At 46.7% G+C, this 103,165-nt stretch overlaps 3 protein-coding genes across 12 annotated transcripts in view; 1 reads left to right on the top strand and 2 right to left on the bottom strand.

Moving 5' to 3' along the window:
* Window positions 1–3,813, bottom strand: part of LOC134160160 (glucagon receptor-like) — a 5,548-nt gene extending 1,735 nt beyond the window's left edge. The window contains exons 1-11 of one of the 4 annotated variants that reach the window (XM_062611889.1): window positions 3,571–3,813; window positions 3,285–3,381; window positions 2,853–2,960; window positions 2,132–2,253; window positions 1,953–2,059; window positions 1,704–1,860; window positions 1,347–1,506; window positions 1,097–1,157; window positions 855–924; window positions 363–451; window positions 30–168 (exon numbers count right to left, since the gene is read on the bottom strand). In XM_062611889.1, coding sequence (XP_062467873.1) covers window positions 30–168; window positions 363–451; window positions 855–924; window positions 1,097–1,157; window positions 1,347–1,506; window positions 1,704–1,860; window positions 1,953–2,059; window positions 2,132–2,253; window positions 2,853–2,960; window positions 3,285–3,381; window positions 3,571–3,648 — 1,188 coding nt within the window. In that variant the 5' untranslated portion in view covers window positions 3,649–3,813. Of the gene's footprint in view, window positions 1–29; window positions 169–362; window positions 925–1,096; window positions 1,158–1,346; window positions 1,507–1,703; window positions 1,861–1,952; window positions 2,254–2,852; window positions 2,961–3,284; window positions 3,382–3,570 lie in introns of all 4 variants that reach the window. The other 3 variants (XR_009963472.1, XM_062611888.1, XR_009963473.1) reach the window with 3 other exon arrangements.
* An 18,349-nt stretch (window positions 3,814–22,162) lies between these two features.
* On the top strand, window positions 22,163–84,309 carry CLUAP1 (clusterin associated protein 1). Of its 5 annotated transcripts, XM_062611882.1 has the most exons (13): window positions 22,163–22,253; window positions 23,128–23,239; window positions 25,344–25,428; window positions 29,756–29,935; window positions 31,234–31,329; window positions 42,128–42,211; window positions 44,288–44,421; window positions 45,440–45,581; window positions 63,599–63,671; window positions 73,168–73,275; window positions 82,088–82,143; window positions 83,474–83,518; window positions 84,032–84,309. In XM_062611882.1, the coding sequence occupies exons 1-13, from the start codon at window positions 22,232–22,234 to the stop codon at window positions 84,176–84,178; spliced, it is 1,284 nt and encodes a 427-aa protein (XP_062467866.1). In that variant the 5' UTR covers window positions 22,163–22,231; the 3' UTR covers window positions 84,179–84,309. The 5 variants fall into 5 exon arrangements, with proteins under 5 accessions (XP_062467866.1, XP_062467868.1, XP_062467867.1 ...); XM_062611884.1 differs by lacking the exon at window positions 73,168–73,275; XM_062611883.1 differs by lacking the exon at window positions 83,474–83,518.
* Window positions 84,310–86,338: 2,029 nt separating this feature from the next.
* On the bottom strand, window positions 86,339–102,611 carry NLRC3 (NLR family CARD domain containing 3). 3 transcript variants are annotated; one of them, XM_062611881.1, is made up of 19 exons: window positions 102,093–102,611; window positions 97,645–97,789; window positions 96,903–97,163; window positions 94,095–95,838; window positions 93,752–93,838; window positions 92,968–93,051; window positions 92,599–92,682; window positions 92,078–92,161; window positions 91,885–91,968; window positions 91,336–91,419; window positions 90,492–90,575; window positions 89,995–90,078; window positions 89,809–89,892; window positions 89,441–89,524; window positions 89,062–89,145; window positions 88,865–88,948; window positions 88,580–88,663; window positions 88,315–88,398; window positions 86,339–87,888 (listed from the first exon to the last, which is right to left on the bottom strand). In XM_062611881.1, the coding sequence occupies exons 2-19, from the start codon at window positions 97,649–97,651 to the stop codon at window positions 87,798–87,800; spliced, it is 3,282 nt and encodes a 1,093-aa protein (XP_062467865.1). In that variant the 5' UTR covers window positions 97,652–97,789; window positions 102,093–102,611; the 3' UTR covers window positions 86,339–87,797. The 3 variants fall into 3 exon arrangements, 1 of the variants encoding a protein (XP_062467865.1); XR_009963470.1 differs by having other exon boundaries at window positions 87,825–87,888; window positions 88,315–88,444; XR_009963471.1 differs by lacking the exons at window positions 86,339–87,888; window positions 88,315–88,398 and having other exon boundaries at window positions 88,609–88,663; window positions 89,062–89,138.
* Between the last annotated feature and the right edge of the window lie 554 nt (window positions 102,612–103,165).

The raw sequence follows: 103,165 nt of genomic DNA, 5'->3' as shown, positions 1-103,165 counted from the left end.
CCATGGCAGAGTAAAGGCTCCCACCTCACCTGGAAGGAGTTGAGGAAGAGGGTGAAGAACACCTTGATGTAGCGCAGGATGCCTGTGGTTTGCTCATCAGTGGCGAAGATGAAGACAACCTCGTGGATCCCAAAGAGGGGGATGAGGGTGAGCGTGGCTTTGGCCAGCCTGAAAGAATAAGGGGACTCCTCTAGCAGAGAGTACTGAAGTGCTGAGGCACTAATACGGTCAGGGACAAGCTCTTTGGTGATCTCAGGGTGGCTGTTTCATGATGTGCAGGACGGTGGTGCAGGGTAGGGGTGGATGGGGAGGTGGAGGTGGTGTAGGAGGCGGCAGGAGGACCCATGACCCTCCCAGCTCACCGCAGCTTGTAGTCTGCATAGCCCTTCTGGTTGGCCCGGAGCTTGGCCAGGATCACCTTGAGGATCCGCATGAAGATCAGCAGGTTGATCTGCAGGAGGAGGCAGTGCAGGGGCCCACACAGCCCAGCACCCTGCACACCTGAGCACTCTGCACACCCAGCATTCTGCATAGCGGGGCACAGCCCACCCTGACAATGATACACACCCTTGGGTGCTGTGGGAGATGACACTCTCCCGTACTGCTAAGGCTGCTGCAGCCCAGCAGCACTGGGTCCCCAGAGCTTCCTCCCCTCCCACCATCCCAAAATCCTGACTGGGAAGCATCAGGGGCCACACCCAGCCCCATTCTGTGGGGCTCAGCACAACCACCCCTCCATGGACTCTCGGAACTCGTGCATTAGCAAGCTGGTGCACAAAACAACCCGTGTGTTTAGCACGATGCCTTGGAGAACTGCTGCTCTTGGGAAAGCCATGGGGCCATGGTGCCCGTACCAGGGAGGCGAGCAGGATGGGGATGCGGATGATCCACCAGTAAGCCATATTTTCATTCAGTGCCCAGCACCTGTGCAGGGATACAGGGAGAGCAGCACCATCACACCATGCGTGAGGGCAGGATGAGGCCAAGAGCATGCCAGCCCCAGCTCAATGGGTCAGGGACCCACAGCAACCTCTATCCCAGTGCCCATCCTGGGCTGAGCATCCCAACAGGACCCCCCCCATTCCTTGCCACTCACTCCGCATTCTCCTTTAGGTACTTGGCGGCTACCCAGGGCACCACGAACACCACGGGGGTCCCTGCAAGTCACACAGCAAACCCTGTAAAACCAAGCACCCGCCTGAGCTCAGAGACCAGTCCCGGGGCAGGGAGCACCGTGGGGACATCCAGGGTCAGCAGAGCCCCCTCCCTGCACCCTCCCAGGGCCACAACCCACACCGACCCCAGATCCTGCCGCCAGCCCCACTGCATGCCCGGGTGGCCCCTACCCCAGCCCAGGTAGAGGTAGAGCCTGTAGTAATTCTTCTCGGAGAAGACGGCCCCGATGAGCAGCTTGTAGAGGTAGACAGCTTCCACCAGGAACCAGTAGTGGTTGGCCAGGATGCAATACTGCATCAGCACCTGCGCAGCCCGGCAGCCCAGCGCCGCCTGTGAGGGGATACCCACCATGGGGCATCCCATGGGCTCATCCACGGGCACAAGCACCCCAAGAGCTCCGCATGGGCACCCCCTGAGCTCACTCAGCAGATTCTTGTGGCTGCTTGAGCACCAGCACCCGCTGCACACCTCTCCCTGGGGTGATCCCAGCCCAGCACCACGCAGGGACCCCATGGGGCAGCACTCACCTCGTGGCTCAGCAGAGCCTCCCAGTCAGCCACCTGCACCAGTTCCATGCCCCAGCGCCTCTCCAGGAGTGCGTCCTTCACCATCACCGAGGTGGCCCGCAGCCCAAAGGAGGCGAAGAGGTTGGCGTGGATGTAGTTTCTGGTGCAGTGGAGCTTCCTGCGGCAGTGAGAGTGTGGGGAGTACCCCTTAGCTCGGCCACCACTGGTGGGGAGGACAAGGGGCAGGACCATGTGCCCTGGGTCTCCTACCTGAAGACAGTGAGGACGAGCAGGGCAGAGACGAGGGTGAGGAGTGACAGCGAGTACCCCACGGTGTAGAGCACCTTGAAGCTCACCATCAGCCGGCGGGCGCCCTCCTGCAGGCCAGCACCACACTGATGAGCTGGGGCCAGCAGCACCGCGCTGCGTGCCTGGGCCAGGGCACCCACCTCCTCCACGGCGGCTGCTGTCTCCTCCTCACACTGTGAGTAGTCGCGCCACGGCTGGCTGCCGTTCACTGTCACCCACTGCCCGTCGGTGCCACACCTGCGGCTCACCAGCCCGTGCTTCACTGCGGACACCAACACCGCATTCCCCTCGTGTTCCCCCAAACCCCGCTCCTGGTATGGTAGGTCAGGTTCTACTCGGCCCCAAAGACCCTCTGCCAGGGCAGATGTGGCTCTGTTCCATGCCCCATGCATGCCCTCACACCCAGCTCTGCTGTGTGTCCCTCTTCCCCAAGCAGTGGACAAGAGGGAAAACCCCAGGAGCATCTTCCCACCTCCCAGCATACGCAGCCCTGGCTTCCAGCTCCAGGCCAGCAGAGGGTCATAGAAGCATAGCAATAATTAGGTTGGAAAGGACCTTTAAGGTCATCAAGTCCAAATGTTCCCCAGCACTATCAAGGCCATCACTAAACCATGTCACTGAGGGCCTTGTCTACACGGTTTGTGAACACTTCCAGGGATGGCAACTCCACCACTGCCCTGGGCAGCCTGCTCCAGTGCCTGAGCACTCTTTGGGGAAGGAATTGCTCCTAATATCCAGTCTAAATCTTCCCTGACACAGCCTGAGGCCTTTCCTCTTGTCCTACCCCTTGTTTCTTGGAAGAAGAGACTGACTGCCACCTCACTAAAACCTCCCTTCAGGTAATTGTAGAGTCATCATCACCTTTCTCAAACCAGGGCAGGTAAAAGGGGCAGGAGACGTTGACGGTGATGCCAGGGCTCCCGTCAGGCCAGCAGGCATACATGTCGAACGTCCGGTTGCAGAAGAGCCCTTCCAACAGCAGCAAGGGAGGAAAAGGCAGTGGTCAAATAGTGGTGGTACAGCCACATCCAGCCCTGACACCCCAGCCCACTGCCAGCACCTCTGAGAGGGCATCACCCTGAAAGGTCCCTGGTGCCCCACACCAGCCTCAGACCCCTTGGGACGTCCCAGTCCTGGGCAGCCCATCTGAGATGCGGTCAGTCCCCCAGCTCATTCCTCCACTGGTGACCAGCATAGGGGATGCTGGAGGAAGGATAAAACCTGGCCCCAGCCTCACTACCACCCGGCTCCACGTGCCCCCACATGTGACCTGAGCTGCTGCACAGCAGGTACCTGCCGGGTAGGGCTCGCTTGCCATCCTTCTCAAGCACTCATCACGGTACCGCATCCACTCCTCGAACGTCTTCTCCAGCACCTTGGCCCCACCTTGCTGCAAGCCCAAAGCTGGGTCAGAGCCTCTGGTGGCTCCCGAGGAGGCTGCAGGTATCCCCTCAGTGATTCCTGCCTCGACATGGGCAGGCACACACAGCCAAGCCAGGACCGAACCCGTTCACAATAGGTCAAAGTCGAGCAGTGCCAACCCTGCTGCCCCATGGGCCAGTCCCAGCTTGCCCCTTACCGGCATGGAGGAGAGCAGGCACATCCAGGCAAGATGGAAGAGGTTCTGCCGGTACCCAGGCCTGAGGACATCCCCCATGGCTGCCCCACTGGCAGGTGCTCCCAGTGCTGGGGCACGTCTTGGGCTTAGCTGGGGACCTGGATCCTGGGTAAGAGGGGGCGGACTGAGGGTGTGCAGAGGAGGAGATGTGCTCCCTGAGGCAGCAGAGTACCGGGCTGTGAGTGCCAGCTGCAGGCACGTCCTGGGCTGCCACAGCCCCGGTCACTTCCCCGCCGGAGCCAAAACCTCGGGGAGCACGAGGCAGAGGAGCTGGGGCACAACGGGATCCCACCTCTTGGCCGAGCTTCCACAGCACCGCTTCCAGCCCTGGGCCAGCGAGGGGCCAGGAAAGCAGAAGCCACCCCGGTGAGCGATGTGACAGCCCCTGTGCCACCGCTGCTCACCCCGGCATCCACGGGTGCCCTGTTGCCACCAAGCCCAGGGGAAGGCAAGGAGACCTCTCCGTGCTTCCCCCGCCCCGCTGCCTGCCCGCCAGGATGGGACCCTCCAAATCACCCTTCGGCCCCACTGCTGCTCTCACAGAACACCCCGCAGCCCTAGCCGGCGCTCCGGGGGGAGAAGCAGCCCAGGTCGCCCCGCGGCTCCCCGGCCGGCACTGACCCCCACGGGCTGTGTCCGCCCGTGCTCCGCGTAGAGCGGATGCTCCCCGGTCCCGCTAAGTGCCCGCGGGGCTCCCCCTCCTCCCGGGCTGCTCTTACCCTGCGCGGCGGCGGCTCCGCAGCCCCGGTGTTACCGGTAGCCCCGATGTCACCGGCAGCCCCGGTGTGTGTTACCGGTAGTCCCGATGTCACCGGCCGCCCCGGTGTGTGTCACCGGCAGCCCCGGTGTGTGTTACCGGTAGCCCCGATGTCACCGGCAGCCCCGGTGTGTGTCACCGGCAGCCCCGGCTCCGCTACCTCAGCGCGGCGGCAAGCGAGCTGCTTCTGCACCGCGGCCGCCTCCCGCCAGCGCCGAGCTCCGACGGGGGGGCGGGAGGGGGCGGTGCCGCCTCCCGGGGCTCGGGCCGCCCCGACGGGCCCCGGGGGTCGCGGTCTCCCGTCCCGCGGAGCTCCGGCACAGCCCCGCAGAGCCCCCGGTGCAACGCCCGGGGACGGGGATGAGGGTCCAGGTCCAGCCCGGGACGCTCGGGGATGGGCGTCCAGCCCTGCCCAGGGTTACATCACACGGGGACAGGGATGTGTTGCAGCCCTCAGACTGTGAGTCACGGGGATGGGAACGTGGGTCCAGACCCTCTGCTTCTCTGCCTGCTCTCCAAGAGCCTCCCCCGCCCCCCCGCCCCGCAGTGCAGCCCTAGGGAAAGTCATGGGGGTCCTTTACCTCCCAGGCTAGGTGCCGCTATGGCTCTCCCCTGCGCTGGCTGCTGTGGTGCAGTCCCTCACCATGCAGAGCCCAGGGTGGGCTGCTTGGGAACACTGACCCCAGGATGATGCTGGATCCAGCACAGGGACACAGCCCATGACACTGGTCACATCACCCAGCCCCAAGCCGTGGGACAAACCTGGTGAAGCAGGGCGGTCTGTGCTGACCCACCAAACCAGGGGAACACCATCGTGGCACTGGTGTTTTCCTATCACTGGAGCGTGCAGAGGAGATTAAAAGGGTGTCTGAGCCCTCCCTGAAAGCCCCTGGGGACCTCCCAAAGAACAGCAGTGGAACCCCTCTGGGTTTCATCCCTTTGCCCCGGCTGGAGGATGTGCCTGGAGCCACCATGTGCTGGGAAGCTGACACTGGCCCTGTCCTGCACTGGGATGCCAGGTTTACTTTACTCTAAAACTGCTGCTGGCTGCATGCATCAGAACATGCTTTTATTTTGTGAAAATATGTTTGTCCCAAAACTATTCCAGTGGGCTGGGAGCACACAGTGATTGAGGTGGGTGAGGAGCTGCATCTGTCGCTCCAGTGGATGAGAGGTGGCTGGTTATTTCAAGTGACAAAACCTGCCAGTGGAGCAGCCTGTGGTGATGTTCTGCTGTTTTGGGAAGTTGAATCTTTGGGTGCCTTTCTCAGCATGAGCTGACAGTGGGGTCTTCCTGGGGCCTCTCTACCCTGTGTGTTCACTTGTGAGCAGATTAGAGCAAGTCTGCTCAATGTATGCAGATGGAAAGCTGAAAATGATGTGATTGAGATGGAAAGGGTGGAGGTGAAGGGGAGGTGAGCAGTGGGACAGCGCTGGAGGGTGAGTTGGACCCTTGCACAGCTCTGAGCATCACTGTGGTGTGAGGACTTCAGTTTCATGTACAGGGAGTGGGTCCTTCCACCCCCATGGCTTTTCCTGCCTGGGAAGTGAATCTGCAAAACAGCCATGAGCTCCTGTGGCTCTTCACCTCCCTTCAGGGGCTCCCCTGGGTGTCCTGGGGCAGCAGGTGCCTGTGCCCCAGCTGCACACTGGTGTGCTTTCAGCAGTACTGGTTCATACTGGGAGGCTGGGGCTGGTGCTGCATCCCCCCTGCAAACCCACCGTGGTGCCAGGAGCTGCCCCGCTGGTGCACGTGGAGGGTCTGCCACCCTGCCAGCAAGGGGCAGGCACCAGGAGCTGCCAGGTAGGTGCAGGCAGGGAGCGCACCTCTGGTGTTCCTAATGGGACTGGGAGCATAAAGTAGTTTTGCGGCAGGATTTGAGCAGCCTCTGCATGAGGACAGCACGTAACACACAAGCATCAGCAGCCAGCACAGTGGGGATGCTGCTGTGCTTGCCTTGGAGCACTGGGGTGCTGGGGAACCCTCCAGTGTTGCCCCATGGTGGGCAGAGTTTATGCTGGGGGTGGGCCATGAGCTGGGGCGGGGGGGACGGGACATGACCCCCAGGCTGTGTGGATGCAGACCTGTGTGATCCCCCCCCTTCAGGGGCAGCTGTGAGCTGTGTCCATCTGTGTCAAGGCAGAAGGCAAGCTTCTCCCACCGAAAATCACCAGGAGCTGGGATAGCAGTGATGGTGAGAACTCTGTCTGGGAGGGCAAAGACAGGGGTGGGTGCTGGAGAGATACCAAGGGTGGCAATGTTTCCATCAGCACTGACTGATATGATTCTTGAAGGGTGAGGCCACAACCTGCTGAGTACCAGCATGAGGCTGGGGTGACACCAAGGTTGGTTTGAGCCTGGCAGGTTATGGAAACACCCAGGCAGATGGTAGCACCATAGCCCTGGGCCAGCGCTGCAGGCTCTGGTGAGGGAGCTGGGCTGGTAACTCCTAATAAAGAGCCCCAGACACAACGTACTTAACCCTTTGCAGGATGTTTCTAGGTGGACCAGTGCATCAGGGTCCCTGGTTGGAGGCTCAAGGAAGGGCAGGCTGAGTGGGTAGGGGGCTCAGGACCCCCATCCAGGGACCTCGTGCCTTCAGGGAATGAGGAGGTACAGGCAGAGCTTGCAGGAGGATGTTTGTCTGTGGCACTGAAGATTGAGGTCTGGCTGAAGGACAGGGGCTGTGGGAAGCGCTGGCTGGCCCAAGCCTCAGAGTAAGGTGGGAAAATGATGGCTGGGGGCAGCTGGTATCCCACAGGAGTGATACCACCGAGATTAGGACAGAGCAACACCACTGGGGTGGGATGCTTTTAGGGTAATCCTGGCTAGCAGGGTCCTCAGGAAGTTTCTGGTCCAACCACAGTCACAGCAGGGCCAGCTTAAAGGTCAGACCTGGCCCAGGGCGTTACTCACCCTGGTCTTGACAGTCACTGAGGATGGAGATGGGAGATAGAGCACAATCAAAATCTCTAAAGGCTCCAGGCAGCAGATGGCCTGAAAGAAGAGGGTTTCTCTGCACTATCATCACCACGCACATGGGACAGGGCACAGCCCAGTGTGGTGTTTGGGCACAGGGAAACCTGTAAGCCATGGGGAGTGCTGAGAAACAAGCACGTGCACTTGCAGGCACCTTTAGCTGGTGCAGACAGACATGCTCTCCCCCTGAAACAACCTCTGGAAGAAGATGCAACAACTATTAACACAAAGAGTAGTTGGCATCACTCAGTATCCCTAATGATGGTCAAATAGTGGAGAGGGATGGGGATGAGGAGGAAATGTCACCTGAGCCATGCTGCTGAAGCAGCTTCTCTGGAGATTTTGTGGTTTTCCTCCTTGGTGGACAGTTACCTGTTTTCCAGAGTGGCACATCTTTCCACATAAGGGTATAATTCCCAAATAGCTCCTGAAGACCAACTTTGCTGGAAGACATGGAATCTCCTGCAGCACATGTGGAGGCAAAGAGGGATGAGGACCTGATCCCTTCCCGATCCCACCCATACCAACAGGCCAGGGCTGCCCCTTGCAGATGGTGGCACTTGAACTTTGTTGCTGTGGTCCCCCCTTCCCATCAGCAGCAGAGCGGGACCCACCGAAGCTCGGCAGCTCACTGCAGCCTGAGCTCTGGATGGTCTCGCCCTGACCCTGCTTGCAGCCTGTCTCCTCACCTCTGGCTCCAGGTAAAGAACTCCCTGTCTTGCCCTACCGTGGCAGGCAGCGGGCTGGCTGTGTCTCGGCTCTTTGGGCTGACGCTGCCGCGTGGTGGCTTTAGTGTCCTGTGTGCTGCTGTGTGCTGACCTCTGCAAGGGGATGTGGAGCGGGGAGGATGCTCAGAAAGCTCCTGTACAAAGCTTCCTGAAGGGATATGGAGTCCTATCCCGAGGGGAATTGTCTGAGGGGCTCCTTTGCTGCTCCCACATGTCACCCTGCCATGGAGCTGGAGCTGATTCCAGCTCTCTCAGGGTTGCATCCTGTCCCACACAGCCATAACATGGTCTTGGGGCACCGTAGAGGATGCTTGCACCAATATCCCCCTTCCCAGACCTGGGCACCCTATGGCTTTGCTCTACAGACCTCCCTGTGTGAACCCTTCTATTGCCAGCAGGACCATGGGGTGGGCTCGTCTCATAGTGATGCTGAATTTGGAAGACAGCCCAGGGCTCCAGCATGCAGGTATGTGAGCTGGAGCTGCAGTTCCCCAGAGAGGGACCACAGACTTTCTGGCATCACTGTCTGGTGTGGTCTCTTTGGGCTCTGAGGTGTCAGCAGGGACCACACCAGGGTGGAGAGTCCATCTGGAGGTGATGTGCTCACTGATCCTTTGAATGGGGACATGAGGAGCAAGCTGTTCCTCTCCATATTGATGCCTCTTAGGCAGAGTCTCCATAGCGACTGCAGCACTTGTGGCTCAGCTGGGGCTGCATTCTTACCTGTGGGGTGCTGCAGAGCCAGTTGTAGGCATGGGGAGGGTGGCTGGGAGAGCATCCCAGGTCTAAGAATCACTAGGATGGATGCGGAGATGGAGCCTGGTGCTCCATCCCACAGGGCTGAGCTGCCCTCCCTCAGGACAGCCATGTCCCCCACTGTCCCTGGCCAGGGACAACCCCTCACTGCTGCCTGGCATCTGAGGAGATGCTCGGGCATTCCCATTGGCAGTTTTGCAGGCATCATGTGCATCTCCTGGCTGTGGTCCTGGCTGTCCACCAGTGTGTGATGGCAATTTTAGCACCTCAATCTCACCAGCCAGGCCCTGACAGCTCTGCAAAAGAGCTGCTTGAAACACCTTCCCAGTTCTTTGTGCAATGGGTAAAACCCTGAGAAGCCACCACCCCCTGGCTCTCCATAGCTGCTGTCCTGCTGTGGCGGGCCTGGGGATGCTGGCTGTGCTGCATGGCTGTCACCAAGGAGATACCATTGATAAGTCTGTGTTAAAAGCGCGGTTCAAATTGCCTCTGAATGCCCCTCTTGGGCAACCTGAGAGCTGCAGGGGTGCTCAGGACTCTTCCAGCACCCTCCATCAGTGTCACATCAAACCAGATAACCACACAGGGCCAAGTTCCTTTCTCCAAGGACTGCTACCAGGCTTACCAGCAGAAACAACTCCTGAAAGAAAGCAGGTTTAATTTTATCTGGCTGTTACTGACAGGGAAATTCAGACAATGTGTCTTATTGCAGCCTTTGCTAACCATGCTGCTTTGTTTCCCATACAGAAGTAATTCGTGGAACAGAAATGTTAATCAACGCATCCTGACTTGCAATTATTCAATGAACTTCTCGGAAATGTCTGCCAGACTGTTACCAGGTAGAGAAATCCATCAGCATGTGAAAGCCCACGAGCCCGAGTGAGGAGGAAGGATAGCACTCCTGGCAGCTGATCAGTCCTGCACCACTTGCTGCTGGACCTGGGAGGCTGCTGTAAGCTCAGGTGCACCAAGAGCTTCTGTACAGACTAAAAAGCACAGTATTTTTCATATCAACTGATGGTGCTATTAAAGATAAGTGCAGCCTGGCGAGATGCAGACCCATGCAAGCGTGGACCTGCTTGTCCTGGGGTACTGCTCTGTTTGGAAGCTCCTTCTGCATCTGAGCAAAGCCTGTTTCTTGCTTGAACTTCTCTGATGAAGGTGAGAAATGACCACAAGCCTTGCCTAGCCACAAAGCTCTTCCTCTTTCTGCAAGACAGTGGTCTGGGGGGAGGCTGACCTCTGATCCAGAGCAGCAGCTTACATGCTTTCTGTGAGCCATCGAGTCACTCGAGCCAGTGAGGGCATCACCATGGGGCTAGACCACCACACCTCACTGACAGCAGGTTTACTGCTTTGGGTCTTATTCCTGCACAGACAATGAGAAATGTAATGTTTAATACTACATTATGTGCTTGAGCATCTGCCTGATGGCCACAGTCTTTGCTACAGTATGATTATAAAGGGATTGATAATACGTCAACCTGTCCATAGCCAGAAATCAGCCAAACACCACTGCCTTCCCAGGCATTTTGGACCAGTTGGGTGATTTTCCAAAGAATCAGATGCTTGGACATTTATTCCCAGTAAGTGCTGGTTTAAAGAGATACTGGGGAATAAAAGCCTTTGGAGGCACAGGGGGAGATGCTCTTTTGAGTGAAGAATAACCTTGCAAACCACATCCTAAGAGATGCTTTGGAGGGTGCCCCAACCCAGCATCTTACAGGGGACATAGGAAAACTGGAACTCTCAGACTGGTGCTTTACAGTGCATTTGCATCCCATTTCCAATCCTCCTGGGCAATGACAGCCCAGGGATCCCACCATATCCACATCCACACTGTTTCTCAGTAAAGGTCACTTCCAAGCCAGTGTTTCAGTGCAGTGTTGCCACATGCTTGTGATAAATGACCTTTCCCAGCTCATAAAGGCACTATTGAATTTGGCACTTACTCAGAGAACCCCTCAGCAGATGCTGTCCTTCCAGAGAGCCCGCGGTCACACAGGTTGCCAGGTCTGCTTAAACCTCACCAAGTCTAGTTTCCACTGTGTTTCTCACCTGATACAAGCAGGAAGGCTTAAAAGATAAGATCAAGAACTTCTCTGAAAATCATCTATATTCACATCCTGCCCTGGAGCTGGACTCTTTGTACCTGTCCTCTGCTGAAGGGCACAGCTCGCCCTCTTCCGTATTTAAAGCCCTGGTTGGCAGTGCAGCATCTGTATTCCACATCAGGGTTGCTATACTCCTGGATTCAGAACTCAAGGAGCAGATGAGAGGCTGCATCTTTTACTTCCTTTCTGCCTACTAGGAGCCCAGTTGCAACTTCTTATGTAGCACCTACTTAAGCAGAATTGTGCCTGTCTTTTCCTGTCACATCCAGGGAAAGCAGCATCTCCTTTCCACCTGCTGGTGTGGAAATGATGGTGGTCGACCCCTTCCTGTGTGGCGGTGATGTACGAGGGGATGGCAATGGATCTGTGCTTTGCTCTGCAACCAGCTGCATTTACAACCCTGGGGTGGAAATTCAGGTGATTTTCCAAAGGTGAAACACAGCCCTGAAAGTGACTTTGGAAAAATCCCTTTGGAGAAAAAAAATCCCTTTGTCCCACACTTTGAGCAAGGGGCAGCAGTTTTGTTATCCCCAGGGCACAGCGATGGTCTCCCCTTATGAGGGGACTCTGTGGACAAGGTACATCTGCTTGCCAGAAACAGAGGGGACACAAGCAGGTTTCCAGGCATAAAAGATTAAATGGTGGCTGCTGGGGCTGTCTCCCACCAGCTAAACCCCAGTGGGGCAATTTCAGGTGGGTTTGGAGCAGGATTGTCCCCCCTGCCAGCATGTCCTGCTCATCTCTTTCACTCACCTTTTAACACTAGGTGTGATCTGAGGCATCCTTGTGCCCCATCACTCATCCTCCCCACCAGCAACAAGCAATGGTGGGGGGGCTGAGCCTGGCTGGAGGAGGGCAGGGAGGTGGGGATGTAAGGATGTCCTGTACAAAAGCTGTTTCTTTCACCAATGGCTGGATCTGACCTACACCTCTCCCCTCCACCATGACTGGATTTGCCAGGTCTTCATGGTCTGTAAACTAGCAGAATCCCCATGGGCACACTCCTCTTGGGAGGCTTCACACACCTTTGTGGCTGAATTGCAAAGACCTCCAGTAGCAGCAGCAGAGGCTGTTGCCCGAAACATCAGAAACAACTTGACTCCGGGTCAGCTCTCCCCCGGTTTAATTTCTGTCCCACTGAACACATAGGGCAAGTGAACCCGGTTTTCTCTGGATGAACCAGTTTAAAGCAAGTGCACATTTGTCAGCCAGTGCATGAAAGTGTGTTTTGGGCTAGCTGGGACAGTGTGGATGAAGAGGAAAGGGCAGTGGCTGGCCTCCCTCTGTTCACCTCTCTCCCAGGTGATCTCCTCCAACCAGCAGCCTGCATTGGTTTCTGATGTTTCCGTAGACTTCATTCACTTCATCATCTGGATTTTGGTGTTTTCTTTTTCCAGTTTCTGTTTACAAAGGCCAGGTCCAACCCTTTAGAAGGTGGCTGGTAACACTGGATACCTGAGCTGCAGGGCAGTGGTGCATGCTGCAGGAGTACCTGTCTCTACAGGGACATTAGTAATAAATAGGTGACACCAATGATGTACTGGCAGTTTTCTCTGAGAAACACATGTTTCAAAGTGCTCTGCAAACACTGTGCCTGTGGAATTTTTAATTACAAACATCTTAGCACTTATTTTTCTATGTTCTCCAATGATGTTATTTCAACTTTCACCCAAACTGGGGTGAAAATTGGTAATTTCTGGTGTTTTCCAACAGGGAGAAATACAGATTCAGGGCAGATGTTGGCCCCAGTGAGATACCTTTCCCCTCAGTCATCAGAGCTGGGCACACCTGGGGACACATAGACGTGGTCCCATCCCACCCTACCTCTCAGACATCCCTCCCAGACATGCGGTCACCTCAGCTACAGATGAGCCAGGGCCAGGACATGTTTTGCAGACATGTGGAGGAGGATGAAGCTGTGTTCCTCACAGTGGTGGCTCTGGCAGGGACTGTCCCCTGCAACCACTATAGAGTCTGGGCACAGCAATAACCTGTGTCCTCAACCTCCAACCCGGCTGACCTCACTCCAGGTAAAACCACTGCTAAATATCATTTAGCTTCATGACAGTGGTAGGGTCTGGGCTAACTCCAGGTGTAATCCCTTCCGGGCATCTTCATCAAAGCCTCCCACCAACTACTTATGTGCTTACACGGGTAAGGTGTTGTTGGGCGGATGAAGGTAGGAGACAGGAGGAGAGAGGCTGCTCTCCCAGATGTTCAGGAGGAAGTTGGGCAGCCTGAAGATCTCTTTGCTGCATGCCAAAATCCATGCTTGCTCCCTGGAATAAGAGGCTCAGTCCTGGCATGTGGGCTACTGCTGTCTGGCTTCCCCAGCCCAGGGCACTTCTGAACTCCCGCTACACAAGCAGTGGAACTAAGGAGAGTATGCTGCTGCAGCAGGGCAACCTCTGCCTGCCCTGAAAGCAGTGCTGGCCCTTGGCTGTTTTGAGAATAGAGTTTTTTTTCTATAGCTTTGATAATCTATTTTTGCAAAACCAAGCCAAATAACTAAGGGTTTAAGAAGCTTCCTTGTCTTACACTGTGCTCTGGGTCCTTCCCAGCCTTCCAGCTGTCCCAAATGTTGGATGTTTGCCACTTTATGCTACTGTGTAATGGAAGAAAATGTATTTTTACCCAGGAGTGTGATCTGCATGACTCTCTTATGCTCAGCAAAGCGTTCAAGCCACTCGAACCTGTAGGGCGAGAGGCATGCTCTGCATTTCTTTCCTGCCAGCAGATCTGAAAGGGATTCAAAAAACCATCACAAGGCTGCCACCCCCACCTGTGATATGTAACATAGCTTATACCTGGGGAAACAAGCACCTAGCTTGCAGATGCTGTGCAGTGTGATGGGGCAGGTCACTCAAGGTGGGACTGGTGGGCCCTGAAAGCCCAGCTACTGGAGGAGATGCCAGGATGCATCTCCTCCAACTTCTTCTCTCAGAATTGCCTAAGCCCCCGAGGCTACAGCTTGCCAGGCACAGTGCTGTATCACAGCATGCTTGGGTGTTCAGTTCACTGGGAAAACTCCCTCCTTCTCCTCACTTTGGGGACAATGCAGTAAGAAAGGGGCTTGCTGGTTTCCTAGCAGCTCCCCGCATGTGTTACTGTGTGAGCTTCCCAGTTAGCTGCTGTTAGGGCAGTTCTGAGCCTGGGGTTAGCAGAGTGGCTGCTGTTTGCTGTGTTCCTCTCGCTATTTGCAAGGAGATGGCTCTTCTGCTCAAACACAGCCCTCCTTTGAGGCTCAAACAGGAAAACCCTGGGCAGCTCGGCACATGCTGCTGTTCTGAGATTTTTCTGATGTTGGATTCCTGTGTATGTACAAAATCCTCACAAACAAGAGGGCAGGAGGCGGTTGGGTTGGGAATCTAAAGGCATCAATAGATGCCATGATCTGGGCTGAAGACAGAAGCGTAGATTTTCGTGTTACCCAGACCGTCTGTGTTTGACTTCCCCCTGATGACAGAAGAACCAGTTAACTGGTATAAAGAGTCAAGGCTGCATAGTCCCTGGTCATTGCTCCTTCCCCAGTTGCTTCTGTTTCCCCTGTTGCAGGGAAGCTCTCCAGGAGCAGCTGCATCAACTCTGTGCCTTCTGTCTCGGCAATTTCTGTCTTCAAAGAGCTTTGCTTCCCTATAGAAGAATAGAGAACATTTTTAGCTCTGGCTGGGCTTCTTTCTGCTGGGCATCACCAGCACTAAGGGCTGGCACAACTTGCTTGGAGGGTGCAGAGCACCAATACGCACACAGTGATGGGGTACTAGCAAACCCATTTACTGGTGAGGTGCAGGCAGGCATGATGCCAGACTCCTGCTTTGCAGCTTTCCCACCCTGGAGGCATCCTCCTGGTGTTCAATAGGCTTTGGACTAAGTTTCGAGGGGTATTTGTTTCTCTTTTCATTAATGAAACCTGAAGCTGGGCCCTGGGTTTGCTGGCAACGTGATGTATTTTCTGGAGCTCCAGTAAAGAGAGATTTCTATATGTACAGATCAACTCTGCTCATAAAAAGGCCCAGACATCCTCATTATGAGGGCTTTTTGTGATGTGACCAAAGATCTTCCAACAGCATAATGTCTCGTGAAAGCACTCAGCCCGCAGAGAAAACAATCAATCTCTTGCCTAGGGAGCCAGAGGTACTTGTTACCTAACTGAAGGGGGATGATAATTGCCCAAATATCATAATATCTGCAGTGCAATAGCTTTTGCTTCAACTCCAGAGAGGTTATAAGGTTTCCCTCCATCTGCTGTATGCTCCAGACAGGCAGGTGACAGCGCAGAGCTGCTGGGAGCAACGCTGAATTCCTCTAGGAGGAATCGCTCCCTCCAGGCTCAGTTTCACAGCTGAGTGTATTTTTGCAGTAGGAAAAGGTAGTTACAAGGAAGGGGTTATTTTCAGATGTGGTCTGTACCTGCTATTGCTCCTCTTGTCCTTGTGGTCGTGTCTGGCTGAGGTTCCTGCAGGCAATGAAGCTGGATGTTGGTATCCCTTTGGCTTTGCTGAGGGCCATGAACCAGGTCCTGCGGGAGGACTTGGCAATGCCAGTCTTGCCTAGGCACTGCCAATACCAATCTGCAGGTTGGGGCTACTGGCGTCACAAAATCCTCAGCCACCTCAGCAGTGCCCAGTGCCACCCTAGTGACACCCACTCCCTCTTGCACCACTCTGGCTGCACCCCATCCCCTGCCTGAAGCCCCTCTAGCACTTCCACTCCGAACATTTCCTTGCCACACACCTATTTGGACATGTATTGAGCATAAACCAGCTGCTTTTACCTTTTAGCAAGAGCAATACTTAACTCTGCTGCTGAGATCACAGGTTTCTGCCAGCACAGGGACATCAAGCTGTTGGACTGACTCAGCCCTAAGGTCTATTTACCCAAGACCCTGACTTTCCCTGTGAGCTGGGATGTGCCGAGAGGCTGTTTCAGACAATGATGGTTTAACGCTGAATCAGAGCTGGGACCAGAAGACAAACCCACCTCCCAGTGTTTCAGAACTTTGATTGCAGTTTGGTACATTCAGAAGTTTTGAAGCAAGCTGTTTCTTCTCTTGGCAGACTCAAAGGTTACGTGCCAAAGCAGCTGCTGGCTGTTTTAATGCTATTATTTCTGTGTTTCCCTTTGAGCTCTTTATCTCCCTTTTTCAGAGGACAGGGCTCTATCCTCATGCCACCATGGTTGTTGGTAGGGCTCCTGCTGCCCTGTTGCTGGTTGAGCAGCCATGGGGCTCTCCTCCCTGTGATCCCCAAGCCCACCCAAGGCTGCACGGTGGGACTGAGTACACAAATCTCCATGATCCCACCAGGCAGGTGCCAGGGGGCAGCACCCTGATAGCAACAGGGGAGGATGGAAAGCCATCCTTAGGGTGAAAACTGTAAAGGTGGTACCTCTACAGCAAAGGAGTATTTGGGATAATCCTGAAAGAGCTTTTGTTTCCACTCATTTGTGTTCCTAATGTCCAAATGATGATTGCAATTAGTTAAATACTGCGTCTGTGCCAAAACTAGAGCCTCAAGAAGACCCTGCCCTGAGGGCCTGCTTCATCCTTGCACTGCTCAGTGTTGCACTTCTCACCTGTGAAAGCGGCGTCTTTGCCTCCTGATCCTCATCAAAAAGGGAAAATTGGGTAATGGGATCATGTCCTTCTGAGTCTACCTTGACGCTTTTTCCTGTCTCTTTGGCTGGTTGTTCTCCGTACCCTTCTCTCCAGGTAGGTCAAGAGACAAATGTTGGTGTTGCAGAAAAACACGCCAAAACATTTCATGAGAGACAATGATTTGGGGATGATCTGGACTTTCAGCTTCCAGGGATGCAGGATGTGCTGTCTTGTTTATAAATCAGGTTATGCCATGCCATCTTAAATTGGACAGCCCAAAATTAATCAGATTCTGGGAAATCAGAACTTAGTGCTGGCTTCAGGTGGGTCAAATGGCACCTCTTCTTTGGAGGGATCTAGTGGACAGTGGAAATATAGTCTTGGTTTTCACTGCATATATGAGAACCCAGTCTTTCCTCTCCTGACCTGTCAGACCAAGCTGAGATAGAAATTTCCTTGCCTGGGGGATGCTTTTTCATCAGGAGTAGCTTCTCACTTATCTGTTGAATGATCAAATGGAGCCTGCTGATTTATTACCCACTTCCGCTTGATACATGGACTGCTGCTTATCCTGGGTACTGCACGCTGCTCTTGGAGCTCTTCTCTAATGCCAGCCCATTAACAGGGAGGGAGCTGCTCTGCAATGTATTACAGGGAACGTGACATTCTTGGGTATTTTCCTTCCCCAGACACAAAGGCTCCACATCTCCCCAGGTTCCTGGGCACAAATAGCACTTCGCTTTCCACCAGCGATCCCCAGCCATTTCCCCTCCTCCTGGTAGCAGTTACCTTCCCTTCCTTGCCTCTGGAGTGATGAGGTTAATGTTAAATAAAGTGGGAAGGAAGAAGTCTGCTCATGAAACTCTCTTCTGTGCCAACACCAAGGAGTTTGCAAGCTGAGCCAGCCCTCAGCAGCAAACAGAAACCTCACACCGTGGGGGTGTGGGTGGCAAATATTGCGGCGCAGGGCTGAAAGCAGCCTTTAGGTGAACACTTACTGGTCCCAGGTGGGTAATGGGGGAGACTCTGATTAGAAGAGCAAAAATTGATGCTCAGCTTGCAAGTAAAAGTAGAAAGTGGACACAAAGAAACTCAATGAGAAGTGTCTGTGTGGCCAAATGAAAGCCTCCTCATTTCATACCTTGCCTTATTTATTTTTGCACCAGGCCCTCTTTGAGAAAATTGCTCTGGCAGATTTATTTCCCAGCTTCTTGAGCCATAAACAGTTTATTTGTAAAGCTAATGCCCTTCTGCAGCATTTCTCTAACAAGTAAGAACCCATCAGAAACAGGTTTTATATTCTCCACCATCAAGATGACCACATTCTCATTATTTTCCACACTGTGTGAAAGTCAGAGTGTCCCAATGTGTACAGTAATTTCACACAAGCATCTCCTGGGATGCAAAAGAAGCTTGAGGTCCTTTAACCCTTTTTTCACAGCAGGGAGGTTAAAGATGAGTGTTGTTTTTTGCTTGAGGAATCTGAAAAATGCCTGATTAAAAAAAAAAAGAGAAATCAGAGTAAAAATGACTTGTTTTCTCACTTGATTATATTTTCAACAGCACATTATGTCCTTGTCATGCTGTCCCTGGGACCAAAGACTGAATTTGGAGTGTGGGAACAGCCAGGTAAGACGATATCAGAAAAAAAAAAAAGAGCAGGAAGATCCTGAACCTCTTTTGCTTTGCTTTGCAGGTCACTGTACAGAAGTGCACTGGGAAATGAGCTGTGGTGGTGATGCCACCACCTGTCCTTGTACTCCTTCCCAAATCCCCCTTCGGCACTGCTCGCCCGGCTGCTGCACAGTTTCTTTCTGAAATTTAAGGCATGGAAACAAATCTCCTTTGCAATTAAGGGGCAGAGACATCACAGCAGCTCCTTGGGGCTCTCTATGAGCTGGAACAAGCCCTGTTTTCACAACTGGCCTGTGGCACTCATCTGCTGTTGCATCTCTGGGCAAGCCTAACCTCATGCAACTGTTTACCCCATGGGAATAGTTTGAAACAACTCTTCACAAAGTTAGAATTCCTTGTTACTGGAGGAAAAAATGCCTTGGGCCAATCTGCCTAGGAACTTTTATGTAAGGATGCGACGATTTCAGTTAGAAGCATGCAATAACAACTTTAATGCCAAGCTCTGCCAAAAAACACAACCTGGGGAAAGAACTAAAGAGTATGTAGACACACACACCCCCCCCCCCCCCCCAACTCTATCCATCTGCAGAAAGATTTTGGATGGCTGAAAGTACAAGCTCAGGCAAAGACTGATGGAGGTGATTATTTATATGTTGAGAACCTGACAGATACCACAGGGATGTTCTGAAGGGACAGGGTTGTGTGCAGCCCGACGTGGGGAGCAGCTGCCGGGGGGCACAACCTGCACTGCTGAGGTGAGATTGGGAAGAATGAAAAACCACTAGGTGATAGCCAGGACACTCTGACCGTGAATGAGATGGATAACACTGGTTTAGATGTAAAGGGTTTGGTGCAATAGGTCTCAAACAAAAAATTGTTAGATTTATTTTGCTGATCCTAAAATGGCGATAAGGACAATAACAATCCTGTATGGGCAGATGTGGCCAAGTTGTTCTTTTCCCCCAAAAGAGAGAAGAGTTACAGGCAGAGGAGGCTGGTGGGATGCTACAGGTCTGGCCATCCTTGCAATGAATTTATTTCTCCTTCCCATCATTCTAATTGCAGAGCTTGTCTCCTGCCTTGGTCCGCGGAATTAGGTTCTCCCAGTGCGCGGAGAGGTTGAGCACCACAAACTTGGGCACTGTTCTTGCTAAACTGGGAGCTGACACAGAGACATCAGGCTGTCTGATGGGATGGATATTTGAGTGATGGACTATTTCAAAGTACATTGTGCTAACCAGACTTGCAGCAGCTGAAAGGGACCTGACAGCATGTAGTCTGGATCAATGATGTTCAGCTGCCCAGATCAATGACTTCTTGGTGAAATCTTTGATTAATGGATGCTCATGAGACAAAGGATGGCTTGACTTCAGCAGTGTGTTTGGGGACTGGTGAGAGCCAGAGAGAAGGGGCTAAAAGGGGTTAGAGTCCTGAAACCAGAATAGAGGCAGTAAATAGTATGAGATGATGCTAATAGCCTGGGGGCAAAAGGGCTTGCCCTGTCCCACTTGCAGCATGCATAGCGCTTGTCAGCATGAACGTGATTTGGGAAGCACCAAATTCACATGCACAGCATATGAAAGAGGCAAAGGACTGTTTTTGCATGAGGTGTTAAAAAATAGCTAATGCTTCTGTCATACCCAACTGTGATTTAGAGCAAAGCTGTTCACTGCTAATTCCTTACCACCAGTGGTTCGGGCTGCCACCACCTTCTGCTGGAGAGCAGCCTGTGTGGCAGCCGGTGCTGCTGGGTGCTTACACACTGCTTGGAGGGTGTTTGCCACCCCAGCTGGCTTCCTCCTACACCTCTACCAGGCTCCCAGCAGCAGCTGTGGCTTCCTGCAGCTCAAAAGAAATAATATAATCTAAATGAAATTAGAGGTCTGGATGGAGACCAGACACTGCAGATGTGCAGTGAAGGTGCTACCATCTGTACTCAGAAGCCTGCAGTGTTGTCTGATAGCTCACACATTGCCACAAAACCCTGTGACAAAATTTCAGATTTTATTCCCTTTCCAACAAGATTTCCAGGTTTTGGAGTGATGGGGGGGGGGGGGGGGGGGGGGGGGAAACGGGGGGGGTGATGGGGCGAGGGAGCATATATCAAAAGTGTGAGCTGGGTGTGAGCTGGGCTATGGAATGGTGAGCTGTTTCCATGGAGGTTAGTGTATGTGTCTAGGGAATATGTAGAGCTGTGTGGCATGGCTTTGTTTGGGTGTGGGTTCCTGGAGGTGGGAAGGCAGGAAAGTGTTAGCCCTCACAGATGTGGTTGAGATCCTGCCATGGCTACATGGCTGCAGTTTTTCCTGTTTGGGACCCTATTTAGTTCAAAGTTGCATCCACTCCATCTCCAGTGGTATGTTTGTGCTGCCTAATATTAATATATAAATATTAATGATATCTATATAAAGTGAAGAGCTGAGGTAAACAGCACACTACCACTTTATTCCATTTATTTTGCAGCTTTGGCTTTCCCCCAGGTATTTCATCCCACCTGTCTTTTGCTGGTCAGTGTAACACAGCAGCAGAGCAGAATGTTTCCTTCCTTCTCTGGTCCCATGCCCTGGTTACTGGATGGCTGATACGCTCTTGAACTAGTGAATTATTTGAGGTTTTCCAGCATAAGAAACCCAGCCTTTAATTACATCTCTTATTTTCTAATGTAACCACTTCATTTCAATATTTATTCTTTTTAGGATTTATTGCTATTTCCTTGCTTTTGATTAATTTTTGATCGTGTGAATATGGTGCTACTCAATATAGAACCTTTGTGTGCATGCCTTATATATGCTTGGGCAGTTAGAACTGGGAAACTGCCAGCTGCTCTATAAAATGTCCTGAGATGTCCATAGATCAGCCTGACATCTAGATTAACTTCAACTCATTCCGCTCCATGATATTGTGACCCTGTCAGTAAGAGCTGTGGCTGCTCCGTCCGGTGTTTTTCAGTCTCATGATCAGAGCTCCTGCTCCTTCAGGACGTCTGAAACCACTGAGCATTAGCGGAGAAGCTGTCATGCTGCACTTGCTTCATGCATCAGCATGAAAACTGCTGTTGGGTGTGCGTGCAGGGGCAAATTCGGGACACTAAGAGCCTTTAGGAGGTTTGTTAGGAAGCCGCCGGCAGGAGCGGTCGGTGTCAGGTGTGGGAGGGAGCTGACAGGTTGGCTGGCCTGGGGACACTGCTTTCTGCGGGTGTCCCTGGCTCCGCTGCCATGTGCCGCCTGGGCTGTGCGGAACCTCTTGTACGAGGTGAGTGCTCCACGTACTGCAGTTGCTATCTCTGGCTGTGGCACTCCGGGTGCCCATCAGAGAGGTGTCACTGTAGAGAGGAAGGGTCCTGCTGCCTTGCTGCAGGTCCTCACCCTCTGCTCCCCACGCTCAGCCCTGCAATGCTCGAGCACTGGAGCAGAGCTGTATGCTGGGCTCCTGTCCCTGCAGAGACCACAGTCCTCGTCTGCAAAGTGGATGGAGGTGGATGTGCCACCTGCAATAGGACAGCGGGCTGGAGACTCAGCCCCGTGGATGCAGATGTGATGGGTTATGTGTGCTGAGGCGAGGTGAGGGCATGGGGTTCTGTGCCCCCAGTGGCTACTGCGCCGTCCCACAGCCTTCTCCTCCCAGCAGTGGTTTAACATGGCACTGCGAGTTCTTGGAAAGTAACTCGTGATGGCTCGTACCCAAGTAACACATCTAAGCCAGGCTCAGCAAAGCTCCCTGCCCGGCTGGATATCGCTCCCGGCTGTGGGCGTCCGGGGCCGGCTCCCAGTGCTGAGGGAACAGCCATTACACGCCGGTGTTCCCCGGTTTAGCCCAGGCAGCAGGGACAGCGTGTCCCTCGGTGTCCCCGTCACCCGGCGGAGCTAAGGGGAGACCCAGAGCACCGCCGAGGCGCAGCGCGTGCTGCGCGGATGCCAGGCGCCGACGAGATGCCGGGGCTCGACCCTCTTATGGCGCTTCGCCTCCCGACGCAGTTTGTCCCGGCCGCCGCGCCGTAGGCGCGTTGCCGTGGAGACGAGCGTTGCGGCCCAGCGCGGCTGCGGCGGGCTCTTGGTGATGTCGTTCCGCGACCTCCGCGGTGAGGATCCTCGCCGAGGGCCGCGGGTCTGGGGCGGGGGGATGGCACGGGGCACGGCAGGTCCCGGTCCCGGTCTCGGCTCCCCGCGGCCTGTTTGCTGCTTCAGCAGCCGAGCGGGTTCCGGTGCTGTGTTAAGTTTTTCCCGGTAGTTTCATTTATGGATGCAGGAGGAGGCGCGGGCGCCGGTGCCTCAGAGGCTGCAGGGGGTTGTAGCCTTCCTTTAAACTGACTGAAGGGATAACCGCGGGGGACGGGGGCACCACAGCCCCTGCCTGGTGGTGACCCCACAGCCTCCAGTCAGTTAACCTCATGGGGTGTTTTGTAGAGAGAAGTTTTGCTGACATCGATTCTGCCCAGTGAATCTCTTGTAAAAATGTCACCCTTTTACTCAGGCGTATTTTCTAGTGAATCACAGACTAGTTTGGGTTGGAAGGGACCTTAAACTCATCCAGCTCCACCCCTCTGCATTAGGCAGAGACACCTTCCACTAGACCAGGTTGCTCCAAGCCCTGTCTAACCTGGCCTTGAACACTGCCAGGGATGGGGCAGCCACAGCTTCTCTGGGCACCCTGTGCCAGCGCCTCAGCATCCTCACAGGGAAGAGCTTCTGCCTAAGAGCTCATCTCAGTCTCTCCTCTCTCAGGGTAAAGCTGTTCCCCCTTGTCCTGTCCCTACAGGTACTTGTAAAATGTCCTCCAAATTTCCTGTAGCCCCTTGAGCTATTGGATGCCTCCTTTAATCCATTCAAGATTTTTTTTTTTTTAAACAGGGCATATCTAATTGTAAATGAACTGCCTGCTGTGGCAACCAGCGTTCTTGGTAATATCCGTGTCAGATATGTAAGAAGGAATTCCTGCTCTTGCTTGTTTTTCAGATTTTACTGAGATGATGAGGGCACTGGGGTATCCCCGACTCATATCTATGGAGAATTTCCATACCCCAAACTTCATGCTTGTTTCTGAAGTGCTCTTCTGGCTAGTGAAAAGGTTGGTGATCAGGCTAGGACATGTTGGGGCTGCGGCCAGGGTGTGGTATGTATGCAGGGGGCTGGTGTACTGGTGTGAAACTGTTTTAAGAAGTTTAAAGGGAAGCATAATGATACTGAGTCATTCTGTGAGATCTACTTTTATAAATATCAGGTAGAAAATGTGGTAGTTAGTTTAGTTCACAGGTTTTTAATTTAGTTAATTCTATGATTCTGTTATTATTATACAACAACAAATAAGTGGCTTAGTAGCTGAAGGAGAACATACAATGTCTGAGTCCTGGCAGAGCTTCAAAGAATCATAGAATGGTTAGGGTTGGAAAGGATCATATGATCATGTAGTTCCAACCCCCAAATTGCATCTTTGAAGGTGTGCACACTTGCTTAAAAGCAGCTGTGTGTCTTTCACATATTCTACAAACTCTGTTACTATTCTGCCTGTATTTGACCCACATTTGCCCCAAAAGGGGCAAGTGAGGACTTGTCAAGATGCAGTTAGTTCTTACCTTGTTGCTACAATTATCATTGGTTCAACCCGGTATTGTCTGTTGTCATGCCATGTATAAAAAACCCTCAAATGATACAGTACTAATCTACAAGTACCCAGTTTTAGTTTTACACCCACTTAACCTATTGTCAGACTTCAGTTAAATATTTATGAAACTTGAGGTGCTAATCAAATTATACATAATATTCTTTCTCCTATGTAAGTGAAAGAATATTTTCATTTGCTCATACAATTGAAGCCATTTGCCTGCTTGCTATTTTTATCCTATTCGTATCCAGTGATACGATCCTATTCGTATCCAGTACTGTCCTGTTAGATGTTTGAATACTGTTGCAATCATAATAAAATAAGGAAATACTTACAACCATTCAAAATTGCTTGGATTAAGTTACCTAAATATTCTTTAAAATACTGCTGTTACACTGAGGTTGTAAATTACTGTTTTTTTTCAATGCCTGTAAAAACATACATCAATCCCCCTTAGTTTATAACAGTAAAGTAGCAGAGCAATTGAAAGAAAACAAATATTGTTTTTAAAATATGCTTCTTTAATGAACCTGAACACTTTTAAAAGCTGAAACTTCTGTTATAGATAACTGGGAATGCTGAGCCTAATAAAAAAATACTTCCCTTTCAGACTAAATATCAACTGAACACTGGCATCCTTTTCTGTTATGGGTCAGTTACCCTTGACACAGGCAGACACGTTTTCCAGCTTCTACAAGCCTTTTAATTACACTTTGAAGCAGAGAGGCTACTTTGCATGTACCTTGCTCAAATTTCAAATGTGGGAGCAAAGATACTTTTTTGCCTGCCTGAATGCTAAAAATCCTGAAGCTTTTGTTGAGACTGGGAATTTACTGTTGTTCTTACCTGGTTCCTGGAGACTGGTGATTTCCAGAAATTTCTGCACTTCACTAGTGTTTTCTTAAAGGATTTCACTATCTTTCAATTTGCTTTTTTGTTAATTTTTTTTTTTTTTTTTTTTTTTTTTTTTACTTTTGAAAGTAATATCTTTAAAATGACATCTGAGTGTGAATTTGTCTTGTGTATTTTGACTGAGTGGAAAAGTGGCGTAAACTTTTAAACGCCAAGGTGGCTGGTTTTGTTATTATCAATAATAACAATCTAGTACAGGTAACTTTAATGTACCACTGGAAAGACTGGGAGCATTAACTTAGTCATATGCCTATTCCAAGTATTGCATGTTCCAAATCATGAGGCCATTTGTGATTAAGTTTAGTTTGATATATATAAGCAGCTTGTGATTTCAGTAGTAAATTACTTCTGAAAATAAGGCTTTCACAGACTTGAGCCACCTAAATTTTGCTCCTTTGCAAAACCAACTGAAAAGATGTATTGAGGACCCCACCATGAAAGTTCCTTCTGGAGGGGTGTCTCAGGTTTTATAGCTTTTGTGCTTTGTACACAAATGCATTCCAGGATCTGGATCACCAAGGCTGCAGCAGGAGCTAAAGATCTATTTCACAGTCTCATATGTGCTCATCTTGTTTGATTTTTGCCTCACAAATGAACCAGTCTCTTGAATATTGCACATGTATTTTTTGTCAGAATGTACACATGCTTCTTGCCACAGGTATGAACCTCAGACTGATATTCCTCCTGATGTGGAGACGGAGCAGGACCGGATTTTCTTCATTAAGGCAGTGGCTCAGTTCATGGTAAGTCTGCCTGTGGAGCTGCACTTAAGCACATTGAAACACTGGTTCCATGTTAGCTTTAACTCCCTCTCTCTTAACAATTTCCTTGCAATGGGTGGCTGAGTATGTATTGTATTCTTGTATTTGGGTTCAAACTTGAACAGGGGAGATTTAGGTTGGATATAAGGAAGAGCTTCTTTACTGTGAGGGTGGTGAGACACTGGCACAGATTGCTCAAAGAGGTTGTGAATGCTCCATCCCTGGCAGTGTTCAAGGCCAGGTTGTACAGGACTTGGAGCAACCTGCTCTAGTGGAAGGTGTCCCTGCCTGTGGCAGGGGATTGGGACTGGATGAGCTTTAAGGTCCTTTCAACCCAAACCAGTCTGGGATTCTAGGATATGAAATTTTTTTAAACCATTTAAATGGGTTCAGAAGAGATCCCATCATATTAATAGCATCATATTACTAACTTTGGATTCCTGATTCTTTTGTATGCTTGAACAGTTGTAATTTCCAAAGTTTTTGTTATGATATAGAAGCATGTATTGGTATTCTGTTGTATGCAGCTTGTTACTTACTAGATCAAGCCATATTTTTCTCAGATCCAAGCTTTTATCATCTTATGAATAAGCATATTTGAATTGGGCTAGAAACATTTTTAGTCTCGTGGAATAAGATATTTGCCTTCATGTTTTTCTTGTTACTTTGGTGCAGCATGAGCCTTTCCTGTTATGACACACTTGTGTAGTGCTCTTAATCAGGTGGAAAGTGTTTAATGGGGCTGCGTGTGGGTGTGGAAACATTGGAAATCTTATGCTACTGCTAAAGGTTAATTTCTTATACTTTTTAGATTTTTAAAAATCTATTAAAATGACATTATAACTAAGCCACCTTTTCCCTTCTGATTTGGGATTATATTCATAAACTGTCTTAATTCTTGATTTTGCTATGTTCAGAATGTGGTACCCATCTGTGCGTACTGGAATGCTCTTTTGAGCCCTGGAGCATCATAAGACATAGTGAAAGATCAATTTGGTTTGAAGGGATTTACACCCCTCCCAATCAAGCATGTTTTAAAAGGACAAGTATTGAAACAGAAATAATGTTATGCATGCATTTTCCTTTTAATAGCTGATTTTATGTAAGAAATCCCAAGGGTTTTGAGGAATTCATAGAATCATAGAATAGTTAGGGTTGGAAAGGACCTTAAGATCATCTAGTTCCAACCCCTCTGCCATGGGCAGGGACACCTCACACTAAACCATCTCACCCAAGGCTTCATCCAGCCTGGCCTTGAACACTGCCAGGGATGGAGCATTCACAACCTCCCTGGGCAAAATGTGATTCATATCATACATAATATGATTCAGAAAAGGAAACAAATGGAAATTTCTTTAATTATCTCAGTTAGTTTTGCAAGATAATATGAGGATTATTGTAGATTTTCAACATTTTCAGAATGGGAGAAACTTGTAGATTCATTGTGGCATCCGCAGTTACCATCTCCAGTACCTAATATCTTTATGCATCCATAGCCAGATGTGAAATATTGGAGACTGATTTGTCTCAGAAGAGAATATCAGGATAGATTAATCATCATGAAATAAATTGAAAGTACTCTCCTTTTACTGAGCAAGGAGTAAAGATGTAGTAATTTTTTACACAAAATACATATCACTTTGTGTTACTGGTAGAGTAATTTAAGAACTTATGAAGTGTGTCTTTTATGGACCCAAAAGTTCCTGAAGTGTTTGCAGGTTGAATTATGTTGTTTTTCAATCATCTACCCACTTATAACTGCTCTGTTGTGTGTGGCTCCATACCTGGCTCCCTCTGGAAGGAATAGTGGAAGGAAAGGTGGAAGGAAGGGAGGGAGGGAGGAAGAAAGGAAGAAGGGGAAGGAGGGAGGGATGAATGAAGGACGGAGAGAGGAAGGAAGGAAGGGAGAGAGGGAGGAATAGTGGAAGGGTGGAAGGAAGGAAGGGTGGAGGGAAGGAAGGAAGGAAGGAGGAAGAAAGGGAGGAAGGGAAGGAGGGAAGGAAGGCAGGATTAAGGAAGTATGGAAGGCAGGATTAAGGAAGGAGGAAGAAAGGAGGTAGGGAGGGAAGGAAGGAAGAAGGAGGGAGGGAAGGAAGGAAGGAGTGGAAGAGGGAGGGAAGAAATGAGGGAAAAGAGAAGGGAAGGAAGGAGGGAGGGAGTGAAGCAGGGAAGGAAGGAGGAAGAAAGGGAGGGAGGAAGAGAAGGAGGGAAGGAAGGCAGGATTAAGGAAGGATGGAAGGCAGGATTAAGGAAGGATGGAAGAAGGAAGGAAGGAAGATGGAAAGAAGGAAGGAACGAAGGAAGGAGGAGGGAAAGAAGGAGAGAAGGAAGGAAGGAGGGAGGGAGGTAGGGAGGGAAGGAAGAAAGGAGGAAGGAATAAAGAAAGGAAGGAAGGAATGAAGAAGGAAGGAAGGAAAGAGGGAGGGTGGAAGGGAAGGAAGGAAGGAGGAAGGAAGGAGAAAAGGAAGAAGGGAGGGTGGGAGGGAAGGAGGGAAGATGGGAAGGAAGGAGGAGGAAGGAAGGAAGAATGGTAGGAAGGAAGGAGGAAGGAAGGAAGTAGGAAGGGAGGAAGGAGAGAAGGAAAGGTGAAAGGAAAGAAGGAAGGAAGGGTGGAAGGAAAAAAGGAAGGAGGAAGGGTAGAAAGGAAGGAAGAAAGGAAGAAGGAAGGAGGGAAGAAGAAAGGAAGGAGAGAAGGAAGAAGGGAGGGAGGGAAGGAGGAAAGGGTGGAAGGAAGGAAGGAAGGAGTTGTACCATAACTCTTGTATTGCCCCAGCTCAGAGAGTGCAACATCAGTAACCTCTTCTGGAAGTTTCGACTTTTCAGACGTCTTCCTGCCAGCAGGAAGCACTTATAGAGTCAGTTTCCTTTGCTGGATTGAGATTTTGGGATGAGAGGGTCGAGAGGTAAACATTTATTGGAAGTGGAAATCTGATTGAAAAGTCGCTAAGTTTAACATGATTCCTGCAAAGAAACATGGACCAAGACCTGTGTATCGTTTCCTTTGTTGCTTGAAAAGTTAGAGCTAAATCCGTATTTTGAGATGTGATCCTTTCTGTCTTTAGTTTCACAGGGAATTTTCCTGCAGTCAGTTATTCAGTGAAGCTCAGTGCAGAGTGGGCAGAACTTGTACTAAACACTATAATGTCTGATTCTTTTATCCCACATTAAAGGTCTTGCAGTGTCACAAGCCTGGGGTATGTGTGAGTTATGGTAACATTGTAATACCAGAGTTGTGTAATACCACCAGTGAATCCTGGATAGATTCTTTCTACCACACAGTATTCCCAAGGATTAAACATTTTAGCAGACAAAAGATGCTGAAAATAAGATGCTAAGTCATTTGGGTGCTTAGTTTTTGTATTCTTAACTGGTGATTCACATTTTATAGAATCCCAGACTGGTTTGGGTTGGAAGGCACTGCAAAGCTCATCCGGTTCCAACCCCCTCCCGCAGGCAGGACACCTTCCACTAGAGCAGCTTGCTTCAAGCCCTGTCCTACCTGGCCTTGAACATTGCCAGGGATGGGGCAGCCACAGCTTCTCTGGGCAACCTGTGCCAGTAAAGTGCCATCAGGAAGACTACCTCCAAGTTTTACCTGAAGTTTGGTGTTGTCTCCTTTTGGCTATTTCTTTATAATATAATCTTGTCAGGAATTTCAAGAAGAACATTTGTGTCATTTTTGTGTCAGATATATCATTTCTATTATGCTCTTTTTTCTCCTTTAGTATTTCAAAGTATAAAAAAATAATACAGTTTTTACCATTTTTTTTTTCCTTACTGGTCTGTCTGTACCTTTGAGAAATGGAAGACAAGGTAATAAAATCACTAACGTGGTAGCAGGGAAAAATGGAAGAGAAAAAATATTCTGAAGGTACTGCTGGAAGAGAAGACCGTTAAACTGGGATAACTGATCTTATTCTTGTAGCTCATTAAGGGTGAAATTTACCTCTCTGCAGCAGCGTCACAAGACCTGGGCAGTGCTTACATTCCACTTAATTTGAATATAAGTGGTGCACAAGGGTTTTGCTGATCTTTATGCAGGGAAGAATTAATGGATAAATTGAGTTTTTTCATTCTGGCAATTATCCACAAATGTTCTGACATGCAGAAAGTACACTCATTTCACAAAAATTTCTTCCAGAAACATCAGTAATCTAATAAGGCAAACTTGTGTTTCCAAACAGGAATATTTAGTTTTGTAAAGCAGAGCATGGTGCCCCCTCAAAAAAAAGCTTTTGAGTGAAGTATGAAGAGGTCAATGAGGATTTTGTTCTTTGTGACTTAATTAATTCATTCTTTCTTCCCAAAGGCTACCAAAGCTCACATAAAGCTAAACACTAAGAAGCTTTACCAGGCAGATGGCTATGCAGTGAAGGAACTGCTAAAGATCACCTCTGTGCTTTATGATGCTATGAATAACAAGGGAGTGGAACACATGGATTTGAGTGAGGAAGACAGCAGCAAGTTCAAGTTTGATCTTGGCTCAAAAGTAAGTAAAACTTGTAGTCTTTTTTGGGCAGGGGTTTTGTGTTAACCTATGAAAAGCAAGTTAATTTTCTATTTGAGTCTTAAGTAGAGAATGTTCTTGCACGGGAGTGGGTATGGTTGTAATTCATACTTCCTGTAGTTGAGGTTATATGCTACGATTTGGTTTACTCTCTGTAAATTCTCAACCAGAAGCATAATACAAGGCAAGAGTGGCACAAAATTGGTTATCTTTGGCTTTGACTGCTGAAAAAATGGAAATATTGGAATAGGCCAGGATAAAAACCATTTTCTAGCTACTAACCTTGTTGGCATAGAAGGAGTTTGCAAAATAATGACTTAAAGTTGGTTTTCAGCCCATTTGCATTGAAGGAAAGGGAAATCCTTCTGTTCCCCTAACAGATGTTAAAGCTGTTCAAGTTCTTAAAATGAGTTCCATATCTAGATACTGAAAGAAAACTCAACATTAAGTAAGAGGAATTCCTGTTGCTGCTTTTCGTTAGTTTTAGCACCTCTTTTATATGCTCGTATTTTTAGTCTTTGATTCCTCTACAGCTATACTATGTCCTGCCTGCTTGTTAGGCAGCAGTACTGTGTTTCTTGAGAGAATGCCAGAACCACAGGCAAGTTTTACTCTGTGGCAGTTTGGTGCATCTCTGAAGAAAGCACCTGAAGAAACAATGAAAAAACACTTTTAGGTTGTCAATACTCATTACCTATGCAATGTGTTAGTCACATACCTTTTGGTATATATACTTTTTACTTTAATGTGAAAAAGGTGATGTTTTCCTCTGCCCTGGGCAGCACGCAAACCATCAACTGGCCAAGTCACTGTTTTAAAGAGTTTTTTTTTTTTTGTGTGGTGTTGGCCTGAAGTGGCTGGGGTTTCACCCAGAAATTTATGTCTAAATGGTACTTCATCTATCATAGAATCACAGAGTGGTTTGGGTTCAGAGGTCCTTGTCAAAAACCCCTCTCCAGGTTTCTTGTAGCCCCTTTAGGCACTGGAAGCTGCTCTAAGGTCTCCCCGGAGCCTTCTCTTCTCCAGGCTGAACAAGCCCAGCTCTCTCAGCCTGTCTCCACAGCAGAGCTGCTCCAGCTCTTGCAGCATCTCTGTGGCCTCCTATGGACTCTCCAACAACTCCATGGCTGACTTATGTTGGGGGCCCCAACAGAAGTTGTGCTCACTCTGATTCCAGTGGACAACTTCTTCAATACTACAGTAGAATTTTGGCCACTGGGCTGACCTCCTATGCAATTTTAACATCGAAATGGGAAAAATTTTACTTTGTGTGTTTCCAGATTACTGACTTGAAGGCAGCTAGACAGCTTGCTTCCGAAATCACCTCCAAAGGAGCAAGTATGTATGACCTACTTGGCAAAGAAGTTGAACTAAGGGTAAGTGCACTCTGGAGAGTGTATAAGAACTTGTGTTCACTGGGTGCTGCAAAGGGAAAAGGTGAAAAAGTATCACTAGTTCTTACCGTCTGCATCTAAAATGAACATCTGTGAGTTTGAAGGAATGCATCTGAAAGTTTGCATAGATAGGTAGTAAAAGATAAATGATTAATACTGTTAAGTTTTCCAAGTGTAAGGCTTATTATTTCTGTTACAGGAATTGAAAGTGTCACAGTCCTGCAGGGGATGTGTTCTTCAACTTAGTTGTAAAATCACAAGTTGTTGCATGAGGTCATGGATGTGTCCTGCAACACTGCCCATAAGTGTTCCAATTATTTTCTTAAATGCATTTATCTGCTATGCTGGAGGTTCTTTATTTTCTGAAAACAGACATTTAGAGAAGGGAAACACTGAATGTTCTAGTACTGGTTTTGGAAATCTTCAGCTCTGCAATATCTGAGCAGGGGGAAGTGCACCCTGTAAGAGCTGGAGACTGTGTGCCTTGAGGATTAATGCTGCCCGCTCCTAGTTTAATGGAGCACGGGTGTTTTGAAGGGTAGGTCATACAGAGGGGAGATTATCTGTGGGACACTGCCTTTTCTGCTAGATACGTAAGTCAGCATGGCGTGCAGCAGTGTGAAAGACATTAATATTTCAGAAGAGAGATGTGGTAAGCCAGTTTAATTCAACATACACAATTGTCACAAAACCATTAATCAGTTACTTCTCATCTTGCATTCTTTGCTTAATTTCTTGGCTTTGATAGAGTTCTGACATTAATGCTACCTAATATGTCAATGTTTGCTTCGGAGCATTAAACCCTTTTTTCTGTGTATCACATCCCTGAGAATTCTACACTAAAGAGTCACATGTAGGTCAGTCGAAGGCAACATTTTTCAAAAGCACTCAAGCATTGGTTTTAGATTGAGTATTGTTTCATCTCTCTAAATCAAGGCTTTTAGGAGTCCAACTGACTTGAGAACTGAGCCCTAGAAAAGGGACTTGAACAAGTGCAGTATGCTGAAACATGAAATGAAAAATCAAGAGATGAGTTAGTTCTTCAGTGCAACCACTTCTCATTGGGTCCATTAAGAAACCTTCAATGGAAGACTATTTAAAGGTGCTGTTTCTAAAAGGATGGTTATCTCTTACATACAGTAGCGAGTGCATGTTCTTGTGGTGTAATGACTGAGTGCACAAGATGGGGCTAACTAATCCTATAGAGGGACATGGCTTATATTTCGCAGAAACATTTGACAGATTGAACTTGCTGACTTTAAGAATCCCATCTTGGGAAATATGACCTTTGCTTCTTTCTCATTAGCTCAGAATTTATATCCTAAAAGCATAAGGTAACACTATAACAGCACAGTCAGAGAGCAGCAGCAGAATTTCATGTTCTGTTCCTTATGATTTGTGACTAGTTCTAGTCTTCTTCAGTGATTTGTTAAGCCTGAAGAATCCATTTTTGAGTTGCATGTTAAATGGCAAGCTTGGTATGGTAGATCAGTGTGTGACAAGTTTGAGACTTGAGCCTGTAGCAAAGCAAATAGGTTTCAGGTTAAAAGCCACAAGATAGCTTCAGTGCAATTTGTCAAGTTTTCTTTTTTTAATTATAAGGACCCAACTCTGTGTTTCACTTGAAGTATGAAATTTGCTCATCAAATGAGAGCCTTAGAGCCAAATGCTGCTGGTTTCTTCCATTGCTGTTAAGTCTGAGTGCCCATGGAACTCAGTGGAGCTGCAGTTCTTGTCAAGTAGCCAGTGTCGAGTGCAGTAAGGAATTCCTCTCTTTATTTCCACAGGACAAGAGAAAATAGCCTCAAGTTGCACCAGGGGAGGTTTAGATTGATTATTAGGAAACAGTTCTTCACTGAAGGGGTTGTCAAGCACTGGAAGAGGCTGCTCAGGACAGTGGTGAAGTCACTGTTCTTGGAAGATTTAAAAGACGTGGATTTGGCATGTAGGGACATGGAGAGTGATGGACTTGGCAGTCTGGGTTTATGATTGATCACAATGATCCTATAGATCCTTTCCAGCCTAAACAATTCTGTGATTCTGTGATTTCACACATCTTCCCTGGATCCTTCAGAGAGCTGGCGAGGTACTCAGATCATGGGGCTTGCATCCTCTACCTGTCCTTCCCAACTGATTCCAGGTGGGCAGAGGTAGGAGTGCAGTTATTTCTGGCTTCATATGGGAAATTAGGGCTTTGTCTGTGGGTATCAAAATAGTTGCCATTAATCTAAGGTTACTTTTATTGCTTTTTAATTGTGAAGATTATTGATTTCCACTGTGTATGTTCTTTTGATGTTGCATGGCTAAGTAGTACACATGATGAATTGCACTGGTGGAAGGATTGTGCTATTAAAGGGTGGCAGGAGAGCAGTATGGTTTATTTTTGCATGATATTTTATGTCTTCAAACGTGTGGCATATACTGAAATGCATTGACAACTGTGACACTGATTTAATGAATTTGAAAACATGGTAGTTTCATGTTCACTGAACCTCTTTTTTTCATCTTCCTTTTCTCCAATCCATCAATTTCCAAATACTTAAATGAAGGATCTTTTTACCTAGGTTTAGACAGACTGATGATATATCTTGTTTCTATCGTTAGTGAAGACTGCTTCATTTTCCACTAAATGTAAAACAAATGCAAGCATTTGGCACTAATGGGTTGACTAGATCTGCTCTCATCATCTGAGCAGCTTTTGGGGAAAAAGTGAGTAAACCTTATTATTTCCTTTAGAAATCATAGAATTACAGAATTCTGGAATGTTTGGGTGGGAAGGGACCTTAAAACTCACCCAGTTCCAACCCCCTGCCACAGGCAGAGACACCTTCCACTAGAGCAGCTTGCTCCAAGTCCAATCCAGCCTGGCCTTAAACACTGCCAGGGATGGGGCAGCCACAGCTTCTCTGGGCAACCTGTGCCAGCTTCCCTCACAGGGAAGAACTTCTGCGTAAGAGCTCATCTCAGTCTCCCCTCTGTCAGGTTAAAGCCATTCCCCCTTGTCCTGTCCCTACAGGTCCTTGTCCAAAGCTCCTCTCCAGGCTTCCTGTAGCCCCTGTAGGCCCCAGAAGCTGCTCTAAAGTCTTCTGGAGCCTTCTCTTCTCCAGGCTGAACAAGCCCAGCTCTCTCAGCCTGTCTCCACAGCAGAGGTGCTCCACCCCTCACAGCATTTTCGTGGCCTTCTCTGGGCTCACTCCAACAGCTCCGTGTCCCTCTTGTGTTGTTGCCCCAGAGCTGGATGCAGGACTACAGGCAGGTCTCACCAGGGGGCAAGCAGGTCTTTGCATCTGCCAGAAGTCCTGTGGGCACATTAGCAGGAGCCTGTCAGGAGGCTGCCTTGCTCAGACTTGCTCAGTTATTAGGAAGATAATGGAGCAAAAAAATATTCGTAATAAAACTGCCACTATGCTGGTGTCAGGTAGAAAGATTTCTGACCTTGGAAGATCTCCCTGCCTTGACAGGGGGCTGGAACTAGGTGATCTTTAAGGTCCCTTCTAACCCAAACAATTCTATGATTCTCAAGGTTGTTGAGAATTTTATTTTAAGCATTTTATTTACTTCTTAATTATTATTTACTTTACTTTTATTTACTTCTTAATTAGCCCTAAGAGATGTAATGCTGAAGATAAAAATAATCTATTTTAAAAATACTTAGCTTGTGCTGAAGGCAGGCAACCCGGAAGGTCTGTTTTCTAATGTTCCTCTTGGCGCTTTCTCTGCTTATGACCTTGAACGAACTGTTTATTCCCTGTATATCCTCTTGTGTAAATAAAGTAATTTCTGTAATTTTGTAGATTAAAGCTCTTAACAGCCAGATGAAGTGTTTCCCAATCCACGGAGGATACATTTCTAAGTAAGAACAATGTGTTGCTGTGAGTGTTACTGTTCTGTATGCACACAGCGTCAGCTTCTTCCCAAACTGATAGAAGTCATTGAGAATCTCTGCACTGACTTCAGCTTGTGAATTAAACTCTCAGGAGAAACAAAGGCATTTATATAGTGGTGGAGCTGGGATGGCATTTGTTACAACAGGAGGAGTTGCCACTGAGGACATTTAACCTGGATCTCTTTTATTTGCAGCTTTTTGATTAAAGAACCCTTCCTTCCTCCCTCTGTACACCTCCCATTGGTGTAGCTTTTTGCCTACTACTTCTGTAGAGGAGATCTGATTTGAGTGACAGCTGCGTTATTCAGTACTCTTTGAAAGTTAACTACAAAAAAATAGTTGATTTGTAATGTTTGGAACATTTTCCATCTGCCACATGTTGGTTCTTGGTATGAGGCACTGTCTGGGGGAAGCTGGTAAACTTATTTTCTCTCATTTACTGTGCTTTGATTGCAAAGTTGCCACACATGATTTCTAGTGGAAACTGATAACTTGAAATTGACAGAACTCTATAGAATTGTTTTCTTCAATTTTTAGCTGTCCTGCTTCTAAACAAAACCTAATTTATGAGTTATAAGGAAAAGGGCTTATTGCCAAGTGGGAAGCCAAAACGAAACCTTGCAGCTGTAAGATACAGTTGAATCAATACTGGGCCTGCATTTTAGATTGCTTTAACCTTAACCATGGTTGTATGCTATGTGGCTATAACATTTATGGATGTGTTTTATGTAAGAAATGGTTTTGTAGTGACCTTCCAAATAGTATTTAGCCTGAAGACAGCATCAGCTATAAATAGGTAGGTGGCACGTTTCTCCTTGCAGTTTGGGGAACAGGTATGTCACTGCATCCATAATTTTGTCAGCTAGTTGGAAGATCTGAATTCTTGTAGTTCAGTTCTAGACTGTTTTGAAGAGCCATTCTAGTTTGGTGGGAAGAAAATCACATTTGAACCACCTTTTGTTTGTCACAGTGTTTGCCAAAATCAAGTTGTTCATTATTCCCAGCCTTCCTTCATGAGACACAAAGTCTAGCCATGTCAAAGTTTTAATTGCATAAGAGCAAAACGTGCTACCTTAAACAGCAGGACAACGATTTTCCCTATTTTTAGCTATTTAAAATGCCTTTTTTCCTGCCCAGAGAGAGCCATCCTGTATTTCTGTTTCTGGAATACAGCAGCCACTGCCATTACTGTGGGTTAAGCCTTGCTGGGAATGGAAACCTGAGTTGTATGACAATGTTTACTGAAGTCGAAAGCTTGACGTGAATTAAAAGTTCAGACTACCTCTTTGGGTGCTATTGCTGAAACATAATGCCTGCTCCTAACTTTGCTGCTCCTTTGCACTATGTCTTCATGTGTCTTTGGGGTCTGAAAGATGCTGTTGATAAATATACTCCTTTCTGTTGCTTTTTCTAAGAAAATCGCAACCCTGCCCAAAGTTTTCTTATATGTTATCTATAGGGAAAGGAAATTCTATCTCCAGTTTTGTTATTGAATGTGGGGAACCTGAGAAGACACCTGACTGGGTGTCTTGCCTTTTTGACGACCCTGCTCTTTTTCCCTTTAAAATACAAACAGCAAGCTCCTGCCCATCCTTGCTGCCCAAAATCATTTCTGTCTCAGTTAGGAAATTCACTTGCAAACCTAGCTCTTGCTCTGCTAGATTTGTTCATTGTCATCTATCCAGGCTCTGGATGAGACATCACATGCCACCTCCTGGTTAAGGACCCATTCAATGACACCCTGTAGGCCTGTGGGCTAATCCAGCTTTACCAGTACTGCGTGCCATGAAACCTTACAGGAAGGGAATAAAAGGTGAGGTTTTTACGGATGTAGGAAGATAACAGTAGGCCCATGCTGGGAATTGTGAGCTGAGGGTCATTCTGTGGAATCAGCTCTTGGAACCAGAAGACCTGTGGACCTGGTGGTGTGTGAGTGGAGGCAACAGAATAGCACAACTTCATGCTGTCAGAAAGGTTTAAGGTTCCCTTCCTTGACTCAGCAGCATGTATGCCTACATTTGTGAGGGGTTTGCTCTGTTACAAAGCATATGTTCCGCTTACTTATCTAGACAGGCCTTCTGATTCCTTTTGGTCTGCAGAAAAAACAGCAGTTGGTTCTCTGTCTCAAATGTTCCTGTGTCATGTGTTGTACATGTTAGGATAGCTGGTGTGAGGCTTGGACACTGTCTTTGATTGAGGGCTCTGCATTGCTGAGAAGGGAACTCTTCCTGTTGATTCCCTTTGTGGACTGCTGAGAGGAGCACACAAGAAAGCAGCAGAATTCTCAATTCTCTTGACCTTTAACCTCTTGAGGAGGAAAATAGGCTGTGAGGAAGTATCAGGTTCCTTCAGAAGGTCAGAATTATTTTTCATGTCCCTCCTGTACCTTCCAGTTCATACAGAACGATGCCTAATGGTCAATTCCATCCATTGTCTAAATGTGCTTAGTACACAGATGGAGTTTTGAAGGCTTTAAGATCAGTGTAATTTCATGAAATGACTGCAGTACAGTTTTGCTCTAAGGAAATTTTGATGCTAGAACTGCTGCAGTTTGGGCAGGGCTGGCTTCAGTACTGACTTCCCATGTCCTGTGGGGAATGTCCTGTCAGGCTGTGCTCTGTTTTGCTTGATTGGGCAGCCAGTGTCTGTGGTTTGAAATCTTTCTTTCTTTGTGATGAAATTCTCATTTCCAAAGAAAACAAAGTTTTCAAGTCTAAGCAAGCCAAGAAATTCATTAGTGCTTCCAGTTGGCTTTGTTCGAAGTGAGATTCAAAACTTGAAGAATTAAAATCTCAGTCTTTCCATGGAACACCAAATATTCAACTGGGAGAATAAATAATGCCAACAAATGGTGTCTCTTGAGTGCTTTCATGTATTTATCATGTAAAACTATAGCCAGTGAGCTCTTGGACACTTTGAGCAGGAAGCACTGGTAAGTGGTAAACTATCAGCTTGTTCATGAAAACCTCTCTGGTTTTGTGTCTGTTTTCTCAAGTTGTAATTACCAGGCACAGTCCTGAACTGTCATGCTTCTGACCTCCTTTCTGTATCTTTCATCTCTCCTGAGAACTCTATTTTTAATGGTTAATTTAAAGGAAACCTCTTGAGTGCTATAATGTGTATTCTGATTAGGACACCTAGTTGTAAAGAGTACATTATTTTACAAGAAGATGAACGAGCCCATATTTTTGAGCTCAGTTTCATTTACACACCCTTTTTTTTTTGAGCAGAAGGAAGTGTGAGTACAGCCAGTGGCAATGTAATACCTGCTATTTGGACCAATTTTAGAAAATTGGGCTTGCCTTCAAGTATACAGCCTATTTTATTGTGCAGATTTAAGCACAAACAGATGAGCCTTTGTGTAAAGCCAGGCTTTAAAAATCTCAGTTGTCATGTTACTGCATACTTTGTATTGGATAAGACATACCTATGCGGAAGAGTTGGGCTGGGGGAAAAATGTGCTTTGTTTATTCCTGTGAGGAGTCACAGATAGTCAGAGTGGTTGTGTTAAATTCATTGTCTTTCATTTGCTAATGGCTTGACAATGTTTAAATTGGCCAACTTTGTTTATTTAAAGTAAATGCTTTTCCCAACATCTTCATAATCTTTGTGGGGTGTTTAGCTTTATCCAGGCATGTTAATATGAGCTGTCTTCCTCTTGTTCCTCTCTTTGTGGCCATTTGCAGGGTCTTTCTTGAAAAGAGAGATTAAAAATAAAAGTTTTCTCTTTGAGAGTTTTCATGGAGAAAGAGGGAATGACCCAGTGATGGGTACCCAGGGAAGCTGTTACAAACTTCCAGTAAGAAATTTGTTGACACCTTTGATAGTCTCAAAATATATTTACTTTTCCATTATATTTCCATTATATATTACTAGTCCATTATATTCACTATATTTTTCACTTATATTTGCTACTCCAAAATGTCAAAATTAGGATAATGGGACTGTTCATACCAGTGAAGTGAAAAATGTACATACAAATGCAGAGTCTTATGGAGGAGCTGTGTGTGTACAGAACTGTAATGGTCCATGTGGATTCTCCTCTCTGTCTGTTGGGGTGCAAGCAGGTTAATTGCTCTGACCTTCTCTTTTTCTAGTTTAGCCCTGATTCCCCAGTCTGAAAATACAAATTTCAGCCTTTACACTGCTTCTCATTGGCCTGACAAATTTTTCCAAGCAGATGTGACTGTAGGACTGAATCTTGTCTTGGAAAATGATGTGCATGAAGCCTGTGGTCTGTATGTGAAGCTGCCATGGGTGGAAGAGGGAAAGTAGAAGAAAAGGCATTAAACTTGTATAAATTATTCTGTTTTAAAAGGGTGGATACTCAGGATTATCTCTAAAGCTCATCAGTTACCCTGACCTGACATGCTGCAGTGACTTGTGCATTTTCTGAGGGTATTTTACACTGAAAGGAAATTGGTAAGGAAGGTGGTTACAATTAAAACCTAAGGTCCTTGCTATTTCATTTATCTCCTTTGAAAGTGGAGAGGAAAATAATTTCCTTCCCCCTGCTGAGTGCCCAACTATTTTGTTTGAAGTATTTTTCCTCTGAAGCAGAGATCTTGCTGTTGCCATCAGGACAGAGTACCGTTGGCAGGGCAGTGTCTTCACCAGGCTGATCCTTGCTGCCATTTCAGCCCAGGCAAAGTCCTCACAAATAAATAACGTTTTGTAGAGCTTGTAAAACGCATCAGGACAGAGTACCGTTGGCAGGGCAGTGTCTTCACCAGGCTGATCCTTGCTGCCATTTCAGCCCAGGCAAAGTCCTCACAAATAAATAACGTTTTGTAGAGCTTGTAAAACGCATCATGTTGTCAGAATAGCTACTGAGCTGCATCTTTTCTGGTCTTCTTCCAGTAGTGTCTGTCTGTGGAGTTATTATGGAATGTGTATCATTTCTGCTGCTTGGAGCTTGTGTTTCTGTGTGGACAAGGGAATGTTCATAAGCATTTCAGGAAGCTTAAGCTATCACTGCCACCAACAGATGTAACTCCTGTCATTCTCCCCAACATAATATTTCTTCTTCTTCATAGAATCATAGAATAGTTACGGTTGGAAAGGCCCTTAAGATCGTCCAGTTCCAAATCCTCTGCCGTGACCAGGGACACCTCCCATGTCTTCTTTTCTTGTGCTAGGAAAAAAACCCTTTGTGAAGCATGTAGCCGGCTTGCTCACAGAAGTGATCCAGCAGAGGGATAAGCTCAGTACAAAAGCTGCTTTTCTTGGCTCCCTGATTGGGTTCACTGTACAACTCCTTGAACTTGAGTTGGTGGGGAGGGAGCTGGGCTGCATGGGCTAGTGTTAGCTATGCAATCTGGCATTGTAACTCAGCAAAGTGATTGTGTCTGCTTCCAGAATTCATCTTGTAGTAGGCTGGATACAGCCTGTTGCAGTGTGCACAAAGCATTTTTAGATTCTTAGTCATAAGTTCTCTAGAGAGAGGCTATTTCCGTCTTTATCCACCTGTTACCAAACAGTTTGCCAACACAAGATGATTTTAAGGCATTTAGCTGCAAAAATCTCCCCTCTCTCCTCCCAGTAGCAAATAAGTAGTCCAACATTTTTTGTGTTCGAAGTCACACATTACAGTGGACAGGGCTTGGAGCAGCCTGGTCTATTGGAAGGTGTCCCTGCCCATGGCGGGGGGTTGGGACTGGATGAGCTTTAATGTCCCTTCCAACCCAAACCATTCTGTAGTTCTATGATATAATGACCAGGTCAGAATTGTTGGACAACATAGAGATATCCCTAAGCCCATCTGTCCACAAAATTGCTGAGAGTGGGAGGTTTTTTTTCATCCTTTGGGGTCTCAGTTGGAATATTGTGTACAGTTCTGGTGTCCTCAACATAAGAAGGACATGGACCTGTTGGAGCAAGTCTAGAGGAGGCTACAAGAATGATCAGGGGACTGGAGCACCTGCCGTATAAAGACAGGATGAGAAAGTTGGAGCTGTTCAGCTTGGAGAAGAGAAGGCTGCGTGGAGACCTCATGGCAGCCTTATAATGTCTGAAGAAGGCCTACATGTATGCTGGAGAGGGCTCTTCATTAGGGACTGTAGTGATAGGACAAGGGATAATGGGTTTAAACTTAACCAGGGGAAGTTTAGACTGGATGTAAGGAAGAAGTTCTTTACTGTGAGGGTGGTGAGGCCCTGGAACAGGTTGCCCAAGGAAGTTGTAAATGCTCCATCCCTGGCAGTGTTCAAGGCCAGGTTGGATGGAGTCTTTGGTGCCATGGTTTAGTGTGTGATGTCCCTGCCTGTGGCGAAGGAGTTGGAAGTAGAAGATCTTAAGGTCCTTTCCAGCCCAAACCATTCTATGATTCTGTCTCCACAAGAATCACTGGTTTTTGGTTGTGTGTTCTTTTGAGGAGTCTGAACCTTTTGGTTATCGGAATCAGAGAAGCCTAGACATCTGCATCATCTCATTTCATATGGGTGCAGGAGGCAGCCTCTTGGCTGTGTTAGATGGGTTCACAGTGCTTGTGCTCCCCAGTTTTTGTGACACTGCACTCATCTACCTACACTATTTTTTCATGGGCTGTAGTGTAAAGATGATGAAATCTTCTGCGCTTATGTTGCATACCTTGCTCAACATGTAATAACCAGCACAGGCTCCAGACATCTGTGTTCAAGAATACTTGCAGTTCAGACAGTAGCACTTCCCTTGTTTTGAAAACACGCCTTGATTGCTCAGTGTTAATCTCAGCCTCACTTAACTGACTTTTTTGTCATCTGCTGTTCTCTAAATCATCTGAGCCTTGGTGAATAAACACTAAATCCTCCTTTATTTGCTATGCAGACAGTCACTGTTGCTCGACCACCCTCAGTTCTGTGTATATTAGTTCCTTTGTGTAATGTTTAAATATATTGGTGTATTTTTATTTCATAGGAAGCAAGAACAGAATCTATTGCTAGACCTTTGGAGATAAATGAAGCTGAGAAGGTGATGAAAATCGCCATTAACTGTGTTATGGTAAGCAAAATGATACTTATTTAATTGCAAAACTATTATTTTTCTGTTGTAGGAAGAACATAGCTGTATTTATTGGCAGCCTAGGGTTAAAAGTGCCGAAGGACAAATCACCTTTAGCTGGCTGGACCTAGTAGTGCTGCACCTAGTTAGTTAATGGTTAATGTTGAGTTTCAGTTCATGACTTTGGTATTTTGGTAACATCAGGCGTATGAACAGAAGCTCAGCAAGGCAGAGATCAGTCTATGTTGACTCCTTGTGTTATGGTAATGGGTACAGTTAGTGATGGTCCTCATGGTTCATTTGGAAACTGTGTTCAAAGTGAACAAGCATGTTAAAGGAAACTGATAGCTTTCCTGGCAGAGTCAAGAGGTATCAGCACAGTGATGGCTGTGAGCTGGCAGTCAGAAGTTACAGCCTGCAACAGAAAGGGTGAAGGATGCTACCAGCAGCACCTAGGAGAATGTTAAGACCTGCTCTGCTGTCACTGTCATACTGTATAATGGCTTTGGTCCAACATGCTGAAATATTCCTCCAGTTGGTGCATCAAAGAACTGCACTTGGCCTCCCTTAGCCTCTTGAGAGAAAACACATTTTAATCCTATTCCCTCCTCTGTTAGGAGCTTAGTGGTAGCCCCAGAAGCTCTACAGGAGGGATAAAAACTGCCTAAATCAGCACAGAAATCTCCATCTCACCTACATTGCCTAAGCCATGTGAACTTTACAGAGTCAGGGCTGCAAGGGGTGTACTTATTAACTCAAACTGTGCTGGTACCTCTGGAGTTGTGAAGTTGGGCTCTGGAAGCAAGATAGCTGAGCTGCCAAGGAGTGAGGACTGGCAAGTGTGCTGATTAGAGCCAGGCCAGTGCCTTCTTATGGCTCTCCTTTTGGAGGACCTTCTGCCTATCGCAGTTGTTGGCAGCACTTTCCTTGCTCCAGTGCTTGGGTTCCTGTGTTTCTAAGCCATTAGCTGCACTCAGCCACTGTGCAAGTATGGTGGTTAATTAAATCCTAGTGATTACTTGAAGTTATTTAACTGCAAACTATATCCAGTCCAATCATATAATTACAAGGAGTGGAGTTCCACATTTAAACAGCTAATGCATAATCAATAGATACTCCAGGCAATCTTTCCTTATGTTTCTGTTCCTACTCACAGTCTCTACCAATTCTAAATGTTAATGTACATTGCAATTCTACACAGCAGCGCTAATAAACCAAAAGCAGCACTGTAGAGCAGTTTGTTTCTTGGGAAATGGCAAACACACGTACCTCACCTGGGTTAATTTTGGACCTGTTAGTGAAATGACGTATTATAGGTGAGCAGCACCTACCAGTTACTGCTGGAATTTCAGCAAGTTTGTCTCCTCCCTTTCACTCAAAAGTTGTTTGTGGTTTCCTGACCATGGGCACACTGAATGTACTCAGCTTGTTCTAATAAACTGGAATATTCTCACATCCCCCTCCTGATTCCTGTAGCATGTGTTGTAATGTTAGGGATGCTTTCCAGATTCTGAAAAGCTGGATAAAGCAAGACTTAGAAAAGGATGAAGATATATGGAGTCAGTTCTTCATAAAAGTGACCTTTATCTTGAAGGAAAAAAAAAAGAAAGAAAAGAAGGTGGAAACCTGAAATTCCCTGCAATAGTACCAAGAAGTAAATGCAGTTTTCATCTGTGTTTATTCAGATACTACACATCAAGAGATGCTCTTACGTATCCTGTCAGACTTTTATGAGGAAGTTTCTCCCTGTCTGTTACTGCTTTTTCAGTGAGAAGGAAAAGTTAACAGTTAAAGCCAGGGCAAGCTGTGGGTGGGTTTTATGTGTTTTTTTTTAAGAATGTCTGGGGAAAAAAATAAAAAATCAGACATTTAAAATCTGCAAATGTCCAGTTAGCTCACTCCTGTCCTGACCACAGAGAATTTTCAGCTTCCATTGCCTACTCAGTTTATGTTCTAGCTCATTGTTAGAATATTATTTACTAACATGAAATGTGAGATACAGAAGAACGCTCCACATCTTAAAGGTAATTCTAATTATTCTAGTTCAAGCCATGGTTTATCACCCTTCTCTTTTAGGAGCAAGTCCAAAAGACTAAAGATATGTTGAATAATGTGGCTTTGGATGAAGCCAATTTGGAAGCCAAGATTGAAAAACGGAAATTGGAACTGGAAAGAAGCCAAAAGAGGCTCCAGACTCTACAAAGTGTGCGGTAAAGATTAGGAACTGATTGTCTACTGCATGAGTGATGGGACTGTGCATTGTTAATGCTTAGAGCAGTGAGGAGTGAGGTTTATAGTGAGCCTGGGATGATGCCCTGTGGAAGAGAGAAATTCTCTTCTCTAGAAATGCCCAGTTTGGATTGTAACTGTTAGCTTTTCTGTTACCAGAATTTCAGAGGTGTTAAATGTGGCCAGAGTTGGGCTCATTAGGCATCCCTTGTTAGGATGGGTTGCTCCTGGCGGTGACCCTGCCTGCCATGAAATGGAGATGGTAAGATTCACACTTTGGGTTGATTTCTTGCCCCGAATTAAACTGCAGGTTTATATATTCTCTGATTGCATAAACAGATCATGCTCTGGTTTTGACCTAATATGAAAAAAAAAAAAGGCAAACCCAACCAAGGAAATATTAGAAAAACAAATGGCGGAAGGAATTACGTTGATCCATATGCATGTTTTGATCAGGAAAGCTTTAGGGGAAGTGTATTGGGTAGATGTGAAGCATTACGCAGACACAGTGTTCTTTGAGGTGCAGCAGTTAGCTCTCCAGTGTAAGGACATCCACACTTACTGGTGTCAAGTCTAGTTACGCTTTTCCAGCGTGGTTCTGTAGCAAGTAAGCATAGTTTTTGTAGCAAGTAAGTCTCCAGCAAACTAGGTGATGTTCCAGCCATGCTACAAGCTATTTTTTTTGGAAGTCATGGACCAGCAGAATAAATTAGCTTAGGTTTGCCTGCTAAAAAGGCCAAAATGGTTCCTTTCTGCCTGTTTGAAAGGAAATGGCAGTGAGTGCACAATATCCTTTCCTTTGCTATGTGTAATTTTTGTGGGAGAGTTTAATGAGGTTTTTTTGTCTTATGCTTTCAGTCTCTGAAGTAGTGTGGAACCTTAAAAACAAAAGGTGCTTTTAAACTTGGAAAAGAAGCAGCAAACATGAAAATGTTTCTTTCAGAATTCTGCTCATACAGGTCAATAGTTCACTGAGTCATTTGTGCTTGTTCTCTCCAGTCCTGCTTTTATGGATGAGTATGAGAAGATTGAGGAGCAACTGCAGAAACAGTACAGTAGTTACCTAGAAAAATTCCGTAATCTGACCTACCTGGAGCAGCTCCTGGATGATCATCGACGGACAGAACAAGAAATGTTTGAGGTAAGACAGCTTAGAAATGCTCAGCAAAACTGTAGATCCTGTAGTTCTCGGCTTTATAACAGAAAGTGTTTAAATAGGCCTCCACCAAAACAGCACATTACTGGTTGTAGAGTCAGCTCTGAGTGACTGGCAGGTTACTGACAAGCCAGTAAATGTGACTGCTCTTGGACAAGACAGCTTTATTTTTTTGAGTTAGTGAAGTTAAACCAGTGTAGTGATGCCCCTTTCCAGTCTGTGACTCCCCTAACTTATTTTCAGTTGCTGTTTCTTGTTCATGAAGAATGTTTCCAGCATTTCTAATCTTCCTTTTGCTACATACGAAGTATGTTGCAAGAGTTATTAGGAGCTTATTTTTTATGGTCTGCCAACGGCTGATGTATAAGGGCTTCTCAGCTCAAGGGTCTTAAATTCCCTCATAGGTGTCCTCTTCAATGAGAACAGCAAAGAGTGTCAGTGAAAAGCTCAGATATGGTGGCCTCAGTGTTGTCTGGCAGAAATTTTATATCCTGACTTGATGAATTGCATCAGTTCAGTGAGATTCTCTATTTTGTATCCTGCTGGATAATCCACATGTGTATCTCCTCCTGCTCCATGCCAACCTTTCATGTAGCTTCCTGTAGCTTCATATTTTCCTTGTTTGGCTTTTCATCCATTTCACAGTAATTGCCCAGTGAATCTTCTGTTCTTCACTGAAATCATGTTCCAGTGAATGATCTCCCCTTGGACCTTCATACCAGTGGGTGTGCTGTACCTGGAGTTAACCAGTGTATCCTCTTTCTGATCGTCCTATCTTTCATATGCAGGTTTTGTTAACACAACTTACCCTTGTTCCTGGCAGAAATGTGGGAGAGCTGTGCATAATGTTTCTTCTTTGGCTATGACTGCGTTTTGCTTTTGCCATGTCTGTATGTGTCTACTCATGTATAAACAGTAGTTTGACTTTAAATGACAGAGGGGAGATTGAGATGAGCTACTACGCAGAAGTTTGTCCCTGTGAGGGTGCTGAGGCACTGGCACAGGTTGCCTAGGGAAACTGTGGCTGCCCCATCCCTAGCAGGACAGGGGCTTGGAGCAACGTGGTGTAGTGGAAGGTGTCCCTGCCGGTGGCACGGGGTCGGAACTGGAAGAGCTTTAAGGTTCCTTCCAACTCAAACCAGTCTGGGATCCTATGACCCAAGTTTTTTAATCTTCTCCTTTAAAGTAATCATCTGTTTCTTAAAAGATAATGTGGGGAATTCAACAACTTGTGACCCAATTTCCCATTAACCTCCCATTTTCTAAGCACTGTCTCTGTAGACATTATTTCACATATTTCTAATCAGTGTGGTATTTTCATGTGTCTTGTTCTATAATGTTCTAGCTCTTCCCCATATCTATGGCCAAAGTCCTCAATTAAATCATAATCTGGAAATGAAGCCTAAAATCTGTTTTCCCTTCTGTTCAAATGCCTTTGAGACTTAATAACAAAAGTAAAAATGTTTTGAACTGACCTGCCTGAAACTGTTTATAAATTCACAAAGTGAGTAAAGTGTCCACCTCTTCAGGGGATTTTTGTTGAAAGACAATAAAACAAAGAAAAAGCCTTTGTCCCTCAGGGCTGTGCCTGTGATTAGAATACAGACAGAACTTTTTCTGGTTTTCTCCTTCTTTCTTTGACCTGGAAATCTACCCCTATGCTTTTCATCTGCTAGGATAAGCAGGTAACAATGCTTCAGCAACATGCAGAATTATAAAGAGTATAAATGCTTTTGACAAAGATGTGTGGTTTTCTCTGCACACTTCTAGCACTTGTTATATGCAGTAGCATTACCAAGCATCAGAACTAGAAACATCTTTAAGATGTGTTTTATGCTAAAAACATACAGACCATAAAGCCCTATATCTTTTAAATACACTGTGATAGCTTAAACAAGCATGAAGTTTACCTGGTAAGTCTAGTTCTAGAGCTTGAGCTTAACTCTGAAAGGACCCTGAGATCATTTCAATTCACTTCCTGTTTGTTAGTCGAGTAAATCTTTTCATTAGGGAATGTTTGGGAAAACCAAAAATAAAAACAGGGAGGGGGAGGTATATTTGACACTTGGTCTTTAAAACTGGAGAGAGCAGCATGGGGATCAAGAACAGAAACCTGGCACATCTGAAAATACATAAAGGATGAGACTCTAGCCGTCTCTTTGTGGGCATCAGTGACCCAAGTTACCATGACTGTTTTGTTGTAGAAGCTGTTGCTTTGGAAGAAGAGAAGGTTTTGCATGTGTCTCTTGCAGCCAGTCTTTCAGGAGTGCTGGAGTCCAGACTCTTATTTGAAGTTACTCTGTGAGATGTCAGTGCTCAAAATTGGGCTCCAGGACTTGGTAACTGAAAAGGGGATGAAGAATCTGGGTCTCAACTAAACCAAGAGACTTTGTTGGTGCACTCTGATTTCCCAACCAGTGGAATTTTACTTTTTATTTTATAGGCACACTGTTTATTCCATTTCAGATGAGTCTCTTGCCCACCTGGAACACCATGGTGTTTAACTTCTGTCAGTCTTGATCTGCTTTGCAGGTGGTGCTTCATCACCTTTGGCTACTTGTTGGTGAAGAAAAGTTGTGGGTTGTTTATTACATGCTTGAAAAAAATAGAGGTTTGCGCCAAAATGAAGCTGCATGTTGTCCTAAAATTTATCATCTGGTGTCATTTTCAGAATCAACAGAGGAAGAAAAGAGGATAATTACGTTTAATCCATTTTAATAGAGAGATTGTCAAAAAACACTGAAAATTATGTTGATTTTTTCCAACCCTGATTTGTCTTTTGTTCCACCAAACAAATCTTAATTATCTTTTATAGTAGAAGTGAGAGTCAGCTCTTCTATCATTGCTCTGTGTTTTGTTAAATAGCTTGCCAGAAAAAAGCACCAGCAGTGTAATTAGATTAATCCAGCACTCTGTGTGCTGTGCAGTACTGAGGACTGTCCTGGACCACTTCCCTTCACTAAGTGCATTTTTTAGGAGGAGTTTTTGTTCTGATTGAGAGATTTGTTGAATAACAAGACTAATCTCTAGTGCAGTTGGACTCCAAGCTGTTTTGGTACCCTGCTGACGTTGCACAGCTAATGACCTGGGCCACAGTGTGCTTCCTAATGAGAAAAGTGATTTAAAGATTGTATCCAAGGACACAATTGTAATTAAGTGCCATTGAGCAGTTGAAGCACTCCAGTGCTGCAGTACTGGCTGGTTGTGTGTATTGGTTTGCTTTGTTCTTTCATGTGCTAGGTGAACTGGAGAGGAGAGCTCTATAGCTCCTGTTGTTCTCCTGAACTTCCTGTTCCCTCTGCCTCCCAGTGTCCAGAATAGTATGGAGGTGGGGCTGAAAACAATTGGCAGCAGTCTCCTGCCAGGCACTGGATGGAGAAATCTCTCTTTGTAACCCAAGGAGAGATTTCTGTCTTTGGAATTTAAAGGAACTTAAAGGCTAGGTGCTGAGTCTGACCCAAATGAATTGCCAGAACTGCACAGTTAATGGTTGATGAAATTACCACCTGCAGAGCTTCTGCCCAGGTGATGTGGAAGTGCTTTGAAATGTGTGAAAAATATGGAATTATTTGTCTCTTATCAACTCTCATTTGTGGAGATGTCAGAAGTCCTCGCATGACTCCTCCTTTGAGTGAGTTTCTCACACTTACTGACCAACTGTCATGCACTACTTGTTACTGAAGCCGAGGAGTTTAAATAAGAGTCTTTGGTCTTTGCAGTTCCTTTTTTTTTTATTATTTTCAGCTGCCTCTTTTATTTTGTTTCTGTTCTCTTGTGCTCCTCATGGAATTAATCCATCTTCTTGCCTTTCTGTGCAGAAGCAGAGATTTATGTGCTGTCTCCTCAAAGATTTGTTCTTATTTTTCTGCTTTATAGGAAGATTCAGCATGCTTCATTAATTTTTATCCTGGTTTTAAGATTAAATTGTTTCTGATGTTTAGACGTGAAAGCTATTAGAACTTTTGAAACTAGCTTTTGTAATGCCAGAATAACCTGGCAATATCCTTCAGCATTTGCCTTTTCTCTAGACAGAATGTGCTTATTCTTTCTTTTGCTTCTCAGGGGACATCCCTGAAGTACTTCTTCAGCCACTTTCTCCTAAGGTATTTTAAGACTGCTTTTGTGCTAGTGCTGTGAAATCTCAACAAGGAATACCATGAAGTGGTGGACATGCAGAAGAGGATGTTCAAAGCCATTCTGTCATTATCTTTAGTTTGGCATTGCCTGAACTATCATTCATCATTATGACACTACTACCAGTAAGCAGTCCACCACAGTTAAGCAAGGAAAAGCCAACTAAACAGACTATTGTGACTTTCCCTTTGTGACCAACCCTCCCCAAGTAAAATTCCCTCTTTATTAAAATAATGGGTTTTTTAACCAGAGCTCCATACCTGAAGCAGATGCCCTATTCTGAATATGCACATAATAGGGATAACTGGGTTCTGCTGCACTGAGATACTTCTTGAGTCTGCTGCTTTTTGTGTCTTTTTGTATTGAGCTATTCCATTTGAAATATTAAATCTGGATGTTCCCATTCTGATGTCTGGTTACTGAAATAGCCAGGCAGAAGGTTAATGGGAAAAGTGGTTGGTTTCAGTTGATTTCCTAGCTAATGTACATTTGAATTATGATCGCTTGGTAACATTTTTATAGGTACCAGGAGAGCACTCCTGGTCCAATGTTGCTGAATTATATTGAATATCAGATGTAAAAGTAAGCACAGGCACCTTAATTGTTGATTGCTTCTATTTTGGTGTTACAAGCATGACAGCATTGGTGCACTGAGACACACAAATCCCATAATGGAGAAATGTGGGAAAAATAGAAGAGGAGGAAGGGAATGCACAAGGGGAGAGTAGGGATAATGGAGCATAGGAGAAATTGCTGGCCTGAGAAATGGTGGGCACACAAAAGGAGATGACAGAGGTAGAGGAAAGGTGGGAGGGCATGTGAGGAGTGTGTTGAAAACATGGAAGTGTTGCTGTGTGTATTCACTCCACAAAAGTAAAAGTCTGACAATACCATGTCAACTAGACTGAGACTCTGAGGTGCCTCTATATGCCCTGAAGCAGTTGTGTGTGTACCTGCTCCTGGTGCTTTAGTGATACTGTCTCCCCTTAAAAGCTAGAGGAAAAGTTTTTGGGAAGTGAAACCATTTTAGATGATCTCAGTTGATCTCAATCAGATTAGTCAACTTGGTGCTCAAAGATCCAGGATTTGTCAGGATTATCTTGACATCTGAGGTGTCAGATGAGTGAACAAACTTGCTTTGGGATACCAAATTTGGGATCATTTGACACAAGATTTATTTTTTCTTAAACTCTAACCATCACTTGCAGGTTTTTCTGAACAGTGGGAATATTCCTCTTCTGCTTCATGAGCCCATAATCTCCTGAGCAGAAAGAGGTGAAGAGGTCCCTTGTGCATCATGGATTGGTGCTATGCTTGGATATGAACCCCCTGTGCACCCTACTAAGTCTAGTTCTTTCTTGATGCTGTTGTAAAACTGTGCTGATTTTGGTACATATGAAATGCTCTGTGGTTGGGGAAGGAACAGAGAGAGTATCTACTAAGTGTTGCAGTGTGCTAAGTCAGGGTGACTTTCCATCATGGCAGCAATTGCTTCTGTGAAGTATGAGATGTAGTGGCTCTCATTAACAGTGTAGCTTGGAAATCTGTGAGTGTTTTTCACAAATAGAAATCGCATACTATCTGATCAGGTGAAATCTGTTGTTGTTGTAGATCGTTGCTTAAGTAGGTAACCAGGTATGGTTACCTACTAATTTTGTATTAAAGATTGGCAGCCTGATACATGTGAACAGTCCTAGAAACAGTGCTTGCAATCCCTTTTCCAATGAGAGATGCCTGCACCATTAGTCACCTCTACTTTCTTCTTCTCTAACCCACCACGTTGAGATACTTAAATTAATTTTATCCCAGCCTTTTAAGCTAGTAGGTAGAGCACTGTCCTGGCAAGCAGGAACAAAGAATGCAAATGTTTTCAAGCTACAGAAATAATAAACAGGTTTCCAGTTCCTGTGCTAGGGCTCTAACAAGGCTTCAGAGAGATGCTTCCCTGTTGTTGCCTCTTAATTTGGAACTTGACTGGTGGGAAATAAGAAATAAACTGAAGTGTGCATCAGCCACAAGATTCTTTGCTATAAGAACCCTGAGCTGTATTGGGGCTAATTGACCTAAAGATGGAAGGCAACAGATTCTGTTTTCAATTCCTGGAACCATCAAGTTCACAAAAAACAACTACTCTTTAATGTAATAAACACTCTCCTTGAAAAGAATGATTAATCCTGACTCCCCTTTGAACACTGAAGGGTTTGTGCTACCTGTGACACAGGGAAATGATAATTCTGATGTTAGATTCTAGCAGTGATGTGACAGTGATTGCTTTCTGGTGGTGAACAGACACAGCTGTGACTACTAACTTCCAATCAATAGTAATTTGGGTGATAATTTCTTCAGACACTGCAAACTGACCTCAGGTTTACATTACGGAATTGTACATTAATTCCAATAAATCACACAACCAACTAATATCATTTGTACACTTGGTACAATAAAATATATTACATAAAGGGAATGCACAATGAGCTGTTATTGAGTCATTATAATTCATACCTTCCACACAAATGAATAGGAAAAATAGAGAGGAGTTGTTATGGTAAAGTTGCATTATATCATTGATTTGCAGGATAAAATCTGTCCTCTGTCATGTTATTTTAGGCAGTAGCAAATTCCTGAGTGTTAGTGCTGACTTGAAGGTTCTTGTATGAAAGCATTTTAACTGAAAAATTTGGGGCAGAAAATGTTAGTGTGGGTCTTTTTTCTTTTTTTTTTTTTTTTTAACTAGCTCTGCATAGATTTCTCTCACTCAGTGCTGGCAGATGATTTAAAGACCTATGATCTCAACTTTTTGCTTGTATCTCATGTTGCAGTCTCTGCCAGTGTCTTACCAGTCCTTTTGTCTTCTGTCTTGTCATGATCATCTTGAGCGGTGCCCTGTCATAGATAGTCATATAAATCCCCAGTGGGGTGCTTAGTGCTGTGTTTCCTCTGATGTTCTGTCCCTTGGCTCTGACCTGTGGTTCCAGATGGTTCAGGAGTATTTCTTACATCTTCTTGGGGCTTTCAACTTCAAGCCTCCAGCCAGTTTTATTGAATCTGGATCTTGCTGAATTTGAAAGGAAAACCTTAACCTAGTGTGCACATGCTTAGATGTAGCTGCAGGCAGGATTCTTGTACTGCTTTAACCGTTTATGCTGGTACTTGTTCTGGTGAATCATCACAGTGCAAAACTTCTCACTCTCAAAGAGGCCCAATTTAGGTGAATAATGAAGGCAGTTCTCATTAGTGGCCCAGCAAAGTGTGCTCTAGGAGCAGTGTTGGAAAAGCAGCTCAGCACAAGCATTTGGTACACATCATCTTTTTTTTTTATGCAGGATTCTCGGTATTTCTGAGCCTCTTTCCCATTATTGTTCAATGAATGGAGATAGTCATAGAGTGACAGACTCAGGGAATGGTCTGTGTTGGAAGGAACCTTAAAGCTCATCCAGTTCCAACCCCCTGCCATGGGCAGGGACACCTTCCACTATACCTGGTTGCTCCAAGCCCCGTCCAACCTGGCCTTGAGCACTTGAGGGAGAAGTTACATCAATCCAAAAAGAAGTGATCCATGCTGTGCAAAGGGCACAGGTCTGTGTGAGAAAGAACTGGCTGGCCCAGGAAGTGGTGAAAATAGGGTGCATATTTTCTGGCAAGAAGGGGTCCTAATCCTGGGAGCTTCAGAGAGAGAGAGGGGAGGGAAGGTCATGGAGTAAAGGAAGATTTGAACCCTTAAGCTCATCAGAGCTAGAGTCGACTCCAGCCCGGCAGAGCTCATAGTGAAGGGGATAAGGTTGCACAGAGCTGGACTGATATCCTTTCTGTGAGGTTTCATGTAGCTTACATCAAATTCCTTGAATTGCCATGTATCCAAGTACAGAGCCCCAGACAAGTACAGTGGAGAGCAGTATCTGAGGTGGAACATTTTGAGTTGGTTATTTTTTTTTAATAGAAATCCAGTCAACATAGCTAAACTTTAAATCTGCTTTCTTGGTCACAGATCCACAGATTAATCTGTTCAAAACAAAGTCAGCTATGGCATCAGACCACATTGCTCAAGACTTTAGTCCAGTCCTGAAATTCTCCAAACACATGGACCACGCAGCCTCTTTGGGCAAGCTTTTTACTGTTTGACCACTATAATGAAAACTTGAAATGTGTAGACACACAAAGTGGAGCAACCTGTGAAGAAAGCTTTTGTATTGCATCAGAAGTTGCTCATGAAACATGCCACTGGGTGGCTTACTTACTTGATGAGGATAAGTCGGGAGAGCTGTAGAGAGAAGCAAAGAGAGTTCATACAAAGCATAAATATGGCACCCTAGTCAGGAAACTCATTTCATAGTGCAAGAGCAAGCAATTACCAAAGTGGAGTTTGTCCCCCAGAGCTAATTTGCTCTTTGATTAGTCCCTTCCTTTTGAGTTACCAAAGGGAAAGCATTCACGTCTGGGTGAGCCCTTCATGTGCAGTCTGCTTGTTCAAGAGGAAGAGTCACTGATCTACCTCAAGCCTCAGGATGCTACCTCTCAACTTCAGTTTATCAAGTGCGCTCTTCACTTCCAACTCCAATTTTTCTGTTTTGTGAGAAGTGGGTAGTGCAATGTGTGAGCTGGAGGTACTGCAGTCAGGACTTGCTAAGTAATGATGGAATCACTAGGAAGAAGTTATGTGAGACATGTTAAACCAATTTAATTTTCAAATAGTTGCTGTGGATTGTGTTTTTGTATTACTTGAAGAGCATTTTCTGAATACACTTCACTTTCTGGCTTCATATAGCCTGAGTGTGGTGTCATTAAGAGCTGCTATGTTAGAACAGCATCAGTGTGGGTATCCCAAGCCCTAAACTGCATCTTTCCCTGTCTCTGCCTCCTGCACTCTCATGGTCTCAGGCAAAGGCTCAGCTGAGCACCCTGTTCCTTGTTGTTCTTTCCCAGATCCCTGATAGCATTTTACCTTCCTAAAGACTTTTCCCCAAAACAAAGTTGTTATAAGTACCCATGCTAGATTTTTTTGAGTATGCTAGCTTTCCTTTAGGATATGTTACCAAACATTTTAGCTGTTTTCTATATTTTTATAATAGTATGAATGACTATCAGTTAATTAACATGTATTCCCTCGAAAAGATAAACCTTCCAAGAAACTTTTGAGGTGTTTTTGTGACTTTTGTTGATGAAAGTGCACTTCAGGTGAACAGATCTACTTGTTTATTTTTATAAATGTGACCACTGGAGTTGGTGTGTCAGAGTTTTCTGGGGGAAGATACTACGTTCTGTGGTGCTTGTGTGCTGTGAACTGCCCTACATGAATGCTGCTTGGTCTCCTCCTTCTGAGCCTACTAAGTTGGGTTTGGTGTTCCACCTGGATAACTGCTATCCTGTAGGCCTGACTCATGTTGCCCTATCTACTGAAGTACTTTTACTGTATCTATTACAGGACCCCTAGTGAACAATTCTGCCCCAGGCAGCAGCAAAATTCAAGGTTAGCAGGGTTTAACACAGGAAAAGAATAACCAGGAAAGGCAGAGTTGTGTTGGAAAGTAATGTAAGATGTGTTAGTTTTTGAAATAATTGGATTCCTTTGAGAATAGATATATTAATGACAGGTAATGGCTAGCTGAGGCACAAGAGGAGTGTCAAGATAAAAAAAAGCCTTTCAGTGAAGAAGGACAATTAATCAAATTAATAATTTAAAATAATGGCACTACAGCAGAAATGAATCCCCAGCTGCTTCCACTGATGACACTGGTGGTACCAGCATGATGATAACAGTTGGTGGATTTCTGGTGAGTGTATAAAATACTCTCAAGTATGCTTTAAATGTGTTTCAACAGAAGTGATTGGTGTAAAAGGTCTGTTAATGTGAGAGGGGATGGCTGTTTCAGCACATGAAAGTGAGGGAGAAAATGGGAATAATGAGAATAAGGAGGAGACAGATGATCTTATAATGGGGGATGATGGTTTTAAATTCATTCTATGTGTGCTCATCCACTGGACGGATGACCTCTAGAAAAGTTTAAATGGCCAGTGGTGATGGCTTTCAGAAGCTCCTCAGGCCAAAACAGCAAAGATGCATAAATGTCTGTAAAAGTGAAGTATTGATTAGTATGAAACTTTGTGAGGGATCTGGAGAATCTGCTGGAGCAAATTCATGTTCTCTTTTCTGGTTCAGGACTCTAGTTGCAGCAGTGCCTCTTGAGACCACATTCTCCAAAGCACTGTACTTAATACTGGCATCTGGGGGGAGTTTACTGCTTTCCTGTTCATCAGAAAGCTCTATCACAGTGACAGCACTTTGTAATTAATGAAGTGGCATCGTCAGTCAAAGAAGAATAACCTCTAGATGCAGAATCTATCTCTGTGCCAGAAAGTGAGGGTGCTGCTTTATCACTGCCTCTAAGCTTCCCTGTGCTTCCACACTATTAATGAGTGCAACATCGTGTCATATGGGAAGGAATTCTTTTAATTTTCCATTTTAGTAAATTTTGTAGGAAACTAAAATCCTGGTCAAATTATTATAGATGAGACGGGAAACCAGAGGACCCCTCTGGTAATAGTGCCAGCTGTGACTTCTGGTTTTGCTTTTTTTACTGAAGTAAAAACTTCACAACAAGTGTTTAAAAGTTCAAAATAAAAATTAGTATTAGTTTATGTGGCATGGTCTGTGTTGGTTTATAGGTCAGGAGTTTGTTCTCTGATCCTTAATCATAAGCAGTCCAAGGGCTGTCACCTATTGGAAGGCAGTGTTCAGCACAGGCTGCTTCTTTACAGAGGGTGCAACCCTTCCTCCCCACTTCCCAGCCCAGCCTTTCTAGAGTGCTTATCTCCCTCTAGCGCAGCCCACGAAACATGGAAGCTCTCTGATCATACTTCTGTAATTCCAATGGGATCAAAGCTATGCACATCCTAATCCCTCCAGTTTTGTTCCCTATGATATATATACTTGTGTTCAGGGAATTGAGATGGGATCTTGCTGTGCTGCTTTCACAAGAATGTACCAGTGCCCCCTTGTCAGGCTATCATCATTCCTAAAATACCTAGGAAAGGGGAGACTGAGATTAGGTTTTAGGCAGAAGTTCTTCCCTGTGAAGGGTGGTGAGGCACTGCCACAGAGTGCCCAGAGAAGCTGTGGCTGCCCCATCCCTGGCAGTGTTCAAGGCTGGGTTGGATGGGGCTTGGAGCAACCTGGTCTAGTGGAAGGTGTCCCTGCCCATGGCAGGGGGTTGGAACTGGGTAAGCTCTAAGGTCCCTTCCAACCTGAACCCATCTTGTGATACTGTGATTCCCTGACAGACCTAGCTTGGCGCCCTCCTCATAGTTTAGCAAGTCTGTTGGTAAAGATTCTTCGGCTCTGCTTTTTGAGATGGACCTTTCCTTTTCATTTCTCAACAGAACAAAAAAAAATCTGTAGCATTGTAGTCACTTTCAGTCAAGCATAACTATAGCCATGTTCAAGTTCAAATCATAAAACTAGACATGAATTTAGGGTGAGGCATTTAATAGTAGTTCAATTTAATGGTAGTTCAGCATAATAGAAAGCATCATTTTCTATTCTTAAAGAGCTGCAGATAGGTTGGTACCTCATGCTATCATGAACCTTAGCTGTGTTTGCTTACCTTACTGTTGTACCTAGCAGGCTTCCTCTTATTAAGAGTACTGTCACATTCTCTGTTCGCTGCACAATTTCTCCTCCTTCTTATATCTCACCCTTGCTGAATGAGTGGCAAGGGTCTATTATGGAAAATAAATGTCATTGTGTGTGTGTAGCAAGAGCTAATCTCAGCTGCTTTGTTCTATAACAAAGCAAGAAACAGCTGTTGAGATTAACAGGCAGGTGAAGATTTGGTGGTTCAATCCATCATCAAGTCGGTTCCCTTTAAGTATATTACAGAGCAGTAGGGCTGTTGTCTGGCAAATCACTAGAAAAAACACAAAACAAAACCAGAAGGAATCATTGTTTTCCCTTACTAAGATCAAGAGGTTATACACAGAGATATCTAGAGAAACTTCTGGTGTGGGAAGATGTCCCCAGAAGAGCAGAAGGAATAGTTTAGGCAAAAACCTGAAATGCTAGCATCTGAACAAAAAAAGTCACCACGCTCCAGTTGTTCAATTCATTTATACTTATCCCCTTTGTATTTTCCCTGTTCTTTCCCTTTCTTTCTATTTAGTGGTAACCCATGTTTTCTGCCAGCTGACTGCAGGGCGCAGGTTGTGTTCAAAATCACACTAGTGTTTTCTCCACAACTTTCCCAACAGAACTTTGAGGTTAACTTTAAAAAAACAAACAAACAAATGAAAACAAACCCAAACCCAACCTGAGATGATTTAAATGATCAAATACTGCATCATTTTTGTTCTTTCTGGGTTTGAGCCTTTTAGACTTGCTGCTTTGCAATCTGCAGCTACAGAATTGTTTGCAAACTCATGATCTGAGCAACTTGATTTTACTGTTTAAACCAATCCTTAGCACCATTAGGTATATCATAAAGCACTGGCATTATGATACAAGGAACAATGTGCCTTCCTCAGATCAGGGTTGCTTGCCTGAGTCAGTGGCAGAGCTGTCTGATTGGGGGTCTTTGGCTAGGGGATATTCTCCATGGTGGCACACTGGCTTTTGTTTAAAAACAAAAAAACCCCAACCGATTCCCCCCACCCCAGCCCCTGCATGTGGTTGTGTGTAGTTTGCATGCAGTTGTAATTGCATGCTCTTCAGTCTCTCTTAAAGACACTGTAGTAAACAGTCAATAAATGCATTTCTCAGGCTCTGCTTCCATACAGCTTTCCATAAAAGGATTTTTCCAAGCCAACTCCCATCCACCCTGCTCTAGGAACTCACAGGTTACATTTCACATTTTAGACCGAAAGTGTAGATGATACTAAAATATTCTGCCAAACAGCCATGTGTGGTGTTTTATTGCTCTTTTCCGAAGACTTTCAGAGTCAGATAGGAGATGGAAATCCATCTGCTTTGCCAGTTAATGTAGATTTGAGATGCAGAGTACCTGTGTTGGGCTCATTCAAACTCCATTCTACAAAACCTGTACATTTGTCTTTAGCGCAGTCAATGTGCTGTAGAAGACAGATAGTATATTTGCTGAATTGGACAGGTAAATGGGTGTGAAAAAAGCACAGTTGATTATAAACACGGGTGTAATGTACTTGTTTTAACAGCTTTTGTCTGTTCTAGTATCTCAACAAAAGGATTCTTTCTTTCCTGTTGCCCCAGAGACCATTTGTTTGAGTGTCACAAGATGAGATGGCTGCTATGGAAAGCTGGTGACTAAGTTGACGTGAAGCCTTGTGCTAAAAAGTATGGACAAATTATATTAGGGGTGAAAAAAAGTTGACTTGATAAAGGAAACTTTTTCACTGTTTGATTAGTCAGGAATCAGAAGAGATTTGCTCAGACAGGTTGATTGGTCGCTCTGCTTGGAGGTTTGAAGAGCCCACTAGCTCAAGCCTCGAGCGCCATGGTCTGATCCCATTGCTGATCCTGCTTTGAGCAGGAGGTTGGGCTGGGGACTTCTGGAGGTCCCTTGGAGAGAAGGTTGTTCTGGGGGGTCTACATGTTAGCAACAGGAACTGCCTTGCTGCCTGTTACACTGGGCTGTCTATTCTAGGTTTGCAGAGTATGCTAGAGGCAGGTTTACACCTAGAAAAGGCTACGTAGTATATGAAACACAGGAGGAAAGGTTCTGTTTCAGCAGAGATCTATCTGCCTCTAAAGCAGGATTTTCAGCTTCAATTTCTGGTGTGCTCCAATGCCTGGGAGCTGACTCCGAGGCAGTTTGCTCCAGTTTTGTGTCAATGGGCACTTTAATTCTGTTAATTTGACATCGTGATTCCCCAGTGTATTTGGGCAAAGTTGCTTGTAGAGTAAGATACATGTTGTGTTTGCCTGCAGCGTTTCAGTCTTGTTTGCTTAATGGAGAGACAGAGCAGGGTGCTGGGATATTGGCTCTTGCTCATACCACATTCTAAGCCACTCAGCCACTTCCCCACAGGTGCTTCACGAGGTAAAGGCCATTGCTTGTGTTTCCTGGAGCTGTCAGCCTGACGCTCCACCCACAAAACATGACTGCTGTCCTGTGCAGAGCTAGTCCCTTGTACAATGTTATGTGTTGAAAGAGCATCCCTGGTGTTACGCTCAATCATGCCCTCAGCTGTTCTCCCTTGTCACGTGTCAGAAACCCTGGGTCATGCAGAACAGGCCAGCCTAAACCAGAAGGACATCTCTGATTAGCATGGTCTTGCTTTCCCAGGGCTGATATAAACCCATTCTGTTAAGAGACAGTGAAGTGTGGGGAGTGGTGGCTGCAGCCAAGGTGGAAGCCAGTCAAGTCAGAAGATGCAGCCTGATGATTACCATCACTAAAAGCAGCAGGCAGAAAGAGAGCCTGAAGCTGCCACTGACTCAGCTGTTTAAAAGTTGCCATTAGTTTTAAACCTAAAATCTTGAAGCAATAAAGCTCTTGTAGTTCTTTCACTAATTTAACAGATCTAAGATTGCTCTGCAGATTCTTTTAAGGTGTAACTGTAAAAAATGATAATTGTTACTTGCTAGATAGATGATCTGCCATTGCTTCTGCTCCCTCCTTTGAAGATCTTCCTTGTTAAGATCTGTAAACAGCACTTGACTATTGCTGTCCTGGTTCCAACTGGCTTGAGGCTGCCCTTTTAAAACAGTTTTTGTTGCTGCAGTATTTGCTAAGCTCTTGCAGGGTGTAGTCTGGCAGGACAGCTAAAAGACATACAGGCTCAGCAGCTCCCTTGGGCTGGCTGCAGCATTTGACTGACCATGCATTGAATTATTCAGAAACCTAAACCAGTAGAAAAATCAGCATTTTTCCTGCTGGTTATGTCTCCAGGCTGACTTGCTCTGAGATCATCGGAGGTGCTGGCAGCACCACAAGTAAAAGGCCAGAAGAAAGGGTCAAAAGTGGCTCACCTATATGGTTAAACCATTTTCTTAGACTTAATTTCTCTTGTATTTTAGGTCTGTAAACCAGCCCAGAAGCTGAAACAAGCAGTAGCTCATCTTCTTGCTGCTGCTGTTTGTCCCACAGCTGCAACATCCCATCCTCTGTTGTGCCAGTCAGGAATTTGTGTAGCCCCATGCTGAACTGCAGTGGAAGTTTCCCTTCCTTAATTTTGTTCTGATGGATTAGTTTTCATCAGATTTCTTTTGTGTTGCTGTACAAATGCTTACATCAGGGAGGGAGAGTAATGGAAGGAAAGGAGCAAGGGTCCAGGGTGCAGGGCAGGGTGACTGCTTATTTGACTGAATTTGAATTGCCAGCTTCAGCTGCCTTGACAGGTGCCTGGAATTACAGTGTTAGGCAGTGATTATATCTGTCCCCATTATTTCACTTGTCTGTGAACATTTCAGAAATGAATTTGTCCCCATGACATTTGGGAAACATCCTTTCTTTTTTCCTCCCTGTAGTTTTTCTTTGCCATATGCACTGTTAGGGCTGTGATGGCTGATCCCTTGCTTAGCCCATTTTCCCAAAGACATAGCGATGGCAAGGCTGTATGACAAATGTTTGCTGGGGCAGGGGCAAGACTTGTTTAAATCATTTGTTTAAATCTTTAAATTTTATGACTGTGAGAAACAAGATAGGGAAGAAGAGGTAGGGAAAGTAATACGTTCCAGTATTTAAAGGGTGGCTACACAGAAGATGGAGACTCCCTTTTTACAAGGAATCACATGAAAAAAGAGGAGGGGTGATGGTCACAAGTTACTCCTGGGAAGATTCTGGCTGGACACAAGAGGAAAATTTTTCACAGTGAGAACAACCAGCCACTGCAATAATCTCTCCAGGGAAGTGGTGGATTCCCTACCATTGGACACTTAAGCTTCAGCTGGAGAAGGTGCTGGAACATCTAGCTTAGATCAGGCTTTGCCTAGAAAGGTTGGACCAGATGATCCTTGAGGTCCCTTCCACCCTGGGATTTTATGATTGTATGAAGAAGATAGCAACTGTGAGGCTCAGTCAGAAAATGTTGGGATCCACAGTTGTGAAGGGAGCTCTTGGAGTCAGCATGTGCTATAGAGACTGAAGGAAACACTGGTAGCTAGAAACCTCCAAGGATTTTGCCTCATGTTCAAATTCTTTTCAACTTCCATCAGTCTTTAAAAGGCTTTGCTAACACTGAGGGGGATGGAAAATGTTAGTCTGTGCAATGGTTACCCTTCTTCTCAATGGAACTGAGCTGTGCAGGTTTGCAGGCTCTGTGTGGACGTATTCCTGCTATATGGAGGTCACTTGTGTCATGGTCAACAGTGTGGATGGAGAGGAGGCAGGTAACCTTCTTTGTTAACCATTCAAGCATTTTCAGATGCTCTTTCTTCCCTCTGTCCCATTCCAACTGAATCAGTTTAATTTCTGGACAAGCACTATAAATGTGCAAATTTGACCATGTCAAAGCAGCTGGTGTTTTTAATTATAAGCATATTTTGCACAGAAAAATCAAAGACTCAGAACAACCTTAGTTCAATCCACAGTTAATTACCTTTTCCATCTACTTGTCTTGCTTGACTGGAATTGAAAAGACTAAAATTAGCAAAATTTGTAGCTAAATCCTTCCAGCAGTTGTTTGCCACCTGTTTAGTATTGCAGGTTTTATCTGAATCTGATTGCATTAGTATCTTACCTACTCTATCATGTTTAATTTGCTATTCACCATTAACATTAGCCAAATTTAATTGAGATGTCATTAAAAATATATTTTTCTGTCAGATGCTGCTATTGGAATCATGAACCTTAGTTGCTAAAATTTGGTCTCTTGGTGTCTTTGCTAGATTTTAGTCCTAACTGGATGGAGAACTTCAAGAGCTCAGTGAAACGCCTCTTACAATTACGTTGTAGTGTTCAGTAGTGACATAGTTTCTTTAGTTCTTTAGTCTACCTGGTCCATGATGATCTGCAAGTGCATGCATCCCAGAAGATTAAAATTAATCTAATCAGTTACTGTCTACAGAGCCATCTTTGTTTTCTTACTAATCCATTATGCTCTAATGAGAATGTCTGTTGTAACTGCTGCTGCCCTGCTGCCACCGGTTTGCTTCTTCCCTTCTGGGCTGTCACATGTCTTGTAAGTCCTTGTGGGCTTTTTTGTAACATTCTTTTATCATTATTGGCCTTCATTTGAATGGGCTGAGACTTGTGAATTGCTCCTCTTCCTCAGCAAGGCAGCCACTGCTCTACCCACCTTTTCCACTTGCTCTGCACTGCACGTGATGTAACTTCATCACCTGTCATTACAGTAGTGTTTCTCAGCATATTTTTATCTAACAGTCTGCTATATTCACAACAGAAATTCAACAAACCACCTTGTGCAGTCTTGTTGTCATGATTCTCTTTTGCAAATACTGTAGTGTAGTATACAGCTCTAATTCTCCAGCTTATTGGTTGGGCATTTGGCTCCTGTTTTGTTTGCATGCTTGGAAAAGTGTGAATTTATCCTGGTTTGGCTTGTGTATTATGAAGCTGCAGCCATTTCAACCAATAGGTTGAAAATAACTACCAAAGCCTGCTTTCCAAAGAAAGACACTTCTGTTCCATAAACAGCCTTTATTTTCTGTGGAAGGAAGATAAACTCATTTTCAATGTGTTCAGTGAGGTTTCAGCTGGTGGGAATGTATGGTTGATTTTCAGTGTACTCTTTACCTGGGTATACTCTTTATATTCTGACCCTTGTGGGCAAAGTAAGTAGGAGTTCCCATTTTTTCAATGAAGACCCTTTTTTCCTAAAATATTTTTAATGCTGAAATGTTCTATTCTCATTTACCTCTGAGTACCCTGTGTGACTCCAGTTAGCTACTTGACTGACCAACATGGCAGCTGTTCTAATTCAGTTGGTTTTACCTTTTGCAGGAAGCAGCAAACATGCTCTGTCTTATGCAGAACAGGCTGAAGGAAGAGGAACAACTGCTGCTTAAAGGTGCAAGTAAGTGGGATTTCTTTACCACTTGTATTAGCAGTTAAGTACTGGCTACTTCATGTATAAGTATCCACTTACAAGCATGAAGCGGAGGGGACATGGGATAGGTGACAGAGTCAAGAGGTTACATTAGGAAAAATTGAATGATAATAACTTTAAAAGGACAACAGTGAGATAGAGAGCCTGACCTCTGTAAAATGCTTCTTCACCTTGTAAATTTTACTTGCTGTGCTGAGTGATGGAAACAGTCATCCACTAAACATACTCTTCAATTATAGCGAGCAAATTTTAGGCTTCATTTTACTACTACCAAGGACTATATGGGCTTGCTGTGGACACAACGCTTGTCCCAGCATGATGGGATTCACCGAATCATAAGATGGTTAGGGTTGGAAAGGACCTTAAGATTATCTAGTTCCATCCCCCTGCCATTGGCAGGGACACCTCATACTAGACCATGTTATCTAAGGTTCTGTCTAACCTGGCCTTGAACACTGCCAGAGATGGAGCATTTGACACTCCTCTGGGCAGCCTGTGCCAGTGCCTCACCACACTCACAGTAAAGAACTTCTTCCTTATAGCTAACCTGAACTTTCCCTGGTTAAGTTTAAACCCATTACCCCTTGTCCTATCACTACAATTCTGATGAAAAGTAGGTTTGTGATCACATTTGTTTAGATAATTCTACTCAGCAAAATGCTTGCATGTAGGTGAGTAGTGTCATTGATTTGTGGGACTGCTTGACTGCCCCATGTTACACATGTGCGGGTGTCCTTGCAAACCAGTGTGGTTTCTGTCCTCAGCAGTTAGCCTGCCACACTGCATAGCATTGAGTTTGGTTATGTGTGCGGAGAAATTCTTTGTGATGTCTCTATCAGATCATAACTTTCACAGATGAAAAACTCTCAGCTTGAAACCGTTTTCAGTATCACTGATCTTCAAAGTGGGACCATGTTTGCCTGCTTGCATTTGCTTGATTTTAGTGTACCTGAAAATGTGAATTCAATTAAATTTTGGTGGTTTTGTTCTTTTTTTATATACTTACTCTTAATTAAGTAGCACTCTAGGTGAGGATCAGAAGGGAATAATAACCTCTTGAGAGCTTGTGGAAAGCTAACAAACCAGATTTTACTCCTTTTGAGCCAAGCATCAGCAAGGACTTCCTTATTAATTACCCCAGTGAATTTTATATTGCATTATGTGCATTTTTATGTGGTGGCAGAAGAAAATGGAAGGCAAGTTAATTCTCAGGATCAGAGGGAGATTTCATGAAAGCTGAAACTGAGTAAAGACATAAAAGTTAGACTTCACAATTTGTTTGCTGCAGAGATTTTCAGAGCAAACTCATGAAAGATGTTGCCCATCTCTGATCTCATCTTTGTATTAATAAAGTGAAGAAGTTTAAGCTGAAACATAGGATTTGTAATATCAATTACAAGGATGTGGAATTGTTTGAGTGAAGAAGTCTAGGTCCTGCTATCTAACAGTTTCCAGAGTAAATAAGTTCGAGAGCAGGCAAACATCTATCAGTAAAAAGTGTGATGTGAAAAGTTGCTGATCTGCTTTCTACTTCTCTGGATTTTCACTTGGAAAACTATCCTGTCATTTTGCATCTCTGAAAGAATATGAACCTTTATACGAAGTGTTTTAACTGCCATCTAAGAGCGCATGGTCATGACTTTTCATCACCTAAAAATATTGCCATAATACGTCTTTATTCAAGTATTTAATTGACATAATTATTATGTATTATAGTAATAAGAGCACCACGATCCTGGTTTTCAGTGACAGCTCATTTGAGTGTCCCATAACCTTGGAAAATCAAGTCATCTTTGTCAGCTCCAGTCTGCCTTTATCTGCACATATGTAAATCCGCAGAGTCACAGAGGTGTGACTGAGACAATCCTTCCTTACTGCACACTGTACGATTAATTTACTGAATATTGCAAAGCTCTCCGAGACCATGGTTTGCTAACATAAAATGATCAGGTACCGTGCTGTGCTTTCCCCTTTGTCCAAGCCCCACTTTCCTCCTCACATTATTAGTTAAATGATACATTTTATACAATTCAAAACCAAGGTATATTCAAAGAGAGAATGCAGAGGTCGGTGTCTTAAATGGCAAAATGCTCCATTAGGGAAACATTTACATTAATCCCAGGATCCTAGTCACAAAAAAATTACATATTTTGCACAAAAGGAAGCAAAGAATCAGCGCAGAATCAGTGCAGCATCACTGAACAGCTTTGCCTGCCCAAAGCCTCCTCCCACAGGTTAATAGTGAAATTCATGCTAGAGGTAAAAAGCATTCCAGTTGCATTTTAAAGTCATGCCCCTCATACAAAGCAGTGTTTTTATCCTGAGTTTTCTGCCATCTCCAATTTGGCAGAAAATTTACAACACCGTCTGGGCCTTTAGCCCAAGGAGCGCATTGTGTTTGCTTGCTGGACAGATAAAGTAGACCCTGCTCCAACTTGGTCTTGCTTGTGCAATGGGTTCTGAGATGAAGGGATTAGTTTCTTCCCTGTGCAGCTCCTCTGGGTGGAAGGTGGGCAGGCTGGCTTGAGGTCTCCCAGTATCCCAAGCCTCTCTGGCTGAAACTTGAAGGTCCAGGGTGGTGGAGTGAGCTTCGTTTGAACAGTCATTGCTTTTCTATGCAGAGGGGTAACACAAGGCCAGTGCCTTCTCAAAGAAAAGGGACAGTTCTCTAACTCTCATTACACTTTCCCCCTGAGAGCTGCAAAACACTTAATGAGGCTCTTCTAACAGCATAGGCTGGAATCTGGTGATGAATTTGTTACCATTAACTGATAAAAGTCAGCATCTATTCTGCACTCTTACCTTTTCCTACCTTCATAATTGATGCAGTTGTCTTGTTGTCTCCATCCTTTGACCTTATCTCCTGCTAATTTGGTAAGAAGGGCTGCAAATTAACAGTTAATTTCTCTGCAGCAGCAGTTGCAGGAATTCCAGACATCTCGCAGTTGAGTTTCAGGCTGAACTAACACCAGAGAAACCAAAATCATATTTCTTGTAAAGAAGAGCTGTGGCATGCGGGTTGAACTGTGAAGGTCTGTGTTATGAATATAGAAAGCCCATGGATATGTCATGGTACTCACATAAAATTTACAAGCATGTTTAGTGTAATTCAGAAACAGCCAGGTTCTTTTTTTCTTTTGCTAGCATACATTGAAATCATCTTTTCAACAGCAGAGCATCTCCAAACAACCACTGCACAATAAAAAAGAAAAGCTAACACTAAGTTATATGAAAAACTGTTCTTAAATTACCTATAAATGAACTCTAATACACATCAGGCTTTAAGTCTTATTTGCAGGATGAAAATATACACAATAAAGTATTTGCAGCAATTCAGAAATGTCTTCTGTGATGAGCAGTAAGTAAATTGCTTTTATTTTTATCTTTATTTCACGTAAGATGCTCTTAGAGAAACCAGCACACAATGTGGTGTTTTTCATGCAGTGCTGCTCTTGTGCTGCATCCAAGGCTGGTACAAATGAACAAATGCCCACTGACTGAAGCTCAGGGCTTGGTTTTCTTGTGGTTAATGGCACAGAGACTCTTCAAACATTCTATCAGATGCTGCTCAGATGAGCACTGTGGAGGCTGTTGACAGAGCTATCAGGTGTAGGTACATGAGGAGGTGCTCTGGTTTGGTGTGAGAAGAGAGGGCTTGGAAGGTCACTGGCCACACCAGAAATTTGAACTGTTTTTTCCAGTTCATCCAAGGTAGACAAAGCCTGTTTGTGGAGCAAAAAGTAACAGCTGTGTTTCTAGCCTGAAGTACATATTTTTCAGACTAATCAGCTTATTACATTTATTTTCATTCTCACCTGCTTACGCTATTTCATGTGCGTTTTCCCACATGCTTTCTTTTGAAGTTTTTTTTTTGTCAGTTCAAAAGCAGACTATGTTAACTATAGCTTTTTTAAAAAGTAAAATATTTTTGCTTTGAAAGTATAAAAATAAACCCCTTGAAATTTTAAAAAATATTTCCTGTGTTTCCTGTGAGCAGTGCTATATCCAGGATTTAATTTCATGTTGCAAAAGTATTTGCTGTAAAACTGCTTTTTTTTTTATTGCCTGTGCCACTCCAGTCCCTCTGTGCTCTTGCTTGGTCTGTAGAATGAGTAGACATTTGTGTAACACAGCATTTTGGAGTTTGCACTACTTCTATAATAGTATTTGCACTACTTCTATAGTGTTCAGCAACAGGGTTAACTGATGCTCCTGGAGAGCTTCAGTTCTGCTCTGTACACAGCCAGAATGTTTCCTTGGCCAGCTCTACTTGCTGAGCTAACTCTTGCTTTTCTGATGGCCAACTAAAATGTGCATCGCCTTCCTCCATTAAACAGAGCAAATAGATGTTGTGCTTTGGATAACAAATTACATGAGTCTCTTGCAGTTTGGTGGTGCACTGAATCTGAGTGTATCATTTCCACTCCAGAACTGATGCTTTAAAATCTGACAACAGAGAAACAAAAAGCTCCATTGCAACAACTGCAGCATTTGAGGTGTAACACTGCGCTGCTGGGTGATTCCCACAAGGGCCGGATGCCTGAATGATGCTCAGCACTGTCACCAGCAGGATGCTCAGACCATTTATCTTCTGTAACAGACACTTGGCACAGACCCTAATGGTCTTGTGTTTTGCTTGTTAAATAATTGCAAATACATGTTCTAATTTAATAATACTTTGATGGATTCTTGGCTTTTAAGAAAGAACTATTTAGAAATAGTTCTGGTCACTGAATATGACCTCTCTATAAAATGGGCTAAAAATTAAAGTAGCTACTTACTCCTGTGCCAGGAATCCAAATCCCAGCTTAAATGGAACTTGTCAGCCAGAGTTACTTTTAATTATTTTACGTGACAGAGACCTATTGCTTCCTTGGGCAGCAGTTAATCGTCCTTACTGGATACTGTAGCAACAGATCCTTTTAAGATGACTAGGCAAGGTAAGACAGTGCACTTGGACCTGGTGTTTGGGGGCTATTGGTTTGTGAACCAGCAACGGGTTTGTTTCCCAGTCTGCACAGGCAGGTCTGACTATCCAAGCTTTCTGATGAAGTTAGAACCGCAAGTGTCTGAATCTTGATTAGCAGCTCTCAGCACCAGGATGAGTTTTTCTTAGAGGTTAGATGAAGGATCTCAGTTCTGTGCTAAGAACAAAGGACATTCCCAATAGAATTTATGTACCAAAGCATTTCTTTCTGTGCAAGTTGCAGAGCTGTGAATGTAGAAGTGTTCAGGCTGATACACAGCCTGATGCTCTTGTGTTTGGTGAGACAAGAGTATGGATTTGGTAGAACCAAGGCTTTCATGTGGGTGCTGAACTTCACTCTCCCTTCAGTCCCATTAAAATCTCAATTGATCCTTTTTTTTTCCCTGCTCTAAAATTTCCTGCAATTTATTACATGGGTTTTATCCTGGCTCAAGTGGCTGTCAGTTGCCCACTTGATTGTGTTTTCATGATGCTTTTTCACCAAAATCAACATCCTGCTGACTCCAGTAATTGCTGTGGAGCCAGTGCCTGTGTTTCAGAGCAGGGACTTCTATTAGGAAAGTGAACATGCTAAAGTATATCAATAAAGGATGTCCTTTGTGCTCATTATCTTCTCACAGTACCTTCCTATTTTACACTTGGATACATTCACTTGAATATTTATGCAAACTAACAAATCTGTAATGAAGTCACTGGTAACTTATTAAACACTGCAGGTTGTCCTTCAAGCATTGCAAATCACCCCAAATTAAACCATTTAGGTACAGTATTATCAGTCCAGGTATCAGCTCTGGCTTTTTCTGGGAATAGTAGGTGTGCTTTGGAACAAAACACATCTTGAGAGCAGTAGTTTTCAGTTTTCAGCCACTAACAGTACATTCTGGTTACAACTGGACTGCTTTAAATGAAACCAATTCAGCTGACCAAAGTCCACCTTTAGGAAATGGCGATGTTGTAATGTAAGGCAAGCAGACTTTAATATCCTGGTATGTTCTCTCTCAGGTAGTCTGATACTGTAGCTAATTCTCTGTGTGGTAGAGTAAACCACAGCAGTGGGAAAATGGGCCAAACAAGTTTGTAGAGTTGTTCTGTTGATGACCTTTTCATAATAAAAATACAGGAGCTTGTTAAAAGACCAACCTTAAGCTGCAGCGTTGGCCTAAATTTGGGCACATGGGTTGTGGAGTTTGTTGTGCAAAGTCAAGTAATTTTCACGTAAACCCATGCAAATCTCATAAGCCAGTTCTAGTAGAATGTGTTGTGTACTCCATGTACTAGGACATGGGAATTTGTAGTAGTATGCTTTATTATCTTAATTGCTTTATATGGATACTAAAAAATCAGCATTTTCTCCATAAAGAATGTTCCTTGTCTGCCTGTAATTGTTGCATTGTAATTTCTGTTAAACAGATGTGGCTGTGACTTCTTCTTGCAAATGGTTTCTTTCTAGATGTTGTTCAGTGAAACTTTCTGAATTGTCACCTTTTAATGAATACCAAAAATATTTAGTTACAAACTGAATGCAGTAGGCATCTACAATGAGGGGTGTAGGATGGTGGAACCCTATAGTGCTCTAGCTAGGACAGGTTACACACAGCATTGGACTACTCTGCTGTTCAATCCTGCTAAGAAACCTATACTCATCTTGTCTGCATCTTGCGTATTTGAACCCGTTTTCAGCACTATGCTCTGCTGCTGTGTCATTGGGATTTTGGCTCATCATGAGTGCTCAGCTGATAACTTGGATTGTAGATCAGACAGAGCTGGGCTTGGTGATAGCAGCCGTTGAGCTGGGATAGAGCAATATATCTATTTCTTTGTAAGTGGAAAAAGGTGGTCGGTGCCTTTCCAAGTGGTGGGCAGGAGGCTTGGAGACAGAAATTTTACAGTTGCTGAATTTGCATTTGCAGTGCCACTTTCGGATCGTCCCATGTGTTTTCACTATAGCGATGCTTCATGGTAGCTTATGTGCATCCGAATTCCAGCTGGACTAGTCAAAGAAAATCCAGACTCTCACTATAGATCTGTAACAAGGTCACATGTCAGTAGAAAAGTAATGCACCGGGTTTATATGTTGATAATTCATCTGATGAATCTTCTCTTCATTTTTATTGAAGGGTAATCCAGGCTTTATAAAGGGGGACTTGGAAGCTAGACATATAATTACTACTGACTTGTCTTGTTGAGCATGCTTTGGAAGACAAAAAGTAGAGCTGGGCACAAAACAAGCACATTTCCCTGGGGCTTGCCAGGGATGTTCTGTGGTATCTACACATGGGCTGAACAGCAGAAAATTGCAGCTTCCTCACTTACTTACATGCAAGAGTTGCAACATCTGAGCTAGTGGGGAAGAGGGATAAAAGACACAGTGTGAGAAAGATGGGAATTGAGAATAGCGGAGAACCTGAGGGAAAAAAGAAAAGGGCAAGGTGAGGGATTAAAAAAGCTGTGTTTAAATTAGTTCCTTTCATAGAGCAGCAGCTTGGTGCCCCCCAGACACTGATTCTCTCTCTACAGTAGGTATCACTTCTATTGCAAGGCACTTACCGTGGGATTTTCCTGCAAGACCCACTTTCCAACAGAAAGATACCGTAGAGAATTATACGATGAAACGAGTTTCCTTTTGCGTGCTGAAATAGGTCAGAAGTGGCTGGAGTGCAGGGAGCTGGAAGGGTTCATGTGGTGCAGAAGAGCACTAAGCCACAGGTGTGGGAGCACCAGAAGAATTAATTCCTATGTATTCTTGTTTTCTTACCACTGGTTTGTCTCAAGGGAAATGTATTCAAGTGTTATAGATGAGAGTCTGTTAACACAAAAGGTTAAAAAGAGGAAAAAGGTTTTCCGGAGAAGCGAAATGGAAAATTCAAGCCCCATGTTTAAGTCATGTTCCCAGCCAGAGCAGAGCTGCCTCCCTGCTCTAAGCTGTGTTCCCAAAGTGGTGGTAGCTGTGTTGACCTCTTTGGGTTGTCAGTGCAGAGCACTGGCTCCATTAGTCCCATCTCAGCTGACAACTCATGGTCTGGAGAGATCCCAGCAAGCAGCAGATAGTGCTAATGGGGATAAAATGGAAATGGTTTAGTAAAGTGATCATAAGGGCTCTCTGCAGCATCCTTGGCTCTGGCCCCTTTTGCTGCATGACAAATAACAGCCTGAAAGGGAGGGGAAAAAGGAAGAAAAAAATAAAAGCCACAAAACAAGAACGAGGATGTTCTAGTAATAGCAGTGAGAACCGTAGCAGATGAGATAGTCTGGTTCTTTAACATAGAGAGCACAAATCTGAATCCTTTATCTAGACCCAACATCGCTCTTCCCAAGGAGTTTGTGTGGACAAGGGCTGAAAAAAAACTCACTTTCCTGAACACCAGGTAAGCAGAAACAGTACTCAGGTCACAGGGCAGAGAGTGATTCTTTCACTTGCCAGAGAAGAAGGTGCACACAAATAGAAATTGCAGCTAATTCCCTGTCCATGGCAGGGGGTTGGAACTGGGTGAGCTTTAAGGTCCCTTACAACCCAAACCAGTCTGGGATTCTATGATTCTAACATTGCTGCAGCCTTGTAATCTTACCAGGTATCAAATACATCCCTTGCCGTTATATTTTGTCATTAACTTAGTATTGCAATGAAAATAATGATGGAAAAATGCCTAATGTTTGTATATTGTCTGATAATTAAATAGTGGAAAGATGTGTCAGCTCATTACTGATCATAATTAAAGCAGTTATTTCCTTTCTCAGCTTAGATGTCCTTAATTCAATGTACTTGGCAAAGAATTGCCTCTTTTCTCTAAATAATTAGCAGCTATTGTTGCTGTGCTGGGGGCTGACCTCACATGGGATGCTGGTGGGTTTGCCATAGCACTAGTTCCACAAGCACCAAACAGCATCAGCTCTGTTCAGCTGAAGGGCTTTAGTTTGGATAGGAAGAAGAAAACAAAGGCAGATTGTGGAAACAGCTGAAGAAGTTCATACATCTTGTGAAGCTTTCCTGTCTCTCTTGGGTTTGGCTGTAACTATTTTTGTTTATCTGGGGATGTGTTACTGCGTTTTTCTAAACTATGGTTAAATGGGAGGTGAAGGGTCTAAGAGGTTTTGATATTGCTTATGCTGGGGTAAAAGACTAGGAAATGTTTTAATAAGCCCACACTTTCCAAACATTTTAAAATGGTTTTTATCTTTAAATCAGTTGCTGAAATAGCACCTCCTGACTGTACGTATGCTTTGTACCCAGAGAGTGTATTCAGAACCGTGTAATGGTACAATCCAAAGGTTGTCCCAAGACAATGTTTATACCTATGCTTCTTTGGCACTTCTGTGAAGGAGGAAGCCTTCCTCAGGATGTGGACGTTGGCTGTTTACCTATCCTCATCAGTAGTACCAATGTCTGCCTAAGACTACATTTTTCATTCATCTTGGAACAGAGTGGAGACTGTTTTGCTGGCTTGAGTGATACTTATCAATTGTTTTTGTTTTAACCAGCTAATGACGATTCTGATGTAGAGATTCAAGATAATGATGGATCCGACAGTGAAACGCAAGACAGGCAGACCAGAAAGCAGCACACTGCCACGGGAACATTGCTTCAAGGTATTTGAACCTTCCCTTAGTTGCCTTTATTCAGAATGGTACACTGGGATTATGTGAGTAACCTAAATTGAAAGAAGGCCCTGTACCACTGAAGGGTTTGGGCACTGCTCTGTTCTCATGAGCTGTAAGAGGACAGTGTCTTGTGGAGAAAACAGCGCTTTCAGGGGAGCAAATTAAGGGTTATTTACTGAAAAAAGTACCACATGAGGAAAATCCTTCTTTGATATTGCCTTAGAGATTCCTGAAGTAGCTTTATACAAAGCCTTAGAAAAGTAATACCATTTCTTATTGCAAGCACTTATTTCCTTTTAGCTGTTGACACTCATTCTAGTAGTCTTCTTCAAAAGGAGACCTTTAGAAAGTCCATAAAGCCACCTACACTGACACAGTCATGGGTCATATGGGAATAACCTGAATTATTCCTCTAACCCATGGGTCAAATGGATAACCTGAGTTACTCCTTTCAGGGAAGGACATCTGTTCATGTGGAGTGGAGCTGCCACCTCTGGCTGCTGATTCCACTAGAGTCCTGGTCAGAAGCAGCTCAGAGAAATGACCCTCTGAGGATCTGTGTTTCACTTAGTGGAGAAGTAAATGCTCTGCTCAGTCTATAATCAAGCAAAATGAACCCAGGAATAGGGTTAGTTCTGGGTGATCTTGTTAGTGGTGAGTGATTCTGACCATCAGCAGAAGCCTTTCTGGGATCTGGATGGGGTGCCTGGGTGTGTAGTTTCGTGTGCCACTTCTTCTGCTGGGACCTGTTACTTGGATATGGAACAATACTGCTGAGATGTGTGGTTTTCTGAGCTGAATTCTGCTGTCCTCTCTCTGAGTGAGACCAGAGGAAGAAGCCAGAATTCTCACATTAATATAATTCAAGCATTTTTTTATCCTCATTTCTTGTGTTATTCATGAAACTTGAAAATTCTTGAGAAGTGCTAGAAACACTACTATTCACTAAGGATTTTTACATTGCCATTTCTCAGGGAAAGGTTTGTACACATTTTCAGAGTTTTGGAAGTGACTGGGTAACTGTGTGATGCTTTATCTCAAAAGGCATCATAATCTCGTGATGTGGGTTCTGACTGCAGTGAGCTCTTAATACCACTTTTAGGAGTGTCCTGGGTTCAGCAGTAGCAGTCATTTTTCTCCTTCTTGGTAGCTGGTGCAGTGCAGTGTTTTGACTTTCGGCCTGGGAACAGAACTGATAGCGATGTTTTGGTTTGGCCAAGGACTTTGTGAGCCTCATGCTCTGCCAGGGAGGAGGGGAAGCCGGGAGGAAGCAGAGACAGGACACCTGACCCAAACTGACCAAAGAGGTATTCCATACCACAGCACGTCATGCCCAGGAGGTAACTGGGAGTTAGCCGGAAGGGCTGGGAGACTGCAGGGTTGGAGGAGGTATCGGTCAGAGCTTGGTCAGGCTGGGGGGGGCGAGTTATCGGTCGGCTGGTGGTGAGATGATGTATTCTCTTCCCTTGTTATTTCCTTTATCATTGTTATTATTGGTGGTAGCAGTAGTGATTTGTGTTATACCTTAGTTACTAAACTGTTCTTATCTCAACCCGTGGGAGTTGCATTCTTTTCGATTCTCCTCTCCGTCCCTCCGGGAGCAGGGGGAGGGCAAGAAAGGGGGGGAGTGAGTGAACGAGTTGCCTGACTGGGTTTAAACCACGACAAGGAGTGAAAAGTTTTGTAATAAAAGTTATATATTTTGTTGCTAGTATATTTGTTTCTAGGAATAATTTTGTTATCATTAATTATGGTGAATGGAGAGTCAACATTAGCTTGTCAGACTTAAAGCAAGTGGTTCAAATCCCTGAGATGTTTCCTCTGCTGTGCTGTTTAGATTGCTTTCTGTGCTTTTGTTAGGTCTCTTTCTAGTGTTCAGTAAACTACTTCTGGCAGATAATTATCTCCTGACTTTTGCATACCCTGAGTATGCTGTTTGCTACTACACAGTCACCATCCAGATCTTTACTCCCTTTATCTCTGTGTCAGTTGAAAGCCTCCCATAGCTCTCTGTCCTCTTTCTGTCTCTCACCTATGGTGAACTACTGAAGCAGCTCCAGGAGTGTTAACTGGCTCCTAGGATGCCTTTCTGACAGGTCCTGTGGAAGGAGTAAGGTTTTATTCCCCCATTCTAACTCAAAACACTGCAGTCTGACAGTGCTGTAATGCAACCTCTTCTTGCAGAGATGGATACAAACATCATTAGACTCTTAAGAGAAGGATTGTTGTCTCACTTTTCTGCTTTGCTGAGGTTACTCATCATCACCTTGGGCATCTACCCAGTAGCTCTAGCTGTAGCTACACTGTGAGGTTAATAGTGGGCTCTCTGTGCCACTGGCTTTGATTCAAAATGTCAGCAGTTATTGTTTAGGAAAACTCAACTTAGGGATATCTCTGCTGCTGGTGTTAGAGTGAGCTTGCTCAGTCCTGCCCATACTTCTCTGTCCAGAACATAGGAACAAAACTTTGGACTGTGTCAAGATATGAGTCAGGCCAAAGCTCTCCTTGAGGAGCTCCAGCCTGATGCAGAGTGCACACTATGTGACAAGCAGTTCTAGCCTAGAGAGCAGGCTCAAATCTGCTCCTCTCCACTGGTGTAAATGGGCTTTTCTGGTCCAGGTCTGTCATTGATGGTGAGGTTACATGTTTGACTTCATGACCCTCACAGGTAGCTTGCATTTAGAATATACTCAATTATTAAGGCAGCACAACAAGAATATTATTTGTATTATTTGATGTTTTTTTTTCCTTGACTTTATTCACAATATTTCAATCACTTTCTTTTGAAGCTTTGTGTGTTCTTGCATGGTGGTGTGCTTGTGAGCCCTGTTTGCTCTCAGTCTGAGGAGAAATGTCCACTGTGGTCCGTTCCTGCTGTGCTTTAGTTTTACATTTCTAATTTCCAGGTTATTAATATTGTAAGATAAGTCTTCATCCCCCTGTCTGTAATAGGTGAGCAGTGTGTTTTGCCATTATAGAGGCAAGATTCACGGGGAGAGATAATCTCTCTTATTAGACCACATGGTATAATTGAGAAAAAATCAACCCTCAAGAGTCCTTTCACTAGGTTTGTCTGGACGCAGTAAAATTTGAAGTAAATGCAGCTTTGACTATTGCTTCTGGTTTTATTCTTTTAGCCAGTTAGAAGACTTGAAAGTATAGGATTTATTCTCCCATGGAGCAGAAAAGAGTGTTAACTGGGAGACACGCAACAGGCTGCCAGTTCCTGTGGTACAGAAAGAAAATCAAACCCTTATTCTCTGTGTACAAAGAGGAGTAGGCAGTAGCAGGTTAAGGAGTAAGCATGTAAGGTGCTGTGGAAATGGTATTTTCATTGAGTTCAATGCTTCTGGTTCAACTGTACAGCAGACCCAGATTTAGGAAGCCAGGAAGGTTTCTGTGCATGGAGGGAGCAGGCATGGGGGCGAGAATAAATGCCTGGGAGGATAGTCACCAAACTGACAGATGCTGGCTTTCTGGGTTTGTGAAACCACAACCTGCTTTGTTATAAAACACCACAATTACAGGCAAGTCTCCACCTTGATGGGGCTTATTATAATCAATTCTTATGTCACTAATCATTTGCTTTTGTAACTTAGAGAATGCATTGATTTATCATCCATAACTTCTAGTTTAAGCATTGTCAATGTCAATAAAAATTCACATCCAATTTTACTCTGTCTGGCAATAAATTAGTGAGGCTGCTACGCAAATAAAAGAGATGCATGGACTTCCCTGAGGCCAAACCATGAGTTAGTGATGGCATTTGGAATAAGACTTTCGTTTTGTCAGAGAGCCAAAGAAAAAGAAATTCAGGCAATGTTGAAGGTCTTAACTCAGTGTAGAGAAACCTTTTGCCTGAAACAGGCCATAAACCAGTAATTTGCAGCAGGATGGTTGTTTACATGCCGATGGGGTAGACATCAGGGTAAAGAATGCAAAGCCTTGTCCTGGGAATGGAGAAGCTGCCATGCTGGATCAGGCATAAGGTCTGTCCAGCCTGGTCTCCTGTCTCCAGCACTGGCTGAAAGAAGATGCCTGGGAAAGAATGCAGGAACTTCCCTCAGGTTCTCTCCTGCTCTCAAGCTTTTTCAACCTCCATGAGGACTTCATGAGCCAGATGTGGTTTCCAGGAATTTATTCCACCCTCAGTAGATTGTTTGGTTTTAATTATTTTTTCCCCTAAGAACCTGTCTGGTCTCCCCTTGAACTAAAGTGGATCTGTTTCATCCTTGCTGTCAAAACCAGCAGATTTTGAAGTAATGTTGTGATGACATGCGCAGGTCCATCTTCCCAGTCTCATTTGGACCAGAGTTCTGACTAGCATTTTGGCACCATGAGGGTCTCTCCTCTTCTGAGTGGCAGCACTGACAGATTGGGTTACGCCATGGCACTGGCACACACTGTGTGCCACACTGGCACGCACTGTGCTTGCAACAAGGTAGGCAGTGGAAATGCTACTGAATAAAGGAGAAATGGTCCATGCTTGAAAAAACATGGATCTGTGTCTGTCGATAGTAAATTAGTACAGTGTGGAGCAGAGACTCCGACTGCCAGGATCTGTCAGCTGCTGTAAACCAGTTATCCAAATGCTTTAGCTTATGTTTTCTCATGTTGGTGTTAAGGGGCAGTTTTGCCCTGTTAGGCCCAGAAACCATTCCACAACTGTGGCAGTAACAGCTTTGGTCCCATTTAGTCATTATTGTAAGAAGACAGCTTTATAAAACTCTGAATGTTTCTCAGCAAACAACCTGTCCAAAGTCAAACAGTGAGGGAGCAGCTGTCTTACCTTCTCAGAAGTGACCCAGAGGATCCATGTGGTAATGATGTGCTGGCAGCCAGGTACCAAGTATATTTGCTGCTGGATGATAAAATCTGTGCTTGTGAAAACCTGCACTGTTTAACACAGCAAGAACAAATCTGTATCTGGATGCAGCAGGTGAGAATAAAAGACAAAGCAAAGTGAGTACACTGGAGGAAGTGGAACCCAGTATGTGCTGCTGGATAATACTACCAGGCTCATGTAGCTGGGGAAAGGGGGACAATCAGGTATGTTTGGAAACACTGAAAAAGGGCTGTGACTGGAATTCACAGAAATTAATTTGTCTTAACTTGAAGTAGATCTTCCTCCCATCATTTCAGCATCTGCTCCCAACAGACCTGCCTTTGGCTGTATGTCTGGAGATCGTCTGATGAGGAACTGCTGAGGAACTGGGGTTTAGTCTGGGAAAGAGAAGGTTCAGGGGGCACTTTATCACTCTCTACAACCACCTGAAAGGAGGATGGAGCCAGGAGGTGGCTGCTCTCTTCTCCCAAGGGGCAAGGGGTAGGACAAGAGGAAACAGCCTCAGGCTGCACCAGGGGAGGTTTAGACTGGATATTAGGAACAATTGCTTCCCCAAAGGATGGTCAGGCATTGGAACAGGCTGCCCAGGGCAGTGGTGGAGTCACCATCCCTGGAAGTGTTCACAAACCCTGTAGACGAGGCCCTCAGTGACATGGTTTCGTGGTGGCCTTGGCAGTGCTGGGGAACAGTTGGACTTGGTGATCTTAAAGGTCGTTTCCAACCTGGCTGATCCTACGATTCTCTGTTTTGTATCAGCAAAGTTAAGTGCTCCCTGAGAGGGAGGAGGTATTTCTGTGCACTTTCAGCTTGTGTGGTGGCCATTGCAACACTGGACGTGATGGAGAAGGAGGGGAGCTTGTAGGTCTGTAATGATGGGAGCCAGTTCACTCATTTCCAAGTGAATTTCCTTTTTGTGGAGAAATAATTAGAGCATCCTCAGCCTGGGCAGCAGCTGAAGTGTGCTTAATTAATCATTGTACTTTGGCAATGCCTAGAGAATGCTATTGAGATCAGGGCCTGGCACTAAGGGGTACACTTATACTTAAGAACACAGTGCCCAAAGGGCACACAGATCAGAACCATCAGGGAAAAGATTTATCTCAGTTTTCTGTGTGTGGAGGTGGTGCAGAGGGGAGGTGTCTTATTTGAGCTCATGTTCTGAGTTTGCAGTAAGAGCTGGAAACTAAAGGCACATCTCTGAAATGGGAGCAAAATGTTCCAGCTGCAAATCTACCTTTCCTTCATGGTTGTCCTAACCTCTCAGATTGTGTTGCTTCTTGCTCTCAGACACAGGGTTAGCATACACCCACTGCTGGTAGACAGTGTAAATCATTCCAGTCCTGCAGATCCATTGCGGGCAGCTGCTTGGGTTATCACAATGGCAAGCATCACATGCAGAGGGAAAATGGCAAATGCTCACAGGCTTCAAATCATGGCTGCATGTCCACTTCTGCTCTTTGATGGCTCAGTGGCTATAAACCATGGCAGTGCACAGAGATGAGATTTGAATCCAAAGGTGCAGTGAATTACAGTCTGTTCATTACTAGCATTTTGCCCAATAATCACTTTGTACACCCTGTCCTGGCTGAGTTCACATTATTTGTAAGGAAACACAACAGGCTGTCAAGCACGTGCAAGCTGCAGGAGCCTCTGTGGCCAGAGCAGTGCAGCACTAATGCTGCAGCAAGCTGAGCCCAGCTGAACTGAGCCCAGGAAACGTAAAGCCATAAACACCCCAATACCTGCCAGCTCTCCCATCCCGTGCAGACAACTCCTCTGCTTCCTGCCCCCGCAATATGTACGGAAATGCTCTGCAGCAATCTGCCACAACCTGCTCCCACACACAGAAACCTGGGGGTTTATAAACCTGAAAGTTAAAATAATGCTCCTGCCTTTGGTGCAGAAGCTCTGCTACCAATGTGGAAACCGCTTTCTCTCCTGTTTTAGTCTACAGCACAGTGCACAGGCTGGAGCTCCAGCCCTTCTGCATCCCAGGGCATCACCTGTGAGTGTCCCAGGGTTGCGCTACAGGGCCTAATCCTGCTGATCCCATAGTCGCTAGTTCAAAGAGATGTGCCTGGCTTAAGTGATGGAGGGATCAAAGTCTGGGCAGTAGCTGTTCCTCCTCTTCCTCCAAATAAAAGCAGATAGATGTCCGTAAAATGCCCTTAATGTTTCCACTGATGGCAGAGCAGCATCCAGCATCTGCAGACCTTCTGTTAGATTCTCTAAGCTCTTCCCCTGGCATCTTTGAGCTGTCCTGTTTCATCATCTCTCCTTATGTGGTATCTTGATTCTCTTTTTTATTCAGGATCTCTGTCAGCTTTGTCTTACGAGTAAATTTTAGGAGCACTCTGCTGCTTTCTCTTTTTGAGGTAATAATTCCCTATCTAACACTTTATGCTGAGCCCTCTCCATAGCAAAATCAGTTAAACTCTTGGAGCCATCTTGTAGGCAGGGCAAAAATGTGGTTCCATTGCCGTCTAATAATGCGACTTGTAATCATCTCCAAATTTAGAGGTTAGTCTACTGTAAATTAGAGCAAAAGTCTCTAAAGCTTGATGAGAGATCTTCTGTCCAGGAATGATCTTCTAATTTCATCCCCACTGCTGGTGTTATTAGCAACCTGATGGACAGGGGACACTTCTGATTGAAAGACATAAGATCCTCTAAATTGTCTGCCTTGACACAACAGGGTTTTTTTTGATGACTTCTGGATGGGCTAGCTTTTTGCTACAGCTAGCCCAAATCAGTCTGCAAAGGAGATGAAAGGGACCTGTCTTCTGTACTTTGGGAGGTGCAAAAGAGGTGTGGCAAGATAAAAGTTGCTTTGTTTTCATGGTAAAAAAAAAATAAAAAATAATTTGTCTAGGTTAGAGAAATCTATATTTGGCATAGAGAAAATTAGTGATAAGAGGAGATAAACAGATGTTGACATGCAATGGTTGCATCTGCTGGGTGCTGAGTGACTGCTGGTGGCTGCAGGAAGCATGGCTGAGTCACCCCAGCAGCCCACATGCAGGATTTCCCCAGTTGCATTTCTGCTATACCCATTCCCAATGCCTTCCAAGCTCCTTTCCTAGCACAGGAGACCATGCCAGCACCTTCCCTGCTTCACATGGAATCTACATAGCCAAAAGGAATGAAGCAAGGTGCAAGCGTGTTCTCTTTTTACAGTGAACTCCTACAACCCTGAAATCTCCACCTCTCTCTTCAGGCCTACACATCCAGCTGTCAACAAGAAGTTCTCAAGGTTTGCCTTGACTCTGTGTAGGTTTCCTATGAGATGTTGGTTCCTGCTGGAGTGTCAGAAAGGATCTGAGCAAAGAGGCTTACCACTGGGCTTCTGTTCTCTGTACACCAAAGCAGAGGAAGGAATATGCCAAGCCACAGAATTGATTAGGTTGGAAGGGACCTCTCGAGATCATCTAGTCTGACCCCTGTGCTCAAACAGGAGGTTTGAGCGTGTCCATACTCAGCTGGGTTTTGAATATCTTCATAGATAGAGACTCTACAACATCTCTTTGGCAGCCTTGTTCCAGTGTTTAGCCACCGTCACAGTGAAAAAAAAAAAAAAGTGGTTTCTTGTGTTCAGATAGAATTTTCTGTTTCATAATGTGTTCCTGCCCATGGCAGGGGAGTGGAACTAGATGATCCTAAGGTCGTTTTCAACCCAAACCATTCTATGATTCTGTTGCCCCTTGTTCTATCAGAACTGTTGTACTGGCATAAGGTAGCTCTGGAAATACCAACCTGACTGTAATTACTGCTAGCATTACCCTCTTCTCCCTTCTCCTGAGCTCTGAGGCTTGGCAAGGGAGGTGACCTTACCTGCATTGCGATCTCATCCTCTCACTGGACTGGTCCTCTAAAATATAAACAGAACTATACCTTCATTGTCCCCCAGTGTTAACCCTGAGCCAGGCTTTATGGTGATTCTCTTTGCTCTTGCAGGAAGAACTGGCGTACGGATTGTGGGAACAATGCAAGGTGGAGATACAGAGGAAGATGTAAGTAACCATCCCACATGCCTGTAGAACTTTTCCGAGTGCTTTAGAATGAAATCCCTCTCCTCAGCTAGAGAAACATCTTTTTACCTGGTGAATCTCCATGCCCTAGACCTGCTTTTCCCTCCTTTCCTGTAGCTGACAGCTTGCTCATCTGCATAGTAACACATTTTTCAGTTTTGTTTGCTCTTGCAATCTCTGTCCTGTGCTTTACCCTCAGCTTGCAGTGCATAACTAACAGCCCATGGTCTGCAGGAATGCCATGGATCAGGAAGCAGGGGTTAATGGGCAAGTTGTGAGCTAGCACAATTCCAAAGTCCCAAGGAGAAGGTTAAAAATGAGAGGGACGTGGATAGGGGAATGCGCTTCTATAGGACATAAGAACAGTAGGAAACTCCCACTGTTTGCCACAGCTCTCTGGCAGTGTTGAGGTAGCCCTGCAAAGCTCTGCACTGACTATTTCTCCTTCAGGCAGGGCCAGAAGAGAGAAAAAAAGCAATGCTACTGAGTGTTCATTGCAGAGACCTGGAGGCACTAGAGCAATAAGGGAGCTAATTCTCTTACTAGAGAGGGATGAGCTGCCCTTTCTGCCCATCACCTTTTCTCTGGAAAGGAACTTGCAAATCATGCTCTGCTGTTCGCTTGGGCCACATGGATGTGGTTAAGGCTGTTTGATGCCTTCTGGGGAATGATTTATGCCCTTGGCATTCAGACCCAGTTCTGGATAGGGTCAGGAGTGACAGTGCTGTTGGCAAAGATGTTGTGACCTCTGTCACAGTGCTGCTCAATGGTCCTTGACCATGTTCTTGCTAGATTTGGATAGTCATCCTCTGCAGTTTCTCTTCCCTTTGGACTTTCCTGTTCACAACTTTTGCACATACCTCTCTGGCACAGCCCTGGCATATCCAGGTGTGGAAAGCCAAGGCCTTCAAACTCTTCTTGCCCTCAGCTGCAGCCACTTCAGTTGTCTCATGGCTCTGACCTCTTAATACAGCACCTCAGCAGGCCCTGATGTTGAGAGGCTTTGCTTAGGGACCCTTGCAGGCATCCACATGTCTGAGGTCAGGAAAGGAAACTAGGGAGGCTGGTTTGAACCCCTCCAGGAGTTAATTGGGTTGTGGAATTGAGAAGAGAGAAGGCTTCAGCCTATCAGAGAGCCAGCGGCTATATGCCCAGCCTCTGTCACTTGTTGGTGTGTCATATGATGCCTGAGTTGTGCCTGGCTTTGCTGCCTTCTCCCCTGCTCCCATGCTGGTTTCTTTCTGTTTTCTTTCATGTTTTTGTATTTCCCCCCACTCTGCCTCCCCTGTTTTTTGCACTCTGGTTCTCCAAGGGGAGATCTGCCCCAGGCACACCCAAGATCATCGCCAAGGCACAGGTGGGTTTCTCTCTTGCAGTTCATTTTCATTCACTTCACCTTGTCTTTTCAGTCTCTCAATAGGTATTACTTTAAACACTTTGCAAAGTTTTTAATACCAGATTCAGTAGAAGTCAGGGAGTTCGCTTTTGTCAGCCCTGTGAGGTGAGGAGGGAGGTTGTCAATCAATTAAGTGAAGCAGCCACTGTCTAGCAAAATGGAGAGCTGCTGGTGAAACCCCTATGGGCCATTAGCTGAGCTCTGGCTCCTCATTGTTTTGGAAGGCCAGCAGCACACAGCAGCCTGAGCTGGAACAAAAACTCTTGCAGAATCTGCTGCGGTTCCCTGAAGTAAGTCCAAATCTGGATTCACACAAGTCCAGACAAGCAGCCTTCACCGTAGCCTGCAGGTACATGATAAGAGTGCAGGGGAGGAAGCAACTCAGCATCAACCAGCAGTGCCTTTACTTCTGAGCTGGCAAAGATACCTTGCCATCTGAGATCTGAGCTGGGTTTGAACTCTGCTTTCCTACAGGAGGACTCGGGGGATAGTGAGATTGACCTGGATGATGATGAGGAAGAGGATGATATGGAAGACAAAAGCATAGAAATCTCACCAAGAAAGTTTGTTCTCCGAGCAAGGAAACCAGAGCCACTGGAGGAAAGTGATAATGACTTCTGAGCCTGTAGGAGACGTCTTGAAATACAGACTTTGGAGAGCATGCAAGCCAGGAGCTAATATTCCACCGTCTTTTCAGCATGAATTCAGGGGTCTTTAAATAGTGTTCATTAAATTTGAAAATGAAACATGGATTGCCAGTCCTGAGACTCTCAAATCATGAGCAACTTATCTGTAATAAGAATCACAGTAATGTGGAGTGCAGTTATATCCGTAATTGCAGTAGAACTGGCCCTCATGCATTGCAGTGCCAAAACTCATGCTCCAGTGAGCATCATGTGCTTGATTTCCCTGCCTTTTATTATGTCCAAACAGATTTTTTTTTGGCTTAATAAAACTGGATGAAAAGCTGTTCTGGGAATACATTTAAATTGTTTTTAAATTTGGCTTAAATCTATTTATCCTAAACATATCCTTTACTTAATTGAGGGCTTGTCTCCACAAAGAGCAGCACCAGTTAGACTGAAGGAGTGAAATTAAAACTGGGAAGGTAGTGAAGGGGTCCTCAAATACCACCTTCAGTGCAGCATCTCTCTGTATTTCAGCTGTGTTGGTGGGAATTGTTCTCAAACTTCAGTCCCTGTGTGCTCTGAGAGACTGTGCTATAACTTAATCTGTATGGAATTAGCCCCTTAATTATTCTGGTACTTCTGGGGTGGACTCAGATTTCAGCACTCAAATGGGCCAAAACTTGGGCTTTTGTTCAGTAAGTCATAGTGATGCCATCAGTGAAGGTCCATTCAGGTGAACACAAGGGCTGGAGTTCATCTAGTGTGTTTTCTCTGCTTTAGTGTCACATTTTGTCTTCACAGGAGCAGAATTCAGAGCTTGATTAGAAGAGTTCTTTTTGGTGTATGTTCAAGAGGGTAGATGAGAGTGTTTTGGCTGTTCTTCTGCTCTTCCCTTTTATTACATCGGCAAAGTACTTTGCTTTTCCCTCCATCTGAAGCCTAGAGGCAGGTCCAACCCCTCCATTACCGCACTGAAGGAAAGAATACATGTGAGTTACTTGAAAACTCAAGAGCTTTTTCATCTCTCCGTGTTGCTGAACCCAAAGGTGGAACCATCGCACCCAAGGCAGTTCCCCATCAGCAGAGCTCACAGCTTGAAATGGCATGTCAAGCTGGGACAAAAGTTTACAGGTGAATGCAGCACAGGTTTTGTGTAGTGATGGGACATACATGGGTGCAGTGATGTGCTGAAACACAGTCATACAGGCTGGAGCTAAACTGGCTGGTGTTAGGGCACTTCCTTGTACTCTACAAAATTAATTGGCATTTTGCACCTCACTTCAAAGAAAGCAGACACAGCAGATGGTGCTTTACCCCTCCTGCAGAACTGTTAGGGTGGTGCTGTGACAGTCAGGGAGGAGGTGGTTGTTCTCAACACATCCTTCTCCCAAGGGATAAGTATGTCCTGATTTTTAGGACCTGGTCCAAAACCATTTCTCTGTGTTATGCAGGAAATCTGTTCTGGTCCTCCCTGTGAGCTGAGATACATCTGACCTGTGAGACTTCCCATGAAACTGGGCCCAGTGCCCAAGTCTGCGTTGCAGTTTCAGAGCTAGTTTTCCATGTTATTCCCTATATTGTAGGGTGAAACAGAACACTGACTTAACACCTTGTGTACCCAGAACCAGGGCACATGTCACCTGCCTTCCAGAACAGCCACCAGGTTCAAGCCATGGTTAGCATTGCAGCTTCATGTACCAGGCTTGAGCAGCAGCACCTCTGGAGGCAGTGGAAATGAACACTCTGAGCACTTGAGCTTTCCTCTTGGGGTTGTCTGTGCATAGCAAGGCGTGTGCAAAGGTGAACAGATCCATGAAATCTATTCTAAATTGTTGTTAACTCCTTGTTTTCTGGAGCTCCAGGGCACAGGAGCTGGCTTGGCATTGTTGATCACTCTCTCTGTTGGTGTTTTAGGTAAGGTTTCAGCTCAGGGTTAGGCACAGGCTTTGCACAGAGCTGGACCTGAGCCTCAGCTGCCCTGAAATAGTGGTGAAAGATGTGGGTAGGACTTAAATCACTCCATGTTACCATGTTGGAGTGTGTGGAAAAGCCATGAGCCTCTTGTCACACCAGCACAGGGGAAGGGTACACAGCCAGGGCAGCGGAGCACAGTGCACCCTGAATGGAATGGAACAGAAGGCTTCCCAAAGCATCTTCTCAGCTCAGAATTGATTTATTCCCAAATATGTACACATTGTCCCTCTCAGCTCGGCATTTCTCCAGGAGGTTTCTCCACAGAGGTCCCTGAGTGATCTGAGCCCTGCTCAGTCCCTGAGCCCTGAGTGCAGCAGCAGCATGTCACAGTGTGGGCTCTGGCTGGGGTGTGGTAGGGAGAGGGGGCAGTGGCTGGAAGGGGCTCAGGGGGCGGTTGGCTACTGGACCACCTGCAAACCTGGCACCTTCTGGAGAGTTGCTGGGTCTCTGCCACATACACGAAGGCATCACCCAGCACCTCTGCTTCCAGCAGCTGCCTGTCAGAAAGGTGAACTGCTAGGGATGGACCCTGCCTGCAGCTGGGACATTGGGAAGACGCATCCCCACATCCCAAGGTCACACTGATGACACAAGCACAAGACCCAAGAAGTGCAGCTTGATCTTGAGAGCCAGAACTTCGTATTAAAGCAGTCTTGGTGTAACACCAAGACACATGTGCTGGAGACAGTCCTTGTCATGCAGTGCTGTTCCTCTTATATTCACCCTCCCACTCCTCCTCCCACTATCGTGAGGGCTCTTCATTTCCCAAGGTTTTTCTAGGTGGTTCCATGCATGTGCCTTGGGATGCTGGTCTCTTTGATAGAGAACAGGACTACCAAGCAGTTCAGGCATGCTTGGCCAGCACCAACCTGTTATTGAGGGCAAACAGCACAGGTTGCACTCACTGCCTATGATCTGCTCTGAAGTGCCTGGGTCCATAGCATCACTCTCATCTGAGCAAGGAATCAGCAAACCTCTCCTTGTCTCTCTGGGATTTCGTAGGAACCTGCAGGCTGGGCTGTATTTAGGCAGGTGAAAAGAGGCTGCTGTGAATCCTGCCCGAGTTTCACCTCATCCTCCTGGGATCCCTGCCAGAGGCAGACAGAGAAGAGCTGGTGCTGAGAGCAGAGTCCTGGAGCCCTGGCTGCAATGTTTACCCACAGTGCCTCAGGCTGTGACAAGAGCAGAGCTCCAAGTGGTCAGGATGTGCCTGGTGTGGGACAGGGTCTGTGCAGAGCGCGGTAACCCCATGGAGATCACAGGAGGGAGTCCTTGTCGCCAGGATGGTGGCAAGTCACCCATGAACACAAGAAGGGCTGGTATGTGGGATCTGCCCCCTCCTCCCTCCTTTTTGCATTTCAGTGCTTCCTTGAGGCTCCCCCAGGGCCTGGATGAGCAGGGACATGGCATATATCCTTCAGCTTTCAACACAAGTGAATCTTGACCCTCCTGTGCTGCTGATCCAGAGGCTGCGGTCCTCCTGGGCTGTGCCAGGTAGCTCAGGAGCTCTCCTCAACCCAGCTCTCCTCAACCCAGCTCTCCTCCCTACGACAGCCAGACAGGGCCCAGGCAGCTCCCTGTAAATCCATGCTGGCCAAAGGAACCACTGGGTCACCTCGTCACTGTGGCCAGGCACCTCACACGTCCACGACACAGCTGGGGGAGTTAGTCCGGATGGCATCGGAGATCATCTTGGCTCCCGACTGGCCAATCTGGTTTCCCTGCAGGCTGGGAGCAAAGAGGAGTTCAGGTTTGGGCATGAGGCAGAGCAGGATCCTTGATGAGTATGAGAGATGTTCCCAGCTTTATACCAGCATCCAGCATCATCTGTACGCTCCCCATACCACCCAGGGGCTATTCTGGAGAATGCCTCTGGGGGGAGCTGAGCCAGACCATTCTTGTGATATTTTAGGGTGTATTTTGCTTTTGGGTGGCTCTTTGCCACAGAGGCAGCACCAGAGAGGGACTGTGAAGAAATGAGCTGAGTGGGTATGGTGCTTGGGAGGAGCACAATGTGTCCTTGTCCCTTTCCCCACTGGGGAGGTCCCTGTAGGACAGCTGGGAATGGGCAGTGCCAGGAGTGAGAAAGGTCCTGTGACGGTTCCTGTTGTCTCTGCCATCCCTGCCTCACCATCCAGTGCAGTGGCCACTTACTTGATGTAGGTGAGGCCATGGTTTCCCTTCAGAGCAGTGGCGATGCAGATGGCTCCGTCCATGCCCAGGGAGTTTTCCTGAAGGCTGCAGGAAGCGGGAGGGTCAGAAAGCCCCAGCCAGGGAGATGTGGCTACCAGGAGGCAATGCATGTAGTGGGCATTGGGAAAAGCCCCCAGCTCAGGGGTTTGCCTCACTGAGAACTGCTGGCCTCCAGGAAGGTCTGGAAAGGCTTGCTCTGGCTCACCCCAGGGAGCAGCATACTCACTTGAGCCAGCAGAGGCTGCGGTTCACCTGCAGCGCATTGGCCATTGCCTTGGCCCCAGCCACCCCAATGGAGTTTCCCCGCAAGCTGCAGAGAAAGGCAGGCGGTGAGGAGTGACAGCCATGGGGGGCAAGAGGAGGTGGGAGAGGTGTCCCCATGCCAGCAAGTCAAGGGACAAGACAAGTCTGGTAGGTCTGGTAGGATGCTGAGTTAAAGACCAGGGTCCTGGACACCTCCAGGGAGCAGTGTCACAGCCATGGGGACTTGTTGACCCCACCAAGCACTTACTCCAGGATCTGCAGGCTCTTGTTGACCATCAAAGCTTCTGCCAGGGCTTGGGCACCAGCCGTGCCAATTGAAGCCACCTGCAGGCTGCAAGAAAGCAAGGACCTTCAGTACATGTCGTGAGGGCCATGGTGTGTTAATTGGACAAGCTAATTAGACAGACTGCAATGCCAGGCCCCCGCCACAGCCTGGATACTCACTGCAGATGTGCCAGGGTTGTATTGAACTTCAGCGCAGTGGAGAGGGCAGCCATTCCCTCGTCTCCAATGGCATTCTCCTGCAAGCTAAGACATGCAAGTGCCAATCTCCCCATGGTCCAGGCATCCAGGAGTAGGGAGAGGGGCAGCAAGACAGGGCACAGTGTGCTAGGCTTTCCTAAACAGCATGGGGGACTCTGGGCCACATGCATTTGAGCATCCCCAGCCAGGTACAAGTGATGAAAACACAGGATGGACTGGAGCACGTGGAAGAGGCAGCAGGCAAAACCACCTCCCCTGGAGCAATGTGAGGGCAGAGTCCTTGTGCAGGCCCCTGTACAAAGATGCTGCCCAGGACCTGTCTGCCCATGTCCCCACTTACTCGAGGCTGGCCAGGCTGCTGTTGGACTGTAATGCTTGTGCTAGGGCTGCAGCAGCTTTTGCCTGGATGAAGTTCCACTGCAAGCTACAAACAGAAGAAAACAACAGGTAAAGCTTAGGATGGCAAGAATGCCCCTGTCCCTCCAGGCTCAGCACCCACCCATTCCCATCCAGTGTGGCAGAGGCCAGGAAGTGACCCATGTGTAAGACATGGTGGCTCCATCCGGATGGCATGGCACACCTCCCGTGGAAGGGTGACCCAAGGAAGCCATTCTCACAGACTAGAGGGGCTGAGGCCCAGGAGCAGTGTCCCTGCCCAGCATTCACGCAAGCAGCTTCAAACCAAGCCAGGTCTGAGGGGAAACTCACTGGAGGGACTTGAGTGCCCGGTTCTCCTTCATCGCTAAAGCGATGGCCTTGCCGCCCTCATCGTACAGCAGGTTGGCTGCTAAGCTAGAGGCAGGGGACAGAGGACACAGGTCACACACAGAGTTTGGGACAGCTCCAGTGACTGTGCAGCAGCATTCATGCCCTTCTGTGGGTCAGGAGACTTACTCCAGCTTCCTGAGGGTGCTGTTGGTCCGCAGGGCATGAGCAATGGCAGGACCCCCTTCCTTGCTGATGGAGTTCTCCCGCAGGCTAGGGAAAGACATATGGGGCTGTCAAGGCATGACATTGCCTGTTTCCCACTCCTTGTCCCCTGCCCTGAATCTGAGACCATCTACTGTAATGGTGGCAGACTGCCTGCCTTGCATCCCCATCAGCATCTGCATCTCCATTCCCTGTGCTTCGTACAGCTGTGGGCACTGCTGGCCCATCAGGGCTTGTTCTCAGCCTCCCATCGTGCTGCCATCATTTCGCTGCAGGACGTGACTGGATACTGTCCCAAGGGAAGAAATCTAACTGTGGAGAGAAGATGCTTACAGCTGATGGAGGGAGAGAGTCTGCTTTCAGCATCCCAGAGTACTTGTAGAAAAAAACAGGCACAAACCCAGGTTGCTGACAAGTTTCTGTGTCACAGCAGTAGCTTTTGGCCAGTTTTGGTCACTTACTTGAGGTTGATGAGTCCTTTGTTGGAGCAGAGAGCTGCTGTCAGTGCGGTGACCCCAGCACTGCTGATGGAGTTGCTCTGGAGACTGAGACAAATGGGGGAAGATGTGAAGATGAACCAGTCCTGGCATTGAAGGTAGGCTGTGGGGTCGTGTTTGGGGTGAAAAGTGTCACATCTCCCAGCCACAGGAGGTGTGGAGGCAAGCCAAGGCTAAAGCACCAACTTCTGAAGCAGCCAGGCCAGGATCAGCACTCCCTGCTCACCACAGCAGCACTGGCCCCACTGAGCAGAAGTGGGTTTGCCAGTGCTTCGGACAGTATTGTCTGGCCATCACTGTGGCTGCCAGCTCAGCTGGACATGTGGTTCCTGTGGATTTTGTGTCCTTGTCAAGCCTTGGGAAGCCAGTGATGGACCTTGGGTACAGCAGCTCATGGCCAGGAGCCATCAGCTCTCTATGCTGGGTGAAAGGAGCAATCCATTCTGGCTGCCGTTCCCAAGGGGGATGAAGGTCCCACCATCCCACCCTGACTCTGCTGTTACCTTCTGTGTCAGCTAATTCCCACTGGGGAACAGCCTTTGGGAGAAGGCCCAAAGCTACTAATATCCTCCAAAAGCAGAGAAAAAAATCATCATCTGGGTTAGGATTAACTCCTTCAGTGGCAGCACTGTCTGACACTGCTCCCTGGTGCTCCAGCCATATGCCCCTGCAGGGGATGTGGTGTGGGAGAGATGTGGGAAGAGTCTGGGGCTGTTTGAGGGGACTGTGAAAGGTGGGAGATGGTGGTGGAGTGAGAAGGCTGGGACCTACTCGGCAAGCAGGAGACAGGGCACAGAGGGGAGCTTACTCGAGGCTTTGCAGGCTGTGGTTCACCTTCAGAGCTTCGGCCAAGGCAACCGAGCCATCGTCTCCTACTGAGTTGCTGGATAGTCTAAGACACAAGAGGAAGAGCATTACTGGCACTCATGCTGTAACCAGCTCAGATCTGCTGCTAGAGGATTCATCTCCCCCAGGCTCTTTCTGCTCCAGCAATAAGCATGAACTTGCTGCAGTCTCATTTCCAGACTACATGCACCTCTGTTATTGTACGTTGGATTTGAGCTGAAGTAGTTTTTAACATGTACCCACAGGGCCTGGAGACCTGCTGCTTGCCTCTGCTGGAAAGAAGACTTGTCCTCTTGGTTCTTCATGTGGCTCCCTGCATACCCACAGGTATGAAGAGTATCTCCACAGGGTTGCTCCAAAAGTAGCTCTGTGGTCCTTGCCCCCCTTCACCCACACGAACACCCTGGGGCAAAGCTGGCAGAGCCCATCCTGCCTGTGCTACATGGCCTAGCCCCTGCCCACAGATCTCTGGTGCTGGTGTCACCATCCCTCCACCTCATTGTGCTCTTACATCAGCTCCTTCAGGCTGCAGTTCTGCTTCAGCGCCTCTGCTATTCTCCTGGCACCATGGGCTCCGATGGCATTTTTCTGCAGGCTGTAAAGGTGAGGAAGGTACCTGTGAATGTCAGGTGCCACATCCCCATCAGTGGCACCTCGGTCTGCTCAGTGGCAGGGAGGGGGGACAGCAGGTCCCAGACACTCACTGCAGGGTCGTCAGCCTGTGGTTGGTAAACAGGGCCTCGGCCAGGAAGGTGGCACCTTCCTCCTTGATGGTGTTGTGCTGCAGGCTGCAAGGGGAGAGAAGCAGGGCAAGGGACTGTGAGGGGCAGTGGCCACCACTACAGCATTTACTTGCCCTTGTCCTTGACGTGAAAAGGGCAGCTGGCCCCCAAGCATCCTTGCCCAGGGGTCTCACTCCCTTCTCCCCCATGAAAGATATCTCCTTCCATGTAACAACACCCTGTGAGCTCCCATGCGAGGGATGGACCTCAACCTCAACCTGGACCCACTGAAGCTGACGGGCAGGAGGATCCCAACATCTCTGGCCCAGGGCTGCCTGGTCTCTGCTTGCTGCACTCATGCTTGCTGCCCAGTACAACTGAACCAGGTTATGTCCAGGGTCTCCCCATATGCTGGCCTTGGGGGTGGGGAAAACCGTGATGAGACTGGAGAAGGCTTGTCCTGGGGATCTGCCCCCAGAGGTGCTGCAGAAGTTGATACTTACTTCAGGGAGAGCAGGACTTGATTCTGTTTCAGCGCATCAGCCAGTGCTCTTGCTCCAGTGGGGCCGATGGAGTTGTTCCGCAGGCTGTGGTGAGACACACAGAAAAGCCAAGATTAGCAAAACCAGAGTGGCCTGTGCCCAGTTTAAGGCAAATGCCTTCACATGGCACAGTCTCTGGCCCTGCTGAGCTCGGACATCAGGCCGGGAGCTTGCAAGAGTTATGTTCACCTATTGAGCAGCAGTGGCTTTGGGGCTGAAGGCCCTCCTCAGCTCAGTCAGGCTGAGCGGGATCCAGCCCCACTGCAGCCATGATAGTGGTTCCAGGTGGGGAATGTATGTGACAGGAGCTGGTAAAGGGGGATCACTTACTCCAGTGCTGTCAGGCTCCTGTTCACCAGCAGTGACCTGGCCAGTGCTTTGGCTCCCTTGTTGCTGATCTGATTTTCTGCCAAACTGCCCAGAAAAAGGAAAAATTGGGTGTTTTCAGGGTGGGAGAGAGGATCCTGGCATGTCCTAGAATGCAGCTTGGATGGCTGAGCAGAGGAAAGTCATGAGGAATGTTTGATTCGAGGTACAACCATGCAAAGTGGTAGATGCTCTGAGGTCTGCTGTCCTGGGGTGGACCCCAGGCAGGGCATTGCAAAGACAGGGTGGAAGGGGAGTTTCTAGACTTAAAATTCATTGGTGTTCTGAAAAGGGAGCTCAGATCACAGCATGGGAGACTCTGCACAGCCACTTCAGAAGGGTAGGGAGGTGGGAACAGTGGGGATCCCTCTGTCTGGGGCAAGGCAGAGCCTGTTCCTTCTGTATGTCAGGTGCTCCGTGCAGAGCCTCAGGTGTCCAGCAACCAGCTGTACCCTTGGAAAGCAGTTTGTTGGAATAATGCATGGATTTCTGCACCAATTTTTAGGAACAGCGAGGAGGCAGTGGTCCTTGGAGGGCTGAGTGAGAGAGCCTGCCCAGGCACCGCAAGGATGTGAGGGTAAGGTCACCATGCCTGGGTGCAGGAGATTGTCTGGGACTGTGCTTGTCAACAGTACCCAGGGCAGCCAGTGTGAGAGACATCCCTAGAGGACCCCCACCCTGGTTTTGAGGTGCCCCAGCTCTGCTCTGCATCCACAGAACAGCCTATCTGCCCTGGGCCAGCTCCCACCTGAGCTTCTGGATATGGCAGTCCTTCACACTCAGCATGCTGCCAAGCAGCTCCATCACATTGTCCTTAAACCGGTTATTGTCCAGCCTGGAGAAGAAACAAAGGAAGAGCAAAATCAAGTGTTTGGAGAACAGAGTGGAGAAAAATCTACCTTCCTGTGACATCTGCCCATCACAGATGGAGAAACTCCAGCAGAGAGGCAAAGCTGATCCATGGCCAGCCCTAGGGAAGCTCTTTGCTGACAGACAATGTTGGTGGGCCCCTGTCTCCCACTGACACCCAGGATTTTGAGTCACATCCTACCATCCCTGTTTGCTTCCCCTGCAATCTGACCAGGACTCACCTGAGGTTGTGGCAGAACAGGAGCTGGGAGAGAAGGCTCTTACAGACATTGTAGGTGAGGCAGTTGGAGAGGTTCGTCTCCTCCATGCAGACATCAGAGACCTGCAGGAGATAAGCCAAGGCAGAGCAGTTCACAGGGGTGAGCATCCCAGCCAAGCTCTCATTTTTCATTGCTTCTTCTACCGTCTTGGTGACCTCCGTGTGCTGGATTTCATGGAGGCAGTGCATGGTGTTCACTGCCCGCGAGGAGATGGCATGGTCAATGTTCAGGCAGCCCTGGAGGAAGCTGACTGCTTGGCTCCTGAAGCTGTTGTGCTCATCCTTCACCAGCAGCCACCCAGAGAGCAGCTTGTTCACCTGCGGGGACAGGAGCCCGGAAAGGAAGCGCACAAAGATGTCCAGCTGCCTGTCCTCTGCCTGCAGCGACCTCTGAACAGCGTTCTTGAAGTGGTTGAGGAAACCCAGCTTGGGCCAGGACATCCCGCTCTCCGTGAAGAGGTCAAATATTGCCCGCTTTGCAGCTGTGTAGTAATAGATGGCTGCTAGAAACTCCTGTAGGGTTAAGTGGGAGAAGCAGTAAGCTGTGAAGGACTGCATCTCCTCTTTGAGCAGGAGCCGGCTGCACAAGCTGGTCTGCAGCAAGGAGAGGTCAATGCCATAGGCCTTCATGTCCTGCTCATAAAATACGTATCTCTTTTTCAGCAGCCCGTAGAAGGCCAGCCTGCCCAGGCTGCCCACTATCTTCCTGCTGTTGTTCACAGCCTGCTCGATCCTGAGGGTTTCTCTTGGCTTTTCTGGCCAGTTGCTGCTCAGAGCGATTTTAAAATAGTAGGAGTAGATTTCTGAAAGGGTCTTGGGGACACCAGTTGTTTCTTGGGGTTGATCAGTGCTGTGTTTTAAGTAATAACCAATTGAGGAACCACAAATCCAGCAAAAGCCAGGAACGGTGCACATGACGTGTAATGACCTGTTAGCCCTGATGTGATGCAGGACTTGGCCAGATAGGTCTTTGTTGTCTAGGAACATCTGGTCCAAGAAGTCCTTCATCTCTGCAGCTGCAAAACCTCTTATCTCTGTCATCCGGTCAACAAGGCCACCAGGGATTTGGCTGGCTGCTGTGGGCCGTGCCGTGACCCAGATGGAAGCCTTCTGCAGCAGGTTGCCACGTATAATGTTGGTGATCAGGTTATCCACTTGGATCTCCTTTTTGGGATCAGTGCATACTACTGTGTTGGAGAAATCCAGAGGAGTCTTGAACTCATCCAAGCCATCGAGGATCAGCAGGGTCCTAGCGGCTCCCGCCGAGATGCAGTTGGGCTCAGTGATGTGAGGGAACGCCGAGCAGATGAGCTTCTCAGCAGAGAGCTTCTCATAGGTGTTGAGCTCCCGGAACGTGAGGGGCAGTACAAAGATGATGTCTCTGTTGATCTCCCCTTTTGCCCAGGTGTAGACAAACAATTTCACCAGTGTGCTTTTGCCAATCCCAGCAACTCCGATGGTGACAGAGATCCGAGGTGGGATGCTGAACTTGGAGAGAGGGAGGAAGAGCTTCTCCAGAGGAATGCTCTTGGATACATTTTGTAGTCCTTTAGTGGCTTCGATCTGCAGGATGTCATGCTCCTTCTGCTGGATATCAGTCAAACCTTCCACCAGCAGCAGGTTTGTGAGCCGCTGGAGGGAACCCGTCTCCAAGCCATTCCCATAGTAGCTTTGGAGACTCTCCAGGTGCTTCTGCACCATGGGTTCTGCACAGAGAAAAATGAAATGGGAGGTTGGGCTGAGGAAGAGGATGGTAACCACAAATGCAATTGAGATATGCTTCACTTTTCTGCCATGCCCAAGCAGAGGGGAAACCTCACAGAGCTGTTACATTCAGACAGGAAGGTATGTGCTTGAAGGGCACTAACAGGCTTAAATGGCACTGATCAGCATCAACCCATTGGTCCAGGAGCCCGTTTAAGCTCAGCCCTGGGCATTCAGCCACTACCTGAAGTATGTTGCAGGAGCACTTGTCTACGGTGCTATTATGCCTGTGCCTGCTATGGACCTTGCTGATCTGGACCTTGGTCTTGGACTTCATTGCTCTGCACTTGCCTGGTGGCCATTGGGCTGTGTCTGAACCCATTTGCCCTGACTCGATCTGACCCTGACCTCTGGATTGACTTCCCAGCTTGACCTCAGCCATGCCTCATGGCCGTGAATTTGTCTGTCGAGTTGGAGTCTTGGCTGAACCTGGTGACCATCTCTGACCCTGTCCTGCTCACCTGGCTCAGGTACAACAGCTGCTGGTACAGTGTATTTAAACCCTTCAGCTAAGGCTGGACAATCAGAGAATGGTGCTGCAGACACTAGCCAAGGACGGAGCCTTCCAACCAGGAGGAAAACCTTATATGGCAAGAGGGTTGCAAGGAGAGCATGAAGTTGATGTAGGCACATCAGATGGGGTCAGGGCTGCCCAGACCGTCCTCTTCCTGCCATCCCCCTGTTCCCAGCCCAGTTGCTGGGACTGAATGGTGTGATCTGGACATTGAGGACATTAAAGACTCCTCAGGCTGCCCATAGAAGTGTGCTGAAGGTAGCAAGGGGCCTGGAGGAAGGTCCCTCAGACATGGCAGAGAGCCCTTGTCACCCCCTGGCTGTGTCCTTCCCTAGCAGAGACCCTGCGATGGCACCATCACTTGCATGGACACTCCCATCAGAGCTGTAAATGCTTCCCAGCTCTGTGCACATCTTGTGGTGCTCCAGCCAGTGGCCATAGCAAGGATGTGTGTGCAGACACCCCTCATTGTATCCAAAGTAGACTGCCTACCGTAGACAGTGATGTAAAGGTAGAGCTGGGAATTGGTGGTCTCGATGAAGGTCTGCAGGGACTGGGAAGCGAAGCTGCCCTTGCCAGCCAGGAGGTCCACCACAGCCCTCACTTGCTCGGGCAGGGACCTCGCCTCCTGCGCCCACTCTGCCTCCTCTGCTGTGAGCAGGTCCAGCCGCCGCAGGTAGCAGATGATCTCCTCCAGGAATTGTGGTGAGATGGACCTCACCAGCTGCTTGCGGTAGCGGTTGATCCAAGCCTCTGCGGGGCAGGAGAACAGGGGAGTTGGGCCTTGAACAAGCTCTGGGCACGTTGCTCAGGGGTGGTGGGGAGAGGCAGCTGTGGGGCATCTATTCTGACTCCGAAGGTAGTGTGGGGAAACCAGAGACCTCCAGAGCAACCTGCCAAGGCCCTTGAGAGGATGGTACCCCAAAGCAGTGCAGGCTGTTTTGTCAGGAGCTGCTTGGTCAAGGCAGCAGCTATCAAAATTGGTGTCAAAGAAACCGAAGAGCACAATCATGAAATAACATTGTCTCCTGGAAACCAAGCCCATGCAAAGATAAAAGTCTGAGCAAGATAATTTCTCTTTGGGGACAGCTGTTCCCCTGTGCCAGCAGAGCAGTCCCCAAGCCCTTGGAATAGGAACTGCTGTTGCCCTCACGCATTGGTGCCCACCTTGTCCCAGTTTTTAATATGAAACTCCACCAAGATGATGGATCTCTGGCTGCCTGCCACCACTCACCGTCCATCAGAGGCCTCCTGTGATGTGGTGATCCCTGGGTAAGGAGCACTGTGTTGGCAGCAGCACGGCCGTCCCATGGACTGCCCTGTGTCCACCTGGCTGATTCACAGCATCAGTTGAGGCTCCTCAGCCTTTATCCATGTTCCTGGTGGAGGAAGAGGAAAAGGATCAAGATCAACATGGAAGGGAGCCCACCCTGAGCTAATGTATCATTGACTGTGGTTGAGCCAAAGGTCCATTCATCAGTTTTGGCTAAGAGCAGAGTCTCTGGTGCTGTGGACCTGACAGGGACAGAGCCAGGACTGTCACACTGCAGCATCTTTGCCTCGTATGCCATGAACTTGATGCCTTCATCATCACCACTTATGCTGGAGCCTTTCTAGGGCAGCGTGATTGCATTAACTACCCTGATGATGTCCCTGTGTCATCTGTGGGTCACCCAGCAAGCACCCGAGTGCCACCAGAGGGACAGCAGGGCTGTGAGCCACTCATGCATTTTCTTCTCTGTGTTGTGAAGGAAGTTGTGGGGCAGCAGCAGAGTGATGAAGAGCCTGTTTTGGTTTTGAACCAACCTCACCACCATCCAGAGCCTCCATCAGGGCTTGCTGAGCACAGCCAACACCACATCCTGTTGTAGAGCTCTGTAGATGCTTCAGTTTCAGCAGTGGAGCTGCTGAAAGTGGATGGCGGTCTCCAGGCAATGTCTCACACTGGTGAATCATTGCTTGGACGAGGAGCATTTACCTGATCCTTCCCCTCTGGCAGCTGCCAAACCACACTTAGGGCTTGGTGTTTTAGTTTTAAGAAGTTTGTCCTCTCACTGGGTCCAACTGTTTTTTGAGCAGAGATGGAGAGAGAAGTGCCTCCATGCCTGAGGGTGCCCAGCTTCACCTATGGCTTCTCTACCAGCCCCAAAGTCATCTCCAGGAGCTGGCCGTGTCCAGATGGAAACTTCTCAGCCCCAGGCGCTGTCTGAACACAGAAACAATGCAAACACAGTGTCTCATTGCCCTTTGTCTCCTGGCATGGCACCCTTTCCTCACCTCCACTTGGCCTACAGGATGCTCTAGATCACTCACCCCATGATGGTGGTCAGAGACAAGGAGTTCCCCGTGCTGCCTTTGCCCAAACCCACTCCTGAGTAGGACACGGGCACTGCGGAGGCTTCAGTGCAGGTACAAGGGAGAAAGCACAAATGTAGCTTCACCAGGGAAACTGGGTAGAATTTCTGGCTCATGGTTAGGTCCATGGTGTCAGGTTAAGGTGCTTGGAATGTCTCCATTGCAGACTGTTCTGTTCATCCTCCTGCAGCAGGTCCATGCTGGGGTTTATTTGTCCCACAAGAAGCGCGAGGGTTCAGCCCCCAGCAGCAGTGCAGGTGGTGGCCAGGCTGCAGGAGTGAGGACCAGGCACAGCATCTCCCAGAGCTGAGTCCCACAGACCACACTGGCTGACCTCCCATCATGCCCCTTCTGCAGCACCTCCTTTGGAGGGGGTTAAGTGTTCAAGGGGTGACACTGGCCCACCCCAGTGCCCAGGTGGGTTCACACATGACAAGCCCTGATAGAGGTGGGGGGGTGCTGATGTAGTTGGGTCTGCACTCACCACCTTTCCCTCCAAGAGGGAAACCTGGGTCCTTTCACTGTTGCTCGACTGCCCAGCTCTGAGCCCCGGTTTCACATGTGGTGGAGGTACGTGCTCCCCTGGCAGTGGTGGTGGCCCCACAGCAGAGCCTTTTTCTCCACACGAGGGCTGTGCAGGGCAGCAGCAGCAGCTCACCTTGCTCTTTGCCCTCAGCCAGTGGCTTCATCAGTTGAGATACCATCAATTAAAGGAGCTTGGTGAGTAATACACAGGGAAATTTTCACCTTTGATGTCTTCTTGTCTGTAACTGGCCTGGAAAGTCCAATTAAGTCTAAGCAGCCCCCGGGTCTCTCATCTTTGCTGTGCAACACTACCAAAATGAAAGGGGGTTTTGCTGCTTGCAGCAATGTTACCGGCAGCCCTTTCTCTGTGAACCAAGGCTGACAAGAAAAAGCCCTTTGGTAGGGGGAGGCCTGCTCTAAGACCGGAAAGTATTTGATGGTGTCCTCCCACGCCACTTCAAAGTGTGATCCTGCTACTAGAAACCAGCAGCCGCGGGTCACCTCGTACAAAGGCATCTGACCAAGAGAATAAAGTAGCGGAAGACATAAAGCAGCAAGAGAAATACTGCAGTGGCTGCGATTTTTGTCCTGCTTCCAGTAGAAGTTTCGGGGGCAGCTCCAGGACCACCCAGTGATGCTGGAGGCTGCAACCTAGGAGAGTGAAGGGCGTGATCAACTCTACAAGAGCTGTCTGAAGGGTAGTGGCCAGTCGAAGCCAATCTCTGTAACAGAGATCCAAGGTGTCCCCAGGCTGTGTCCCAGCCCATCCCGAGGCTGCTGGGAGGAGTCATCCTTGGGAAGCGCCACACTCTGTATGCCTGAGACTGGAAAGCAGTGTCCGTGTCCATCCTACATGCACGGAGCTCAGCCCTGGCTCTGCACCTAGTGCTTGGCCAGGAGTAAGCAGGGGCAGGTGCTCAGCCCTGCCCCACCAGCAGGCAGAGAAACAAGTGATCCAGCAGTGGCTTGTGCTGCTTGTGTCCCCAGGGGCACCGGGGCAGGAACCTGGAGGGTGGGATGAATGGCATCTGCAAGCCCCAGGGACAGATTTTGTTTCCAAGAACTTGGCATTGATGCTTTTTTTGCCTGGTGTGGTCCAGAAGCCCAGCCAAGGAGAAAGTCCTCCCATCTGAGGATGTCCAGTCAACGCTGATGTATTCTTCCAGCAGCTTCTCTCCCATGTCCCACCATCCCCACATCCAACCATGCCTGTGAGCAGAGGCTGAAAATCAGTGCCTATGAGCCAAAACCACCACGCTGAAAGGCCCCTGACCGTGTGCACAGAAAACCCTCTGTGTTTTCCACCATGTGCATCTTGTTCCAGGGTTCAAACTGCCTGGCACCAACACCATAAAACACAGACTTAGATGTAGCTGCTTCAGCTACATCTCTGCTCATCTTCAGCTACATCATCTTCAGCTCATCTCTGGCTTTAATTACATACATGTGCTTTTGCTCCTGGAAGTACAACATGGACAAAAAGCAGTTTGCCAAGGAATCCAGGACAGAGTGTCAGTCCTGGGATGCCCACAGCATGGAGGTGCCTGGACACAGCAGATACTTACTGCCTCTCTGCTCTACCTGACCTTTCAGATCTTCCTCTTGGCAGGAGGTGGGTTTGGTTTTCATAATGCAGCCATTCCCTGCCCAGACAGATCCATCACCCTGTGCCTTGGGACTCTCGTGAGAACTTGGCACCATCCTGTGCCAGAAGCCATTTATCTGATATAATAGCAGCATCATTAGCCAAGCACCTGAAGGAGCAGAGAAATGCCCACTCCACTGCAGCTCACAGAAGCCCTCAACCCAGCCATTGCCTTCTCCCTGTCCCAAACCTTCCCCCTGTTCCAAACAGCGGGGCTTGCCCATACAGCCGGTTCATCAAAGGTCCCCAGTCTGGGGTGATGTGTCTGAGTGCAGCTTGAGCCCCAGCAGCACAGCAAACACTTCACCCTGCTCTCCCTCCCCTAGACATGGGAACAGAGGGAAACCAGCCCCATGAGACCTTCCCACCACTTCCTGGCATGCCAGGTTTCCTCCAGGGAATCTTGGGCTCCTTTACTGACACATCTGCAGAGCTTTTCTGCACTTCTGCCATACAGCCAGCCTGAACTGATCCCCTTCCAGGGCTGCGCGCAGACATTTGCCAAGCCATCCCCTCCAGCCATCCCTCCGAGCTGAGCACACCCCAAAGCCAGGCTGTAGCTGCCGCCTCTTGGCAGAACTGAAAAGATTTCATGTTATTAATTTGTGTTAATTAAGCAGAGTGATGAAGGACCCCCCAACTTGGACATGAGCAGGCAACGTGCGCTTGCAGCCGCCCAGAAGGCCAATGTATCTTGGACTGCATCCAAAGAAACATGGCCAGCAGGTCAAGGGAGGGGATTCTGTCCCTTTACTCTGCTCTGGTGAGACCCCACCTGGAGCACTGTGTGCAGTTCTGGTGTCCCCAGTACAGGAAAGACACAGAGCTGTTGGAGCAAGTCCAGATAAGGGCCACAGAAATTATGAGAAGGCTGGAGCACCTCTCCTGTGAGGAAAGGCTGAGAGAGCTGGGCTTGTTCAGCCTGGGGAAGACTTCAGAAGACCTTCTTGCGGCCTTTCAGTTCTTAAAAGGGGCCACATCTTGCCCATTCTAGGGACCTCTGCCCAACAGCTCCTGGCCCTGCCATGTTAGCTCAGCGACTCCATTTCACATGGCCATCACAGCAAGAGGTCTGCAGCCAGTTGTGCCCACACAGGAGGCCGGAGCAACACCTCCCCTTCTCCCCCTACCCCTCCAAAGCCCCACCACAACCTTACCTCGGCCTTGTGCTGCCTCTCCCAGGTCTGTGTGGGAGCAGGAGAGCAGAGAAAGCATCCTCAGCACGGTGGGAGGATGCAGCCCCTCCGTGCTGCTGCTCAGCCCTTTATCCGCAGAGCTTTGCTTCCTCCTTGCCTGTATGCTCAAGTTCAAGGTAGAAAATGGACCCCTCTGGTTGGTGGCTCCTGCCCCTGTGGGACCTGTGGATGTGATGGGACCTGGCGGCCAGGGTGATGTTCAGGGCAGCACCAGGGGAAGGTGGGTCCGGCTTCCCCAGACACCTGCCACCGGCTGCTGTTCAGCCTGGTGGCTTTTTCTCTCTTTCAGTTTGCTCCTCACCCCTTCCTGCACTGTGGGTCTCGCTCAGCCTTCCTTCCTGTCAGCACAGCACTGCTGCCTATGCAAATCGATGCAGCTATCTATCTCCTGAAAAGCAGCAGCCCAGGAACTGCCCGTATCTGTCTGACTCCTGGGGTCTGTCCTGCTGGGGTGCTCTGTGCGTGACCGCTTCCCAGCCATGGCTGCTTTCTCCAAAGAAAGCCGTAACATCAGGCTCAACAGGACCCAGATTACAACGAATTCTCTTGAACAGAAAGCAGGAGCTCTCCCGGCCTGGGAGAGCAGAGGGTTTTGATACATAACCCCCTCATGGCCAGTGCCATGCAAGGGGCTGGTGTTGCATCAGCTCTGCCCTTCACTGGGCCATGCATGGAAACATTTCCACAACTAAATTCAAGTTGTACCTTGAAAGAGCAGAATAAAAGGCTGGGAGTAAACTTCCCTTCCTCCAGAGTCATTGTTCTGCCACTGCTGAATTCCTTCTCGAATTAGGAGTTTATTCTGAGAAGGTGGATCACATCACACAAAGGACCACTGTGTCCCACCTGAGGAGCCAGAGCCACCACAGCACTGGGACCGGCGGGATCTCCCCTCCCCAGCTCTGCTCAGGCAAGTGGTGTTGACCAGTAGTTTGCATTTGTGTTCTACAAACCCCTTCATCTGTAAATCCTAACCCAGGTTTTGCTGACATTTAGGCAAATCCTACTGGTTCTGAGATGCTGAGCTGGAGGCG

Source organism: Pezoporus occidentalis, unplaced genomic scaffold (assembly GCF_034315485.1).
Source record: "Pezoporus occidentalis ecotype Australia unplaced genomic scaffold, CSIRO_AGI_Poc_V1 ctg158, whole genome shotgun sequence".
Lineage (NCBI taxonomy): Eukaryota > Metazoa > Chordata > Aves > Psittaciformes > Psittacidae > Pezoporus > Pezoporus occidentalis.
Note: the sequence above shows the minus strand (reverse complement) of the source record. Positions and strands in the feature narration are given on the sequence as shown.

What these genes read in the sequence shown, in the direction of transcription:
- CLUAP1 (XM_062611882.1), top strand. Translation starts at nt 22,232, where the DNA reads ATGTCGTTCCGCGACCTCCGCG. An exon ending in GTCGTTCCGCGACCTCCGCG is followed by an intron (nt 22,254 to 23,127) that starts GTGAGGATCCTC and finishes CTTGTTTTTCAG; the next exon opens with ATTTTACTGAGATGATGAGG. An exon ending in TCGCCATTAACTGTGTTATG is followed by an intron (nt 42,212 to 44,287) that starts GTAAGCAAAATG and finishes CTTCTCTTTTAG; the next exon opens with GAGCAAGTCCAAAAGACTAA.
- NLRC3 (XM_062611881.1), bottom strand. An exon ending in CTGTTCTGCCACAACCTCAG is followed by an intron (nt 93,839 to 94,094) that starts GTGAGTCCTGGT and finishes TTTCTTCTCCAG; the next exon opens with GCTGGACAATAACCGGTTTA. An exon ending in CACAGGCTGACGACCCTGCA is followed by an intron (nt 91,969 to 92,077) that starts GTGAGTGTCTGG and finishes TCACCTTTACAG; the next exon opens with CCTGCAGAAAAATGCCATCG.